This window comes from Bufo gargarizans, chromosome 3 (assembly GCF_014858855.1).
Source record: "Bufo gargarizans isolate SCDJY-AF-19 chromosome 3, ASM1485885v1, whole genome shotgun sequence".
Taxonomy (NCBI): domain Eukaryota; kingdom Metazoa; phylum Chordata; class Amphibia; order Anura; family Bufonidae; genus Bufo; species Bufo gargarizans.
This window is the reverse complement of record NC_058082.1, coordinates 280,074,027-280,189,966: the sequence shown is the minus strand read 5'-3', so window position 1 is coordinate 280,189,966 and position 115,940 is coordinate 280,074,027. Positions and strand designations below refer to the sequence as shown.

General features: G+C 44.2%; 1 protein-coding gene across 3 annotated transcripts; it reads right to left on the bottom strand.

Moving 5' to 3' along the window:
* Positions 1-11,223: 11,223 nt before the first annotated feature.
* On the bottom strand, positions 11,224-115,678 carry SCML2 (Scm polycomb group protein like 2). Of its 3 annotated transcripts, none has more exons than XM_044284846.1 (14): positions 115,517-115,678; positions 85,567-85,682; positions 76,384-76,454; positions 74,201-74,435; positions 70,206-70,294; positions 54,706-54,949; positions 31,740-31,987; positions 29,792-29,915; positions 27,659-27,862; positions 27,218-27,400; positions 18,890-19,000; positions 17,955-18,239; positions 16,495-16,658; positions 11,224-12,706 (listed from the first exon to the last, which is right to left on the bottom strand). In XM_044284846.1, exons 2-14 carry the CDS (start codon positions 85,592-85,594, stop codon positions 12,581-12,583), a joined length of 2,112 nt encoding a protein of 703 aa, XP_044140781.1. In that variant the 5' UTR covers positions 85,595-85,682; positions 115,517-115,678; the 3' UTR covers positions 11,224-12,580. The 3 variants fall into 3 exon arrangements, with proteins under 3 accessions (XP_044140781.1, XP_044140782.1, XP_044140784.1); XM_044284847.1 differs by having other exon boundaries at positions 16,495-16,655; XM_044284849.1 differs by lacking the exon at positions 115,517-115,678 and having other exon boundaries at positions 74,201-74,430; positions 85,567-85,632.
* Positions 115,679-115,940: the final 262 nt, after the last annotated feature.

Sequence of the window (115,940 nt, the reverse complement as noted above, 5' to 3'; positions counted from 1 at the left end):
AAGTATGTTTGAGAATATAGCTGAAAAATGGGATCACCTTAAAAAATACCTTTAATTCATAAAATATTAAAATAATAGGCCCAATAATTTATCAAACAAGACTACCCGTATAGATAGTCATCCGCCACCAACTGGTGTAATGTGAGTGAACGCAACCACGAGGTATGCTCGATTGCTTACTCAGAGGGTGAGTTTAAGAAACACAGGGATACAAATAAAGAGGGAGACAAATACTGGGTCTCTTCCCCTAAACCAGGGATGGGCAAACTGCGTCTCTCTCACTGTTGTAAAACTACAAATCCCATCATGCTCTGCTGTAGGCTGATAGCTGTGGGCAGACTGGGCAGACTGGAGACCCGCAGTTTGCCCATCCCTGCCCTAAACCATCCCTAGGTCTTAGCTCACAAATGAGGCCCTGTTTGATAAATTATTGGGCCTATTATTTTAATATTTGATGAATTAAAGGTATTTTTTAAGGTTATTTAACTCACGTATATAGCACTGACATATTCCGCAGCGCTTTGCAGACATTTTTATTGCTTGCTGTTCCCAATGGAGCTCACAACTTAAGTTTACTATCAATATGTCTTTAGAGTGTGGGAGGAAACCCACACAAACAGAGAGAAGATACAAACTCCATGCAGATGTTGTTCTTGGTCAGATTCAAACCTAGGACTCATGATTTTGCGGCAGGGGTGTTTATCAAAGGTCAAATTGAGCCCCTTTTAAAAGTGCGATCTGGGAGGGGTTAAAATGACTGGGATCCGAGTTCTCTCTGATTCTGGTCACTGCAGACAGGCATCAGCCGTACAAACTGCATTTTTGAAAGGAGAATTTGGTGCAGATTTCACAACAAAAAGCAGATGGGTGGGAGCGTGGAAACCACCTGTCATTGTTTTCAATGGGATGCTGGTTTACAGCTGCAACCATGTAAAAAAAAATATATATATAAAATGAGAGCGTGAACGGTAGTGTGGCCTCCATTAAAAACTATGGGAGGTGGTTTCTGCACTGCCTGACACAAACCCACTGTCAAAATACTCCTTGTGGATGAGGCCTTACACAGCTGGCACCAGCCTTAGGGTCCATTCACACGTCCGTAGAATGGGTCCGGATCCGTTCCTCAACATTGCGGAATGAATCTGCATCCGCATTTCCGGAGCGCAGCCCCTACCTTCTGGTCCACGGCTTCTGAAAAAAATAGAATATGTTCTATTCTTGTCCGCAATTGCAGACAAGAATAGGCAGTTCTATGGGGGTGCCGGTCGGGTGTATTGTGGATCCGCAATACACTACGGACGTGTGAATAGACCCTTATACAGAGTGGGCTCAGCTTGTGAGCCCGCTCTATACATCTTTTGGACAGTTTTGTCTGGATGCATGAAGGGGTTAAAAATGCCTCTTTCTGATGTTAGTGCCCTTTAAGTAAGCTACATAAGCAACATACATCTACACCTAGCGGTATAGATAGGGATAGGTAAAAAAAAATGGTGTCCACTTTTCAATAAACAGAACTCCACAATAAGCTCTCGTAAATAGGTTTGGTGTATGCAATGGATGAATTTGCTGATCACATAAAAATGTGATGTATGGGCTAAACATTTTAGTAGCGTCAGTTCCAGCTGACTCTTCAGTTATGACATATGAGAAAAGAGCCAGCAAAACATTGTTACCACATGGAAAATAATGGGTGCAAAATGACCATTAAAAACAAACTTTTTTTTTCTCTATCATGTGAATGTAGCCTTATACTACTTCCTCAGAATAGGTCATCAATATCTGATTGGCGGGTGTCCGGCGCCCAGCACCCCACCAATAGGGAGGCAGCGCTCCATGCGAGTACTGGTTCCTCTTCATTACACTGCCCGTTGTCTCCCTTGCAGTGGTGGCGTAGTGTAATTACAAGGTCTTGCTCATAAAAGTGAATGGAGCGAGTACTCACCATTACAATACACTTCCGAGACGACCATCCCGGGAGTTTGACCCCCCTCTGGTCGGATATTGAGGAGCTATCCTCAGGTGAGGTCGGCAATACAAACAGGCTGCACAACCCAATTAACTAATGGGTGAAAATGAAGGGGCTTCGGGTCTTGATTTAGCTCTGAACCCCCTTTTAATTTTCCCTTCAGAGAGGCACTTGAATTATAACCTGCATGGCAGCACCCCAGAAAAATAGTGAAGAATTTAGTTAGAATTATAAGGGAGGGGATGTAGCGTTCATTTGATCCAGAGAGTGCCTGATCTTAGTGCTTTTGTGGAAGGAATCGGCTCCCCATTCGTGAAGTAGAATTGTGTACAATTATCTAGGAGGATTGGTTTTGCCCTCTTATAAATGAAATAACGCATCTAAAAACTTATTTGCCTGTATGTGGCAGTCTGTATTTAGCAATGGGAAGATGCAACACACTGTTAAAAGGCATCTGTCAGCAGACTTGTACCTATGAAACTAGCTGACCTGTTGCATGTGCGCTTGGCAGCTGAAGGCATCTGTGTTGGTCCCATGTTCATATGTGCCCGCAGTGCTGAGAAAAATGAGTCTCCAGGAGCAACATAGGTGTTACCATTACTCCTGGAGGCTCTTCTCTCTCTGAACCTGTTGCACCCTCTCCACTTTGATTGACAGGACCAGACAGTGAAACTGTAATCACGCCTGGGCCTATCAAAGTGCAGAGGGCGATGCAGTTGGAGAGCTGAGCCTCTAGGTGTACCGGCAACTCCCCTGTTGCTCCTACAGGCTCATTTGCATATATTAAAATTTGATTTTTCTCAGCAATGCACATGGGACCAACACAGATGCCTTCCATTGCCAAGTGCACATGCAACAGGTCAGCCAATTTCATAGGTACAAAACTACTGACAGATGCCCTTTAAATACAGAAAACGTTCTTAGCGACTTATATTACCTATGCCATCTAAATATATGCAATAAAAATAAACTTTCCTTTCCTTGTCATTTTGTTTGTCTTCCTTCCTGAATCCTTGTGAAGAATAACACAGCTCTGACTGTTCAGTAATAAGCAGGGTGCAATGAGAACCTTTAATTCATTTCCATTAAGAGGAGAATGGTTGTCATCTTTAATAAAAATAAACCATATAACTGGTATTTGACAATGGATGTTTTGAATGCCTGTAAAATGGCTCTTGAGCAAAAGAATAATCGGGGTCCATTCACACGTCCATAGTGTATTGCGGATCCGCAATACACCCAGCCAGCCAGCCAGCACCCACATAGAACTGCCTATTCTTGTCCACAGGTGTGGACAAGAATAGGACAGGTTCTACTTTTTTTCCGGAGCCGCGGACCGGAAGTTCAGGGCTGCGTTCCGGAAATGCGGATGCGGACAGCACACTGTGTGCTGTCCGCATCCATTCCTGCCTTATAAAGGATGAATGGATCCGCACCCATTCCGGATAATTGCGGAACGGGTGCGGACACATTCTATGGACGTGTGAATGGACCCTTAAAATGATAGGAGATACTACTGGCTAATTGTCTTCTCCTTGCTTCCAAGGTACAGAATTCCTTTAAGGTCTAAAACCGGGATTTTTTTTTTGAAAAATCTAATTCTTTATTCTATGTTATTTTATTGGGTGATACCAGAATATTGCAATATGCTGAATTATAAAAATATGCACTTTACTTACATCTCTTTTTCTACAGAACTATACTCAAAAAGAGCCCCAGCTATACATCGTGACCAGTGCTGATGGCTCAGACCACTGTACGTATCAAAGGAACTAGTTCTGAACTGAAAGGGTAGAAACAACACGATTACTTATTAAAAAAAAGAAAATTGCCAAAACACACAATTGAAAAACTGCAATTTATCACAAGATTCTCAGAATAGACGCATTCAGCAGTTACACAATACACATCATCTCAAAAAAGTCATAAAATAGACAACCAATTTATTAAATTTAAGTACATCAAAATTGCATGAGGTTAAACGTAAGACAAGCACCACCTAAATGGCATGAGAGACTTGTGCGCGGACTCCTAATGATGATTCTAGGAGATATTTTACATGTACAAACACTGAGATGATGTATCTTAAATAAAAAAAATAATAATTACAATGCTTACATTATGGATTTGGCACTATGGGAAGGAAAACGGCTAAACATATGCTTATATTGACCTACTTCTCAAGCCAATGAAATTCTAGTGCAGGCATGGACAACCCGCGGCTCTCCAGCTGTTGTAAAACTACAGCTCCCACCATGCCCTGCCGTAGGCTGATAGCTGTAACCAGTCTGGGCATGCTGGGAATTGTAGTTTTGCAACAGCTGGAGAGCCTCAGGTTGTCCATCCCTGTTCTAGTGCATGCATTGCCACCCATGCTAGCTACCCTTAGAGTAGACAATCAAGTGATGCCTGGTAGCATAGGCATTGTGCATATTTATTGGGTTTTCAGCGTTTATTGATAAATTTCATTATCAACCAAAATACACTACCTGTCCCCAAAAAAAAGGCGCCACCTGGATTTAAAGAGGACCTTTCACTAGTTTAAAAACTAAAAACTAACTATATCAGTGGGCAGAGCGGCGCCCAGGGGTCCCCCTGCACTTACTAGTATGTCTGGGCGCCACTCCGTTCGCCCGGTATAGGCTCCGGTGTCTGCAGCTCCCTCTGTTGTACTGGATGGATTTTTTTTATTAGGCGTGTCCCTTGCTGCAGCGCTGGCCAATCGCAGCGCACAGCTCATAGCCTGGGAGTCCCAGTCTATGAGCTGTGCGCTGCGATTGGCCAGCGCTGCAGCAAGGGACACGCCTAATACAAAAAATCCGTCCAGTACAACAGAGGGAGCTGCAGACACCGGAGCCTATACCGGGCGAACGGAGTGGCGCCCAGACATACTAGTAAGTGCAGGGGGACCCCTGGGCGCCGCTCTGCCCACTGATATAGTTAGGTTTTTAAACTAGTGAAAGGTCCTCTTTAACTAAGCAAATAGTTAGGAGCCTCCTATTGGATAATTACTGCATGGACGTCTTTCAGCTGGCAACAAGTTATTTAACCCCAACTGGTGCAATGAGTTGCTTCTCAGTTCTTAAACAACCATGTCGAAAGACACATCTTGTGGTCGTGGAAAAGATGTTAGTCTGTTTGAGAAGGGTCAAACCATTGGCATGCATCAAGCAGAGAACACATCTAAGGAGATTGCAGAAACTACTAAAATTGGGTTAAGTGGATAGTTGGGACCCATCATATTCGAGGAAGAAATGTGGCGGGCAAAAAATCCTGAATGATCGTGATCGGCGATAACTTAAATGTTTGGTGAAATCAAATTGAAGAAAAACAACAGTAGAACTCAGGGCTATGTTTAATAGGGAAAGTAAGAGCATTTCCACACACACACAATGCGAAGGGATTGGGACTGAACAGCTGTGTAGCCATAAGAAAACCACTAATCAGTGAGGCAAACCAGAAAAAAAAGGCTTCAATTTGCTAGGGAGCATAAATATAGGACTCTGGAGCAATGGAAGAAGGTCATGTGATCTGATGACTCCAGATTTACCCTGTTCCAGAGTGATGGGCGCATCAGGATAAGAAGAGAGGCAGATGAAGTGATGCACCCATCATGCCTAGTGCCAACTGTACAAGCCTGTGGGGGCAGTGCTATGATCTGGGGTTGCTGGAGTTGGTGAGGTCTAGGTTCAGCAACAATATGTGCTCCAAGAATGAGGTCAGCTGACTACCTGAACATACTGAATGACCAGGTTATTCCATCAATGGGTTTTTTCTTCCCTGATGGCACGGGCATATTCCAAGATGACAATGCCAGGATTCATCGGGCTCAAATTGTGAAAGAGTGGTTTAGGGAGCATGAGTCCAGACCTCAACCCCATTGAGAATCTTTGGGATGTGCTGGAGAAGGCTTTGTGCAGCAGTCAGACTCTACCATCATCAATGCAAGATCTTGGTGAAAAATGTATGCAGCACTGGATGGAAATAAATCTTGTGACATTGCAGAAGCTTATCGAAACAATGCCACAGCGAATGTGTGCCGTAATCAAAGCTAAAGGCCGTCCAACTAAATATTAGAGTATGTGACATTTTTTTTTGGTGGCAAGTTTTTTTTTTTGGGGCAGGCAGTGTAATTGATACATTTTATACCTTTGGGTATATCATCATTTTCAGTATCCACTATGGAAAATGAGGTGGCATCGTCTTTAGATTAAGGCTGTGTGCACACCTGTATACACTCAGGATGGACAACTGCATCCACTAAATAGCTGAAATATACTCCCCTTATCAGCCATTTTGCATTGCTAAAAGATGTCATGTGACTCAATTTCCTGCAGCCATGTAAAACAACTTACCGGTAATAGGCATTTAACGAGCACAGTTACACCCACTAAGGCCGCTTTCACACGAGCGTGACGGATTGGCTCCAGATGCGTTCAGGGTACGTTCAGTGAAACTTGCACCATTTTGCAAGCAAGTTCAGTCGGTTTTATCTGCGATTGCGTTTAGTTTTTTCTGTGCAGGTGCAATGCGTTTTGATGCGTTTTTCACGAGTGTGATAAAAAACTGAAGGTTTACAAACATCTTCTAGCGACCATCAATGAAAAACATATCGCACCCACACTTGCTTGCGGATGCAATACGTTTTTCACTGAAGCCCCATTCACTTCTATGGGGCCAGGGCTGCGTGAAAAACGCAGAATATAGAACATGCTGCGATTTTCACGCAACGCAGAACTGATGTGTGAAAAAAAAACGCTCATGTACACAGACCCATTGAAATGAATGTGTCAGGATTCAGTGCGGGTGCTATGTGTTCACGTCACGCATTACACCCACGTGGAAAACTTGCTTGTGTGAAAGGGGCCTAAGGCTACGTTCACACTAGCGTTTAAGTTTTCTGGTATTGAGTTCCGTCATAGGAGCTCGATACCGGAAAAAACGCTTCAGTTTGGTACCCATTCATTGTCAATGGGGACAAAACAGAACAAAACGGAAGGCACCAAAATGCATTCCGTTCCGTTTAGTTGCGTTCCCATACCGGAGAGCAAACTGCAACATGTTGTATTTTGCTTTCCGTCCTGGGATGCGGAGCAAGACTGATCCGGCATTACCCAAGTACAAGTCGATGGGGATGGATCAGTTTTCTCTGCCACAATAGAAAACGGACCCGTCCCCCATTGACTTTTAATGGAGTTAATGACGGATCCGTCTTGGCAATGTTATAAATAATACAACTGGGTCCGTTCATAACAGATGCAGACGGTTGTATTATCAGTAACGGAACGCTAGTGTGAAAGTACCCTTATTCAGTGTTGATAGGGCAGTATTGAGTAACCTCAGCTCATATGACGGGGCCTTGGTCATAGGGGTTGTCTCACTTCAGCAAGTGGCAGAGAAAGTTAATACAAGGCACTTACTAAAGTATTGTGATTGTCCATATTGCTTCCTTTGCTGGCTGGATTCATTTTTCCATTCATTTAGCTGGGAGTGCACATAGTCCGGTATAGAGTGCAAGCACGGCCACTGTTGCTTGATTGCAGGGTGCACAAACCCATGGAAACAAGCAGTTTACAATGTGATGGAAACTGAATCCAGCCAGCAAAGGAGGTAATATGAACAATCACAATACATTAGTAAGTGGCTTGTATTAACTTTCTCTACATGATAAATGCCACTAACTGAAGTTCACAATTACCTGTTCAGTTAACTTAATAACAGAACAAATTAATAGGCAGATGGAGTTGTGGAGAGAATCATTGGTGAGATCCAATCCCTTTAAGCCAGCGGGCTATGAGGAAGAGAGATAAGCTGATACCAGAGATCTCTTGAAAGCTACCATGCCCCATCCTTGCTTCCCCCAAAGTCTATCAGGCTGTCTCTATACAATTTATATGTCCACCATATAAGCAAACATCCCTACTCTGATTGTTTGTAACGTGGTGGAAAAAATAACATCAGATAAGTGTGGACTAACAATTAGAAGTACGTGGATCTGTTCATGTAGCTTTATATTCTCCCAGATGGATCCACAAGAAATATGTGTAGCCATATGCCATCTGTTTGGATCTGTCTGCCCATTGACTTATTCAAATTGACTATATGGTGACATCACAGTACCTGTTAGGATATGTTTTCTCTATACATATTAGAGAACTTCTCTATTAATTGCTTGCCTATCTTTCTGTGGAACCCATCACTGGGGCACTGTATTACACTGATCGCTCCAAGAAGGATGTCATAGAAAGTCATTTGTTACAACAGCCCCATTGTACAAGAAGCTTCATATTAACTGTGAAAGAAAACAAAACAGGAATGCAACATCAGCAGTAAATTCTTATGCTTAACAAAAGATGAAATTAAATTAAAATGCTTGATAAAAAAAAAACCACACACATTTATCACATCTGCTAGAACCTGAGAAATAAGTGAAGAAACCCTTCCCTCGCAAGCCGCTGTAGAAAATACACCTTAGCTTCTTTTTACATATACATTATATGACTTGTATGTACATATACAAAAGGCAGTACGAAATAGAATAAAAATCCATGTTAACACGGCAGCTTCCTGTAGCTGCACTGTTACATACATTCATTGTTCTCTTGAAATGCAGTGCACATTCTTGTCCCTGATCTAGAGAACTGTTGGCAGCAACACAAAGAGAGAGATGGGGGAACTGCATGCTCCTTGACGAACAGAGATGAAAAACTGGGCACTCTGCATGTGAAGAGAAAGTACAATATATACAATATACATCTAGGTAGAGACACCTTAACGTATTGCATAGAACAGAGAATACTTTGCCAGGAACAGATCAATGCATCAACTGTTCAAAGTACAGAAATGCCTTGTAGGTCTGGGATACATGGACCGCACGGTTTATTGCTATGGTTTACCCCAAAATTATCCAGAAGGCAACTGGGCTTCATGATCTGATGAAAAATTATCTTCTCGGCAGCCCCATAAATACAAGGTACAGAAAAAGAAGACATTGTATATGGCAACAGCACAATTCCAGCACATTATGTGTTAATACAATCTAAAAAATAAAATGAATGATCTGCCTTCCAGTTATTAAGAGAGGATTGCATGTAAATCCTGTACATTAAATAGACTGTGTCATGGAAGAGGATACACTTCTTCTGTCATGTAACATTAAGTCAGAATTACTAATACTGTCTTAGGAGGTGTAAATTTAAGGCCCATTTACTTGGGCCTATACACAGTGCAATGACCAGGAGCAAACCATTCGTTCTCGATCACTACCCGTTTGTTAAGGCTACATGCACATGACCATAGTTTTGGTCGATCCGCATTTTTTTTGTGGATCATACGCAAACCCATTCATTTTTGTGGGTCTGCAAAAAAATGCGGACAGCACACAGATCCGCATAAAACATGTCCTATTCTTGTCCATTTGTGTCCTATTCTTGTCCATTTTGCAGACAAAAATAGCTAGTAGTAGTAAAAAAATATAAAAAATAAGTAGAAAGCATGCAACCAGTATCCGTACTATACGAGCGTGCAAGTCTAAAGCTGCACTCACATGCAGCAGTCATTCCCTCTATATAAGGGTGAATGACCAGGACTGTGATCATTCATCCCCTTAAAGATTCATTGTCTGTAGGCAGAACACCCTGTTTACACCGGAGTATGTACTGCCAACAAACAATGGGGGGAGATTTATCATAACTGGTGTAAAGGAAAACTGGTTTAGTTGCCCCTAGAAACTTTGATCCTTTCATTTTCCAAAAGAGATCTGAAAAATGAAAGGTGGAATCTGATTGGTTGCTATCGGCAACTAAGCCAGTTTTCCTTTACACTAGTTTTGATAAATCTCATCTCTTGCTTTTATGTGCCGCATAAACAACGGATCATCTGATAAACTAGTATTTTCCTCCTTTGTCAAGCGATTGGTGGCACATTTACTCATATGAACATTTGCTCCTGATAATTGTCCCGATAACCTGCAGGTGTAATTGGGCCCCTAGACTAGGCAGTGGCTACTGCTGGGTGAAAAAATTGGTGCAACTATCTAAGCAAATACCACTTTTCATTATAATTTTGCGCCAAAATTCTGGCACAATTTTGGCACACAATGTCGCAAATCAAGCTGTAAGCCTGTTCACTAAACCAATGCCCCTTTCACGCCAAGCAATGTCCATTAGCGGAGTGAGATGCAAAAATAAGTATCGCACAACATGCGTGGCAAAATTCTAGCTCAATTTTCATAGTAAATCTAAATCAATGTGCAGATCAAAGTCCACATACCAGTATGTGAATATAGATGGGCCTCCCTATGGCATAGAGGGCCATTTTTATATTGCCTCAGGACAGAACGAAAGACACTACCGGCTGCATTTTACAGCAGTTGATGATTACTGAATGAGCTGGGGATGTCACTGACAAGTTTGATGGGAGAAGCTTGTCCACCCTGGTCCAGGTGGTTCCATACACCTATATTATTAGGAAAGTACAGGAATTGCCTCGTGCGGAGATAATCGGAATTACTCCAAACAGCAGGGCTAGCTCAACTTCACAAATGCCCATCAAATTTCAGGTTGTTCTCTCTGTATTCTGCCCGTTGGATATGAAGCTGTAGAGAATCTGGAAAAGTCAATGCTGACCTAGTAATTCTCCCTGCAACTAAGGCTACTGTCACACTAGCGTTCTGCTGTCCGCTCGTGAGCTCCGTTTGAAGGAGCTCACGAGCGGACCCGAACGCCTCCGTCCAGCCCTGATGCAGTCTGAATGGAGCGGATCCGCTCAGACTGCATCAGTCTGGCGGCGTTCAGCCTCCGCTCCGCTCGCCTCCGCACGGACAATGTAAGTCAATGGGAACGGATCCGCTTGAAGATGTCACCATATGGCTCAATCTTCAAGCGGATCCGTCCCCCATTGTACTTTACATTGAAAGTCTGAACGGATCCGCTCAGGCTACTTTCACACTTAGAATTTTTTCTAAGTTATTAATGCAGATGGATCCGTACTGAACGGAGCCTCCGTCTGCATTAATATGATCGGATCCGTTCAGAACGGATCCGATCGAACGCTAGTGTGAAAGTAGCCTAAGGGTCTATTCACACGTCCGTTGTTTGTTTCCTGATCTGTTCCGTTTTTTGCTGAACAGATCTGGACCAGATCTGGACCCATTCATTTTCAATGGGTCCTGAAAAAAAACGGACAGCACAATGTCAGATTTTTTTTCAGGACCCATTGAAAATGAATGGGTCCAGATCTGGTCCAGATCTGTTCAGCAAAAAACGGAACAGATCAGGAAACAAACAACGGACGTGTGAATAGACCCTAACACAACGGTTCTGAGGTAATGGTAATCTAATACTGAAAGGTGTCCAATAAATACATCAGCTAGAGTCTAGACTGTAGCCCTCCTATGCTGTGACGCTCAGCTAGGGGATGACTTTCTGGAAGGAGGTTGCTATAAGACTTTTATAGACCATTTCTGCAGCACTGCTGCACCCAGCATGGAAGAGCCCAGATGACCACCGGCTAACCTTCTGTGCTAGAAGCTGCTGCCTCCAACCTGACTGTATTATACATGAAATCTATCTATATAATGCTATAGAAAAGAATTTGATAGGATTGTTTCCTACCTCTCTACCTTTACTTCCTTGATATACTGATTCATTATCTTTAGGCAATATGAAAGGGGAAATTTGTGGTAAAAAACTAGGATTTTGCTGTGGATTGACTGTTGATTTCACCTTTATATATGAAAATCCATGGCATCTCCATGACATAATGAGCATGCTGTGGATATGAAACTGTACAGCATTGTTCTGCTGTATGTGGAGCTTCAATACCTTATCCACATGTACTGCACACCTGTCACTTCTGATCTAAGCCTTAAAGCTCCCTCCAGTAGAACTTGGTGCTAAATGGACAGATTGGTACCTGACCTTTCCATGGGACCGCTCCAGATCTGCTGAATGTCCTTTTCTATGGCAATCTAGGAAGTCATCTGATCATTCTTCTTGGTCAGTACAGATTCAGTCATACAAAGCATTATGAATATGGGTTACATATTCCAAAATCTGCAGCTGTGGCTTCTTATACACCACAATGGAAAGGGACCTTGTATGGGCAGCTGACCGCACCACTTAAATGGAATAGTTACCAGCAATATGCACAAAAAGCCATCTACAAAAACAGAAAGGGAAATAATCCTGCCACAAAAATAGTGAGATGAAGTAGGATTACTCGCATTAACAGGTTGGTAATCCTGTGCCCATGCATTACTATGAGACCATTATAAAGCAATGAAAAAAGGATCAGTCATACTACTCTGTTATGGAGGGGCACTGTAAATGCTACTATAGATCTGTCACCAAGTCCACCCCCCCAAATAATGGAAACTGCTTTGGGCATCAGCCTTTTGGTTAAAATAAAAAGATGGGTAAGTAGTTGTGCATGGATTTGTACTTGGTAGTGATAAACAACAGAAGAATACTGAGGTTTACACAAAAATACTTTACATATTTAGTGTCTGCATTATTTTACAGAGGAGGTATATTGTAGCACTGCAAGCTCCTGCACAGAAGGTAAGAGTCAGCTCTTGAGGTAAATCCAATAATGTCACTTGTGCCCAAGCTCCTAATACTTCCCTTGTTTGAGTCTTTCAATATGATAGCATAGTTTCAAGGCTGGGCCAAGTTTCAGTCCCATATATTTCATTATCATATCACTCCGAAGTAACAAAAAAGCAGGTCCATCAATTTCCTGAGGAAAGAAGAAGAAAAAAAAATTGTACAGAATTAATGTACTCTCACACACGATGACTAGATCTTCAGTACAGCAACAAATGCCAAATGTTTTCACAGTCGAGGAAAATGTGATCAGACAGAAAAATGAGGTTTGTGCCATATGGTAACAACAAGCTGATCCGAGGAATTACTATCCCTTACAGAACACTTATCAGGGCTTGTGATGAGCCCAGAAGGCCTAAAGGGGTTTGTCCAGCTGTTTATACTGATGATCTATTGTCAGGATAGGTCATCAATCTCAGATCGGCGGGGGTCCAGTCAGCTGATTGACAAGGAGGTGGCGCTCCATGCAAGCGCTGCTTCCTGGTCTTTACACTACGCCTTGTCTCCTGTGGAGCGGGATAATAATGAATAATGAAGCGCTCACAACACATATGACAAGATGGCTAATCTGCCTCGTGGTTGATAGACAGGCTTAAAGGGTTGTCTCACTTCAGCAAGTGGTGTTTATCATGTAGAAAAAGTTAATATAAGCCACTTACTAATGTATTGTGATTGTCCATATTGCTTCCTTTGCTGGCTGGATTCATTTTTCCATCACATTTTACACTGCTTGTTTCCATGGTTATGACCACCTTGCAATCCAGCAATAGTGGTCGTGCTTGTACACTATAGGAAAAAGCACCAGCTTATGTGCGCTCCCACAGTCCCGGCCACCAGAAAGGCCAGTGCTTTTTTCTATAGTGTGCAAAGGTGACCACTGCTGCTGGATTGCAGGGTGGTCGTAACCATGAAAACAAGCAGTGCATAATGTGATGGAACAATTAATCCAGCCAGAAAAGGAAGCAATATGGGCACAAGGAATCACAATACATTAGTAAGGGCCTTATATTAACTTTCTCTACATGATAAATGCCACTTGCTGAAGTAAGACAACTCCTTTAAAAGGGATTGTCTCAGCAGGAAAACTTCAACTGACGCCCAGTGATCAGCTGATGTCTACAGGATGGATTTCTCCCTGGTTTTCCAGCAAAACTAAAGGCTGTTGCGTTGGAAATGTAGTTTTACATGGAGCATAGTATGCCACGGGGGTGGGGATAGGAGAACTGCAGACGTATCATGGTTTCTGTTGAGTGCACAGGACCTGAGACAACATAACAAAGCAGTGCACACTGGTGGATCAACTTCCTGTGATCATTTACATTGCACTATTAGGTTTTTTGGCTTCCAATTGAGCAAACTCAGTAACTAAAAGCAATCTGAAAATGTGGGCTTTTCCATTGCATATGGACAAACCCCTACAAATCAAGCCACATTCTCATATATCTAGATCCTACCTATTGCAGCAAAATATACTTTTTTTAAATTAACTGTTAATGCGGGTTTACACTTCCCATCTGTCGGGCAGATTATCGAGGATGAACGTTCCTACAAAAGCTCAATCTTGATAACCTGCCTGTCTAAAGGTGGTGCAGATCATCTGATGAATGAGGGAAACGCTCGTTCATCAGATGAAAGAATCATTCAGGCAAACAACTAAATTATCATTTGAGGGCAGCAGATCATGCCGTCTAAACAGCGATCTGCTGCCCAGAAACAATTCAGCTGTATGAAGATGCTATTGCTCATCCTCATACTGTGGAGGTGATCATTGCATGAAGGTGCTTCACCTCCACTCCATGTACATGCCTCACCACCACTAACAAGCAGGGAATTATCAAGTAGAAAGGATTTGATCATTGAATGTGAGTGCAGAATTACTCATTTTAAAGGAAAATCCACTTTATCTCAGTGCAAAACTGCTATACTTTTACTGTGTAATGCACTGCTCTCTGACTTTAGATTTCTTTCTTAAGGCTTTATTACACGGGCAGATTATTGTTAAGATGCTCGCTAAGGCTACTTTCACACTAGCGTTCGGGCCTCCGCTTGCGAGTTCCGTTTGAAGGCTCTCACAAGCGGCCCCGAACGGATCCGTCCAGCCCTAATGCATTCTGAGTGGATGCGGATCAGCTCAGAATGCCTCAGTCTGGCACCGTTTGGCCTCCACTCCGCTCAGCGTCAATGGGGACGGATCCATTTAAAGTTGACACAATATGGCTCAATTTCAAACTGATCCGTCCCCCATTGACTTTCAATGTAAAGTCTGGACGGATCAGTCTGAGTAACTTTCACACAAATATCATGCAGACGGATCCGTTCTGAACGCAAGTGTGAAAGTAGCCTAACAAGCGTTCATATGAAAGCTCGTTAGTGATGATCTGGCAGTGTGATACTGCCACCGAGCAAACTCGTTCATCGGGTAATCAGGATCTTTTAACATGTTAAAAAAAAGTCCTAGTTTGCGGGCGGCAGATCGCGTTGTGTAATAGGCACACTACTGCTAGCAAACAATGAGACAGTATAGGGACGAGTGATGCATTAGCGATCGCTTGTCCCTAAACTGAGGAGGAGACCGCTGCATGTAATGGCAGCGTCTCCTGCTCTAGCGAACAGGCGATTGACGGGAGGGAACGCTTCCCTCCCGACAATCGGCTTCTCTATCTGCCCGTGTAATAGGGCAGGGGATCTTAAAACCGGAGCAAAACACTTCAGTTCGATTTAATACACCCAGATGCATCCGTTCCGTTTGGATGCAGTTGTATTAGATAGAAACTGAACAAATTGGAAAAAAATGGATACGGCACCATTGACTTACATTGTTTTTAGTGACGGATCCGTTTTGCTGGTATGTGTCCATTCAAAAAACTGAACAAACCAGAACGGAAAGCATCCTCATCATTTGTTTTGTTGACAATTGACAATGAATGTCGGATCTCAAAATTGGAAAGCAAAACGCAGTTGTGAAAGAAGTCTTAAAGAGAACCTGTCATCAGTTTTATGGTGTCCTAACTAAGGGCAACATAAATAAGTGACTGATTCTCTTAGCAAAATGCTGGGTCACTTTCTTTAATTGACCCAGTCAATCTGCCAACATCTTATATTGAAAAGCTCTAGCTCATAATGATGAGTCATGAATATTCATGAGCCACTGACTTCCCCCTGCCTACCTGCTGCTGATTGACAGTTATTTTCCATATGAATCAGCAGCAGGTGGGCGAGGGAGTGGCTATAGCTGTTAATTAAATAAACGCTGGACTCAATGACATCACGCTGGACTCAAATCATTAGCATGCGGCATGTGGCATCTTTGTGTGTATATTATGAGGTATCTGTCACACCAGTAAGTGAATACATCTAAGGCACATTTTAGTAGTTAATGATTGTATATAATTAGTTATATTATAATCAAATATCCACATGACAGGTTCCCTTTAAATGCATTATATATGGACTGCACATTTATTCTCCAGAGAATGTGTACTAAACCTGTGATGTATGCAACATAAAGAGCTATTACACCCGAATATAAATTCACAGTGCACGCTCACCGTCGTAGTGAGCAAAATGTCAATCACAAGAGCTCATGGGGGTAAGTTTAACCCCTTTGTGGTTACAGGGGAAATAGCGGAGTAGAAACCTTGATAATGCCATACCCCTGCAACTTTTCTGTGTGAAGAAAACCTCATGGAATATCATAATGCTGCTAAAAACATCCATGTCTGCCCGCTTCACAAATCAGCAAGTAAATGATGTTTCTATAATTCATGCACTGACCTTCCGCAACAGACTCAATGCTAACTAAATGCTATTAACCCCTCAATGACTAGCTAATTTTTGGGTTTTTGCCTCTCAACATTTAAGAGGACTTTTGTTTTTTCATTGACGTGGCTGTATAAGTTTTATTATTAGTAGTTCTCTTACATGTTTCCGAAAAAGTTCAGCATGAGGTGCCAAAGTTTGGGGATCTGCTTTCTCTACAAAGCGTATCACATCCTCCACAGACCAGGAGGCTGGATCTTTACTTTGTGTTCTTGAGGATTCACGGTCAGAAGAGTTGAGGTCCAGCCCTATCGTGGAGCTCACTGCTAAAAAGGCAAAGATTTACATGTAAATACAAATTGCTCAAGGTAAAACAGAAATAGGGTGGAAATAGGTGCAGACTACAAGAATATTTAAGCTTAAAATGGACCTGTCACCATAAAATGCAGTGCAATCTGAACACCGTGTTATAGAGCAGATTGATATTTATTTTTGTGGGAAAAGATCCAGCAAAACTTGTAATTGATATCTTTTATATTATTTATAATCATTGCTTTTTTTGCAGCCCTGTGAATACCAATCAATACAGGGAGGAGGCGTTATCAGTGACTGACAGCTATGTCTGTATTCACACTTATACTCACTGATAACGCCTCCTCCCTGTACCGATTGGTATTCACAGTATAGATATAAATGTATAAATTACAGGTTTTACGCGGTCTTTTCCTGCTCTGTGGCATGGTGCTTTCAGATGGGATTCTATTTTGTGGTGACAGGTCCTCTTTAAGGGTACCTTTATTACCCCTCCCAGAACAACTTGCGTCTCTTCAGTTCCCGCTCACACAGCTACTGGTAATTACTAAAGCTTCATTGTGGACAGTGAGGGAACAATAAACCTGTGGTTTCACTCCATTAACACAATGGAGCTGTAATCTGTACTGCAGCTAAGCTTACAGCTAAACTGGAGCCACATAAGAAAACAACAGAAATCCCAAGGCACTTTTATTCCCTAGGAAAATAATCATTTAAGAAAAAGCTACTGGTATATCAACTCCAAATCCTTGTCTACGTCTAAAGATACATCTATAAATTATTTTAAAAAAAAGTAATAGAATACAAAATACTACACATGTAAACTAATAAAGGCTATTATGCCTAAAACCTGACATGCCATTAAAAGACACGTAACAAAATGAATATTTCTCTGTCACTACTAGAAGGCAATATCTTAAAGTTTGCTTAGGACCCTATGATTGGAAATTAAAAATGCTTGTTTCTGATCACTGCCATTAGTCAGCATGCTACCCATCACCTGAAAAACCATTGGTTGGGTGACTGCATCTTTCATGTGGCACCAAAAAGTGTTGGTTGTCAGCAGATCGTCACCTGTGTATACAGGGGGATGTGCTGGTGATAATGGGGGACAAACAATCGCCACTCATTCAGTCTGTATCAGGGTGTGTAAAAATTACTTGTATATGGTCGATCTGCACTGAAATTGCTCCATGTAAAAGGACACAGGTTTCTGTGAAACAACTATATTAACATGACATATTATCCCTCTGTTAATTGGCAAGATGACAGAAGACAGCAAAGCAGTGCATGCTTTCTGCTAGGTTTACCTTCGATCCTCCTGTGCATCCGGTTTCTGCCCTTTTCATAGTAGCAGCTGTTTCCTGCTGAGCTTGAAGATGATCTACGTACCAAAGGAGTGGTGTTTGAGGTAGGGGTCATAGGCTGGAGAGAGGTCCTGTAAAAAGCCGGCGTGTTGCCAGCTGTACGGTACTCAGCTGTGATACGGGGTGAAGAACTAGGTGGATTTACAGCATTGAGCGCTGAATCCATGGATTCCTCGGAATATCTGTGGTCTTTTGGATTACTATTCTCTTGCAGCGGCAGGGTTTCAGCTGTTGGAGAAAAGGCATGACTAGAACTGACTTACTGCATACAATATTAGACCGAAAACAGATCAACTTGTGCAAGAAACGCTGAGTACAAAGACTGGCTTTTACGAGGTGTCTGGCACTCCATTGTACAAGCACATTTAATTTGAATTTCACCAAGATTTATTTGACATGCATTATTACTATTTGTTTCATCGTGGATAACCTGCAGAGCCAGACAGTTCTTGACCAGTGTTACATTCATGGGTGATGTAAAAATGAGTAAAGGGCTTGTCTGGTTGGACACCTTCCTGTAGATAACCCTGTGCAATTAGATGATGCCAGCAAACTAGCCCTGTGTCAGTTTTGCAGGAAATAGAAAAATTGCAAGAAACGCTTTGAACTCAATGAGCATTCACTGTTTAGTGCTGTCTATCCCACAATCAAGGAGGAATGGGTTAAAAGACATCCAAAACTGTGGCTACGCAATTTCTCATGCTACAAATTGAGTAAACTCGATAGTCAGCGGGTGGCCATTAAATGAACCCTTTACCTTCATATAGATGAGTTTATACTGGGTCACTGAGTATCCATGTACTTGTACATGGAGTAAAAACAATCTATAGATTTTATTGTGGCTCAGTGGGATCACATTGACAGTCATGAGGTGCTACCTTCTGAAGGGTGAGCTTCCACTCTTGGTAACTTTGGAGAAAGAGGAGCTGTGTAAGGGGGAGACTCCTGGAGAATTCTCTTGTTGTTCCTGTCAGACATTTCTTCTTTTGCTTTAAAAAAATAAATAAAGTGAAGACAAATTTAAGTAATAAAATCTAAAAGCAAATAGTTATGCAATCTGCATTTATTTAGAAATGATACAGTACTATAAAAATCCATGGCCTTTAACTCTACGCACGTGTGAGACCTCCTTGCTACTAAGGGCTCTCTCTCATGCTGTATATAGCAGGGGATATGGCCTCGTCATGTTGTAAAGCTAGGAATACAAGTTTAAAACAAGACTGGGTTCACATTTCTAGCCACAATATTGCCCGAGATACAGCTAGGTGAAGTGAAAGATACATAGCGACTAGCACTGCAATCCTCGTCGGGTTTTGAAGCTAAAGTTCCTAGTATCGTGTATCGCTGGCTGCTATACAGTCTGATATAAACTAGGTTGAAGCAGTCCCCCTGCAGTCAGCTGTAATGTCAGTGTAAAGGGGGAGAGGGGGCCAGTGGGGGAATGTGCTGACAGGCTGCAAGGAGAGGTATGGAGACATAGATCCTACCCCTGTGTAAACTGTACATGACCCCATGGGCAGGTGTAACATGGACTTCTTTGTATGTTATCACCTTCCCCCCATATCAGAGAACATACTGGTGGCTTTTTTTCCAGAAAAAAAATGAGTAGACGAATGCTTGCTCATGTTATCAACCCTCGGCACCTAATTAGGCCATTCGTTATGCCATGATCTAGACATTTACCAACATCCGGATTATGGCGTTAAATACATTGCATCAAACCCTTGCACCACACACACAAACATGGACAAAGGTAGGGGTGAGAGAATCGACTTTGGATGAAACATCTGAAGTCTATTCACGTAAAACTTTGTTATAATACTGTACGGAGCGAGAGCTCCCTACAGTATTAGAATGTATTGGCTCCTATGAGCCAAAGTTATTACTTTGCAAAGTCTCGCGGGACTTCGGGTAAGGCCTCTTTCACACTTGCGTTGTCCGGATCCGGAATTACACGCCGGATCCGGAAAATTTAAGATTACACTTACCGGTAATCACTTTTCCATAAGCCCATGACAGCACCCTTGAGAGACCGCCTCCATCCAGGACAGGAAACAGGAACTTTCGTGGAGAGCTCATAAGGAGGAGCATGGCCCCGAGACCACCAGTTAATCGCAAGAACTTGTCCTAGACCACACTCTCTTTTTTTTTTTTTTTGTATATATGATTTTTATTTTATTTATTTTTTATATTTTCTCTATATCTATATATATATATATATATATATATATATATATATATATATTATTTTTTTTTTTTTTTTTTTTTATTAATTCTATACAGGGTGGGAATAAACCCGGGTGCTGTCATGGGCTTATAGAAAAGTGATTACCGGTAAGTGTAATCTTAAATTTCCCTTTCGCCCATGACAGCACCCTTGAGAGACGATTAGAATAGAAATCCCTTTATTTCTTAGGGTGGGACTACCGCCTGGAGGACTTTCCTACCGAAGGCTAGCTGTTCTCTATTGCCTAGGTCCAATCTGTAGTGACGAAAGAAGGTGCCAGGCGACTGCCATGTGGCTGCTCTACAAATCTGTTCTAAGGTAGCGTCAGCCCTTTCTGCCCAAGTGGTGGAGACTGATCTTGTTGAATGAGCACCAAAACCCCCCGGGGGAGCCTTTCCAGCTGAAGAATAGGCCAAATTAATGGCTCTCACGATCCATCTGGAAAGGGTTTTAGCAGAGGCTGGGAGACCCTTATTTTTCCCACTAAATTGAATGAAAAGTTTTGAGGTTTTCCTCCACTGACTAGTAACCTCTAGATAATGAGATAGGCATCTTTTTACATCTAAACAGTGCAGTTTTTCCTCTTTTTCATTTCTCGGATTTTGACACAGGGAAGGAAGGATAATGTCCTGTGTTCTATGAAACATAGAAACCACTTTCGGTAAGAAGGAAGGGTCTGGTTTAATGAGTACCCTATCATCTAGGATGTTAGTGTAAGGAGGCGAGGTAGAGAAGGCAGAAATCTCACCAACCCTCCTTGCTGAGGTAATTGCCACAAGAAACGCTGTTTTGAAGGACAAGATTTTTATGGGTAACTGTTTAAGTGGCTCAAAGGGAGGTTCTGTGAGGCTAGTGAGGACCAAGTTGAGGTCCCAGGGGGGAATTGAAGGTCCAGATATAGGCCTAAGCCTGCTGATGGCTTTAAAGAATCTTCGGACCCACGGGTGGCTAGCGATGGGAGAATCAAAGAATGCACTCAAAGCGGATACCTGTACTTTAAGAGTACTTGGCCTCAAATTTTTTTCATGTCCAGCTTGCAGAAAATCTAAAATCTTACACATAGGTGGGGGATTTAAAGGATTCACCGGATCTTTGGCAAACTTCTGGAAGGTGTTCCAAATTCTGAGATAAATAGAGGAGGTGACATCCTTTCTGCAGGATAGTAAAGTGGAAACTACATTCTTGGAGAGTCCTCTACTTTCTAGGATTTCCCCCTCAGGAGCCATGCTGTTAGGTGTAACTGCTTCACACTCGGATGATTGACTGGCCCTTGGGATAGAAGGTCTTGCCTCTCCGGGAGAATCCAAGGGTCCGTCAAGGATAGCTTCCTCAACCAGGTGAACCAGGTTCTTCTGGGCCAGAAAGGAGCAATTAAGATCACTGTTGTTCTTTCTTGTCTCAACTTCTGTAAGAATCTTGGAAGAAGTCTTAATTGAGGAAAGGCGTAGAGGAGCTGGTTCGGCCAGAGAAGGGAGAAGGCATCTATCCCTGTTGGTGAATCTCTCGCGCTGAGGGAAAAGAAAAGATGACACTTTCTGTTTTCTCTGGTGGCAAATAAGTCCAGATGAGGACGACCCCAAAGTTTGATCGAACACCATTTGGTTCAGACACCATTCCCCCTGGTCTAGTGTATTTCTGCTTAAGAAATCTGCCACCTTGTTTTCTGTACCCTTTAGATGTATTGCCATAAGGGACGGAACAGAAGGAATTATAAGGGAAAAGATATCCGTTGTTAACTGCATAAGATTTTCTGATCTGGTTCCTCCTTGTTTGTTCAGATAGGAGACAACTGTGGCGTTGTCCGAAAAAACCTTTATAGATTTTCCCTGCAGTAAAGGAAGAAACTCTTTTAAGGCGAAAAAGACCGCTCTCAGTTCCCTCATGTTTTGGGAGTCTAGACTCTGCTCTCTTTCCCAAACACCTTGTCTTAAGTACCCTTGGCAACAGGCCCCCCAACCGGAAGGACTTGCGTCGGTGGTAAAGGTAACAAAATTTTGTTGGATCCAAGGGAGCCCCTGGGACAGGTTTGCAGGATTCAGCCACCAGTGAAGGGACTGGATCACTTGGGGGGTGAGTGTAAGAGGTGTATCTAATGGGCGGAGGGAACCCTGCCACTCCTTCAGAATTTGCCACTGTAGGGGTCTGGAGTAAAGATGGCTCCAACTGACCGCTGGTATAGTGGAAGTCATTCTGCCCAAGACCGCCATCGCTTGTCTGATAGTAGGGTTCTTTGTCGATATCAGGGACTGAACCTGTTGTATTAATCTCTGAATCTTGTCCTGGGGTAGAATACAGAGTAGTTTCTTTGAGTCCAGCATCATTCCCAGAAAGACACAAACTTGGGAAGGTATTAGATGTGATTTTTCCCCGTTTATTTGCCAGCCGAGGTCTTCTAGGATCTGCACTACTTTTTTGAGGTGTACTTCTAGAAGGGATTCTGACTCTGCTACCACCAGGAGATCGTCTAGGTAAGGAATCACTAAAATGTCTCTTTCCCTTACATGAGCCATGACTTCTGCCATGACTTTCGTGAAAAGTCTGGGAGCTTGAGAAATCCCAAAGGGAAGGGCTGTATATTGTAGGTGCTGAATGTGACCTCCTATTGAAACAGCGACTCTGAGGAATTTTTGACAGTCTAGCCGAATAGGGATGTGGTAGTACGCATCTCTTACATCTATTGTAGCCATGAAGCAGCCCCTGAAAAGATGTCTTACAACTGATTGGATCGACTCCATTCTGAATTTTTTGTAAGAGAGGAATTGATTTAAATCCTTTAGATTTATAATAGTTCTGAATGTTCCATCCGGTTTGGGGACCAGAAAAAGGGAAGAGTAAAAACCCTCGCCCTTCTCCGCCTCCGGCACCGGAATTAGAACATTTTTTTCGAAGTAGGGATGCAATCTCCTGTTGTAAAGCTAGATTTTTTCCCGGGTTTCCTAGAAAATTCGTAATTTTGAATCTGTCCGGTGGGTGGGAGACAAACTCTAGACAAAACCCTTCCTTTATAACGCTTAAAATCCAGGGACTTGAGGAGATTTTTTCCCAGGCGTAAAGGAAGAGAGAAAGTCTGCCCCCCACGGGAGAGAAACCGTCATTGCTGTGAAGGGAATCCTTTTTTATTGTCCGAGGCTTTATCCAAAAGGTCGTCTAAGACGGACCCAAAAAGATAATCGCCCTGACAAGGAATTGCGCAAAGCTTATTTTTAGATCCAGTGTCTCCCGACCATCCTTTTAGCCAAATAGCTCGTCTGGCTGAATTTGAAAGAGCAGCTGACCTAGCATTTAATTTTAAAGCATCTGCCGATGCGTCAGAAATAAAGTCTACTGCTTTAAGTAGAGTGGGAAAAACGGCTAACAATTGATCTCTCGGGGTCTTATTCTGAATGTGAGATTCTAATTCTTCTAGCCATAATTTCAGAGACCTAGCAGTGGATGTGGCGGCAATATTTGGTTTGAACGCTTGAGCTGAGGTCTCCCAAACTTTTTTTAGGTAAACCTCTGCTCGCTTATCCATAGGGTCTTTAAGAGAACCCAAGTCCTCAAACGGTAGGGCCGATTTTTTTGAGATTTTTGCAACAGGTGCATCCAATTTAGGAGGTCTGTCCCAGTTTACTGAGTCTGCCTCGTCAAAGGGATATTTCCTTTTCACATTTTTTGGAACAAAATTTTTTTTATCGGGTCTTTTCCATTCCTTCTGTATTAAAAACTTTATATTCTCGTTTACGGGAAATACTCTAGATTTTCTCTGCCCGAGGTCACCAAACATGATATCCTGAACGGATCTTGGGTCTTTGGGTTCGTCTACTTTCATGGTCGCACGAACTGCTTTTAGTAAAGCTTCCGTATCATCCGGGGAAAAAAGTGGCCTGCCCGTGGATTCTTCATCCTGGGACGAGTCTGGGCTATCTAGGATTTCTCCTGTATCACTATCCTCTAAAGGATCCGAGTCAGATTTATTAGCCGTGCCTGATCTGGTTCCAAGGGAGGTAGAGGCTACAGAGGGAAAGCTCTTTTTGAAATCTTTCAGGGAATCCGAGACCTCCGTCTTCACCATCTCCCTAATACTCTGCAGAAGGGATGGGGACTCCTCCTCCACTAGTTTCTCAATGCAACATTGACATAGTTTTTTCAACCAAGAGGGGGCCAGTTTCTTTTTACAGACGGCACACTCCTTCCCTCTGGTCTTTGAAATTGCCTTTCTAGGGCCCTCTTTTATAGTCTAAAATGCAGGAAGAAAAAGAGGGAAAAGGAGATTTAGCCTAACTAAAAAGAAATAAGTGATGGGGAATGATCCCCCTTACCCCACCAGGAGTACCGGTCTGCTCTCATGACCCTCCTGTTGATCGGCGCGTTGGGCACTCTCCTCCTCCATGCTGCTGTGGGATAGAGTGACTCCCAGGATCCAAAAGTAATCTGGCTTCCTATAAGGCTGGCTGGGCTGCTGCTGACCGTGCGCCTGTGGGTCCAATCCCCTCGGTCGGGTCCTGCTGAAAACCCTCTGCGGCCTAAGTAGGAGAAGGCACTTCCTACTTCCGGAACGCACGCTACATGCGTTCCAAATACCGGAAGTCTCGACCGAGACCCGGATCTCGCTTGGATCGCGAGATTTTTGTTCCCCCCCCTCCCTCCCCCCCCCCCCGCGCGAGGTGAGGAGGAGGCCCCGGCCCGCCTGAACACTGTCAGGAAGGACCGGCGTGCCGAACGCACCTCTCGGTGAGCCCGGGACTGCAGAGTAGCGGCCAGCGCGGCGTAAGCCAGACCCCAGCAGCAGACACCAGACTCCGGCCGGCGGCTCCTAGAGGAGACTTATGCCGAAACAGGTAACCCCACTTAGATAAAATCCTCCGGGGCCCTGCAGCCTAGCTTTTCTCCTCTTCTCCACGAACCGTCTTCTGTCTAGGACAGGAAACAGGAACTGGTGGTCTCGGGGCCATGCTCCTCCTTATGAGCTCTCCACGAAAGTTCCTGTTTCCTGTCCTGGATGGAGGCGGTCTCTCAAGGGTGCTGTCATGGGCGAAAGGGAAAATGCAAGTGTACTGAAAGCATTTAAAGACGGATCCGTCTTCAAAATGCTTTCAGTGTTACTATGGCAGCCAGGACGCTATTAAAGTCCTGGTTGCCATAGTAGGAGCGGGGGAGCGGTATACTTACAGTCCCCGGGGAGGTCCCGGGGAGCTCCAGAATGACGTCAGAGCGCCCCATGCGCATGGATGACGTGCCATATGATCACGCGATCCATGCGCTTGGGTCGCCCTGACGTCACTCTGGAGCGCCCTGGGAGCCGCACGGACGGTAAGTATGCTGCTCCCCCGCTCATTACACTTTACCATGGCTGCCAGGACTTTAGCGTCCCGGCAGCCATGGTAACCATTGAGAAAAAGCTAAACGTCGCATCCGGCAATGCGCCGAAACGACGTTTAGCTTAAGGCCGGATCCGGATCAATGCCTTTCAATGGGCATTAATTCCGGATCCGGCCTTGCGGCAAGTCTTCAGGATTTTTGGCCGGAGCAAAAAGCGCAGCATGCTGCGGTATTTTCTCCGGCCAAAAAACGTTCCGTTCCGGAACTGAAGACATCCTGATGCATCCTGAACGGATTTCACTCCATTCAGAATGCATTAAGATAAAACTGATCAGGATTCTTCCGGCATAGAGCCCCGACGACGGAACTCTATGCCGGAAGACAAGAACGCAGGTGTGAAAGAGCCCTAATAACTTCAGAAATGTATTTCTATTGTAAAAAAAAAAAACGTTTACCAAGCACGGTAAAAGGTTTTTAACAGTAAAAATAAATTTCTGAAGTCATTACCCGAAGTCCCGCGAGACTTCGCAAAGTAATAACTTCGGCTCATCGGAGCCAATATATTCTAATACTGTAGGGAGCTCCTGCTCCGTATAGTATTCTAACGAAGTTTTATGCGAATCGACTTTGGATGTTTCATCCGAAGTTGATTCGTGCATCGTCCTTGCATGCCAAAGTTGGTTGGTGCATTCTATCAGTTTTTGCATTTCTTCGGACTATGCAGCAGTACATGTAGGCATGTCCAAACTTTTCACAATTTATAGATTTTTGCAGAGTATTTTCTGAGCTAGAATACATCTTTTAGGTGCAAATTTGAATTTTCATGCAATTTTTGCTTATAATTACTGTGTTTGTACAATGAGAGAGTTGCCGTTCCTCTCAAGCCTCCCGCTCCTCTCTCTTGCCAGCCCATCCTTCAGACCACTGATTGGCAGAGCCAAGGAGTAGGGGCATAATCTCGCCTGACTCTGCCAATCAGCAGTCTGAGGGAGCGGCAAATAGAAACACCCTAAACTGCACTAAACCCTCATTTGTATATTGCTAAAAAACATAATTTTTTTTGCAATGGAACCAAGGGCAGTGTTGTAATCAGATGAGAAAAACCAATGACACTGTTACATTGGGTCTGACTCCTTAACAGTGAGATAACAACAAAAAAAAAAAAGCATTTTTGAGGACAGGAGGGGCTGCAGACAGAGTTATCAGAGAGCTTGTTTGATGGATTCAGCACAGAATAGCATTCTGCAGCATGCTATGTACTGTGAAACCTAGAAGCTGCAAAAGCCAAATTGTTAACAATTTTTAATACAAGGCAATTCCAAAAATTCTTTTAGCACCGGTGTCAAAAGTCTTTAACAGGGTTTTCCAGGCTGCCAGAACTACCACTGAGAATGGAATTGGAAGCACAGCTCCATTAAATTGTAGGGGCTGTGCAGGTTACCATTCAATTAACTAGAAATTGTTGGGCCAGGAAACACCTTTAATAGAGTGGCACACTCTATGATGGTAATGTTTACTTGACTTTTGTCTTCCATGGGGAAACCTGTTAACCTAAGTGCCCCCTTCCTGATTACTTGCTAGTACACCTGGAATAGGCAGTGGATAAGAATACAGAACTAAATACAGTACTAATGTTATCACACCGTGACTGATAAAAATAGCAATACAGGATTCTTACAGGTTTTGCTTCTGTCATAGTCTGCCGGGCTCTGTGCTGCCCCCATGTATGGGCTGAACGGTTGGCTACTGAACAGATTATCACACTGCAGGCTGTGGCATAATTTTTCTAAGAAGCGCAAAACAAATGATGCACTGTTGACTGATGGCAGATGGACAGAATGCATCTCACCATCAAACGAAGCTGTAGAAATAAACAAAGTGATCAAAATCTGAAAAACCAACTTTGCAGAAGATTTGCAAAAAAAATAATTACTAACATCAGAAAAAGGGAATATGGTTCCGCTGTATACAGACTATTCAATTCAATAAATTGTCCATTTAAAGTCCCATGTTGGGAATGGTAAAATGATTGAACGCCAATTACTATAACAGCATAGTGTTATTACAAGTAAACCCAAAAGGATTGCTGTCCTATGATATACAGAATATATTGAAATACCTTTTATAACTTCTCCCCCATGATGTCCAGACTTCAGGAAGCTGAATACTACTTTAGAGAGGTGTGCGCAGTCCACACAGGCTTGCACTGCCAGCTGCAGCACTATGTTCACTGGACCCGGCCCAAAATGATCGGGAAGTTGCATGACTTTCTTCTTATCCAGATGGGGACCACAGTTGCCATGTTTGTTCACGTAAACACAAACTATAAGAAAATTTCACTGTAATAGGTGTGCAGTCACTTTAAACCAGCTGCTGTTCTCCACAGAGCAGAGGCAGGAGGATGTGGAAAACAAGGTCTTATATTCATACATACAGTGATGGCCAGTATATGGAGATGGTCAGTCTATTACACTCCTTAGGTATGATTTCAGCAGAGGTCGCACTACATTTTTTTGGGCACAGTAAAAATACTCCTCACAGCATCTTTGAGGAGTATTTTTAGCCAAGGAGGAGTACAAAATAAGATGCTTGTGGGCTGTTTTTGTTGGTTATTTTTCTGTTGATGTAGCCTATAAGAGCTTGTTTTTTGTGGGACAAATTGTATTTTTAGTGACACCATTTGTGGTACATATATATCTTATTAACTTTTTTTAATACAAAAAAAAAAAAAAAGCAGTTCTGCACTTTTACAATATTCACTGTGTAGCATAACTAGCATGTTACCTTTATTCTATGGGTCAGTTTGACTATTTTGATACCAAATATGTATAGTTTTGTGTGATTTTTACTACTTTAGCACAATAATAACACATCCCGGTCAAATAATGGTTTGTCGCCACATTCCATTTTCTTACTTTTTATTGGGGGTGGGGACTTTGGACATCCCCTATAAATTGTACCTAAATATTTCTACTTTTTTAAACTTTGTAGCAAAGCAGGCCCTTAAAGTTGGGGCCTTTCTGTAGCGCATTTCACTGCAGTGTATACAGAATTCATACACCGTAGCCATATACACTCACCTAAAGAATTATTAGGAACACCTGTTCTATTTCTCATTAATACGATTATCTAGTCAACCAAACACATGGCAGTTGCTTCAATGCATGTAGGGTTGTGGTCCTGGTCCAGACAATCTCCTGAACTCCAAACTGAATGTCAGAATGGGAAAGAAAGGTGATTTAAGCAATTTTGAGCGTGGCATGGTTGTTGGTGCCAGACGGGCCGGTCTGAGTATTTCACAATCTGCTCAGTTACTGGGATTTTCACGCACAACCATTTCTAGGGTTTACAAAGAATGGTGTGAAAAGGGAAAAACATCCTTTATGCGGCAGTCCGGTGGGCGAAAATGCCTTGTTGATGCTAGAGGTCAGAGGAGAATGGGCCGACTGGTTCAAGCTGATAGAAGAGCAACGTTGACTGAAATAACCACTCGTTACAACCGAGGTATGCAGCAAAGCATTTGTGAAGCCACAACACGCACAACCTTGAGGCGGATGGGCTACAACAGCAGAAGACCCCACCGGGTACCACTCATCTCCACTACAAATAGGAAAAAGAGGCTACAATTTGCACAAGCTCACCAAAATTGGACTGTTGAAGACTGGAAAAATGGTTTCTTGAACATGACAATGAGTTCACTGTAGTAAAATGGCCCCCACAGTCACCAGATCTCAACCCAATAGAGCATCTTTGGGATGTGGTGGAACGGGAGCTTCGTGCCCTGGATGTGCATCCCTCAAATCTCCATCAACTGCAGGATGCTATCCTATCAATATGGGCCAAAATTTCTAAAGAATGCTATCAGCACCTTGTTGAATCAATGCCACGTAGAATTAAGGCAGTTCTGAAGGCAAAAGGGGGTCCAACACCGTATTAGTATGGTGTTCCTAATAATTCTTTAGGTGAGTGTATATTGTGCACATATTCTGACTTCTGTAATTTGCACTGCAGTAATCTTAGTACTGGCAGGAGCACACATCACTGCTTCCGCCAGTGCCCACTCCACTGACAGGTCTGCATAGCACATCGGTGATATGCCAGGCGTTAGTGGAGAGCAGTGAGGACAAGCAGCAGAAGCAATGTGCTATGTAAAGCTCATGCCTGTCCCCATCCGCTAAGCCAGTTCTACACCAGTCTGATAAATCTCCCCCATAGTGTAGAAAGCATTTCTCATGCTGATTCTTGATGTTACCTGTAGAAATCACATTTATTGGAGAATTTGTGATACCAACACCATCTTTTATCATCTGAGGTTTACTGAGGTCTCCATCAGAGTTAGGAGGAGGGAGGGTTGAATGCAATGGCAGGATCTCTTTCTGAAAACACGAAGACAGAAAAGTTCACAGCATAAGCAGAACCACATGTTCATTTTTATCACTGGAAGATAAATTAAGGTGAAATCTGGATTGTCTGAAAAATGTGTTTTGTGTCACAGAAGCCATTATCCAGCCCTTGGCAAAGGAAGACTGGAGAGGATACTGCATAGAAAGTTTTGCTGCCTTTTGCCTGAGGCTAACAAGAACATACAAAACAATTACTGCTGCTTGGTTGGGGGGGGGGGAACGACATGCCCGCATAACAAAACATCCATTTTTAATGTTCAGTTTCTTCAAGCGTATGTTTGCCAACATCACCAACTGATGAACAGTAGCGTGCAATGAATGAGAAACAGCACTACACTATTCATATGGAGATATTGATATGATTGCCCTAAATTTCTGAATCATCTTTTAAACTTGAATGCTGGCACATGTAAACGTACATGCCACTATATAATTGAGATGAGGGGAAGCAAATAGGCTTCACCATTGCCTGCATGCAAATAACCAGACTGCTGTTTGCATTAAATTACAATCTGTCCATCATTTGCCTCTAGAACAGCAGATTGGGGATAAAAGCAGAACGAGGACGTTTCTCTCCAGCTGCTTCTACAAGATTAATGCTGTATTGACAGCTGCAAGCAATTCCTAGTCATCGATACACTGCAAAGTCAATCTCCTCTGCAGATGTCGGCAGGGCCACTGCGGTATAAGATACAGGCCATTGTCCTACAGAGCCACATGCTCTTGGAAGAAAGCACACTATTCTCCGACAGGCAAGAAGCAGCATCTGCTGCCCAGACTGACCAAAGGCCCCATGCACACAACCAGATTTTTGGTCTGCATCTGATCCGCTTTCTTCTTCTTTATTTTTGCAAATCAGAGTTCATTTCAACGGGGCCGCAAATGTGCAGCACACCGCATCAGTGTGTCTATGCAGTCGCCCTACAAAAAAAGATAGAACATGTCCTATTCTTGTCCGTTTTATACACCGCTGTATTAGGATATGGCAATATCACGATATCTTAATTACTACTGTATTTTAGTGATATCATAGAGGTGGTCGCATTTGACGGAGCTGACAGTTTCTAAAATGTGTTATAATGTGTTAGGTACAAATCAGTACCTGTCACAGCGCATGTTGCACAAGGAGACCACTGCTCCCAAGCCTGGGTCTCATTACATGGTGTGGGACAGTGGGCCACAGGGAGACATTACTATAATACATGGGGGTAACATAGACACTATACAGTACAGTGTCTACTTGTGGTCCCCATACAGTAGAACAATATAATAGACAAACAGCCACGGCAGGCTTGGGGTCTTTTGTAAGGATTCACGATCGCCGTGGCAATGCATTGGTCCCCCTGAGATTGCGTACTGTAGGGTGGGGCTAACATCAATGTCACGATTTTGATCAAATCAAAATCAATATCAACTAAAACAAAAAAAATCTAGTCAGTTTAATGAATTGTTTTACCCTAATTGGATATTACAGGTTATACATTTCTTGTTAACCCATAGATTGCACTAGAGAAATACACCAATTTGACACACTGCCAGTCCAGTCTATATGCAAATTTTATTAATGCATTCTGTTTTAGCCAAACTTTTAGTGAAAGTCACTGCTTTTGCTACATTCTCATTAGTCTGTGTTCAGTTATTATCCTGGAAGCACAAATGTAACGTTTTATGTACTGTACATATTGAATAATAAAAAGCTCTGAATAAATAAAGTTTTAAATATTAGAGCAAAATATATTTCACCATCTTTGGCAATGCATAAAAAAAATAAAAATAGAAAAAAATAGCGCTCCTCACCTTTCTTCCTGGTTTTAAACCTCGTTGTCTCATTTTTAAATTATCGGCATTTAGCACATTTCTTGCCAGTGTTGCGTTTTTGGGACGCTTGCCTTTCCTTGGAGGAGGAGAAGGAGCTTCTTCAAGGGGATTGTCTCGTATAGGTTTCCTCCCCTTCTGTGCCAACACAGGCTTCTGGGGGGACTGCATGGAGCGTCTGATGCCCTTTACAGGAGAGGTCGAGGCAGCAGGGCTCTTTGATAAAGAAACTGTATACAATTAAAAGAATAACATGGGTGTTAACATCTGTAATTATTTCACATTTATAATAAAAAGGGTTGTATTACATGCAGTTTTGCCACTGAAAAGCCTACGGACTTCAACCTCTGAGTCGCAAAGGGTGTTATCCGCTAGAGAGATCCACAGCATAAATTAACATGCTGCAGATTTCAAATCCGCACCACAGTCAGTTTACTGCATGCGGATGAGATTTCTTAAAATCTACAGACTTGCCACAGAAAAATCTGCAAAGGCAAATCCGCAGCTATTCAACCACGAGTAAATCCAGCCTAAAAAGAACTTGTCTTAAAGGGGTTTGTCCAGGTTCAGAGCTAAACCTGGACATTATTGATGCGGATCCGTCTGTGCCGATACAAGACGGATCCGCACCAAATGAGAGTGTGAAAGTAGCCTTATACTGGATCGCTTGCTTTCTGACTCTCTTCTGCCACTCTCTACCATGTGTTCCCTCCAAGACCCTGATGCTGCCACCACCCTATATAACACCATAATAAGTACAGCTTTGGACACTGTTGCCCCCCTCACACACAACAAAACCTGAAAAATCAACTGACAACCCTGGCACACCAACCTGACCAAAAAACTCAGACAAGCTTCCAGGGCTGCAGAACGGCGATGGAAGAAATCCCATTCTAAGGATCACTTCACCACATACAAGCAATCCCTCCTCATTTTCAAATCCTCACTCGCTGATGCAAAACAACTACTTCTCATCTCTCGTATCTTCCCTGTCCCACAGCCCTAAACAACTTTTTAGCACTTTTAACTCCTTTCTCCGTCCCCCAGCACCCCCACCGTCTCCTCTCTTCTCAGCTGAGGACTTTGCCATATACTTCAAACAAAAGATCGTCAACATCAGAGAAAGCTTCAGTACACAGTCCCCACAGACCCTCTACACAACTGCTCAGTCCTCTTCTCCACCATCACAGAAGAAAGACTCTCCACTCTACTCTCCAGATCACATCTCACCACCTGTGCACTTGACCCAATCACATACCATCTCATCCCTTACCTCACCACAGTGTTTATCACAGCCCTAACTCATCTCTTCAACCTATCACTAACCTCCGGTGTCTTCCCCTCTGCTTTTAAACATGCTACCATTACACCCATCCTCAAAAAGCCTTCACTTGACCCATCTTCTTTGTCTAGTTATCACCCCATATCACTTCTTCCATATACCTCAAAGCTACTTGAGCAACATGTCCATTCTGAACTGTCCTCTCACCTCTCCTCCTGCTCCCTCTTTGACCGCCTACAACCTGGCTTCCAACCCCACCACTTGACTGAAACTGTCCTTACCAAAGTCACCCATGAACTGCTAACAGCCAAAACCAAAATGCATTACTCTGTCCTCCTCCTCCTTGACCTGTCCTCTGCCTTTGACAATGTTGACCACTCCGGACATTTAGTGTCTCCCACTCTCACACCACCTCCTTGTCTCATTCCCTCTCTGTTGGTGTCCCACAAGGCTCTGTCCTAGGACCCCTGCTCTTCTCTATCTACACTTTCGGCCTGGACTACTCAGAGTCCCATGGCTTTCAGTATCACTTTTATGCTGACGACACACAAATCTACCTCTCTGGTCCAGACTAGAGTTGTTGCGATACCAATTTTTTGATTCGGTTTCGATACCATGAAAAAGTATTGCGATACTCGATACCATTCGATACCACGCGAAAAAAATAAACAAAAAAAGCCACGTGCATTCCTCATTTTTAAAAATGGCGAATCGCGCAGTTTTTATTTTATTTTTTCTGTTCCGGCATTCACCACCTAGATTTTTTTTTATATATTTTAATAGTTTGGACTTTTCTGACGTGGCGATGTAATATGTTTATTATTTAAATATTTTATATGTGAAATTGGGAAAAGGGGGTGATTTATACTTCATATTTTAGTGTTTTTTGTTTGTTTTTTTTACACTTTTTATTTAATGACTATTTTCCCCTTAGGGGCTAGAACCTGGGATCTTTCATCCCTTTTCCTATTCAGCCTGATAGATCTCTATTAGGGTGAATAGGACTCCACACTGTCCCTGCTGCTCTGTGCACACAGCATCAGGGATGTTACCATGGCAACCAGGGCTTCTGTAGCGTCCTGGCTGCCATGGTAACCGATCGGAGCCCCAGGCTTACACAGCTGGGGCTCCGATCAGAAGCTGCCACTGCACCACCAATGAGGGGGGGGGGGGGGAAGAGGTCCCTGTGGCCACTGCCACCAATGATTTTAATACTGGGGGGTTGAGAGGGGCCGGCACACTGTGCCACCAATGATTTTAATGGGATGGGTGGGTTGAGGGGGGGGGGGCAATGATAACTACCTCTTTATACAGGAGGCGGGTACTGGCAGATCAGCGGCAGTTAACTGCCGCTGATCGCAGCTCCCTGTCAGGGGCAGGGTGCCGGCAATGCGATTCTGCTGCCGGCACCCGCCTCCTGTATGTGTTAAAGACTGACTACTGTATATGAGTCCAGACTTTCACTATCAGGCCACACAGAGCTGCGCCCAGCGATGTCCCAGCACTCACCATTAGTCCTGGGCGCCGCTCCGTTCGCCCGCTGTGCTCCATTACTGTCTCCTCTCCTGCTCCACATGCTGCTGATTACTATCGGAGCGATGGGAGGAGACATCAGATTCACTAGTGGGCGTTCCTTCTCTCTGGCTGTAGCGCTGTCCAATCGCAGCGCAGGGAGAAGGAACGCCTACTAGTGAAGCTGATGTCTCCTCCCATCGCTCCGATAGTAATCAGCAGCATGTGGAGCAGGAGAGGAGACAGTAATGGGGCACTGCGGGCGAACGGAGCGGCGCCCAGGACTAATGGTGAGTGCTGGGGCATCGCTGGGCGCAGCTCTGTGTTGAAATAATCCTATCATTGGTGGCGCAGTGCGCCCGCCCCTCCTCCGCCCCTCTCTTCTCATTGCCGGCGCTGCCCCTCCTTCGCCCCTCGCTTCTCATTGCCGGCGCTGCCCCTCCTCCGCCCCTCGCTTCTCATTGCCGGCGCTGCCCCTCCTCCGCCCCTCGCTTCTCATTGCCGGCGCTGCCCCTCCTCCGCCCCTCTCTTCTCATTGCCGGCTCCGCCCCTCGCTTCTCATTGCCGGCGCTGCCCCTCCTCCGCCCCTCGCTTCTCATTGCCGGCGCTGCCCCTCCACCGCCCCTCGCTTCTCATTGCCGCCCCTCCTCCGCCCCTCGCTTCTCATTGGTGGCAGCGGCAGCAGCAGCACAGGGGGAGGGAGGACAGCTTCCTTCTCCCCGTGCTGCTGAGAGAGAACATGAGCGCGCCGATAGCAGCGCGCTCATGTTCAGAGATACTAGACTGCGCAGAAGCGCAGCCCAGTATCGAAAAAACGGAAATCCCGGTATCGTATCGATACCGGGACAAAAGTATCGATTGGGTATCGAAATTTCGATACCCGCAACAACCCTAGTCCAGACATCACCACCTTACTATCCAGAATCCCACAATGCCTATTTTTCATATCCTCCTTCTCTTCTCGCTTTCTAAAATCTAACATGGATAAAACAGAATTCATCATCTTTCCCCCCATCTTGCTCAACCCCCCCCTCCCCAACAGACCTATCCATCACGATTAATGGCTGCACACACTCCCCAGTCAACCAAGTCTGCTGCCTTGGAGTGACCTTGGATTCTGCCTTCTCCTTCCGTCCACACATCCATGCCCTTTCCACCGTCTCCAACTCAAAAACATCTCCCGCATCCACACTTTCCTCAACTTTGAGTCTGCGAAAATGCTTGTACATGCTCTCATCATCTCCCACCTAGACTACTGCAACATTCTCCTCTGTGGCCTTCCATCTAGCACTCTCGCACCCCTCCAATCTATCCTCAACTCTGCTGCCCGACTAATTCACCTCTCACCCTGTTACTCCTCTGCCTCTCCCCTCTGCCAATCTCTTCACTGGCTCCCCATTGCTCAGAGAATTCAGTTCAAAATACTAACAAATACATACAAGGCTGTCCACAACCTGTCCCCTCCCTACATCTTTGAGCTACTTTCCCGATACATCCCCACACGCAATCTCCGATCCTCACAAGACCTCCTTCTCTCCTCTCCTCTTATCACCTCTTCCCACAATCGGCTCCAAGATTTCTCCCGTGCATCCCCCATACTCTGGAACTCGCTAGCCCAACATATCAGACTCTCACGTACAGTGGAATCCTTCAAAAGAAACCTGAAAACCCACCTCTTCAGACAAGCCTACAACCAGTGACCCTGCTGCCTCTATACCGCCATGACTAGATTTGCCCTCTCCTACTGTGTCCTTTTCCTGTACCATATAGATTGTAAGCCCTTGCGGGCAGGGCCCTCTCTCCTTCTGTACCAGTTTGTAACTCGTCTTGTTCATGCTTAGGGTACTTTCACACTAGCGTTTTTCTTTTCCGGCATTGAGTTCCGCCACAGGGGCTCTATACTAGAAAAAAACTGATTGCTTTATCCAAATGCATTCTGAATGGAGAGCAATCTGTTCAGTATGCATCAGGATGCATCAGTTCAGTCCCTCTTACGTTTTTTGGCCGGAGAAAATACTGCAGCATGCTGCAGTTTTCTCTCCGGCCCAAAATCCTGAACACTTGTCGGGATTCCGGATCCGGCATTAATTTCCATTGAAATGCATTAATGCCGGCCCCAAGTGTTCCGGCCAAACGGATCCGGATTTCCGGTCTGTGCAGACCTTTAAAAATGCAAAGAAATTAAATAAATACCGGATCCGTTTTTCCGGATGACACCGAAGAGACAGATCCAGTATTTCAATGCATTTGTCAGACGGATTCGCATCCGGATCAGTCTGACAAATGCCATCGGTTTGTGTCCGGATTGCCGGAACTGCCTGCCCGAATCCTCTGTCGCAAGTGTAAAAGTACCCTTAGTGCAATTGTCTGCATTATGTATGCAATATGTATACCCCTTTTCATGTACAGCGCTATGGAATGAATGGCGCTTTAATAATAATAAATAATAATACTATATATCAGTCTGCTCAGCTCCTCCTGCTCTATAACATGCCGCCTGCAGACTGCACTGCAATTTCATGGTGATAGGCTCCCCTTAAACCGTCTAATCTACTCATGAACTCAATTTGGACATATAAAAAAAACGTGCAATAAATTTTCTAGTTTGTTGTTTTGCTTGTTGTTTTCCACACCACATCGGAGGAACACATGCTCATATTCCAGCTGAAGCATATGTCTACTAGGGACATGTCAGATACCACTTTCCTGCTAAATATTTAATTGGAAAGACCCTACTCAAATTACACAAAGTAAAGGTAAACGAGGCCTTTGGATGTCCTTACGTGTCCACCATCAGTCGCATTAAATAGTGACCTTGCTTCCACTGGAGAAAAAAAAAACAACTGTCCTGCAGGAATGTTAAGTAGAATATAATGAGGCATACATCTGTGCCATCTAAAGGTAGATTTACACGGGACAATTTTGCAGCCGATCGGGATAGTTGGCTGGTCTCTCAGTAAAGGAGACATTTACGTGCAGCGATCTTATATATTTTATATAATATAACATAATTAGCAGAGATGTAAAACCACAATAAAAGAAAGTGCAGTTTCCCCATGCAGGACTTTTGTCTCCGCTCAAAAATCATGTTCCGAGCGGACACCGAAAGGACCCCATTATAGTCTATGGGGTCTTTAGGCTCCGTTATGCTCAGTTAGGTCTCAGTTATCTGCAGAATCTGTCCTTTCCGTTCTCCTGCTCCTCAACGGAGCCGGAGAACGGAAAGGAGAAACTGTGATGTGAACGAGGCCATAACTGTATTGCCTATACTACTCCTATTGTTACTATTATATTATATACATCACTATCATATTGTCGTACTAACCCTCAGAGAAACTGCACTTTCTTTTATTGTGGTTTTACATCTCTGCTATTCATGTTATATCGTATAAAATCATTGAATAAATATTATTTTTATATTTGAGCCATAAAGACGCTGATGTCTTTTTGTAGCTATTTGTATTGGTATAGAGTTAGCTCTATTTGAGGGTTTTTTGTTGAGAGTTATTTTTTTTTATTTACAGTTTTATGTATAACCTTTTTGTAATAATTCACAGTGATAAAGTAAAACTAAAAAGAATTGAAATGTGCAAAATCCTCCTAATCCTATCAGAATTCACCCAAAATCCAAAGCAAGCCGCATTTTTGTTTAGTTGGCATTATAAATGAACCATGTCCCAAAATTGTACAGGATTGAAAGTCACTTCTAAATGCAGCTCTTAACTTCAAGCCAATATTTCACCATTCTATTATCTGATCTCATCAGGTCTTACGTTCATCATAAAAATATAAGCTTCCAAAATGGGCACATTGAAGGGGTGTCCAGAAAGACTGTTACAAAAATGCTCCAGTGAGAGATTCTAATTACTTCATTATAATGGCGCCCCTGGTGATTAAATCTGTATGGTAATATGTACATCCACCTGCTGAGGTGGTCGCACATGCTCCGTTCCATCCTGCATCTGCCATCAGCAATATCTACTATTAGAAGCTGTGACAATTACAGGGAGTGGGCTGCCACAGAAAGGAACCCCCTCCCCCCTGCCCCCCATCTCCCGAGAAAGGGCACAACCTTTGAACTGCCTGCTGAAGAGAAGCAATGACTGTGGAGATCTCTGGATCCATGTGAGGTACAGGGCTGGTTCTATCTTTGTTAGAAAGGTATTGCCATGTACTTTATGATGAGCGATTTTTATATTTTTCACATCAGGCATGGCATAACCCCCTTAACTACTTTTCTCACCAAAAAACAATTTTTTTTTTATACATATGAATGTAACATTTCTGATATTCTAGTACTTTTTCCCAAAATCACTAACCTGAGGGAATCAACTTCTGCAGAATTAACATTGCGGTCTGCAAGCCAGAACAGATTCCATCAGAGGAAAGCAGGGAAACTTTTCCTTGGTAGTAGCTTACCATGCAAGGATTACCCGTCCGCGTTGTTTTTTCTAGATCCTCACTTTCCTGTCTCTGGCCAGTCAGTATTCCCATCACCTCATATCTCCTCTCTATACACATCAGAGGTTAGTTTGTAAGCTCTTGAATGGAACTCCCTAAATTTATTGGAACTACTAGTGGATTGCCTACCTTCTTAAAGTGAACCTGTCAAATTGAACATGGTATCTAAACTGCTTACACCATGTTATAGAGCAGGAGGAGCTGAGCGGATTCATATATAGTTTTAACGGAAACTATTCAGTATAACTTGTATTTCATTCATTTAAATTCCTGCTTATTCTGGGCTTTAAATTCAAGGAGATGATCCTATCAGTGACTAACAGCCTCCCCTCTATGACTGTGTACACAGATAGCTGTCAGCCACAGACTGAAGACAAGGAGACGGTCCTATCAGTGACTGACAGCCTTCCCTCTATGACTGTATACAGATAGCGGTCAGTCACTGACTGAAGTCCAGGAGACAGTCCTATCAGTGACTGACAGCCTTCCCTCTATGACTGTATACAGATAGCGGTCAGTCACTGACTGAAGTCCAGGAGACGGTCCTATCAGTGACTGACAGCCTTCCCTCTATGACTGTGTACACAGATAGCTGTCAGTCACTGACTGAAGTCCAGGAGACGGTCCTATCAGTGACTGACAGCCTCCCCTCTATGACTGTGTACACAGATAGCTGTCAGTCACTGACTGAAGACAAGGAGACGGTCCTATCAGTGACTGACAGCCTTCCCTCTATGACTGTATACAGATAGCTGTCAGTCACTGACTGAAGTCCAGGAGACAGTCCTATCAGTGACTGACAGCCTTCCCTCTATGACTGTGTACACAGATAGCTGTCAGTCACTGACTGAAGTCCAGCAGACGGTCCTATTAGTGACTGACAGCCTTCAGTCTATGACTGTGTACACAGATAGCTGTCAGTCACTGACTGAAGTCCAGGAGACGGTCCTATTAGTGACTGACAGCATCCCCTCTATGACTGTGTACAGAGATAGCTGTCAATCACTGACTGAAGTCAAGCAGGCGGTCCTATCAGTGACTGACAGCCTTCCCTCTATGACTGTACAGAGATAGCTGTCAGTCACTGATAGGCCTGCTTGACTTCAAAGACCAGAATGAGGGGGAATTTAAATGTATAAATTAATTAACTTAATTTTTTTTCCACAAAACTATATATCAACCTGCTCAGCTCCTCCTGCTCTATATGCTGCTTGCAGACTGCACTGCATTTTCACGGTGACAGGTCCCCTTGAAGTCAGAGTGAGCTCTTTGAGAGGCTTGATATTATGCTGTATGCTGGTTGTCTCAGAACACATCGTAATGTTCTCACACTTGAACTATAGAACTTTCAGACAGGCTATACAGAAGCATTTTAAAAGGGGAAGGGGGGGGGGGGGGGTCTATAGACACATCCATGCTGGAACTTAATATTACAGCTGCTAGCCTGCCTCTTCCCTCCTCACATACAACACCATCAGAATACATTACAAAGCCTTACCACTATGTGTACTTATATCACGTACCGTAATCTTATTTTAGGCTAGTATGCTACAAGTGCTGCAACATTGGATTCTCACAATTATGTTTTAAAACTGCAAATCACAGTAGCTGGAAATGGCCATTTTGGAGTCAGTCTTCCCAAGTCATAGCCTGCTACTGATTCAGTGGCTAGAAGATAATAACTAATATTACATTTAATTTCTTCTTAGCACTGGAGGCCCATAATAAGGAAGAGGATGATGAGAGCGGCGATGCGCTCTATGGCAGGTCCTTGGGAATTAATGTCAGGAAGTATGCGCATCCACCTCCAGTTATTATAGATCTGTTGGCAGGATGTCATTAGATGGCACGCTCTGTACAGTGCCCTTTGTGTATCATCACTTTACCATCTTCAGGAAATCTACTTTTCTGCTGCCCGCACGTGACCGAGGCCTCTAAAGTTACCCAGCTCTATGAGGACAATAGCAAAGTTTCTGGGAACATGCTAAAGGAGTATGTGCCCAGCTTTGTGTGTCTGTAGAATGCTCCCCTAGAAACTAGCAGCTTCTTATAATGGAAATACATCGAAGTGGTATGGCAATAGTTTAGCCCTGGCTCCCTACAAGCATCACTCCATCACAGCAACAATACAGTAGCATGTGGGTAAATGTCCTACCTTCTAAATGTGTTGTAGCACTGCACATCAGATAGTCCACAACTGCTCACTTACACCAGGACCACAACAGACAAAGCCCCCTGCTGCCGGGAGCAGCCCTGAACCCTCCCAGCAAATCGCCACTCACAGATCTGCATGTGCTACATGATGGGAGGGGAAACAGCCGGCAGTGGGGGAGGGAGAGAAAAGAAAGAGAATGAAAGAAAGAGGAAGAGAAACTGCTCAAGTCCTGTCATATTGTGTGCCAGTCCTAGTGACAGTGATCATCAGTCACCTGCCCTGAAGCCTGCACCCAGGCCTGGGAGTCAGAGCAAAGGTTGTGTGGGGTCAGCGGAGCTGCAAAGGAGATCAACCCGGCAGGAGGGAGAAGAAAGGGGGGTATGCCAGCTGAAACTCATGGAGTCACTTTATGTCACAAAGGAGAAAGTATTACAGAAAGTATACCTGAAAAGGAATATAGAAAAGGAATGTAGACAATTACAAGGCTTCAGCTGAATCCTGGCCATGACTGTTAGGGGAGCTGCACACGCCACGGATTATGTGCTTTATTTCCATGTGGATTCTAATGCGGAAAAACCACAGTGTTATACAGCACCAGCAAAGTGTATGAGATTAGACAAATGGTTTTTCTGTGCGGAAATTTACCTGCTGTGTGGATGTGAAAATCTGCATCATGTCAAGTCCTTGTGCGGATTTCACCCTTTTCAATGCCAGGGTGAGATCTGTGAAAAATTTGAATCAAATCCGCACGTTTTTTTTTTTTTTTTTTAGGGTGGATTTGGTGCAGAAAACCACAGAAATCCGCACACAAAAAAAACGCAATAATTTTCTGTTTTGAAACCCTCAGCGGTGTATAGGTAGCCTTAGGCCCCATTCACGAGGCAGATCTTGCAAAGTCAAAATCTGCTGCATATTCCATTTTCTGCAGCGGTTTTTCAATTTAAATGCCCATCAAATGAAGCTAAACTATGAACAGTCATCCATAGCCGATTCCAGTGGCGTCTGCCTGGACACTGCACCAAGAAAGGACATGGCCTCCCTTTCCGCGGATGCAGCTTTAGATCACCAGCCGCACCAGCGTCAGCACAACCACCCATTGAAAACAATAGGAAACAGGCTCCGCCGGATTTTAGGGGCACAATCCGTGCCAACAGACACTATATGAAAAGGGCCTTAATGATCACTTTAGAGGGCGTGTCTCATCTTTCTCAGAAGTAACTCACTAATACACCCGCAGAAACCCACTGTATTCCATATGCATCTATACACGGCCTGTGATTCTTGAGAAAGAGGACTGAATCCAGACTACAAGTAAAATAACCAGCAAACCCGGGGGGGGTTACTGTAAATGGCATCCCGCTCATAAGCAATGCATGGAAGCAGAGCATTTGCATCGCCAGGAGGCAAAACAACGCTTACAGTATTTCTAATTAATTGTGCTCCGTTTTGACAAGTGAGGATATGATTTATGAAAAGGCTACACAAGCAATGGGATGTGGGAAAAAGACATTGTGTACGTAATGAACTTCATGTCAACCGTTATGAATTCAGAAATTGTTCCTTTTCTTCCTCTTTAGGCTACATGCACACGAACGTTGTTCGTTTCTGTGACCGTTCCGTTTTTCTTTTTTTGCATAGGATGCGGACCCATTTATTTCAATGGGTCCGCAAAAAATGCGGACAGCACACCGTGTGCTGTCCGCATCAGTATGTCTGTTCCGTAGCACGCAAAAAAAAAAAAAAAAGAAAGAAAAAGAAAAGAACATGTCCTATTCTTGTCCGTTTTAGGCATTGTAAGGGTCCATTCACACGTCCGTTTTTTCAGGAACAGATCAGGACCAGATCTGGACCCATTCATTTTCAATGGGTCCTGGAAAAAATCGGACAGCACAATGTGTGCTGTCCGTTTCCGTTGTTCCGTTCCGCATGTCCGTTTAAATATAAAACATGTCCTATTCTTGTCCTGAAAAATCGGATCCTGGTACAATACAAAGTCAATGGATCCGCAAAAAACGGATGACATTCGGATGTCATTCCGTATGTCATCCGTTTTTTGCGGATTCCGTTCCTGGAAACACATAACAAATTTTTTTTTTTTTTTTTTTTTTCAATTTTTTTTCAAAGAAATCCAAACAACTTTATTTGATTATTGAAATGTATACATGTTTCCGTTTTTTGCGGATCCGCAAAAAACGGATGACATACGGAAACATTTTCAGGAACAACGGATCCGCAAAAAACGGACCGTTTTTCAGGATGAAAAAAAACAGGACGTGTGAATGGACCCTTACAATGCATCCGCAAAAAAGAAAAAAAAAAAAGAAAAAGGATGGCATACTTTATTTTGTGGACCGTAAAACACATACGGTCGTGTGCATGTACCCTAAGGCCTCATGCACACGACAGTTTTTTTTCACGGCCCGCAAAAACGGGGTCCGTGGGTCCGTGATCCGTGACCGTTTTTTCGTCCGTGGGTCTTCCTTGATTTTTGGAGGATCCACGGACATGAAAAAAAAGTCATTTTGGTGTCCGCCTGGCCGTGCGGAGCCAAACGGATCCGTCCTGAATTACAATGCAAGTCAATGGGGACGGATCCGTTTGATGTTGACACAATATGGTGCCATTTCAAACGGATCCGTCCCCATTGACTTTCAATGTAAAGTCTGGAGTTCTGTTATACCATCGGATTGGAGTTTTCTCCAATCCGATGGTATATTTTAACTTGTAGCGTCCCCATCACCATGGGAACGCCTCTATGTTAGAATATACTGTCGGATATGAGCTACATCGTGAAACTCATTTCCGACAGTATATTCTAACACAGAGGCGTTCCCATGGTGATGGAGACGCTTCAGGTTAGAATATACAAAAAAACTGTGTACATGACTGCCCCCTGCTGCCTGGCAGGTGCTGCCAGGCAGCAGGGGGCAGACCCCCCCCTGTTTTTAACTCATTGGTGGCCAGTGGGCCCCCCCTCCCCTGTTGTTAACTCGTTGGTGGCCAGTGTGCGCACCCCCCTCCCTCCCTCCCTCCCTCTATTGTTTTAATACATTGGGGCCAGTGTGCGCGCGCCCCCCAACCCCCCCTCCCTCCCTCTCTTGTTTTAATACATTGGGGCCAGTGTGCGCGCGCCCCCCCAACCCCCCTCCCTCCCTCTATTGTTTTAATACATTGGGGCCAGTGTGCGCGCGCCCCCCCAACCCCCCCTCCCTCCCTCTATTGTTTTAATACATTGGGGCCAGTGTGCGCACCCCCCCACCCCCCTCCCTCCCCCCATTGTAATCATCATCGGTGGCAGCGGAGTAGAAGATTTTCATACTTACCTGGCTGCTGGCTGCTGCGATGTCTGCGTCCGGCCGGGAGCTCCTCCTACTGGTAAGTGACAGCAATGCGCCGCACAGACCTGTCACTTACCAGTAGGAGGAGCTCCCGGCCGGACGCAGACATCGCAGCAGCCAGCAGCCAGGTAAGTATGAAAATCTTCTACTCCGCTGCCACCGATGATGATTACAATAGAGGGAGGGAGGGGGGGGGGGGGGTTGGGGGGGGTGCGCACACTGGCCCCAATGTATTAAAACAATAGAGGGAGGGAGGGGGGGTTGGGGGGGCGCGCGCACACTGGCCCCAATGTATTAAAACAATAGAGGGAGGGAGGGGGGGTTGGGGGGCGCGCGCACACTGGCCCCAATGTATTAAAACAATAGAGGGAGGGAGGGAGGGGGGGGTGCGCGCACTGTGCCACCAACAGTTAACAACAGGGGAGGGGGGGGGCCGCACAATGATATTCAAACTGGGGAGGGGGGGGGTCTGCCCCCTGCTGCCTGGCAGCCCTGATCTCTTACAGGGGGATATGATGGGGTTAATTGTACTATCATATCCCCCTGTAAGAGATCGGGTGCTGCCAGGCAGCAGGGGGCAGTCTTGTACACAGTTTGTAGTGTATTCTAACTAGAAGCGTCCCATCACCATGGGAACGCCTCTGTGTTAGAATATACTGTCGGATCTGAGTTTTCACGAAGTGAAAACTCAGCTCTGAAAAAGCTTTTATGCAGACGGATCTTCGGATCCGTCTGTATGAAACTAACCTACGGCCACGGATCACGGACACGGATGCCAATCTTGTGTGCATCCGTGTTCTTTCACGGACCCATTGACTTGAATGGGTCCGTGAACCGTTGGCCGTGAAAAAAATAGGACAGGTCATATTTTTTTCACGGCCAGGAAACACGGCTCACGGATGCGGCTGCCAAACGGTGCATTTTCCGATTTTTCCACGGACCCATTGAAAGTCAATGGGTCCGTGAAAAAAAACGGAAAACGGCACAACGGCCACGGATGCACACAACGGTCGTGTGCATGAGGCCTAAGTCTAATGAATCTATATGTAGGTGCTAATGTAATGCACAGTAATTGCAGAAAATGAGAGCTGTTATATTTCACAGAACCAATTCACTAAAGAGGTCATGCAGAACTTTGGGGTTTTAAATTAGTGAAAATGCAGCTGACAATCACTTGGGAACGAGCCGTTCACTTTTCAGTCAACTTGCTTTCTGGAAGATTCATCTCCTAATGCAGAACCCAAACCACATCAATGGCAAATGCATCTTTCCACTGATACCTTAACTGGGGCTATTTTTACAATAGGCGTGTGAAAGATTTTTAAGTGCGTGTTCAGACGGTTTAAAATAAATGGCAGGAATTTTTTTTAAAAATCTGACACTGAATTAGCACGTTTTCTAAGACTTTTACTTTACACGCAGTTTTTTCTGCTTCCCTCTGATTGAACAGGATCATCAGCCAGAAGACAGGGCAGGATGCCTTATTTCAGCTTGCTGATAAAATCAGCGCTATTCAAAAAAACAACAAAAAAACACTGACTCCCACTGAGATCAGCACAATGAGATTTTGCTGTGGAAAAAATAGTCAAAATCACCTGCACAAAACTGTCAGGATGACCTGTATTTTTTTATGGCATCATTTTCGGCTACACACATTTTATACCCGTAATATTGGCAGGTTTAAGGCCGCCTAAGTGTTGGCTGTAAAAAGGCATGTCGGTGGTCACTATTTACATATTGATGGTTCCCGACTCCTGGCACCTCGCCGATAAGCTGTGTGAGAGCTTAGGCCTCTTCCTACATTCACTAGTCACGTGAATAGGGCTGATTTATTATACCAAGCACAGCCGCTATACAATGTACGGCACTGTGCTTAGCTGCAAGGAGGCTACAGCACTCACCCGAGCTTCCTGAAACGGCTGATCGGCAGGGGGGCCAGGAGTCAGACCCCCATTGATGTAATCAATATGAAAATCCTGGAAAACCCAGTTTAAAGGGAATCTGTCCCCACCAGGTTTGTGCTGCCTCATCTGAGCACAGGGGCGCTTACTTTTTCTTCATGCTCCATAAAATGACTGTTTAACAGCTGCAGCAGGAGGCGAACGCTGGCGTCTGCCCAATGGTAGCATGCACTCCAAAGCCCTGGACGTTCAGAGGTTCCCAGCTCCTTCAACATTCCCTCCATACGTACATAATTACATATGAAATTCTATTTTCTGTCCCACAGACACGGGGAGGAGGTTAGAGCAACGATTACTTCCTAAGGATAAATTTACTGTTTTGCTTCTTTTATGTAGTCATATACTGTATGTCAGGCATGTCCAAACTGCGGCCCTCCAGCTGTTGCAAAACGACAACTCCCAGCATGCTCTAATAGCTGTAAGCTATCCAGGCATGCTGGGAGTTGTAGTTTTGGAACAGCTGGAGGGCCGCAGTTTGGACATGCCTGCTGTATGTAGTTCTGCTGACAGTCTGCATAACACATATTGATGCAAATTATGGCGCCTGATGGAAAGAAAAAGGGTGTGGGTCTCACCTGCAGTGGTGCGAGTTCTGCAGTCCAATTGATTTACTATCATTTAGACCAGAAGATGGCATAAATTATAGTTCAAATCTATGCCGGCTCATATCTGTTTGCACTGATGCACTTTATACTAGGGATGGCGTATGTAATGACTGTATATCTTCTTTACACACACAGATGATGTTGGAGGGTAAGAAGGATCGGACCAACTGAAGTTTTCCACTCGATCCCTCAGATCTCCCAGGACATAAGCCTCCACCAGAAGAGTCTGGCAGCGGCTTTTTTCTGTGTCTTATACATGCTTGGCAGAACTGAAAATGTATGGGTGGTTGAAAGCGATAGCTGTGGATCAAACAATCAATTGTCCGACAGCTGCAAAATGTGTATAATAGCTTAGGCTACTTTTACACTCGCGTTTGGTGCGGATCCGTCATAGATCTGCACAGACGGATCCGCACTGATAATACAACCGCATGCATCCGTTCAGAACAGATCTGCTTGTAAAATTTTTAACATAGCCAAAACGGATCAGTCTTCAACACGGATCCGTTTTCTATTGTGCTAGATTGTGTCAGAGAAAACGGATCCGTCCCCATTGACTTACATTGTGTGTCAGGACGGATCCGTTTGGTTCAGTTTCATCAAGCGGACAACAAAATGGTGCAAGCAGAGTTTTGGTGTCCAGCTCCAGAGCGGAATGGAGACGGAACGCAGGCAAACTGATGCATTCTGAGCGGATCTTTATCCATTCAGAAAGCATTAGGACAAAACTGATCTGTTTTGGACTGATTGTGAGAGCCCTGAACGGATCTCACAAACTGAAACCAAAACGCCAGTGTGAAAGTAGCCTTAAAGAGGACCTGTCACCTCTACGGACATGTCTGTTTCAGTAACTACTTATGTTCCCCATGCAATAACAATTCTGGAGCATCTATTCTTATGACTCTACATCGTGCTATTCCCTTATTAGTCTTACTAGAAGTTATAAATGAACTGCTAAAAGTTTGCAAAGAAGGTCCAGCTGGGTGTTACCCTGCACAGTCTGCTACTGATTGGATAGTGTCGGACTGTTTAGGGACACATCCAAAACTGGAAACACCCAACACTGCTAGCAATTCATTTATTACTTCTAGAAGGAATAATAAAGCAACAGTAAAACAGAGTCAACAGATTAGATGCTCCAGAATTGTACAGGATGCAAGTGGCTACTAAAACAGCCATGTCAGGAGAGGTGGCAGGTCCTCTTTAAGTCCCAAGTCGTGTAATGTTAGCACTATGAGCCACAACCCCCCCCCCCCCCCCTCCTGTGTCACAGAGGAAGTTGTGGGTATGCTCTGATTACAATCAAGGTACAAACAAAACACTTGCCTTAAGTAACAAATCCCATCTCACACTGACAGGTTATCTCTAAACAGGAGGCCTAGAATAGTAGAGAAGTGATAAGAAGTCTTGTACATACAAGATTACTGTCAGCGTGAGAAATCACAGCCCATTAGTAATGCCAACTGAGGAGAGGACAACTTCATCGCAGTCATGAGACACTGCTAAAGGCCAACCAAGCTTATTTCAGAGCATCTGCCTCTTCTCAAGTGTTCAACAGAAACTCTGTCTGGAAAGTATTGGTGAAAACGTTCTCAAGGAGAAACAAACAGGAATATGTTTAAGGAGGTTAAAAGCACTTGTTTAGAAGCTGGCAGAAGTGTAAAGGGTGTATTACACAGCCCGATTCTGCAGAAGAAAGTCGGGAGGAAGTATTCCCTCCCAGCCATCGCCTGCTTGCTAGTGGAGGAGACCGCTGCTATTACATGCAGCGATCTCCTCCACAGTATGGGGAGGAGCGACCACTAATGCCATCGCTTGTCCCCATGCTGTCTAGTTCTTTGCTAGCAGCAGGTCGTGATTAGACAGCGTGACCTACTACCGGCAAACTATTTTTAAGTGTGCTTAAAAATAACAATTGCCTGATGAACAAGCAAAAGCTCGTTCATCAGGCAATCAGCGGCAGTATTAGACAGCCAGATCATCACTAATGAGCATATGAATGCTCATTAATGATGAACTGGCCAAAAGTCAACCAGTCTAATACACCCTTAACGACTGCCATACGGCTATATACATGCTAATTGCACATACCCCGTGCAGCTAGCACGTATATAAAAGGTTATGGTAGCTCTTTAACCCAAGCACTGCAAAAAGCTTGGATTAAAGCTTCTGCCCCTGCACTACTGCTGTCACATACAGTGCATAGCCCAGTGATGCCAGCAAGGGACCAATCAGAGTGGTCCCTTGCCGATGATCGCTCTGATTGGTTAGTCTGTGCAGACTAACCAATCGGAGCGCGTAAGTGTTAAAATGCTGGTTTCAGGCTCTGATCTGCACTCTGCAGATCAGAGCCTGAAATCAGGTACCATATGCTCCATGCCCCCAATCTGTGAGCCCCCTGCCCCGATCGGTGCCCCCTTATGTGCGCCCTGCCTCCAGTTTTGCCGGCCACGCACTGTTTATGTGCCAGCAACTGTGCCCGCCTTCCCTCATCCATGTACCCTACCCCCATCCAGAGCCCCTCCCCAGCTCTGTGCTCCCTTGTGTGATGCCCCTGCTGTATCTGACGGGGCGATTGTCTGCTGTATGCTGATACTCTGCTGTAACCACCTTAGATGCCACTCTCATGGCAAAAATGAGCCCCTACATAAAAAAATCTATAGCTCTCAGAACAGGCAGACACTAAAACATCATTTTTTTTTTGTTTCAAATATGCCAAAGCTTAAAGAAAAAGTATACATATTAGGTATTGCCATGTCAGTAACCATTTGCTCTATAAAAATGTCACATGACCTAACCCCTCAGGTGAACGCTGTAAAAATAAAAAATAAATGCTGTTCCATAAAGTGTAATAATGAATGATCAAAAAATCATATGTATTCCAAAATAGTACTAATAAAACTGGCACCTTATTCCTTAGTTTCCAAAATGGGGTCACTTTTGGGGAGTTTCTACTGTAAGGATGCATCAGGGGGGCTTCTAATGGGACATGGTGTCTAGAAACCAGTCCAGAAAAATCTGCCTTCCAAAAACCATATGGCGTTACTTTTCTTCTGTGCCCTGCCGTGTGCCCTTACATCAGTTTACAACCACATGTGGGGTGTTTCTGTAAACCACAGAATCCGGGTAATAAATATTAAGTTTTGTTTGACTGTTAACCCTCGATGTGTTAAAGAAAAAATGGATTATCTGCCAATAAAAGTGAAATTTAGAAATTTCTTCTCCATTTTCCTTTAATTCTCATGGAACACCTAAAGGGTTAACAAAGTTTGTAAAATCAGTTTTGAGTAACTTGAGGGGTGTCATTTCTGCAATGGGGTTATTTATGGGGGGTTTCCACTATGTAAACCCCACAAAGTGACTTCACACCTGAACTGGTCCTTAAAAAGTGGGTTTTGGAAATTTTCTTAATTGCTTCTAAAATTCTGAGCCTTCTAACGTCCTAAAAATGTAAATGACAGAATGGTTTGGATAAGTAAAAGTATTCCAAAGTTATTACCACATAAAGCGATTTGCAAAAATTTTAAGTGGTCAAGAAGGTGAAAAATAGCTTGGTCTTGAAAGGGTTAAAGGGGTTCTCTCACTTCAGTAAGTTGCATTTATAATGTAGAGAAAATTAATACAAGCCATTTACTAATATATTGTTATTTATCCATATTGCTTCCTTTGCTGGCTGGATTCGTTTTTCCATCACATTATATACTGCTCGTTACAGACCTTCCTGCAATCCATCAGTGGTGGTTGTGCTTGCACAATATAGGAAAAAGCATCAGCCTCTCTCGTGGCTGGGACCCCGGGATTGCACATAGGCTAGTGCTTTTTTTAATAGACTCCTGTCCGCAAGTTCTTGTCTACTCTCCACCACATTAAGGACTTCTTTACGGAGTTTAGAATGACAACGCGCTTTTCTAGGGCCAAATTTGTTCCGTCCCAAGAGGATAAGAGGAAGGCCTGAAGGATCCTTGTGCGACTCTGAGCCCATCTGACCGAGGGGATTGTAGCTGTCAGAAGGCCTAGGATGGTCATAATGTTTCTGATGGAGGAGGTCCTTTGGCTGCAGAACAGAGTTACTTCGTATCCAAGTTACTTCGTATCCAAGGCTTTTTCTAGGATATCATCTAACCCTGAGCCAAATAATCTCTTTCACAGGGGATTGAGCAAAGGAGGTTTTTCGATCCAGCATCACCTTACCATGTAGGCAGCCAGATTTGCTCTATGAGCCGCATTAGACAAAGCAGCTGACCTAGCGGAGAATTTAACTAAGTCCGCAGATGTGTCTGCCCAAAAATTTGACGCCTTTTTTAAAATAGGTAGGGAGGCAAGGATCTCCTCCCTTGGGGTACCAGCTACTAAGAGCTGTTCCAATTGATTTAACCAGAAAGACTGAGTTCTGGCTGTGCAGGTAGAAGCGATGCTGGGACGCAGCATAGCCGTATTTGTCTCCCAGGCTTTTTTAAATACATTTTCTGATTTCTTGTCCATGGGATCTCGTAAAAGACTCATGTCCTCGAACGGCAAAGAAGTCTTCTTTGAAATGCAGGCAACTGGGGCATCAATTTTTGGCATTTTGTCCCAGAGATCTAACTCAGTCTCAGCAAAAGGATATTTCCTTTTAAAGGAATTTGTCACAGCTGTCCTTTTTAGGATCCCTCCTGGAACATTTGATCTTGAACAAAGTGGATTTATTTTTCCTCCTCAATGTTTATAGTGGCCCTTATGGTCTTTAGAAGACCGTCAGTTTCCTCAGGGAGAAACAACGGTTTTCCTGAGCAGTCGTCTGAGGAGTCAGAGTCTGGATCAGATATTAGCTCCCCTTCATCTAGATCAAACGCCACATCAGAGGCTAAGGATCTGTGAGACGTGATGCAATTTTAGAGTCCACAGCCGTATTTGCTTCTTCCTTTTTTGTGTTGGAGGAAAAAGACTTCCTACAGATGGTGCACTTTTTGCGTCCCGTATCTACAGCAGCAGGCTTAGGTGTCATGGTCTCCGGGCCCAGGCTGATGGCAGATCTAGCGGGATCTCTAGGTTTTCTTGCGTCTGCGTTCAACGGGGCAAGCATGACTGCTGGCGGTGCAGTGTAGTCTCTGACTGGGGAACTCTTACCCCGTTTGAATCTCCCTATATGCCGCGCCACCAGAAGTGCATGAGTGTGAGATTCTCTTGCCCAAGGAGAATATTGCCTGGTGACGTCAGAACGCCAAGATCCCGCGCGATTTCCCGCCTACTTGGGAGTATCGCGAGCCCGGGACTGCCTGTACGCAGGGCTAATGCCTAGGAACAGGTAAGGGAGACAGCACGTCCCCGGGGTTCCCATTCCCTGCTCCAGCCCTCCCACAACGTGTGGGGAAAGGAAACAAGGCTGGGCAAGAATAAAACATTTCTGGCACTCCAGGAGAGCTTCCACGCATCCTGAGGACAGGAAACAACGACTGTATAGGTAAGGGGAGGAGGCCTTTTAAATCATGTGCTTCTGCGATGTAAGTGCCATTGTGGAGGCGCCGGGGGAAAAAATTAAAGGTGGAACCCGATTGGTTGTTATGGGCTACTAAACCAGTTTTCCTTTACACCAGTTTTAATAAATCTCCCCCATTCTCTGTTCTTATAGAGGAAGAGGAGAGCAAACTTTGGAAGTGCAATGCCTGAGGAAAGGAGGGGGGGTGGATTCATCCAAACCACTGCAACAGCAGCGCATCAGACCGCTCATTCCACTCAAGATGGTGGCTCCACATTGAACTTTCCTTCCATAGAAGTCTCATGACACTCCAGGTGACTATTCTAGTTGTTGAACTGCTAATGCCTATACTAATGAATTTTGGATAATAAATTCAGAAGGAAAAGGACTCTTTTGGTGAATGCATCTTTATTCAAAGGCTATGTGTATGGAGGGGAAAGAGGGAATCTCCGAGATTCACCTGAGCTGCTTAAAGGGCATCTATCAGCAGATTTGTACCTATGAAACAGGCTGACATGTTGCATGTGCACTTGGCAGCTGAAGGCATCTGTGTTGGTCCCATGTTCATATGTGCCCATATTGCTCAGAATTTTTTTTTAATACATGCTCATCCAAACTGAGTGTGTATGCGTATAGGAATCCGAAAGATAGCTGTCAGCTATTGAAGGTGTATGGCAATAAAGGCAAAAATTAAACTTTTTTCTACATCTTTAGCCCAGTTAGAAAACAACCTCAGGCTAAACACCTCTGAATGAGGCAGCAACAGAATAGCAACAAACTCAGGGGTGGACTGGTCATAGACCCTACAGGGAAATTTCCCGGTGGGCCGATGCCCAGGGGGCTGCCTAAGCCCTCCACTAGACCACCTATTGGATACATAATGATCTCAAGTCCTCAGTAGTTATTAATGCTAGGATCATCGGGTACTTATGCACTTCGCCGGCAGCAGCAGGTACTCTCCTGGATTCAGCTGTATCAGGACAGTGAAACAGTTGAATGCTGCAGCGGTGGTGGCAGTATGGTGTGCTGTCCTATGGTACTGCTGGTCCCATCTTCTTGTTGTCCCTGCCTACCTGTGTTGCCCTACCTTCTGACAATTTGGTCCTGCCTAAAGTATGGGGACTCTTTTAGGTTTTTTCACTTTCACTAAGTTCACAGTCTGCCACTGATCAAACTGCTGAACCATTAAAAAAATATTTTAAGGAGATACTTTGTAATTTCTCAATTACAAATGGAGACTTTTAGAATATTTAGCATACATGAATTATTTTACTGATTCTATATAAACTATTCTGCACATTTAGGTGACTACAATGCTAGTTGCACCTAATATAGATTTCAGCCCTTACAGATATTACATGAATATGACACTTTTCCTCATTCATTGTTTCCAGGCTCTATGACCCAAAAACCTGCTTTAAATATAAAATAAATAAATAAATCACAGTAAGCCTCCAAAACAGTTCAATTTCAGAAGTATAATATGGCATTAATGGATTGGCACACAAGAGCGGACCTTACTAGTCTAGCGAGAAGTTATAGTAATGCATCACTTTATCAGCATATTGTTCTTGTATCACCACAGTGACCTGGTTTGGTCTCTAAACTATCTATGAGTTACCTAATCTTACCAAGTCATGTCCAGAGCTTCACACATTACAGGTTTGTCACCAGGATGCCTTTTGGGAGGGGGAACGAGAAAGACCAGACCACTTGTTCTTTCATACTGCCACCTAGTGGTGTTTTTGTATAGCACATTTACTTTGTACAAGCACTGTACTTTCCTTTGAACCTTACCAATGAGGGTGCATACTGATACCAACACTGAAGGAACTGAGTCTATTATCTCTAAGTAAATGTACCAGTACTGTGTGTGCGGGGGCTGGCTGTCTAGATCTATAATACTCTATAATTTCTTTAATTGCAGATACATAGACAGAGAAGGAGACTGGTTTAGCTATTGAAATAAGCCAGCCAGCCAGCTCCTGCCAAGAACGGCATTGGCATGCCCCAACAATGGAAACGGTCCTACCAGGACCCACACTAATATCTGGTGATTAGAGCACCTTTGTTAATACCAGTATATTAGTAAGTGATATCATTTCTAAACCAAATTCTTTAAAGCTGGTCAACTTAACATGCACAATGTTTTAAATGTACAGTAAGTTTAGTTACCTACCATTGTTTCCAGGAGGCTGTAAGGAATCTCCAGTTATACTACACCACCCAACAGGAAAGATGTCACGAGAGTCGTATTTGCACCAGTAGTCAAACGCTCCCCTCCACCCATCAAACGTAATAAAGATTTCATCTCCTTTCACATCTCCCACTGTAGCTGGACAGATTAGGAATGGATTCTTTTTGTCCACCGCTTCCAGTTTCATTCCAGTTTTAAATAAGTTCTGAGGTGATTTCTGTGGTTCCTGTTGAAAATGATAAAAATTACATTTTTATTCACTTGAAAATGCTATCAATTAATTAGAATGAAGAGCAGCTCAAAAGAGCATCTGGACCCAGCTTCTCTGTACATTACACGGACAGCCCAGTGATATCAGGGGTAGGTACTATGTAATGCTATATAGAATATCTGGACCCAGCTTGTCTGTACATTATAAGGACAGCCCAATGATATCAGGGGTCAGTACTATGTAATGCTATATAGAACATCTGGACCCAGCTTCTCTGTACATTACACGGACAGCCCAGTGATATCAGGGGTCAGTACTATGTAATGCTATATAGAACATCTGGACCCAGCTTCTCTGTACATTACACGGACAGCCCAGTGATATCAGGGGTCAGTACTATGTAATGCTATATAGAACATCTGGACCCAGCTTCTCTGTACATTACACGGACAGCCCAGTGATATCAGGGGTCAGTACTATGTAATGCTATATAGAACATCTGGACCCAGCTTCTCTGTACATTACACGGACAGCCCAGTGATATCAGGGGTCAGTACTATGTAATGCTATATAGAACATCTGGACCCAGCTTCTCTGTACATTACACGGACAGCCCAGTGATATCAGGGGTCAGTACTATGTAATGCTATATAGTACTATGTAATGCTATATAGAACATCTGGACCCAGCTTCTCTGTACATTACACGGACAGCCCAGTGATATCAGGGGTCAGTACTATGTAATGCTATATAGAACATCTGGACCCAGCTTCTCTGTACATTACACGGACAGCCCAATGATATCAGGGGTCAGTACTATGTAATGCTATATAGAACATCTGGACCCAGCTTCTCTGTACATTACACGGACAGCCCAGTGATATCAGGGGTCAGTACTATGTAATGCTATATAGAACATCTGGACCCAGCTTCTCTGTACATTATACGGACAGCCCAATGATATCAGGGGTCAGTACTATGTAATGCTATATAGAATATCTGGACCCAGCTTCTCTGTACATTACACGGACAGCCCAGTGATATCAGGGGTAGGTACTATGTAATGCTATATAGTACTATGTAATGCTATATAGAACATCTGGACCCAGCTTCTCTGTACATTACACGGACAGCCCAGTGATATCAGGGGTCAGTACTATGTAATGCTATATAGAACATCTGGACCCAGCTTCTCTGTACATTATACGGACAGCCCAATGATATCAGGGGTCAGTACTATGTAATGCTATATAGAATATCTGGACCCAGCTTCTCTGTACATTACACGGACAGCCCAGTGATATCAGGGGTAGGTACTATGTAATGCTATATAGAACATCTGGACCCAGCTTGTCTGTACATTATAAGGACAGCCCAATGATATCAGGGGTCAGTACTATGTAATGCTATATAGAACATCTGGACCCAGCTTCTCTGTACATTACACGGACAGCCCAGTGATATCAGGGGTCAGTACTATGTAATGCTATATAGAACATCTGGACCCAGCTTCTCTGTACATTACACGGACAGCCCAATGATATCAGGGGTCAGTACTATGTAATGCTATATAGAACATCTGGACCCAGCTTCTCTGTACATTACACGGACAGCCCAGTGATATCAGGGGTAGGTACTATGTAATGCTATATAGAACATCTGGACCCAGCTTCTCTGTACATTACACGGACAGCCCAATGATATCAGGGGTCAGTACTATGTAATGCTATATAGAACGTCTGGACCCAGCTTGTCTGTACATTACACGGACAGCCCAGTGATATCAGGGGTAGGTACTATGTAATGCTATATAGTACATCTGGACCCAGCTTGTCTGTACATTATAAGGACAGCCCAATGATATCAGGGGTCAGTACTATGTAATGCTATATAGAACATCTGGACCCAGCTTCTCTGTACATTATAAGGACAGCCCAATGATATCAGGGGTCAGTACTATGTAATGCTATATAGAACATCTGGACCCAGCTTCTCTGTACATTACACGGACAGCCCAATGATATCAGGGGTCAGTACTATGTAATGCTATATAGAACATCTGGACCCAGCTTGTCTGTACATTACACGGACAGCCCAGTGATATCAGGGGTAGGTACTATGTAATGCTATATAGAACATCTGGACCCAGCTTCTCTGTACATTACACGGACAGCCCAGTGATATCAGGGGTAGGTACTATGTAATGCTATATAGAACATCTGGACCCAGCTTCTCTGTACATTATACGGACAGCCCAATGATATCAGGGGTCAGTACTATGTAATGCTATATAGAACGTCTGGACCCAGCTTGTCTGTACATTACACGGACAGCCCAGTGATATCAGGGGTAGGTACTATGTAATGCTATATAGAACATCTGGACCCAGCTTGTCTGTACATTACACGGACAGCCCAATGATATCAGGGGTCAGTACTATGTAATGCTATATAGAACGTCTGGACCCAGCTTGTCTGTACATTACACGGACAGCCCAGTGATATCAGGGGTAGGTACTATGTAATGCTATATAGAACATCTGGACCCAGCTTGTCTGTACATTATACAGACAGCCCAAAGATATCAGGGGTAGGTACTATGTAATGCTATATAGAACATCTGGACCCAGCTTGTCTGTACATTACACGGACAGCCCATTAAAGGGAGTCTGTCACCTCCATATGGCCATATACAGTGCTTACATGGCTCTGTAGCACACCTATACAGGACTGTAATGGTACCTTTGTCTTTAGACTTGCACCAGCAGGAAAAACGAAGTTTTTCCTAGGGGCGGTGTTCAGTGTGTAAGTGCCCAGGCTGCTCTGCCCTCTTTTCACTTTACTCCTCCCCAGCCTCTTCCATTGCCTGCCCTCCAAGTCTGGACCTATCGATAAGGCAAGAGACTTGGAGGGCGGGCAAAGGCAGAGACTGGGGAGGAGTAAAGTGAAAAGAAGGCAGAGCAGCCTGAGCACTTACACACTGAACTCCTCCCCTGGGCACCTACACACTGAACTCCTCCCCTGGGCACTTGTGAGTGCTCATTTGCATATGAATTAAACTTCGTTTTTCCTGCTGGTGCAAGTCTAAAGAAAAGAACAAAGGTACCGTTACAATCCTGTATAGGTGTGCTATAGAGCCATGTAAGCACTGTATATGGCCATATTGAGGTGACAGACTCCCTTTAATTATCAGCGGTAGGTTCTATGTAATGCTGTATTTCATATGCCAAAGAGGAACTGAACAATCCTGTGAAGTCCCACAAATTACAGCTATATGAAACACCTATAAAACAGCGGGACCTCTAACAATCCTCTAAGGAGGGAAATATGAGAACACCGAAACGGAAAGATGCGCTCTGCGAACACTATATGGTTAAAAAATATCAGCTTTATTGTACAACATAGGTAAAAATCACACATATTTGGTAAAGACAGATAACACCACATGACAGGACACCTACTAGGGTTAAAAATAACACAGGTGGACCAATACAGATACACCATAAAATGCAGGAAGTAACAAGGCCACAAAGGAGTAATACACCAGCCCCAAAACAGAGGCCGACATAAAAGATTACATGGGCACGTTACTTTATACTGTAGATGACTCCTGTGGTGCTACAATCAGTAGTATGGGCGATTTTAAATTGTTTCGTACCTCCTGAATTATCAAAGTGTGTTGCCCGGTCCACATTGGTGCAGGCTACACACTTGTTGCAAGGTTTGCAACTCCATGCACATTTACCTTATCCAAAGACGCGCCCTGGTCCAGGGTGATGGCTATGCACCAATCGGTCTTTTCAAATTTTGGATCTCCTGTACGTTTTGGACTGTTGATTTGGTAAGTGCTTCAAAAGAGTGGGATCCAGCCTCAAAATATCCCAATATTTAGATTATGCTTGCCATGACTGCCAAGTGTGAAAAGAAACTCACGCAACTGGTTTTCCAGGACATTAAAAGGAAGTATCGGGAGGCCTCAGACCATCCTTGTGCCTGATCAAAACTATAAAGCAATTCAGCACACAAATTTACCTGAACACAGGAAATATCCCACCTGGAACGCCAACCTATTTACAGACTGACTACCACCTGTGCCCATTATTGGAGACTCTTCCCTCATACGTTAAGGACACTAATGACATTCTTTGAAAGATGGATGGCATCCAACTGGAACCTGGCACATTTTTGGTCATGTGCAATGTTGAATCGCTTTATAGTTCGATCAGACACAAGAATGGTATGAAGGCCTCCTGATACTTCCTTTTACTGTCTGACCTGGAACACCAGTTCTGTGAGTTTCTTTTGACACTTTTAGAATTCACTTTGACTCACAACTTTTTCAATTTTGGGGACCGTTTCTTCCTGCAGCTCCAGGAGGTGGCCATGGTGGCAGCATGTGCACCCTTATACGCCAACCTGTTCCTGGGGCTGTGGGAGAGATGGATTTTCCTCACAGACTCGATACCCCTCATCAACAGGGTACAGTCTTGGTGTCTGTGAATGAATTACATCAGTTCATGGGGGGACCAAAATCGGAATGAATACAATATTAAACGTAAATATAAGGCAGGATTGAGGAATACAGAATTTTGGGACGTGGAGTTTTTGGTGGATGTTCATGGTCTTGTGTCCTGTAATTTATTTAGAAAATACACTTCTGTGAATGCATTGTTACAGGCCAACGCCGCACACCCGAAGTCCCTTATTTCAAGCATACCAGCTCCAATTCCTAAGAGCCCAGCGCATTTGTTCCACCGAAGTTTTCTTGACCAACAGGCACAGGATTTACAAGAGCCGTTCCAGGCAAGGGATGTATCTTGAGGGGTCTCTGACGGACGAAATAAGTCAAGAGAGAGACCTTACAAAATCCCCCTCTTTTTTTGCTTCAAATGTTTTATTCCAGGTTGACATAATATAGGAGTACATACAGTGTGTATGCTAGATAGTACTTTACAGCATTTCATTAAGTGACAGGTCATCAATAAAAGTCCCAAGACAGACAATCAGGATAAAATATTCATGCTGCTATGTTAACCTTCCGACAGTCAGTTTTTCCATAAGAAGAATCCTCCTCCTTTCAAACAGCTAAGACCTGGTAAGGAAGTAGTCAGTTTCATCTCAGCGTACAACTCTTGGTCCAAAGACATGATGGCAGCATTATGCAAATATTGGGACATTTTGAGGCTGGGTCCCACTCTTTCGAAGCACCTACCAAGTTAACTGTCCAAAACATACAGGAGATCCAAAAATTTATAAGACCAATTGGTGCATAGCCATCACCCTGGACCACAACCAGGACGCATCTTTGGATCAGGTAAAAGTGCGTGGAGTTGCAAACCTTGCAACAAGTGTGTAGCCTGCACCAATGTGGACCAGGCGACACACTTTGATAATTCAGAGGGTACAAAACAATTCAGACTCACCCATACTACTGATTGTAGCACCACAGGAGTCATCTATAAAGCAGCTTGCCCAGGTACTCTCTATTATGTAGGACGCACCTTAAGAGAATTTTTAAAACGCATCTGAGAACATACTCCTGGGATTGAGGCGGCCAAAGAGACTGAAAATGTGATGCTACTGAAGATTATCCCACGACACTTCCCGGAGCATCTGTGACAGCAGTTTGCTGAAGTTGGTGGGAATAGACCGGGTCTTTGCCTCAGGAGACATTCTGGGTTTACACCTCAAATACAGTTGCTTCTTTGGACTCAATGAGAATTAGAGTTACAGGCCGTTCCTATGACAACCCTGTTTGTTCTACCATGCCTCATTCGGCTGATCTGTCTTTATTTGATAACATCGTTATATTTTGTTTATGTGACCCGGGAAGGGGTGCAGCACAGCCTTCAGTTTTGGGGCTGGTCTTTGTGATGCCTACTGGGTCTGTATAGCTGTATTCCTCCATTGTTGTCTTGTTAGTTACGCTACCTGCATTTTATGGTGTATCTTTATTGGTCCAACAGTGTTAATTTTGACCCTAGTTGGTGTCCTGTCATGTGGTGTTATCTGGCTTTACGAAATATGTGTGATTCCTACTTATGATGTACAATAAAGCTGATATTTTTAACCATATAGTGTTTGCAGAATGCATCCTTCTGTTTCGGTCTTCTCTCTGGGGTTATGGGTAGCGAGATAACGTGCCATCTTACCATCAGGGGAACCTTATAACGAAAAAGAAATTGGCGAAGGTGGACAGTCATTTTAACCAGTTAAAGACCAGGGTAACTTCGGACTTCAGGACCAGACACAATTTAGCCGTTTTTCACACACACTATCACTTTTTTAGAAATAATTCAGGTTTCTTATTACATAATTGTTTACACATAATTTATGCTTTTTGTTAAAGAATTTTAAGGCTCCTAACTTCACTAAATAGTAACCAAATATGCTTCTTTTTACATTTTACTTAATTTTTTTGTCCGTTAAGAAAATATTACGAAAAAAAGACATATTAGGGAGATTTATGAAAAATGGTTTAAAGAAAAACTGGCGTGGTTGCCCAAAGCAACCAATCAGGTAGAGCCTTTCATTTTCGAAAGGAGCTCTGAAAAAAGTAGATTTTGATTACCTTCAGGTAATCAGGTCTTGTCTAGTAGCTCTCGTCACACTGGGAATAGGTTTACCTTTTAGGTCCTTTTTATGTTCTGTCCGTCACACTATACTTTTTCATTTCAACTGGGACTGCACAGTCCACAGAGGCAGTACCAATGCTGAATGGTAAAACATTTAAAGGAGTTGTCTCATAACATTTATCCCCTATGCACAGGATAGGGGGCAAGTGTGATTGGCAGGGGTCCAAATGCTGGTGCCCCCACGACCACTAGAATGGGGGTCTGTGTTCCTTTGTTTGTACGGAGCGGCGGATACACATGCACAGTGCTGCTCTATACAACTCTATGGGGCTGCTGGAGATAGTAGAGTGCTTGTATTCAGTTATCTCTGCAGCCTTATAAAGTTGAACGGAGCAGCAGTGTGCCCTCATGTCCGCCACTACATTCAAATGATGGAAGGTGGGCCCGAATTCACGTCGTCAGACGGGGCCCAGTAGTCACAGACTTATCCCCTGCTCTGTGGACAGGGCATAAGCTGTTGTCATGTCATGCCATTGATTGAGCAGAATACAGAGTCTGCGAAGAGGAGCACCATGATCCCCAAATCTTCGAAAATTAGCTCCCTCCACCAAACATCTATGGCATCTGGTATGAGTAAGTCTGCCCACCCGATATAACTGGTGATAGGTAGCTTTGATGGCTAATACATAATTGTATAAACTTCTTATTTATTAGAAGGGAGACATAGAGGTGGGACTCAAGAATATCTGAAAGATTATCCTCCTTGAGATCTGGGATCAAGGTTTTCCACTTATCAATAGCTGGAATCTGTGCAGACTGCAGTTTAGGGCCTAGTAGGCAAGTATATAGGGCAGATATAAATCCCACAGGGCCCTGTGAGCGAAAAACACCAATCAAAGGGTATTGTATTTTTAGCCCCATAAGACACCCCCCCCCCCTCCCCCCCAAAAAAGTGTGTGTGTGTGTGTGTGTGGGGGGGGGGGGAAATGCCCCTGTATCTTATGGGGCGAATACCAATGAGCGCTTCTATTATGGAAGCGCTCATTAGTACCGGAGGTCCTCTGCTGTCGGCTGTGCTGTGGCTGCGCAAAGCGTTAGGGCGCTCTGTTACCTCACGCTGTGCGTGTCAGGTTACATCACAGCCGACGACAGGAAGTAGAGGAGGAGCGCTGGAGGTGAGGAGCGGCGGCGTCCAGAGCAGGAGATGGAAGTGTTTTTTTTATTTGATAAAACATGAGGCAATATGGGGCTGCGGTGGGCTAATCTGGGGCAATATGGGTCTGCTGGCCGATGATTTGAGGCAATATGGGGCTGCTGGGACATGCAGTACTTTTAGTCGGACGGCCTTTCGTCGTGCACTGCTGTGCTGCGCCGGAGCTCCGCCCGCGTCCCCATTAACGTCAATAGGAATGGAGTGGCGGTGCGGCAGCACGGCAAAATAGCGGCAGGACGGATACAACAGGGTGAACAGCCTGTCGGATCCGTCCTGCCACAAGTGTGAAAATAGCCTACTCCAAAAAGGTACCAGTAAAAACTAAAGCTCACCCTGCAAAAACAAGCTCTCAAACAGCTCTGTAGACAGAGATAAAGTTAAAGAAAAGAAAAAAAAAAAGCTATGGGTGTCAGAAAAGTAGTAAAAACATAAAAATGACAAATTTGGTATTGATGTAATCACACTGACCTGCAGAACAAGGTTGTCATGAAATTTTTACAGCATAGTGAACATTGTAAAAGCAAAACCCAAAACACCCTGGTGGAATTGCAATTTTTTTCCAACTTTCCAATACAAGCTATGGGAAATAAATGGTACCATTAAAAAAAAACATGCCCTGCAAAAATAAAGTCCTCATATGGCTTGGAAGGCGAGGAAAAAAATTTAATAAAATAAAAACAGGTTGTGTCCTGAAAGGGAAAATGAATGTTGCTGAGGTGGATTTAAATGTATGCCATCAACTTCATAGAAAGCTTATGGGCTGTTTTTGCAGTCTGCAAATCGCAGGTCCGCAATACACGGATACCTGCTGTGTGAGTTCTGCATTTTGTGGAACGGAATGTCCTACCCTCCTGTCCTATCCTTGTCCGTACAACTATATAGCCCAACAATTTTTTTGCAGGGTCGCAGAACAGACATGCGTATGTGGATGGCACACAGTGTTCTGTACACTTCTTTTGCGGACCCATTGAAGTAAACTGGCCCACATCCAACCCATCCAACCGGACGCAGGCAAAAAAAAAACACGGTCGTGTGCATGAGCCCTCAGTCTATGAGACTCTGTTCAGATAATTATTTCATTTCAAATGTATTTTGATGCCTCTAAAAACAGCCAAAAGGAATTCATTCATTCATTTAGGAATTCCAGTTATCATGCTTGGCATTGGTAAGGTTATTTTCCATCTTACATACAGACAAATTATCATCTACTTCAAAAAGTAAAGAAGTAAGACTTGAGTTTTACCATGGAACTAGAATACTGAAAATAGTTACCGGCAGAGGCGTAACGATCGCTGTCGCAGAGGGTGCGACCGCGACCGGGCCTGGCAGGGGGCCCGCTGCACTCACATATAATGGGAGCACTCTGACGGGGCCCGGCATGAAGTCAGTGACAATGCCAGGCCCCGTCAGAGCACTTTTCAAACATGTATAATACGCGCCCCGGGCGCAGAGGCAAGGGTGGGTGTGCGTACTCACCCGGCAGTTCTTGTCAATGCCGGGCTGTTGTCTCCAAAGTGAAGCAGGGAGCCCTCTCCGCTCCCTGCTTCACTGTTCTTCTGAGCTCAGGCGCTCCCCCTGCTGGCCGCACATCACACTGCTGGCTGTGGGAGGAGCACTGAAAGCCCGGGAATCAGCCTCCAGCACAGCCAGCAGCACGATATGAGTGTGGGAGAGCACATCAGGGAAGAAGGTAAGTATGTGGTGTTGTTTTTTTGTTTTGTTTTTTTCATAAAGCTGCAGATTGGAGGCAAAAGGGAGGCAACCACTAGAGTGAGGGGGCACAAAAGTGGGCATCTTTACTGAGGGGGCACCTAATCTGTCCTAACTACTTTGAGGGGGCACCTAATCTGACATAACTACTGTGAGGGGGCACATATGTTGGCTTAACTACTGTGAGGGGGCACAAAATCTGGCATAACTACTGTGAGGGGGCACAAAATCTGAAATAACTACTGTGAGGGGACAGAACTGGGCATAACTACTGTGAGGGGACAGAACTGGGCATAATCTAGCATAACTAATGTGAGGGGGCACATATCTGGGCATTACTACTGTAAGGGTACACATACAGTGGATATAAAAAGTCTACACACCCCTGTTAAAATGTCAGGTTTCTGTGCTGTAAAATTTTTTGACAAAGATAAATCATTTCAGAACATTTTCCACCTTTAATGTGACCTATAAACTGTACAACTCAATTGAAAAACAAACTGAAATCTTTTCAGGTAGAGGGAAGAAAAAATATAAAAATAAAATAATATGGTTGCATAAGTGTGCACTCCCTTAAACGAATACTTTGTTGAAGAACCTTTTGATTTAATTACAGCACTCAGTCTTTTGGGGTATGAGTCTATCAGCATGGCACATTTTGACTTGGCAAGATTTGCCCACTCTTTTTTGCAAAAACACTTGTGAGGGCATCTCCTGTGCACAGCCCTCTTCAGATCACCCCACAGATTTTTCAATCGGATTCAGGTCTGGTCTCTGGCTGGGCCATTCCAAAACTTTACTCTTCTTCTGGTGAAGCCATTCCTTTGTTGATTTGGATGTATGCTTTGTGTCGTTGTCATGCTGAAAGTTGAAGTTCCTCTTCATGTTCAGCTTTCTAGCAGAAGACTGAAGGTTTTGTGCCAATATTGACTGGTATTTGGAACTGTTCATAATTCCCTCTAGCTTAACTAAGGCCCCAGTTCCAGCTGAAGAAAAACAGCCCCTTGGCATGATGCTGCCACCACCATGCTTCACTGTTAGTATGGTGTTCTTTTGGTAATGTGCAGTGTTGTTTTTGCGCCAAACATATCTTTTGGAATAATGGCCAAAAAGTTCAACCTTGGTTTCATCAGACCATAACACCATTTCCCACATGCTTTCGGGATACTTCAGATGTGTATTTGCAAAATGTAGCCTGGCTTGGATGTTTTTCTTTCGTCTTGGCACTCTACCCCATAGTCCAGATATATGAAGAATACGGGAGATTGTTGTCACATGTACCACACAGCCAGTACTTGCCAGATATTCCTGCAGCTCCTTTAATGTTGCTGTAGGCCTCTTGGTAGCCTCCCAGACCAGTTTTCTTCTCGTCTTTTCATCAATTTTGGAGGGATGTCCAGTTCTTGGTAATGTCACTGTTGTGCCATATTTTCTCCACTTGATGATGAATGTCTTCACGGTGTTCCATGGTATATCTAATGCCTTGGATTATTCTTTTTTTCTCTATCACCACAGGGACCTTGTTTTGAATCCAGTGGACATCATGCCAACGCCAGCGACACCCTGGATGAGGTGGGGGGGGGGGCGGCCAATCCAAAGTTTGCACTGGGGCCCATAACACTCTAGTTATGCCACTGGTTACCGGTAGACACGATGGATGGATTTAAAGAGAAGACATCCCACCAACTTTCTCTCCCACCTGTTTACTGACACAGCAACTATCACTTTCATAGTTTAGACTTTGCTCCACATATCTGACCTTTAATATTTGTTCTTTAAGAGTAACTAAAATTTTATAATCATTTTTAAAGGAAGTCTGTCATCAGCATTTCACTTTTTTAACCCTTCCCATAGCTCCCTAGCACTTGCGAGCCCTCATTTGCATATGTTATAAAGATTGTTTTTTATGGTTTTAAGTCCAGGATTGATGCCAGAGGTAATGTTTTTATTAACTGTAAGCATGCTAGGGAGCTATGGGAAGGGTTAAAAAAGTGAAATGCTGATGACAGACTCCCTTTAATATGATGTCCCTAATCCTCTAAAAAAAAAATATATATATATTAATTTTCTATTTTTACATCCCTAAAGCACACCATTCAGTGTGCACTTAAAACTCACATCTCCGTACACCGCTAAGCTAAGAGAGCTGTGTGGCGAAACCAACCTCGCCACGGTGTTTTGGAGGGGGGTGTTTACCAGCCTCCTGCCCCAGGATTACGGCCCTTTGAGATACTTTTGCTAACTTTTAAACCCCTGAACCTATTCAAGTGAATTTTGGATAGGTTTGTCCCCAAGTTATACTGTTTAAATTGATGTAAGTTATATGTATGGACAATGTAACCTCACAAAGTTGTAACAATTTATAATAAGTGTAACTTGCCAGCTTGGGAGGAATATGCTGGGTGTGTTTCTATTGTCCCATTGTGTGTTTAAATGGTGATGTCTGTCCTGTTGTCTCCACATGCGTATTGGCGATCTCCCCTTTGTCCTGAGAGATAATTGGATTGCCCTCGGTTGTCTCCGGGACAGAGAGGAGGAAACCATGATGCATTGTGGGGACGTGTTGTATCTGATCTGTGTCGCAGTCTCCCTTCTGGTCCTCTAGGGGGCGTGAACAATTGGTTGCTGTACTTGCATTGTGTGTGTTGTAAGATATTGATTGGTTGGATTTCAAGACCCTGTGGGCAGTACTATGTTTGTTTTTTATGAATAAAAGAGGCTGTACCTAAAGTACAGTCAGACCACTGCTTGACCCTGAACACGGAGCCTTGTCTCGTTATTGGGGGGGATTCCCTGTATGCTGTTGGAGACTGATTGCCAGGAGTGTAAGCTGATTGTATGCTTTTCCTGTTCGTCTCCTAGCAGCTATTCGCGAGGTTCCAGTTTGGAGTGCTATTTTGTATCCAGTTCGGGAGTTTGGTGTTCTGCAGTAGCTGTGTCTCTCTCTCAGAAAGGGGCATATCGCCTAAACTGATTTTAACCCCTTGTCTGCTGAAACGGTCCGTTACAATTGGTGGAAAGCAGCGGGATCGTTCCTACAGCCAGAAGGACAGCTACAGGAGACACCATTTCTGTGGATTCTACAATTTAAGTGCAACGCATGTCCCAGTACAGCGACCCTAAAAGCAAGAGGATGGAACCAGCAGTGTTATACGAGGAGGAGGACCTGGATGGCCGGGATGCATTAAGGAAAGGCATCTGGTACCAGGCCCTGGATAATGTACAATACCAGCGGGGTGAGAGTCTCCCCAGTGAAGAGCAGCGGTTGCAGAAGCAAGTGGCCCTGCGGATGCCCTTCCTGGGAGAGCAGCCCCTGGAGGAATGGGTGAAGGAACTAGAGCACCGGGTATGGCAGGAGCTATGGCTGGAGGATGCCTACCAGGCGCTCTGGTGGTATATGGCACAGTATATACCCTGGACAGCTGAGCATGACAAGCCAGAGGGAGAGGAGTTTGATGGTCCTGGCTTGTTATGGGAGTCCTTTGCAGAGCCTGACTTCGGGAGCCCTGCACAGTCCAGACTTCAGGACATTTTCTATGAGAGGGAGGCTAGGCATGAGTGGCATGACCCCCATGAGGTAGAGCAAGACCTGGCTCAACCAGCAACCCTGGAGTGGGAACTGGAGCAGGACTACCGAGATCTCTTCCACTCCATTGGGAAGGCTCAGCAGGACAGTAAGGTGACAGACCCAGATCCAGACCCATTCAGCTGGGCAGATATTGTAGAGCGTTACTGGGAAGGACCCCAGGTGGCCGGTAGAGATGGGACCGAGGTCTCTCCACCGGTCCTGCAGGGAATTGGAAGCCCAGTCTCCATTCCCCAGCGGCAGGCGGAGTTACAGGGGGCAGAGACAGTCGGTCCTGTCCCCCAGCAGCAGAGTGTCCTACAGGGAATAGAGAGCCCAGTCTCCTTTCCCCAGCAGCAGGACACTGTATTGGGAGCGGAGGCGGTCGGTCGCCCTCCCCAGCGGCTGGAAGTATGTATGGGAGAGGAGCTCGTTACCCCCTCTCCCCATCGGCAGCTTAACGCACCAGGGGGAGACAGTAAGCCCCACAACAGTGCAGATGGGACCGTGGTCTCTGCACTTACAGCACAGGGGGTAGGGACAGTCGGTCCTGCCCCCCAGCAACAGGGCTGTTTAGCCAAAGGGGAGACAGTCGGTTTCCCCCTCCAACAACCAGACTCCAACCAGGCTTCTTCCGTGGTAACGCTGGCACCAGGGCAGAGTACCGCTGATACCTGCCCACAAAGCAACCTCCACTCCAAGCCAGGGAGCAACTCAGAGACCAGGAGTACCAGCTACCAATATAACCTTGGTGGATTCACTGGACAGAGACAGGCTACTAAATTCAACAGGTCCAGTATTTGGTTGTGGGTGGCCTGCCAGACTAACTCAGGTACCGCGACCGGTGTGAGGTCAGGTATCTGGTTAGTCTTCCCTGGGGGAGGGGGGGAGATGTGTGGCGAAACCAACCTCGCCACAGTGTTTTGGAGGGGGCTGTTTGCCAGCCTCCTGCCCCAGGATTACGGCCCTTTGAGATACTTTTGCTAACTTTTAAACCCCTGAACCTATTCAAGTGAATTTTGGATAGGTTTGTCCCCAAGTTATACTGTTTAAATTGATGTAAGTTATATGTATGGACAATGTAACCTCACAAAGTTGTAACAATTTATAATAAGTGTAACTTGCCAGCTTGGGAGGAATATGCTGGGTGTGTTTCTATTGTCCCATTGTCCCATTGTGTGTTTAAATGGTGATGTCTGTCCTATTGTCTCCACATGTGTATTGGCGATCTCCCCTTTGTCTTGAGAGATAATTGGATTGCCCTTGGTTGTCTCCGGGACAGAGAGGAGGAAACCATGATGCATTGTGGGGATGTGCTGTATCTGTTCTGTGTCGCAGTCTCCCTTCTGGTCCTCTAGGGGGCGTGAACAATTGGTTGCTGTACTTGCATTGTGTGTGTTGTAAGATATTGATTGGTTGGTTTTCAAAACCCTGTGGGCAGTAATATGTTTGTTTTTTATGAATAAAAGAGGCTGTACCTGAAGTACAGTCAGACCACTGCTTGACCCTGAACACGGAGCCTTGTCTCGTTATTGGCGGGGATTCCCTGTATGCTGTTGGAGACTGATTGCGAGGAGTGTAAGCTGATTGTATGCTTTTCCTGTTCGTCTCCTAGCGGCTATTCGCGAGGTTCCAGTTTGGAGTGCTATTTTGTATCCAGTTCAGGAGTTTGGTGTTCTGCAGTAGCTGTGCCTGTCTCTCAGAAAGGGGCATATCGCCTAAAAAGATTTTAACCCCTTGTCTGCTGAAACGGTCCGTTACAAGCTGTCATGCAGTTCTCTTAGCTTAGCGGAGCAGGCAGAAGCAGGAGTCCACTCCGCTCAACTAATCCTGGCATAGTACATGGGTACAGGGTACCCATGTGCTACACCAGGAGTTAGTAATTATCCAGGGAACACGGGCAGGAGCATCAATGTCCACTCATGCCCATACTCCCTGCACTGCTGCTGCTGCCCATTCATAAAATATGTACTCTGTACATCACTGAGCTGTCAGCGGGGGGCTTTAGGGATGTAAAAGTATAGTAAAAATAGAAAATTAATAAAGTATATCAGATTTTTTTTTTAGGGGGATTAGGGACAACATATTAAAAATTATTATAAAAGTTTAGTTACTCTTTAATCTAGAACTTTGTATTGTATCTTCTGTTGCACGTGCACAATTGTTTCTGACAATATAATTCTCAAGAATGGAAAATTTCATTTCCTACCTTTTTAAAGTATGAGATTGGTGCCATTTCTGCCCCATTTAGTGTTCTCAATAAGAACATTGGCCAGGAAGAGGCATTCATCCGGAATCCTATCGATGATGAAATGAAAATATCACTCCAAGAATTTAGCTAAACAGGTATAGTAGATTTAAACATATTTTCATAAGGCGTATTTTTTTTCATTCAGATTTTCTTTAACATTACAATTTTAACATTTTATATATATAATAATTACCATAATTGAGCTGATTTCTAAAAAGTGTTGTCATGAATGAATGCTGCATGCATGTAATCGCTTCATATCTCTCTCCCATACCCTCTCTTTATATCTATAAATGGATGTCCACCATTGCTAAATGCTTCACCGTGGGTCTGCATTTCTCCTTTTCCATCAATGAAGCACAAACATATTTAAAAGGGGTTTTGCACTTTGTTTAAACTGATGATCTGTCCTCTGGATAGATCATCAGCTTCTGATCGGCGTGGGTCCGACACCCAGGACCCCCGCCGATCAGCTGTTTGAGAAGGCAGCGGCGCGGCAGCAGCGCTCTAGCAGCGCCGCGGCCTTCTCACCGTTTACTGCAGGCCCAATGACGTCACGACTAGTATCAACTGGCCTGGGTGGGGTCAAGTTCCATTCAAGTGAACAGAGCTTAGCCCCGCCCAGGTCAGTTGATACAAGTCGTGACGTCACTGGGCCTGCGGTAAACAGTGAGAAGGCCACAGCATTGCTGGAGCGCCGCTGCCTTCTCAAACAGCTGATCGGCGGGGGTCCAGGGTGTCAGACCCCCGCCAATCAGAAGCTGATGATCTATCCAGAGGATAGATCATCAGTTTAAACAAAGTGCAGAACCCCTTTAAGCTGGCCACGTGCATTAGGGCTATTTCACACGAGCGAGTCCATTGCGTGAATCACGCTCCGTGTGCGAGTGTGATCCTCCGCTCTCGACTTGCAGGAGCGCACAGCATTATCATGATTTATAATGCTATGTGCTTGGTGTTTTTTCCACAAAATCATAGCGTCATAAAGCTGTCACTATGATTCTTTAGAAATAAGGTCAAGCAGAGACACATAGCATTATAAATCATGATAATGCCGCGCGCTCCTGCAAGTCCAGAGCGGAGGATCACACTCACACACGGAGCGTGATTCCCACAAAGGACTCGCTCGTGTGAAACAGCCCTTAGGGTCCATTCACATGACTGTAAGGGGTCCATGCCCGTGCTGCGGACCACAAATAGCGTCCTACAATGCACTGGCACCGGCTTGTAAAGCCTGTATTGCTTCTGAGTACTTATACTTGTATGAATGGGCCCTTAGTCGGAAGAAACTGTTCATTCTGTTGTGAAGGATCAGGTATTGTGGATTTTAACCTCTTCCAGACAGAGCTAGTTCTCACATTCCTGACAGAGCCTAATTTTGCAATTCTGACATGTGTCAGGCAGCGTTTTGGTGTCCGCCTCCAGAGCAGAATGGAGACTGATCGGAGGCAAACTGATGCGTTCTCAGCGGATCCTTTTCCATTCAGAAAGCATTAGGGCAAAACTGATCCGTTTTAGACCGCTTGTGAGAGCCCATGACGAATCTCACAAACGGAAAGCCAAAACGCAAGTGTGAAAGTAGCCTTTAAGAGGATCTTTCATGGGTTTGTAGTAAGTGAAATAAATATCTGTACCTGCGGGGTACCCCCCCGCTGTGCTGCCACCCTGCCTGTTTTTTTTTAAATAGCGCTCCTACGCCCCGTTATGGCCCCCCGCAAATTTTGAGCTCAGTATGCTAATACTGAGCATCGGAGCAATGGGGAGGAGACACAGTCTTTCTCTGTGGGCGTCTCCTTCTCCCTGGCTGCAGCGCTGTCCAATCGCAGCACAGAGCGCCCTGGCCAGGGAGTTTTTTTTCTCCCTGTCTGTGACACCATGTTACAATGGTAAAAAAAAAAAAGTATACGTGATTTCTTTTTTTCACAATGGAACTCAATAGTGATTGGATGCCACTGTATGGCATCAGTCTGAGGCCTCCGTTTAACATATACGTTAAATGGATGGGAAAAACGCAATGTCTTATTATTATGCTGTGCTTCCTGATTTTAGAAAAACCGGCTCTAATCTTTTGCCTGGAGATACCACATGGCTCAGGGGGAAAAAAATTAAAAATCACCATGTGCATTTTGAGGCCCAATGTGGTGATTTACACATATTGTGCGGACAACTGTAGAGGCTCTGGGGTGAAATAATAAATGGAACCATCCAGAGAATAGGGCAACAGTAAAAAAATAACACTTGGAAAAAAAAAGTAGATTAAGGCACATTTGAAACACTAGTTTTGCTAAACTCCCATCATTCACTTTCTTTGACATCAATCAGCACCAACTTAAAGGGCTTATCCAAAACTTCAAAAGACCTCAGAGGGTTGCTGAACCACGGTGGGGTTTATACTTACCTGGTCCCCACCACTAGGTTCTGGCTCTGGTAGCCGGTGATTGGCTGAAGCAGTAATATGGATGCCGTCAACAGCATGTTGATGCCAGAGTATTGCAGAGCTGCAGAGACAGCCAAGGAGCAATTGGAACTGGAACCTAGCAGAGGGGACCTGGTAAGGCTACTGTCACACCAGGGTTTTTGCTAGATTCGTCATGGTAAAGGAAAAACGCTTTCGTCAATATAATACAACCGTCTGCATTCGTTATGAATGGATCCAGTTGTATTATCTTTAAAATAGCCATGATAGATCAGTCATCAACACCGTTGAAAGTCATTGGGGGAAAGATCAGTTTTCTATTGTGTCAGAGAAAACGGATCCGCCACCACTGACTTACATGGCGAGTCGTGACGGATCTGTCGTGCTATGCCCCACATCGCGGACAGAAAAAAGCTGCTTGCAGCATTATTCTGACCGCGATGGAGACACAACCAAACGTAACGGAAAGCATTCTGGAGCACTCCATTTCGTTCAGTTCAGTTTTGTCCCCATTGACAATGAATGGGGACAAAACAGAAGCGTTTTCCCCCGCTATTGAAATCCTATGACGGATCTCAATACCGGAAAGGGAAAGCGCAGATGTGAAAGTAGCCTTAGCATGAACCTCACTGCAGGTCAGCAACTGTCTGGGGTCTTTTTAAAGGGAGTCTTTCACCTAAAATGACCAATATAGAACACTAACACCATGATCAGCATTATAGTCCCCATATTGGAATGCTACTTACTGTATAGCTGTCAGTCGCTTATTTTCGCTAAAAAACACTTTTATTCAATATGTAAATTAGGTCCTGAAGGTACCCAGGGGCAGCATGCAAGCGGCCGGTGCCCAGGCCCCTCGTCGCTTTTCATATGAAACCCCTCCCCTTTCACCACTCTGGCCCGCCCTAGGTTCTTCAGAAATCCAGCGCCAGCGCCGTTCACAAGATTTGTCGTTCCTGCGCACTTCACTCGCCATTATGGGCAGAGGCACAAGAGCGTTTAATAAACATGTGCCGGCCCGCACATCTAGCCGTCCTTGTGCCTCTGCCCATAGGGGTTTCATATGAAAAGCAACGAGGGGCCTGGGCACCGGCCACTTGCACGCCACCCCTGGGCACCTTCAGGACCTAATTTACATATTGAATAAAAGTATATATATTTTTTTTAAATAAGTGACGGACAGCTATACGGTAAGTATCATTCAGATATGGGGACTATAATGCAGATAATGGGGTTAGTGTTCTATAATGGTCATTTTAGGTGAAAGACTCCCTTTAAGTCTAAAGGTATTAAAGGTAGCGTCAATTAGATACAGCTCTTCACAAACTAGCTATGAGTCACAATAAGTTGCTGTGTGATTGACAGCCTCGCTACCCTGCTTCTTTGCTACTATCCGTAGTACTATTCAGTGGCAAGGAAGTGCTACTTGAGGCCAGTGACTGTGAGAGGTCACCATTTGCACACCAGCCACTGTGAGGTTGTCACAATTTATAATACATCTAGAGTATACCGCACAGACCAAAACCTATTCTCTTACCCAAGGGTGGCTGCAGCATATCTCCCGTTTTCTCGCATGTACCGATTTGCTGGATGTCGGAGGAGTCCACCAGCCTCCAGAAGTCATTTTTATCATCACTGCCATCCAGCCGTAAGCGCAGGCGAGCTCCAGAGATTCCAACAACAGTGGCTATACAAACGGAGGTAACATTTCGAGGGTCATGAGCTTCCACTTTCATGCCAATTTTAAATTCATTACTGGGTGGGATCCTAGACTACAAAGAACATAATATAAAATCCTGGTTCAAACGGCAACAAAAGTGAACAGGTAAATTTAAAGCAGCATAAAACAAAACAATGGCATTCCACTGACTGTTCAAAGGGGCTCAAGTGAGGGCTAATCCGTTTTCAGGTACACCATCTCCACTTTAGTAGGGCATTCTATCTTGTGACAAATGCCTTTAATTAGATACACTGTACTTAAAATGTTGCATGCATTTTACTTATCAGTAATGAATCCATGAATGAGACTGAAATTTAGGGATATCAGATACACATAAGCTGCTGATGCGTCGCTTTTTTTTTTTTTTAGGAAACCTATAACAAATTATTAGGATATGTCAAAAGTGGTAGCCCTGCTAAAAATAAGGAGCAGAATCGTACTGCTGTACGTTGTGCCCACCCCTCACATTTAAAATTATTTTAGGCTCTCTTTGGAGAGCAGCATATAAATCACAGAAACAAAAATGCACCAAACGGATATGCCACTGACTATACTAGTTAGTCATACAAGCAGATATTAAAAGCTGAGACTTTTGCCAATATATACCTGTCAGGCACACATCGGAGCCCCTCATGCACCATGTCACGGTCTCTCAGCATGGCTAGGGGTCCTACCACTACGCTAACTATGGTGTGAACACAGTCTAAAGGTGATGAAATCCAGCTCACAGTCAAGGTTCCACACAACCGCATAGCAGGATTTTGTTCCATATGTATTGAATGTGCCTTTACCTGGCATTTAAACATTCTTTTGCCCCTGGTAGCCTCCATCACATGGTCTGATATGGGTGTGGCTTACAGTCTGGCTTTATTCAAATTGCATTAGTTGTCCTGCTATGCGGTTGTGTGGAACCTTGACTGTGAGCTGGATTTCATCACCTTCAGACCGTGTTCACACCATAGTTAGCGTAGTGGTAGGACCCTTTGCCATGCTGAGAGACCGTGACGTGGTGCATGAGGGGCTCCGATGTGTTCCTGACAGGAATATATTGGCAAAAGTCTCAGCTTTTAATATCTGCTTGTATGACTAGCTAGTATAGTCAGTGGCATATCAGTTTGGTGCATTTTTTTCTGTGATTTATATAATTATATTTTCATCCGCACAATGCTCCGTTTTGTGTTAGATGCCTTTGTGGTGCATGTGGACCGCGCCGGCATCCTCCATTGTACGCATTTTTTGCTGGGGATGGTCGTTTGCTGCGGGCCACATGCGGTGGGACTGCTTCCCCAATGAGAAACACGCTACAGTGTTTGGGGCCTGAGCAGTTCCCCCATATTGGCCACTATATTTCTGTGATTTTTTCTCTTTGGAGAGCAGCCAAATAAGCGGAGGGTCTAATAAAAAGTCTATAGCCCACACATTGCTAAACCCACCAAATTAGTAGATAATAAAAATACACTGTCAATAAGAAAAGGTATTTTCCTTAAATGGAATATGTCACCAGTTTTATGGTGTCTTGACTAAGGGCACCGCAAACTAGGAGGAAAACCGCTGGGTCACCTTTTTTAATTGACCCAGCCATTTATTAAAAGCAGGGGATTTGTAAAAATGGCTCCCACTTTCATACCAGGAGTGATTATGTTCTGCTCCCATTCATGCAACCAGTGGCCTAGGTGGTCATGTAAGTCCAGCGGTCACGTACCATTTTTGCAAAGTGACCAATGAGCTCAATTATTGGTTGCAGCCGTCACAAGAATGGGAAGCACACATCACTTCTAGTCCAGCATGCATTGTAAATGACATGCGGGTGCCACAGCAATGAAATAACAGAACTTTTAAAAGGTGATTGACATTTTCTACATATTTTTTCTTCATCTTGGTTGAACCTCTTTAACCTCATCATATAAAATAAGACAATACTACATTTTTATGTATTCATAGACCTATTAACAACACACGGTTAATCCAGGAGAATTTAAGTCACTGGGAGAACAGCGTACCTGTCTGAAGTAGTGAGAAGGTGCACCAGCCGAACCAGTTTCCTTTAAGTATTCATCCCAGTTAAACATTTCTGAAAATGAACACATGTTTAGCAGACATGATCATAAAACACCACCTTTAAGGGGTTTTCCCACCTCAGACAATGGGGGCATATCGCTAGGACATACCCCCATTGTCTGATTAGGTGTGGGTCCCAGCGGTGGGACGTGCACCTATATCGAGATCGAAGCGAGGAGCGCTGTGGCTGGAGGACCCCAGATTTCCCGGGGTCTGTCCACCACCAAGCTCTAATCCCCGCCTCTCCCATTGAAGTGAATGGGAGCGTGCCTCGCATGCGTGGCCCATGCTCCCATTCATTTCTATGGGGCAGATGGCAATAGCCGAGCCAGCGCTCGGCTATTTTCGGTGGCCCCATAGAAATGAATGGAGGGCGGCTGCGCATGCGCAGTGCCCTCTCCTTCACTTTTGGGGCTCCGTTCTCGATATAGGTGTGGGTCCCAGCGGTGGGACCCATACCTATAAGACAATGGGGGCATATCCTAGCGATATGCCCTTATTGTCTGAGATGAGAAAACCCCTTTAAAGAGGACCTTTCATTGGTCCAAACATTGTTAACTAAGTATCATGACGTATACAGCGGCGCCCGGGGATCTCACTGCACTTACTATTATCCCTGGGAAAAAACCTCCCAGGCTGTGATCTCTGCGCTGCGATTGGCCAGCGCTACAGCCTAGGAGAAGGAGACGCCCAGCAGAACAAGGGCAGTCTCCTCCTACTATAACCAAGTCCCCGAACATAGCGGAGGACATAACGGGAGAACGGAGCGGCGCCCAGGGATAATAGTAAGTGCAGTGAGATCCTCGGGCACCGCTGTATATGTCATGATACTTAGTTCACAATGTTTAGACCGATGAAAGGTCCTCTTTAAAGTCTAACACAATCAGTCCGAATAGGACCAGATTTAAATAGTTCTCGTTACCATGGATAACAGGCTATATATTCAGAATAAATACATGTACAGCAATTCACAGAAATTATATGTGCAACATTTCATTACATTAAAGGGGTTTTCTGAGATGTTTCTACTCTAGATAGGTCCTCAGTATCTGATACATGGGGTCCAACACCTGGGACCCCCGCTAATCAGCTGTTTGAGAAGGCACCGGCGCTCGCAGTAGCACCACTGCCTTCTTGCAGCTTACCCTAGGCCAGTGATGGCGAAGCCTTTTTAGACCGAGTGCCCAAACTGCAACCCAAAACCCACTTATTTATCGCAAAGTGCCAACATGACAATCTAACCTGAATACTACAGTCCAATATAGTATATCTTCCATTTACTTTATCATTTAGCTATAATAGCCTGCTTACATTCAATGGTCTGCCTGTGCTGTTCATAGTGCGCCCTGCACTGATGAATGGCAGGAGAAGTCTAAGGCATATTGGTACACCATAGACTTTTTCCAGGGTGCAGGTGCCCACACAGAGGGCTCTGAGTGCCACCTCTGGCACCCGTGAGATAGGTTCGCCACCACTGCCCTAGGCTGAGTGACATAACATTCATTGGTCACATGGGCAGCTCAGCCCCATTTAAGTTAATGGGGCTGAGCTGCCATACCAAGCACAGCTGCTATACAATGTATGGCACTGTGCTTGGTGAGCACGGAAAAGTCAGCAGCGCACACAGGAGCACTGCTGCCTTCTCAAGCAGCTGATCGTGGGGGGCCCGATTAATGGACCCCCACCGATCAGATAAAGATGACCGATACAGGTCATCAGTTGTAAAGTCTCAGAAAACCCTTTTAATGAAATACAACAGAAGAGGTAAATGATTTAAAGGGGTTGTCACCTGGAATACTAGCAGCATATCGGTAGGCTAGGCCACCAATGTCAGATAGGTAAGGGTCCCACCGATGAGACCCACACTTATCTCTAGAACGAAAAAAACAAGAGTGGCTGCCCTCTATTCATTTCAATTGGGCTTAAAAATAGCTGAGCGCGCTGCTTGGCTATTTTTGGTGTTCTTATAGAAATTAATAGAGGGCAACAACTCCACTGGCCACTGCCATTAGGAAATACCATTTCCATGAAGGGGTGTACTTGGTCTGAAACAACGTTTAGGCAAGTCGTGCGTATCAAAATAACATCGACACATAAATTTTACGACCCAAGATATTGTCGAGACTATCACACTGCCTCCGCCAGCCTGCCTTTATCTTATGGTACATATTGGCCGCATATCTTTCCCAGAGAAGCGACGCACATGCATTTCACTATCCAATAATGTAAAACAAAACGTGCCTCATCAGACCAGGACACCTTCTTCCATTGTCCTTATGTGCCCACTGCAAAATTGGTGCCTAGCTACCCTTTATACTACTGTACCTACTGGTTGTCCTACTTGGCAAAATAATTTTGGGTGAATTGTTGGCGCAAATGTCACATCTTAGCCCACACACCTTTTCCTGCTAAGCTATGCTCATTCCGCTAAACCACGCCCTTCCTCGAGCTATGTGCATTGGATTTTTCTAAAATTAGATGTGCCAAATTGCACCACATTTTTGTTCATTTTGTGACAAGGTCCAGGCACAATCACATTAGTAAATGTGGGCCTGTGTGTTCAGACAGTTTCCTATTATAACCAATGATACTTTATTCAGCAATTTGAGCTACAGTAGCAGGATCAGACTGTACAAGCTTACCTTTGCTTACCACAGACATCAATAAGGCATGCCTGCTCATGACCCTCATCAGTTCACCGGTTGTCCTTCCTTGAACCTCATTTGGTAGGTACTAACTAATGCATACCCCACCCCACAAAGCCATCATAATTTGGCCTTTGTCAAAGTCGCTCAGATCCTTACACTTTCCCAGTTTCCCGCTTTAAACAGATCAACTTCAAAAACCAACTAATCACGCGTGCCCAATGTCTCAGTCCTTACACACTCCACTGTCAATAGATAATAATCAATGATATTCACTTCACCTGTCAGTAGTTTTAGGCTGGGTTTCCAAGTTAAGGTTTTTTATACAATTTTTGAAGCCAAAACCAGGTGTGGATCATGAAGGAAGAGTAAGGCCCCTTTCACATGGGCGAGATTTCAGCACGAGCGCAATGCGCGAGGTGAACGCATTGCACCCGCACTGAATCCAGACCCATTCATTTCTATGGGGCTGTGCACATGAGTGTTGGTTTTCACGCATCACTTGTGCATTGCATGAAAATCGCAGCATGTTCTATATTCTGAGTTTTTCACGCAACTCAAGCCCCATAGAAGTGAATGGGGCTGCATAAAAATCGCAAGCATCCATAAGCAAATGCGGATGCGGTGCGATTTTCACACACGGTTGCTAGGAGACGATCGGGATAGAGACCCGATCATTATTATTCTCCCTTATAACACGGTTATAAGGGAAAATAATAGCATTCTGAATACAGAATGCATAGTTCAATAGGACTGGAAGGGTTAAAAAAAATATTATAAATATATATATATATATATATATATATATATATATATATATATATATTTATATATATTTAACTCACCTTAATCCCCTTGCTCGCGCAGCCCGGCTTCTCTTCTGTCTTCATCTTTGCTGTGCACAAGAAAAGGACCTTTAATGACGGATCATGTGATGAGCGCAGTGACGTCATCGAAGGTCCTATTCCTCAAAGAAGAAGAAGAAGGAAGAGAAGCCGGCCTGCGCGAACAAGTTGATTAAGGCGAGTTAAATTTATTTTTTATTTTTTTAACCCCTCCAGCACTATTGTACTATGCATTCTGTATTAAGAATGCTATTATTTTCCATTATAACCATGTTATAAGGGAAAATAATACAATCTACACAACAATCTTCTGTGAAGAAGTTTGGGTCTGGGTACCAAACATGCCGATATTTCTCACGCGCGAGCAAAACGCATTACAATGTTTTGCACTTGCGCGAAAAAATCGCGCATTTTCCCGCAACGCACCCGCATCTTATCCGGGCAAAAAACGACGCCCGTGTGAAAGGGCCTTCACACGAGCGGATCCCATGCATGTCATCCGCAGCGTGAATGAGATCCAAGACCCGCACTGGACAGCAGAAACTCGGAGCATTAAAGGGAACCTGTCAAAAAAACAAAACTATTTGATACATATGCAAATAAACCTGAGATGAGTCCTGTCCCTGAGATGATCTAGGGACAGGACTTATCTCAGGTTAATTTGCATACAGTGGGATGCGAAAGTTTGGGCAACCCTGTTAATCGTCATGATTTTCTTGTATAAATCGTTGGTTGTTGCGATAAAAAATGTCAGTTAAATATATCATATAGGAGACTCACACAGTTATAGCTAAGAAGTGAAATGAAGTTTATTGGATTTACAGAAAGTGTGCTATAATTGTTTAAACAAAATTAGGCAGGTGCATACATTTGGGCACTGTTGTCATTTTATTGATTCCAAAACAATTAGAACTAATTATTGGAACTCAAATTGACTTGGTAAGCTCAGTGATCCCTGACCTACATACACAGGTGAATCCAATTACGAGAAAGAGTATTTAAAGGGATCTGTCACCTCCCCTAACCCAAAAAACGATTTTAAAGCAGCCATGAAGCACAGCTTACCTTGATTAGGCTGTGCTCTTTTATCTTGTAATCCGTCCAGCAGTTACTGCAAAAAACGACTTTTATTGATATGCTAATGAGTCCTGAATGTGCCCAGAGGGGCGTTTTGTTCCTCTTAGAGAGCCCAGTACCGCCCCTCTTACAGTGCCCAGCCCGCCTTCCTTGCACTGTCTAACCGCCCCCAGCCTGCCACAGCCTCTCCTCCCTCTCCTCCCCCTCCCTCACGCCGAACGAACTCTCGCACAGGCGCAGTACCCACTGAGGGCTGCGCCTGTGCGATCAGCAGGAGACTGAGGGCAGGAGCTTCATCCTCGTCACTGGGCATGCGCCGAGCCCAGTGACGTCCGATGCTCGCTCTTCCCTCAGTCAGCAGGGAAGAGCGAGCATCGGACGTCACTGGGCTTGGAGCATGCCCAGTGACGAGGATGAAGCTCCTGCCCTCAGTCTCCTGCTGATCGCACAGCCGCAGCCCTCAGTGGGTACTGCGCCTGTGCGAGAGTTCGTTCGGCGTGAGGGAGGGGGAGGAGAGGCTGTGGCAGGCTGGGGGCGGTTAGACAGTGCAAGGAAGGCGGGCTGGGCACTGTAAGAGGGGCGGTACTGGGCTCTCTAAGAGGAACAAAACGCCCCTCTGGGCACATTCAGGACTCATTAGCATATCAATAAAAGTCGTTTTTTGCAGTAACTGCTGGACGGATTACAAGATAAAAGAGCACAGCCTAATCAAGGTAAGCTGTGCTTCATGGCTGCTTTAAAATCGTTTTTTGGGTTAGGGGAGGTGACAGAATCCCTTTAAGGGGGTCAATTGTAAGTTTCCCTCCTCTATTAATTTTCTCTTTAAGTCACACCACAGATTTTCAATTATATTCAGGTCTGGCGACTGAGATGGCCATTCCAGAACGTTGTACTTTTGACTTTGAGCAGTGTTTAGGGTCGTCGTCTTGTTGAAAGATCCAGCCCCGGCGCAGCTTCAGCTTTGTCACTGATTCCTGGACATTGGTCTCCAGAATCTCTGATACTGAGTGGAATCCATGCTTCCCTCAACTTTGACAAGATTCCCAGTCCCTGCAATGGCCACACAGCCCCACAGAATGATGGAACCACCACCATGTTTTACTGTAGGTAGCAGGTGTTTTTCTTGGAGTGCTGTGTTCTTTTTCCTCCATGCATAACGCCCCTTGTTATGGCCAAATAACTCAATTTTAGTTTAGTTTAGACCAGGTATCCTCAAACTGCGACCCTCCAACTGTTGTAAAACTACAACTCCCACAAGGCCCTGCTGTAGGCTGATACCTGTAGGATGTTCAGGCATGCTGGGAGTTGTAGTTTTGCAACAGCTAGAGGGCTGCAGTTTGAGGATGCCTGGTTTAGGGGAAGGATACAGAAGTTGTCTCAGAGATTTCAGCTGTCTGTTTCCACAGTTAGGAACATATTGAGGAAATGGAAGACCACAGGCTCAGTTCAAGTTAAGGCTCGAAGTGGCAGACCAAGAAAAATCTCGGATAGACAGAAGCAACGAATGGTGAGAACAGTCAGAGTCAACCCACAGACCAACACCAAAGACCTACAACATCATCTTGCTGCAGATGGAGTCACTGTGCATCGTTCAACCATTCGGCGCACTTTACACAAGGAGATGCTATATGCGAGAGTGATGCAGAGGAAGCCTTTTCTCCGCCCACAGCACAAAAAGTGCCGCTTGAGGTGGGCTAAAGCACATTTCGACAAGCCAGCTTCATTTTGGAATAAGGTGCTGTGGACTGATGAAACTAAAATGTAGTTATTTGGCCATAACAAGGGGCGTTATGCATGGAGGAAAAATAACATAGCATTCCAAGAAAAACACCTGCTACCTACAGTAAAATATGGTGGTGGTTCCATCATGCTGTGGGGCTGTGTGGCCAGTGCAGGGAATCTTGTCAAAGTTGAGGGAAGCATGGATTCCACTCAGTATCAGAGATTCTGGAGACCAATGTCCAGGAATCAGTGACAAAGCTGAAGCTGCGCCGGGGCTGGATCTTTCAACAAGACGACGACCCTAAACACTGCTCAAAGTCACAAGTACAACGTTCTGGAATGGCCATCTCAGTCGCCAGACCTGAATATAATTGAAAATCTGTGGTGTGACTTAAAGAGAGCTGTCCATGCTCGGAAGCCATCAAACCTGAATGAACTAAAGATGTTTTGTAAAGAGGAATGGTCCAAAATACCTTCAACCAGAATCCAGACTCTCATTGGAACCTACAGGAAGCGTTTAGAGGCTGTAATTTCTGCAAAAGAAGGATCTACTAAATATTGATTTCATTTCTTTTCTGCGGTGCCCAGATTTATGCACCTGCCTAATTTTGTTTAAACAATTATAGCACACTTTCTGTAAATCCAATAAACTTCATTTCACTTCTCAAATATCACTGTGTGCATCTCCTATATGATATGTTTAACTGACATTTTTTATCGTAACAACCAACAATTTATACAGGAAAATCCTGACGATTAACAAGGTTGCCCAAACTTTCGCATCCCACTGTATGTATCAAATAGTTTTTTTTTACACAATAAAAGCACACAGAGCTATGGGAACTGGGTATTGCGGATGTGCTAGCGGCCATCTAGCAACCCATGTCTTCAGCTCTATACACAAAATCCCGGTAACAGGTTCCCTTTAACATGATTGATAATGCCCCGTGCCTCTCTGTGATCTTTTTACTCCAAAATCCCAATGACAACTTTATCTCATTGTGAATTTGTAGTAAAAAGGTCACAGAGAGGCACAGAGCATTGATGATCATGTTAATGCTCCGTGTCTCTGCTGTCTAGTGCGGGCTTGGCTCTCATTCAAGCGGCGGATAACACGCACCGGATTCGCTCGTGTGAAACAGCCCCTAAAGGTCCTTTTACAAGAACAGATATATCAGACAATTATTGGGAACAAGCTAAATATTCTTGATAATTGCCTGATCGTCAGCAGAGATGAAACTGCATTTAGGGTACCTTCACATCTGCGGTAGCAGTGTTCCCTTAGCCTGTTCCAGCAGGCAAGTTGAGGAAAGTGGAGGATTGTCCATACACAAACCGCAGCATGCATCGGTTTGTGTCCGGTGGGTTCTCCGCTCGTCAGCCAGATGTGAATGGAATGTCTGCCAGACCCAATTAATATATAGTTAAAGAAATACGCAGATGTGAAGGTAGGCTTACAGGCAGCAACCACTTCCACTGTCCCCATAGAAAATTATTGTTCCTCGGCAGCAGACTGTTGCTTACAGAGCACGATCTGCTGCACAGAAACAATTATTTTTGGTGCAAGACGAAGGACAGGATCACTGGGTGAACGAACGGTACCTTTTACACAAAACATTTATCGGAAACGAGTATTTCCACAAAAGTTCATCCCCAATAAATTAGCCCGATTATCAGTCCATGTAAAAGCACCTTTAGTACAGGGTGGCCGATGAAAAAGTAGCCCACCTCCAGCGATAGTATGACAAGATTAACGATCAAGTGGATTATGTTTTTTGTTTTTTTTTATTACCCACAAGTTACAAAAGATGCTGAAAGCGGTCCCTGTTCACCTATATGCCTCTTTGGGCAGATCGGATTATGTTGTCTGATACTGTTTGTGATGCTTTCCTTGAGTTCATCCAGGGGATGTAGACTGTTAGCGGACACTTTCTGTTTCAAATTTACCCACAGATAAAAATCGCATGTGGACAAGTCTAGGGAACGCGGTGGCCATAACTCCTTGTGTTCACAGATCGCTCCTCTGTGAACAGTTTTTGAACCCATGCCAGTAAGTTCTGTGAGGGGTGGCATGTTGCCCCATCTTGTAGGAAAAAAACAGGACATTTTTTATTCTGCAGCATCACTGTTTAAGAGTTGCAAGAAGTATCAGCCAACATAATCTGACTTGTCCCAAGATGCATAGACATGAACGGGGACCACTCAGCATGTTTTGTGACTTAAAAAACAAAACAAAAAACACTTGCTTGTTCATCTAGTCATAGTATCGCTGGAGGTGGACTACTTTTTCGTGGGCGACCCTGCATAAAAGGACAGATACTACACTACCTTACCTCCTTTTTGAATCCACTCCTGGTTTTGGCTCCAAAAAAAAAAAAAATCAGAAAACCTGAATGTGGAAAATCAGCCTAAGGCCGAATGCACACGGCCGTGAGCGGTCCGTGGAGCCACGGGCTGAATTCTTGCTGAGAGCAGGAGCGCACGGCATGATCTATACCAGTGTATTACTGTACTGTGGCGTCAGCAGGGAGCGCACAGCGTCATAGCAACCAATGATGCCGTGCGCTCCTGCTCTCCGCAGGAATCCAGCGCGTGGTTCCACGGACCGCTCACGGTCGTGAAACACGACGGCCGTGTGCATTCGGCATAAATGTGTTGGCTGATTGGTAAATGGTTAGTACATCCTGAATTTTTGTAGTTTGCCACTCTATTCATTGAGTAAGATAGTGAACTGCTTTAGGTCCCTCTCTTTTTTTCCATAAACTACAGATAAAAAATCTCAAACTATAAAATAACAAGAAGACTAAAACCTAGGATGAGCAAGTAAAGAATCTACCTTTTGTTCTTTTTGTTGTGGTCTTCATAGTGAAAGACGTTCTTCAAACAAAGCTGTTCCGGGAAGAAGCTGTTTTATGTTTTAATGGCCCCCTCTTCTCTCACTGTTGTGGCTTCCTAGGGAAAAAAGGAATGTGTAATTAAACTGAACATAATCAAGTCATTACAGGAGAATCACTTTGCTTACTCCAGACATACTCATTTTAATGCACCCATCCTGGTCTCTGTCTGGTTTCTGGCTCATAAATAGTCTGTATGGCAGAACGGTTACTTTATTTGCTATAAGATAAGCCATGAGATACCAGCAACCACTTGTGTGTTGTGAACCAAAGACCACAGACTGCTGAAATGATTCAATGCCCTATCAGTCCTGACAATTCCTGTTAAAACCACCTTTTACAAATAGGTGATAGTTCCTTCCCAAACAACACATGGCTGTCGCTGCACTTGTGGGGGTTGGTTTTGCCTCAGTTATGGGAAATACTACACGTTCTGCTGCTTCATGGCACCAAGCTGCATGTACACAACAATGAGACAGTGTATGACACGCCAAGGTCACAAAGAATCATCAACTTTGCTGGATTACATTTTGCTTTCACTTCTTTACGGAAAAATGATCCCATTTATAATAGAACACAAAACCAAACATTTGCTCAAAAGGAGCAGGATCACGTTGATCATCTACCTCAGCCTCACTGGTGGAAAGGATCTCAAAGGCTTGCCAGCTCAATTCTCCCACCACAAGCTTGCATGAAAAAACTCCAGGCAATGCAGAGTCTCCTGTGGTTTACAGGAAATATATCACCGACATTTTTATCTGCCAGTTAAAACCACGTAGTAGTACACCAAAAATTCTTTCAAAAATGCAATTTAAACAATAGTTCATTTTCTGATGACACATTCCCATTAAATGTGAGGATTTGCCGGTTAAAGTATTGTGGAACAGCAGTATATCTATATACCTTATAAGTGTTCCACCAGGCCGATCTGACTCTGGGTGTGTAGAGAGACCAGCAGTACAGTTACATGCCCAAGTCCTATTCTAATGTGCACAACATTCGCTGGGAGTCGTACGGTTGCCTGCATCACCCAGCGCGCACTTGCATCTCTCAACATCCCGTGTCTAATTAATAGGGGGGAGTATGGTCGGTGGGACACTAAGCAACCATACAGATCATAGTACCCAGGGATTCAACTGCTAAAACACACTACCTGCAAGTGGCCTGATGGTTTTCTGTGTGCAAAGAAAAACCAAAAGATTCCTATACAGGGGTGCACCACTAAGGAGGCCAGGTTGAGGCAATCGCCTCAGGCACCACCAGGTAGGGGCAAGAGAGGGGCAGCTAAAGGGCCATAGGCTGAAGGGAAGGGGTTAGGTTAAGAAATTGGCATTGGGGAGGGAGGGGCACCATTTCAGTTTTCACGTCAGGAAGCAGAAAGGCTAGGTGCACCCCTCTTCCTATACACATTATTAGATGTTTTGCCTCGGAATCTCAGAAAACCCTTTTAAAGAGAACGTGTCACCACAAAGTGCACTCTACGGGTAGCATGTTTATAGGAGGAGCTGAACAGATTGATATATAGTTCCATGGCAAAGATTCAGTAAAACTTGTAATTTATATATTTAAATCTCTGCTCTTTCTGAGCCCAGTAGCCATTTGGGAGGTCTTATCAGTGATTGACAGCATTCCCTGTATAAGCGTGCATACACAGATGGCTGTCAGTCACTGATCAGACCGCCCACTGGACTCCTAAGCCAGAGATTTAAATGAATTACAACTTGTAGCAAATCTTTTCCCACAACACTTCATACCAATCTGCTCAGCTCCTCCTGCTCTACAGGTTCATTGTAACAGGTTCTCTTTGAGGTGGACAAGTAAGACTTTTTTTTTTGCATGACTATATCATTTAATACTAGTAAAGTCACTATCAAACGGCAGTCCTAGTGGTAACAGCAAGTCGGCACTGCTCCACAATAAACTGTAGTCTCACAATAGACGGGGCTCTCAGTCCCCAGGTGGTGATCAGCACTGGAAGTCAGTCCAAAGCACATCCACAAAAGCAATAAAAGTGCAGCACTCACACCAGGAGATCTTCTTTATCCATTTACAAAATATAAAGTCAGCATGTACAGAGAGATAAAAGACTACGGCCGGCCGTTTCACATTATTGCAACCTTCTCTGGCCTTCTTTAGTCATTATCATTTCCACACATAGGGTATGGCCACGTGGTCAGCTTTCCTGATGTAGTTTTGGAAGCCAAAACTAGGAGTAAATTCAAAAAAGAGAAGTGGAATATGTCCTTTATACTTTCTTTCCTTTTATAATTTACTCCTGATTTTGGCTTGCAAAACTGCATCAGGAAAGCTGACCGCGTGGCCATACCCTTACAACATTCAAATGATCTGCTGCAGTACACAGACTTTTGACCATTAAAGATGTTTGACTACCTATAATACAGTTGTCTGCCTATCTGGCCTCGGAACTGGCCAGCCCTGCTATAGTACAAAACCAGGATGGGTGCCAAATAGAGTTATCTTTTGTCACCATACATGTACATGGGAGCTTGCTCAAGCATTATGCCCTCCTGATAGCCCAGATGATGAGTCTACACAGGAAACACAACTTCATGTTTATGTCATGAACCATGCTGTACATACAGGTCCTTCTAAAAAAAATTAGCATATTGTGATAAAGTTCATTATTTTCTGTAATGTACTGATAAACATTAGACTTTCATATATTTTAGATTCATTACACACAACTGAAGTAGTTCAAGCCTTTTTTTGTTTTAATATTGATGATTTTGGCATACAGCTCATGAAAACCCAAAATTCCTATCTAAAAAAATTAGCATATCATGAAAAGGTTCTCTAAACGAGCTATTAACCTAATCATCTGACTCAACTAATTAACTCTAAACACCTGCAAAAGATTCCCGAGGCTTTTAAAAACTCCCAGCCTGGTTCATTACTCAAAACCGCAATCATGGGTAAGACTGCCGACCTGACTGCTGTCCAGAAGGCCATCATTGACACCCTCAAGCAAGAGGGTAAGACACAGAAAGAAATTTCTGAACGAATAGGCCGTTCCCAGAGTGCTGTATCAAGGCACCTCAGTGGGAAGGAAAAAGTGTGGCAGAAAACGCTGCACAACGAGAAGAGGTGACCGGACCCTGAGGAAGATTGTGGAGAAGGACCGATTCCAGACCTTGGACTGAGTCTGGAGTAGAAACATCCAGAGCCACCGTGTACAGGCGTGTGCAGGAAATGGGCTACAGGTGCCGCATTCCCCAGGTCAAGCCACTTTTGAACCAGAAACAGCGGCAGAAGCGCCTGACCTGGGCTACAGAGAAGCAGCACTGGACTATTGCTCAGTGGTCCAAAGTACTTTTTTCGGATGAAAGCAAATTTTGCATGTCATTCGGAAATCAAGGTGCCAGAGTCTGGAGGAAGACTGGGAAGAGGGAAATGCCAAAATGCCTGAAGTCCAGTGTCAAGTAACCACAGTCAGTGATGGTCTGGGGTGCCATGTCAGCTGCTGGTGTTGGTCCACTGTGTTTTATCAAGGGCAGGGTCAATGCAGCTAGCTATTAGGAGATTTTGGAGCACTTCATGCTTCCATCTGCTGAAAAGCTTTATGGAGATGAAGATTTCATTTTTCAGCACGACCTGGCACCTGCTCACAGTGCCAAAACCACTGGTAAATGGTTTACTGACCATGGTATTACTGTGCTCAATTGGCCTGCCAACTCTCCTGACCTGAACCCCATAGAGAATCTGTGGGATATTGGGAAGAGAAAGTTGAGAGACGCAAGACCCAACACTCTGGATGAGCTTAAGGCCGCTATCGAAGCATCCTGGGCCTCCATAACACCTCAGCAGTGCCACAGGCTGATTGCCTCCATGCCACGCCGCATTGAAGCATCCTGGGCCTCCATAACACCTCAGCAGTGCCACAGGCTGATTGCCTCCATGCCACGCCGCATTGAAGCAGTCATTTCTGCAAAAGGATTCCAAGTATTGAGTGCATAACTGAACATAATTATTTGAAGGTTGACTTTTTTTTGTATTAAAAACACTTTTCTTTTATTGGTCGGATGAAATATGCTAATTTTTTTAGATAGGAATTTTGGGTTTTCATGAGCTGTATGCCAAAATCATCAATATTAAAACAATAAAAGGTTTGAACTACTTCAGTTGTGTGTAATGAATCTAAAATATATGAAAGTCTAATGTTTATCAGTACATTACAGAAAATAATGAACTTTATCACAATATGCTAATTTTTTTAGAAGGACCTGTATAACTATATGGTTTATCCTTTGGAATAGTAGAAAATATGTATGGAGACCGACTATCAAGTCATTTTAATTCACACAAGGTTTTCCTGACAACACAGCACAAAATCAAAATGGCGTTGAAGAAGAAATAATAAAGATAACAGATGAGCACATCAGGGGAAAAAAGGAGAACCGTGGATAGCAACCAGTACTACTACACTCACTGACAAAAAATAAATAAAAAAATCACACACCCAGATAAAAATGTCAGATTGCTGAAAAACTCAACATTGTGAAAATTATTAAAAGTTTCGTCTGATTAGACAATAAGTCTATGGAGTAAAAGTGCTTACCCTGCTGAGCTCCACTCCAAAAAAGGCTCTCAGAGGCTACTTTTTGGTCGCATACATCTTTACATTGCTCAATTGAGCAGTTGAGTGTCAGGAAGGAAGCATTCCATCCCGACAATCGCCTGCTTGTCATTGAAGGAGATGGCCGTTTTTACATGCAGCGATCTCCTCCACAGTATGGGGAGGAGCAATCGCTAATGCAGCCACTCCTCCCCATACAGACTCGCTGTTTGCCGGCAGCAGAGGCTGTTCAGACGGCACAATCTGCTCCCGGCAAACTATGATTGAGGTGACCACACAAACAACATTATCAGCAGCAGCTTTACACCGGCAGATCATCACAAAAAAGGGCTCCTACGAACATTTGTTAGCAATTATCTGCCTGATGCTTGGGCAGTTTGAAGGAGATCATCGACTACTAGACATGCCTCTGTCACTAACTCAAAGATATTTTGTCCAGTTGACAGACTTTGAGAGGGGGCTTATCATTGGACTGAGAGAAGCAGGATGTCCGTTTTGACAAACCGCCTGCCATCTAGGCCATTCTGACCTAGCTGTTAGGAGAAGTTGGGAGCAGTTGTTATGTGAAAGCACACAAACATAGTGAACAGGCACTGGTCGGCCCAGACAGACCACCATTAGAGAGAACCATTTGATTCGCTGATGAGCATGAGCAGCTCCCACCGATTTGTTGTCCCATCCAGACACAGGTGGACCCTGTCTCTGCCTGGACCATTTCCAAGTGCTTACCAGAAGGAAATATGATGGCCATTATGTGTCTGCCATTGACAGCCGGCCACATTCACCTTTGATTGCTTTAGACCGGAACCAGATGCTCTTTAGCAACAACTCCAACTTTTGTTTGGGGTCCCACATTGGTCATGATTTAGTATGGAGGACTCGTGAAAAGCGCTTCAACCCTGCCTTTGCTGTGGAGCAACACCCTGCCAAAATACTAGTGTGAAGATCTGGGATCCATCGCATATGACAGTCGGTCACCCGAGAAGGGATACGAAGGGTACCAACAGCTCAACGATGTGTGCAGGACATCCTGCAGCCACATGTGCTACCTCCAACTAGCGTTTGTCAGCAGGATAATGCTTTTTCATACACAGCAAGGGTATTTCAGGAATTTCTCTGGCAGGCTGCAGATCCTTGACCTGTCAGTCACCAGATATATTGCCAATTATGAATTTATGGGACCAGCTGGGATGCCAGCTTTGGCAACCTACGAGGGTGCAGGATCTACATACCAAACTTTTCCTCTATACTCAACCGTATCCCATCCTGTATCCAGGTGGCCTCCTGTGAATTGTACAGTGTTTCCTAATAAACATATCCTTTTGCTCTAACGTTGTAATCATCATTCACATATAGCATCATTACATTTACACATTTAATTCCATTCCAACATCTTCTTGTGGATTTTTTTATTTTTTTTTCGTAAATGAGTGGAGGAGTGGAAGTAGCATCAAAGAAGTGCTCACAGCTAGAGCCTAAGAGAAACCAAATATTATACTACAGAGACACATGACAATATGTGAATACATTAGTGAAGCAAGAATCATCCTTTTTCCTGCACTGTATTTACATCTTACTTTTAAGTGTCAGTTGCTCGAGGATCAGGGGATTTCTGCTTGTGATCAGGATTCTTTTGTTTCACATCAAACCAAACACTCCTTTGAAGCCACTTCTGAGTTAGTTAGGTGTATTAACTTTCTCATATGTTTGTGATTCTTTAGGCCTTCTACCATACATCTTTAACAAATTCAATGCCTGGTCGACATGTCATGTGTGGATCTGAGCCAAGGCATAGAAACTGACTTTTTAAACCTATTGAAGTTGGACCCTTCGAGAATAAAAGTACTGAAGATGAAAACTAAAGCTTCAAGTGTGAGCCATAAGGAGTAGTCCCACTTGTAAAGCTACACAATGTGAAATAAAAATGACACTAGTAATTATAACTAGTAGTGATGGAAACATGTTATAATATACACCGCATGAAGCTGTGCAAGATAACAACTGCTAAGTTTAAAGGGAGTCTGTCACCACATTTTAGCATGTTAGACTAGGGTTATGTGATCCAGCCAGAACATAAAAACGGTACCTTTGTGGTAGAAAACGGACTTTTCTTTTTGCCGAAAATGAACTTATAAGATTATGTTCTGAGCCCTCTCAAGTGCCCAGGGCGGTCTCTCAATCCTCGGAGCCCCAGGCAGGCACCTCCTAAACGGCTCATAACCCAGCCCTCCGTGTGCCTCTGCCCGCCGGTTTACTCCCCTCCCCTGTCCTTTTCCACTGCCGCTGTGCGGTCCAAATCGTAGCGGGCGCATGCGCAGTAGGTATTGCGATGCCCTGGCAGGAGCGGGCATCGCATTGCGCATGCGCCCGCTACGATTTGGACCGCACAGCCGCAGTGGAAAAGGACAGGGGAGGGGAGTAAACGGGCGGGCAGAGGCGCACGGAGGGCGGGGTTATGAGCCGTTTAGGAGGTGCCTGCCTGGGGCTCCGAGGATTGAGAGACCGCCCTGGGCACTTGAGAGGGCTCAGAACATAATCTTATAAGTTCATTTTCGGCAAAAAGAAAAGTCCGTTTTCTACCACAAAGGTACCGTTTTTATGTTCTGGCTGGATCACATAACCCTATTTTAACGGTCTAACATGCTAAAATGTGGTGACAGACTCCCTTTAAATGGTCACTGTCTTTTCAACGTACTTTGCATAAATCAATAGAAAAGGCAAATATAAGAAATTTTTATATATCTGAGCAGAGAAAAATGATGTATCCCATAGGTAGGTCCTATGACTATCTCTCAAATACCTGTGCATCAGCATGGAGGACATTTTTCAGCAATACTAAGCAGTGTAGCTGTAAAGTCACTACTGAAGGGAGACAGTAAAATACTAAGGGCTTGTTCACATGACCATATGGCCACAGTGCCTGTGATGCAGACCACAAGCACGGCCACCACTGATAGACTGCAGGGTGGTCGCAACCATGGAAACAAGCAGTGTGTAATGTAATGGAAACATGAATCCAGCCAGCAAAGGAGGCAAAATGAATAATAACAATACATTAGTAAGTGTCTGGTATTAACTTTCTCTACATAATAAATGCTATTTACTGAAGTCAGAAAACCCCTTTAAGCATCGGCTCCACATGGTGCAAAAAGATCTACATATCCTCTTCATGAGCACCCGGCAACAAAACTGTGAACTGGTTACCAAGATAGGCCAAAAACAAGCAATTCATGATTATGTAAAGATGAAAATGATACATCATATAGTACAGTGGTGGCAAACCTATGGCACACGGGTGCCAGAGGCGGCACTCAGAGCCCTCTCTGTGGACACCTGCACCCTGGAAAAAGTCTATGGAGTGCCAATATGCCTTAAGACTTTTCCTGCTATTCATCAGCGCAGGGCGCACTATGAACAGCACAGGCAGCGCACTGAATGTAGGCAGGTTACTATAGCTAAATGATAAAGTACATGGGAGATACATTATATTAGTATTCAGGTTAAATTGTCGTGTTGGCACTTTGCAATAAATAACTGGGTTTTGGGTTGCAGTTTGGGCACTCTGTATGTAAAAGGTTTACCATCACTAATATAGTACATGCAAACATCTTTCTAACAAAGCTATCTCACATAGATCAAGAGCTCTGCCCATTCATTGCTCCTTATTTCAAGCTGGCAGCTCAGGAACGTGTTCTTTCTGATGCAGCTGAAGGATAGAACTTAGCATGTGCATCCACCTCAGTGGGGTGGACAGAGAAATTAGAAAAAGAGTAAACAGGAGGTGGCGCTATACAGACAGATTTCGCCGAATACTTCACCGGCTATACTACATTTTAAATTACAAAAGTATTCAGATCTAGGTCCTGGTTTGAAAATTGTAGAATATTTTTTTAACACCTTTAACTAAAATTAACAACATTTGCCAGAATTTTGGTGTACACCCCATGCGTCACACTTATTAATAATTTAAGACACTTTTTCCACCTGACTAGACAATTTATCAGGTCCATTTATGGCGTGCGCAAGTTTTTTGGAACAAAATAATGGTGTAAAGAAAGGTGCACCAAATCTACCACACTGCAAGCCAGTGAAAGTGATAAATGTGGTGTATCTTCCGAATGTCACTTGTAAGGGTGCCTACACACCTTCAATAGCTGTCAGACAAATGACTGTGCGCCGACATGCTCTCTGTCCTAACTCCTACACGCTCGGCTAGGCATGTATGTGTTTTCAATAGCAAGAGAGGAGAAAACTCTGCCAGACACCATAAGTGGAGAATAGGAAAGAAAAGAAGAAAAGCAGATAAGGAGGTGGAAGAAGCGGAGTAATACGCAATCTTTCCTCACTAATCTTAAGAGAGGAGAAGAAAAAAATATATATATATTATATAAACATATTATATACTATCCAGAAGCAGGTCACCATGCCAATTCAGCATTAAGGGCCATCCAGCAAAAAAAAAAAAATGTGTTAAGCCAGCTCACAATGGGGTAGAAAAGGAAAACAATAGCAGCATCCTCACGTCACCAATCTCCAGCCACTCCCATTCCAACACTGCTCTCTGGGGTCCCAAATGAATGTAGCGGCGGTCAAAAATGTGCTGTCTCTCCATCTATTCTCTATGAAGCTGTCCTACAGAAAATGAATGAAGCAATAGCGCACAAACTCTACTGCTTCTCCATTTATTCGAGGAACTTGAGGCTCCCTTATAGACTGGTGGTGGTTCCCCCAAAAATACAAGAAAAATACACTTTGTGAATGAGCCTAAAGGTTCTGTATATGGAAGGCCCTGAACATGGAGCTAAAGGATACTCTAAATCACTATTTCTTTGTGCAGTATGTTCCCAGGTAGGGTTACTATATCTCCTATGGAGAGCGCCTAATCAGAGTGAGGAGTCTAATAGGCCAGGTAATACTCCTCTGGAATTCTGGAAAGAGCTGGCTTAATTGTTATCCAAGTCATGTCTCAAAGCCTGGTTAAAGGGTCGAACATTGGGGGAGATTTATTAAAACTAGTGTAAAGGAAAACTGGCTTAGTTTCCCATAGCAACCAATCAGAGGTCACCTTTCATCTGAACAATGAATGGTGGAATCTGATTGGTTGCTAGGAGCGCCATTTTTGACTTATGGGATAGCTGCCTTAGGGCTAATGCACACGACCATATGGCGTTTTCAGTTTTTTGCAGGCCGTTTTTAACGGATCCGTTTTTCAGTGTTTGGTTTCAGTAGTGTTTACGGTTCAGTTCCGTTTTTCCGTATGGCATATACAGTATACAGTAATTACATAGGAACATAAAATTTTCAATAGATGGTTCCGCAAAAACGGAACGGATACAAAAGAAAATACGAAGTACATTCTGTATGTAATTAATTTTTTTACAGACCCATTGACTTGAATGGAGCCACGGAACGTGATTTGCGGGCAATAATAGGACATGTTCTATCTTTCAATGGAACGGAAAAACGGAAATGGAATGCATACGTTCAGTATAAGTAACGCATACTGAACGCAAAAAATGTTCGTGTGCATGAGCCCTTACATCCGGTGGCATCAGAGGCAGAGCTTATCTGCATACCCTCTTCTGTAGCGTCTTCTAGCCTTTAACACCCTGTTATGAGGACACATGTTTACATCCACAATTAGGTTCTATTCACAAGTCTGTATAATGGGTCCGCATCCATTCTGCAAATTGCGGAACGGGTGCGGACCCATTCATTCTCTCTGGGGATGGAATGGATGCGGAGAGCATAGCATTTCCAGAGCGCGCCCCTGATCTTCCGGTCCACGGCTCCAGAAAAAAAATACATGTCCTATAATAGGCAGTACTATGGGAGTGCCGGCCGGGTGTATTGCGGGTCCACAATTTTTTCGGATCTGCAATGCACTTCTTAATGGACCCTTGTACCATATTTATTAATGAGCGTTGAGAGAAATTGAAACCCCAAAAAATATAAGTGGCACATAGCTTATTACTCCATAGTGACATAATATGAATATACCGGTAATAATGAAAGCAAATATAGGGGGACAAAAACTATCCAAATTCTCGTCATATGTTTTGGTTAAGGGGGCATTTACATGAAATGTTTCTGACCGCACAGCAAAAACCGCATCAAAAACACTGTGAATTTCTGTGGTTTTGTGGTGCAGTTTTGGCCACACGGCCTGTACAGATAAAGCACATTCAAATCATGTGCTTCACTTGTTTGATGTGGCTTTGACCAAAAAATGCATCATCTAGTCTCATATAAATGAAGCATACTGCAGCAGATACCTTCTATGAATGATGGTATACAGTAAGGTAAGGAAAGTACTAGTACATACGGTGGGAGAGATGGAACAAAACTGGTGTAAACTAGAACTGGCTTAGTTGCCTGTAGAAACCAATCAGATTCCAACTTTCATTATTCACAGCTCCTTTGGAAAATGAAAGGCGGAATCTGATTAGTTGCTATGGGCAAGTAAGGCAGTTTTCCTTTACACCAGATTGATAATTCTCCTCCTGTAACTACATTACACCTTAAAATGACAATAAGCTATTAATCGGCAGAAGGATTCTTCACTTTATCTTATACGTTCTAAAAAAACAGGGCTGCAAACAACCAAGAAAAGAAGTAAAACAGGATAGCAGCTCACACTTACCTCACCGGTGCCATGCAGGCTGATAGAGTCCGTGACCATGGCAAAGACCAGCTGAGTCCTCCTAACTGCTAGCAGGAAGTAGTGTTTGATCTCAGGCAGGCACTGTGCAGCTGAAAGTGGCCGGCTCCTCCTCTTCATCCTAGTCTGGGATCCCAGAGGCGTGGATACTGACCAAACTGGCAGGACTAATGCTGATGGATGATAAACATGTCCGTCAGCCTATTAATGTGCCCTCACACGTGGAGGATTTTGTTGCAGGATTTTCTGCGACTGAAAATCAGTTCCATTCACCTGAATGAGCTTGCAGAAATCCATGTGTCTGCCGCCCCATTCAAATGAATAAAACTGATTTTTAGTCAACGCAGAGTGTGAAGGCGCCCTTCCGCAGGTCGCTGCAAAGTGAATGTGGGAGGAACAATTGTTGACATGCAACAATTTCGGTGGCCAATTTTTGGTGCAGATTTCACCCTTATCAATGGAAGGGCGAGATATGCGGCAAAATCGCATAAAATCCGCAACAAAATCCACAAGTAACAGATTCGGCTTACAATGCAGATTTGGTGCGGAAACACAGAAATCTGCACGGAAATTTGTGCGGAATTTCTGCAAGTCTTCCCTGCACGTGTATTAGGATGCTGCAACACTTTCAGGCTTTTTCCAGCTGACAATGTGGAGGATCGGCCGGACACAAACCGTTGCATGCTGCGGTTTGTGTCCAGACGATTCCCAGCATCGTATGCCGGAATTGACAACGGAGGCGTCAAACTTTCACACTAGCGTTTTCAATTTCGCTACGGAGATCCATCAAGGGATTTCAATAGTGGATGAAAACGCTTCCGTTTTGTCCCCATTCATTGTCAATGGGGACAAAACTGAACTGAACAAAACAGAATGCCCCAAAATGCATTCTGTGCCATTTGGTTGCGTCCCCATCGCAGACAGAATAACGCTGCTAGCAGCGTTTTTCTGTCCGCGATGTAGTGCGGAGCAAGACGGATCTGTCCTGACACACAATGTAAGTCAATGGGGAGGGATCCGTTTCCTCTGACACAATAGTGTTCATGACGGAAGCGTTTTTGCACATCCATGACGGATCCGCAAAAACCGCTAGTGTGACAGTAGCCTAAGCTGCATTTGTCAATACTTTTTCTCCTTTAACAAATAACCAATCATTTTGGCTTCGAAAACTCCATCAAAACTCCTTAATGTGTGTAAGCACTAGGGATCGACTGATTATCGGAAGTACCAATATTATCGGCCGCTATTCAGGATTCTGTACATTATCGGTATCGGCATCTAAACTTGCCGATATACCGATAATGCGTATAAAGCGAATACTAGTGAGCGCTTCCATTATGGAAGCGCGCACTAGTATGCATCGGGTGACAGGAGCGGGAAAGAAGCGCAGCAAGCGCTTCCAATACTCACCTACCCTGGTCTTCTTTGATGGGGCCCGCGCTGGACTCTCCTTACCCCGTACAGCGTCAGAGGTCTGATAGGGGTTAATAAAGTAAGTGAAGACAGGGGGGGGGGGGATTGGCATTTGGCACTAGTATATTATAAATGTCAATTATAAATGGACTACCAACTAAAGGCTTTATTAATTTATAAATGCAAATTTCCACCACCTCAGTGACTACCAACTAATATAATATATATTATGAGATATAAAATATCGGTATAAATTATCGTCTATCAGCCTGAAAGTTCACAGATTATCGGTATCGGCTCAAAAATAAAAAATCAATATCGGTCGATCTGTAGTAAGCACCCTCATACAGGCCGAATATCGGGAATGAGTGTTCCTATCAATGCTTTTCCATGGTAATTGGCTCAACTATCATTCAGCCTAAGGCCGAATGCACATGGCCGTGAGCAGTCCGTGGAACCACGGGCTGGATTCCTGCTGAGAGCAGGAGCGCACAGCGTCATTGCATTACTGTATTGCTGGGGCAGCAGGAAGCGCAAACCACATAGCAACCAATGACGCTGTGCGCTCCTGCTCTCAGCAGGAATCCAGCCCGTAGTTTCACGGACCGCTCAAGGCTGTGAAACACGGCCGTGTGCATTCGGCCTAAGGCCAAGTTCACACGAACATGTGTGACCTGTGCCCGTGCTGCGGCCCGCAATGCACGATTGCCAGCCGTGGGTCAGCCGCATCGGTTCGAGGACCCATTCTCTTTAATGGGTCCGCGATCCGCCCGTTCCGCTAAAAGATAGAACAGGTCCTATCTTTTTGCGGAACGGAAGTACGGGACGCAACCCCACGGAAGCACTCCACAGTGCTTCTGAGGGGTCCCGTTGCGTGCGGCCGTTCCGCAATTCTGGATTTGCGGACCAATTGAAGTGAATGGGTCCGCATCCGTGATGCGGAATGCACACGGAATTGTGGCCGTGTATTGCGGCCATGGATCACACACGTTCATGTAAACTAGGCCTAATAGGGCCTTCAGGTAGTCAAACCAGTTACATAGAAGTAGACTGATGATTGATTAAATGAATGGTCATCTGGTCATATGTTAAACAGACTAGACCCAAAAATAGGCCACACTTAGGCCTCTTTCACACAAGCGTGTCCGGATAAGGTCCGGATGCGTTGCGGCAAACCCGCGGGAGTAGGTACGCAATTGCAGTCAGTTTTGACTGCGATTGCGCTTCGTTGTTCAGTTTTTATCGCGCGAGTGCAATGCGTATTGCACGCGCGTGATAAAAAACTGAATGTGGTACCCAGAACCGAACTTCTTCACAGAAGTTTAGCTTTGGGTTCAAGGTTGTGTAGATTGTATTATTTCCCCTTATAACATAGTTATAAGGGAAAATAATAGCATTCTGAATACAGAATGCATAGTACAATAGGGCTGGAGGGGTTAAAAAAAATAAAAGTTTAACTCACCTTAATCCACTTGTTTGCGCAGTCAGCATCTCTTCTGTCTTGTTCTGTGAGGAATAAGACCTTTGATGACGTCAATACACTCATCACATGGTCCGTCACATGATCCATCACCATGGTGATGGATCATGTGACAGACCATGTGATGCGCGAATAAGTGGAATAAGGAGAGTTAAATTATTTTTAATTTTTTTTAACCCCTCCAGCCCTATTGTACTATGCATTCTGTATTCAGAATGCTATTATTTTCCCTTATAACTATGTTATAAGGGGAAATAATACAATTTTTTTTAACCCCCCTCCAGCCCTATTGTACTATGCATTCTGTATTCAGAATGCTATTATTTTCCCTTATAACCATGTTATAAGGCAAAATAATAATCATCGGGTCCCCATCCCGATTGTCTCCTAGCAACTATGTGTGAAAATCACACCGCATCCGCACTTGCTTGCGGATGCTTGGGATTTTCATGCAGCCCTATTCACTTCTATGGGGCCTGCGTTGCGTGGAAAACGCACAAAGGGGAGCATGCTGCGATTTTCACGCAACGCACAAGTGATGCGTGAAAATCACCCCTCATGTGCACAGCCCCATAGAAATGAATGGGTCCGTTCAACTCACGCATTGCACCCGCGCGGAAAACTCGCCCGTGTGAAAGGGGCCTTAGGGTACTTTCACACTAGCGTTATTCTTTTCCGGCATAGAGTTTTATCCTAGGAGCTCAATGCCGGAAAAGAACTGATCAGTTTTACCCTAATGCATTCTGAATGGAGAGCATTCCGTTCAGGATGTCTTCAGTTCAGTCTTTTTGATTTTTCAGGACGGAGATGATACCGCAGCATGCTGCGGTTTTATCTCCGTCCAAAATTCCGGAACACTTGCCGGAATGCCGGATCCGGCATAACGGATCAGTTTTTTTTAGTCTGCACATGCTCAGACAGCAACAAATTTGAAAAAAAATAAATGCCGGATGCTTTTTTCCAGATGACACCGGAGAGACGGATCCGGCATTTCAATGCATTTGTCAGACGGAACAGAATCCTGATCCGTCTGACAAATGCCATCAGTTTGCATACATTTTGACGGATCCGGCAGGCAGTTCCATCACCGGAACTGCCTGCCGGATCCATCAAAATGTATGCAAACTGATGGCATTTGTCAGACGGATCAGGATCCTGTTCCGCAAGTGTGAAAGTACCCTTAAGGTCCCTTTCACACGAGCATGATTTCCGCGCGGGTGCCATGCGTGACGTGAACGCATAGCACCAACACTGAATCCTGACCCATTCATTTCAATCGGTCTGTGTACATGAGCGTTGTTTTTCACGCATCATTTCTGCATTGCGTGAAAATCGCAGCATGTCCTATATTCTGTGTTTTTCCCGCAGCCCTGGCCCCATAGAAGTGAATGGGGCTGCGTGAAAAACGCATTGCATCCGCAAGCAAGTGCGGGTACGATGCGTTTTTCACTGATGGTTGCTAAGAGATGTTGTTTGTAAACATTCCGTTTTTTATCACGCCGGTGAAAAACGCATCAAAACGCATTGCACCCGCGCGGAAAAAACTGAACAACTAAACGCAATCGCAGACAAAACTGACTGAACTTGCTTGCAAAATAGTGCTAGTTTCACTGAACGCATCCGGCCCCAATCTGCAACGCCCGTGTGAAACCAGCCTAAAGGTGTTATCCAGGAATTTTATTTTATTTATTTTAGCCCTACATCCTGAAATAACATACTTTCAAGTACCTTTCCGTATTAAATTTTCTACCCTTTACATGCTTTGGAACATATCTTCAACATACGTTGCTCACGTGATCTGCCCCTGCTGCACGCCTCACCTCCTACGTACGTGCTGTCATCAATGACGAAATGTACATGGGCCACAGTCCCGCTATGCTTATACTGCGCATGCCTGGAAGATTATTGCCAGATAGGCGCAGACTGAATCCTCTGCTGTTCAAGGATCTTCCGTGTCATCACCCCGATCCTTCTGGAGAGGTGCAGACTGTATGCTCCTGGGTGTAGTGGGCGAGTTTCCATTACACATGTGGGTGTAGTGGGTGCTGGAAGGCAGAGCAGTCTAAGGCTTCATTCACAAGTCCGTAGCTGGTTTTGCGGATCCACGAATCCACAAAACACGGACGCGGCAATGTGCGTTCCGCATTTTGCGGACCGCACATCGCCGGTACTAATAGAATATGCCTATTCTTGTCCGCAATTGCGGACAAGAATAGGACATGTTCTTTTTTTTCGGGAACAGAAATGCGGACCCGGAAGTGCAGGTCCGCATTTCCGGAACCGTGACGCACATCGTCGTGCGGCCCCATAGAAATGAATGGGTCCGCAATTCCGGAACTAAATTGCGGACGCGTGAATGGGGCCTGAGTGGACTGTGGGCACTGCTTTGTAGCTGATACATGCCCATAAACTGGAAGTGACAGGAGCAAAGGATTGGTGTGGCAGGAGACCCGAGGAACCTAAGACCAGGACAGATCAGCGAGGTACATCACTTTACTGCATCAATACTAGTTAAAATAGAGCAGTTATTTATATTTGGGAATCCTGGAGAACCTCTATAATAATGCACCGTCAAATTGTGCCATACCAAACAATATCACCAAAAAGAACAAGGTACTAGACCCAAAATACCACATTTAAAACCATCCTTGTTGAAATTTCATGTTAAATGGTAACAAAGGCACAATAAATAAAGATAAAAAACAAGGAGGGTGAGCTTGCATGTGGGATGCAAAACATCCAGCGAAAAATAGCACAAACAGTACAAAAGTTAGAAGCCCCTAAATCACAGTACTACAACAAGGCTCGCTCACCCACCACAATCGACATACTTTTTGCCAACGCCTTTGTCTGGGGGTCAGACAAAGCGATGAACCAAAAGCTGGCAGCGAGACAGCAGTCCACAAGATCACAGCAACCATAGATCAATAGTTAAGAGCCTTTTGTGTTACTTTTTAAAAATGCATTAAAAAAGCAACCAAAAAAGCTTTAAAAAAAAATGCTTTCCTGCATAACGGAAACGGGACGGATCGGTTATGCAGGCCCAAGACTTCTATTATGATGGAATGAATAACGGAATGCCGCTAAAGGCATTCCGTCATAGAATTGCGTTATGGTGCGTGGTAACGGAATCCATAACGCAATTCACCTTTTACCACCAAACGAAGCATGAACGAATTTCATAACATGAAATTCGCTCATCTCTAAAAGTAACGTATCACTTTTCAAATCAGCTACAGACAAAACTTTTGTGTTTTTTTTAAATGGAAGTCAATGGGAAGCTGTTGATGGCATTTACATGCAGAAACAGCAGCTAATTCTTCCCATGTCAGCATAGCCAGTTTCATGAAAACCAAAAAAAGATGATGGGTCACTCAAAGTACAAAAGCAAATGTAAAGCCAAAGTAATCACAAAATGAAAATTTTTATTTTAAAAAAATCACATAAAGACATAATTGACAACAAGCCACAACACATTTAAAAAGTTAAAAACCAAGAGGACCGATGAGGTACCCCCCTGAAAAAGCTAACGCGAAATGTGCGTTGGGGAGTGGACTGGTGGTGGTCGTGTGCAGTGTACAAACTTGGTTGGTCAGTACTTGCTATGTGCTTATGATATCTGCTCTAGTCACTTTTTGTGGCGTGTATCATCACCCACATGGTTAAGTGTTTGTTTCATATATCTGCAGATTAATTTTGTTATTGTCTACTATTGAGCCATAGTAGTTTGGTTTAACCAGCTTTTCTACTAGTGGCCAACCACGAATATTGCACTTGCACTTTTTCAATATACACCGACAGCCCACCACCTCTTGGTTTTTAAATGTGTTGTGGCTTGTGTCAATTATGTCTTTATGTGATTTTCAATAAAAATGATGTTATTTTGTGATTAATTTGGCTTTTACATGTGCTTTTGTGCTTTAAGTGACCCATCATCTTTTTTTGGTTTTCATGATATGGTCAGGTCTGGGTCCTGGACTTTGATTTTGGCCTATATATAGGTCTCCTAAGGCCAGTTTCAGACAAGCAAGTTCGCTGCGTGAAAGTCTCTCCATCTGGGAGCGTGAATTGCTGTAGTGCACTCTGCTCCTTTGAACAAACCGCATGGTATTTTAATGATTTATAATGCTGTGTGTCTCTGCTGGACCTGTACAGTAATGATTGGCACTTGTGGCATTATGTCAGTACAATTTATTACTGCTGAGGTCGGCCAGAGACACACAGCATTATAAATCATTATGCCGTGAGTGAGGACCGGTCACAGGAGTAGAGTGCACTACAGGAATTCAAGGTCCCACATGGAGAGTGTTTCATGCAGTGAACACACTCGCCTGAAACTGGTCTTAGGGCTCTTTCACACCTGCGTTCTTTTCTTCCGGCATAGAGTTCCGTCGTCGGGGCTCTATGCCGGAAGAATCCTGATCAGGATTATCCTAATGCATTCTGAATGGAGTGAAATCCGTTCAGGATGCATCAGGATGTCTTCAGTTCCGGAACGGAACGTTTTTTGGCCGGAGAAAATACAGCAGCATGCTGCGCTTTTTGCTCCGGCCAAAAATCCTGAAGACTTGCCGCAAAGCCGGATCCGGAATTAATGCCCATTGAAAGGCATTGATCCGGATCCGGCCTTAAGCTAAACGTCGATTCGGCGCATTGCCGGATACGACGTTTAGCTTTTTCTGAATGGTTACCATGGCTGCCGGGACGCTAAAGTCCTGGCAGCTATGGTAAAGTGTAGTGGGGAGCGGGGGAGCAGTATACTTACCGTCCGTGCGGATCCCGGGGCGCTCCACAGTGACGTCAGAGTGCCCAGGGGCAAGGATGACGTGATCGCATGGGGCGCTCTGATGTCATTCTGGAGCGCCCCGGGAGCCGCGCGGACTGCAAGTATACTGCTCCCCCGCTCCCCCCGCTCCTACTATGGCAACCAGGACTTTAATAGCGTCCTGGCTGCCATAGTAACACTGAACGCATTTTGAAGACGGATCCGTCTTCAAATGCTTTCAGTACACTTGCGTTTTTCCGGATCCGGCGTGTAATTCCGGCAAGTGGAGTACACGCCGGATCCGGACAACGCAAGTGTGAAAGAGGCCTTAGGGTGGTTTACCACAGCATTATATATATTTTTTTTTTATTTTTTTTAAACACCACTGCAGTTTTTTGAGTTAAAGACAAAAGTGGATCTATGTGTCTATGCAGACAGCTGGATAGGGAGGTCACTGGTGACAGATTACCTTCAAAACATGTTCACAGTTTTTTACATGTATATATATATATATAGTTTTCTTTTTTTTTTAACTGTGACATTTTGTACGGGTGTTCCCAAGCATTTTCAAAATTATAAGACCTATGTAGAATACCACCTGAAATAATATACCTACATTTGATACATTTTGATAAAAAATAAAAATAAATACCATCGACACCAAAAATAGTTTTTTTACGACAGGGGATCACTGTTTATTTATTTGAGGGGATGGTTGTAAAATTACATTACCGCACAGGGAGCCACATAAGATAAGTCGGGCCCTGGGTGGTATTCCCTTTAAGCCACATTTTTCTGCACATTTTAATAAAATGCCCTCATGTATGATATGGGGTGGCATTCTTTCTTTCAGAAGAACCATGTCAAATCTCACTACACATATACCAACTATCCAACACAGAGAATATCAAGGACACTGAAATAACCCAGATGTGAGCTGTGCTACAACATATTCCTGTCACTGAAACTATCATTCAAAAATTAGGGTTTGGCTACACGGCGATATTTGTCGCGGAATACCTGTCGCACCTAAGACTTGCAGTGTAGCAATGCTAGCATAGAAATGAATGGGGTTGCAAGAACGTCATTAGGGATGCGCAAACTTGTGTTTCAAGATCGGCGTACAAGGTTCGGGTTATCTAAGAATTCCGTTGTTTTCCACTACCACAAACCATAACTTCTGGTCCGTGGTAGCGGAACCCATAATGGAATTCTTAGATAACCCGAACCTTGTATGCCAAACTTGAAAACAGAAGTCGCTATCATTTATGCGAGTCAGCAATCATGACCACCAGCAGGGAAAACATCTCATACCACACATGAACACATCAAATGGCTGTTATATCAGACAAATTATCCCAACCCCTTTTAGGTTAAGCAGTCCTGTGTCATACGATTAATGTGGTTTTCCAACTCCATGCTGCCTTTTTATTTTTAAATAGATATTTTAGAACACAGCAATCATAGACAAAATACACTTTACAGTGCCTTGAAAAAGTATCCCCACCCCCACCCTTTTCCACATTTTATGTGATAGACCCACAAAGCAGCAAGTAAATTGAAAAGAAAATGTTACACTGTTTTCAAAATCTGTAATAAATAAAAGTCTGAAAAGTGAGATGTGCATCAGTATTCACCCCCTGTAGTCCGATACCCCTAAATAAAATCCAGTGTGATCAATTGCCTTCAGAAGTGACCTCATTAGTAAATAGAGTCCACCTGTGTGTAATGAATGTATCCTCAGTATGACTACAGTTGTTCTGTGAAGGTCTCAGAGGTATGTTAGAGAACATTAGTAATCAAACAGCATCATGAAAACCAAGGAACACACCAGACAGGTCAAGGATAAAGTTATTATATTCAGTTTTATAAAGCTGATATATTCTGCTGCGCTCTACAGACATTAGCATCATGCTGTTCTCAATGGGGCTCACAATCTAAGGTCCCTATTAGTATGTCTTTGAAGTGTGGGAGGAAATCCACGCAAAAATCCCAAGCTGTGAACATCCCACAGAGGACTGTTCAATCCATCATCTGAAAATGGGAGTATGACACAACTGCAAACCTACCAAGACATGGCCGTCTACCTAAACTGAAAGCCCTTGCCAGGAGAGCACTAATTACAGAAGCAGCCAAGAGGCCCATGGTAACGCTGGAGGAGCTGCAGAGATCCACAGCTCAGGTGGGGAAATCTGTCCACAGGACAACTATGCTAGGGCTACACAGTGACGTGTGTTGTGTGACAAAAGTGGTGCAACTACATTGCAACATGTATTGAGCACCAGTGTCGCGCAACATTTATTGTAATGATAGTCTATAATGCCGCCCTTCGATGTGACAGTCTCACGAAAATTCAACTTATGGATTTTTTGTGACTGTTGTGTCGCAGTATGACACAATAGACTATCATTTCAATAATCGCTGTGTACTCCCCAAATCTGGCCTTTATGGAGAGTGGCAAGAAAGCCATTTTTGAAAGCAAGCCAAAATTAATCACATTTGCAGTTTGCCACAAGCCATGTAGGGCAGTGTTCCTCAACTCCAGTCCTCAGGGCCCACCTATCGGTCATGATTTGAGAATATCCCACAGAATGCTGGTGCATGGATACTAATTATATCACATGCTCAATGCTAAGGAAATCCTAAAAACATTACTGGCAGGTGGGCCCCGAGGACTGGAGGAACTCTGATGTTAGGGACACAGCAAACATGTGGAAGAAGGTGCTCTGATTACATGAGACTACAGTTGAACTTTTTGGCATCTATGTTCTGTCAATGGTTTTTCATGGACCATTGGTACGAGATGCTCTAGAAAGCAGTGTCTGTGGAATACGGATGACACATGAAGGGGGGAAAAATGGACACACAGACTAAACACAGATTCTTCACGGACATCTTCACCGATGGATTTTGTCAAATGCAATTTTCGATTTTCACAGCCAAATTCTTTAAAATGCTTGCAGTGTCATATCGCTCACTTCATCCTAAATAAATTCCTTGAGGGGTGTAGTTTCCAAAATGGGATCACTTTTTGGAAGCTTCCACTGTTGTGGTATCGCAAAGTCTCTTCAAATGCAATATGATGCCCGACAACCATTCCTTCTCTTCTGCGCCCTGCTATGTGTCCATACAGCAGTTTACGGCCACATATGGGGTGTTTTTGTAAACTGCGGAATCAGGGTAATCAATATTGAGGCTTGTTTTGCTGTTAACCCTTGCTGCGCTACAGGAAAAATTGATTATAATGGAAAATCTGCACGATAAAATGACATTTTTAAATTTCACCTCCATTTTCCTTTAATAAACCTTTGTTAACCTAAAGGGTTGACAAAGTTTCAAAATCAGCTTTGAATCATTTGAGGGATGTAGTTTCTAAAATGGGGTCATTTATGGGTGGTTTCTATTATTTAAGCCCCACAAAGTGACTTCAGAACCGAATTGGTCCTTCAAAAAGTAGTTTTTGCAAATTTTCTTCAAAATTTAAAGGGTTTCTGTCACTAGAATTAATCCTATTAAGCTAGCTGACATCAGCGATGTGCTAATGTCAGCTGAACCTAACTAACCTATTACTAGTTTTATCCAGAAATCTAACTTTTATAATATGCAAATGAGCCTCTAGGGGCGGGGGGGGGGGGGGGGCGCGTTAGTTAGGTTCTGCTGACATTAGCACATCGTTAATGTCAGCTAGTTTAATAGGGTTAATTCTGGTGACAGAAACCCTTGAAGAAACTGCTTCTAAAATTCCAAGCTTTCTAACGTCCTAAAAAAATAAAATTACATTTACAAAACGATACCAACATAAAGTAGACATATGGGGAATGTTAAGTAATAACTATTTTATGAGGCATCACTCTCGTCTTGAAAGCAGAGAAATTGGATTTGTTTTATAAATAAAGGTAAAACATATCAACTCAAATTTACCACTAACATGAAGTACAACGTGTCACGAGAAACAGTTTCAGAATGGCTTAGATAAGTAAAAGCGTTCCAAAGTTATTACCACATAAAGTGACATGTGACACGTCAGATTTGAAAAATAGGGCTTGTCACTGAGGCCAAAACGGTCTGCAGAGACAAAGGGTTAATTAAAAATATATGTCTAATAGGATGCTCATTCGAGCAGGAAACATGTTGCACAATTAATTTTCTCTTTTAAATAGATGGAGATGAGCCCGCACTATCAGCAGTGGGTGGCAGCTATGGCATACCTCCTGCTGCAACGGCCAGGATCGCTGCAGGCAAAGATTAGACCTCATGTAGGGCGTTTTAAAACCAGGAAACACCAAGTAATTATCAGAGCTGTCTTTGTGCCACTGTTATACAAGGCACTGAAATGGCGTTATCAGTGGTAATTTACTCTAAACAACATCCATTGCATACTAATTTCTAGCAAACACCTGTGGAGTCCAAATGCTCACTGTACCCCTAGATTAATGCACTAGGGCTCCCAGCTGTTGTGAAACTACAACTCCCAGTATGCATACTTGCTCTGCTCTTCTAAGAACTCTCATAGAAATGAATAGAGCATGCTGGGAATTGTAGTTTCACAACAGCTGGGAGCCGGAGGTTGCCTTCCCCTGCACTAGGGGGTGTAGTTTCCGAAATAGCTTCACTTATCTAGGGTTTCCACTGTACTGGTACCACGATGTCCAAAAACCATTCCTGCAAAATCTGTGCTCCAAAAGCCAAATGGTGCTCCTTCCCTTCTGAATTCTGCCTGATGCCCGTATAGCAGTTTATAACCACATATTATGGGGTATTTCTGTACTTATCAGAAACTGTAACTGTGGGGTGCATTTTATCCTTTACTCTTCAAGAAAAAATAAATACAAAAATAACTAAAACTACAGATTATTGTAAAGAATAAATATCTTTCATGGCCTAACACTAAAAACATTCTATGAAACATCTGTCCCCTAAGGCAACTTTCAGACGAGTGAGTGTCTCGCTGCGGACTTGCACTCCCGGGGTCACATAGCATTATATTGATTTATGACGCTATGTTACCCTTACAGTTCTGGAATGTATTGGATAACAGTGAAATAATGCTGCCAGTGTTTTCTAATACATTACAGAACTGGAAAACACGGGCGAGAATTCAGCGTGGGTGCAATGCGCGAGATGAACGCATTGCACCCGCACTGAATCCGGACCCATTCACTTTAAAGAGAACCTGTCACCAGTTTTATGGTGTCCTAACTAAGGGCAACTTAAATAAGTGACTGCTTCTCTTAGCAAAATGCTGGGTCACTTTCTTTAATTGACCCAGTCAATCTGCCAACATCTTGTATTGAAAAGCTCCAGCTGATAACGATGAGTCATGAATATTCATGAGCTCCTGACTCTCCCCGCCCACCTGCTGCTGAATGGCAGTTTGTTTCCATATGAATCAGCAGCAGGTGGGCAGGGGAGTGGCTGTAGCTCTGAATTAAATATACGCTGGACTCGATGACATCACACTGGACTCGAATCAGCTCATTAACATGCGGCATCTTTGTGTGTATATTATGAGGTAACCATCTGTCACACCAATAAGTGAATACATCTAAGGTACTTTTTAGTAGTTAATGATTGTATATAATTAGTTAGATTATAATCAAATATCCACATGACAGGTTCCCTTTAATGGGGCTTTGTACAACAGTAGTGATTTATCACTTGTGCGTTGCATGAAAATCTCAGCAAGCTCTATATTGTGCATTTTGCATGCAACGCAGGCCCCATAGAAGTGAATGGGGCTGCGTGAAAATCGTAAGCATCCGCAAGCAAGTGCGATTTTCACGAATGGTTGCTAGGAGATGATCGGGATGGGGACCTGATGTTTAATATTTTCCCTTATAACATGGTTATAAAGGGAAAATAATAGCTTTCTTACTACAGAATGCTAAGTAAATTAGGGATGTTGGGGTAAAAAAAAATAATAATAATTAAACTCCTCTCATCCACTTGTTGGCACAGCCTGGCTTGGCTTCTTTCTTCTTCTTTGAGGACCTGGGAAGAAAAGGACCTTTGGTGACGTCAATGCGCTCATCACATGGTCTATCACCATGGTGCTGGACCATGTGATGAGCGCAGTGATGTCACCAAAGGTCCTTTTCCTTCCAGGTCCTCAAAGAAGAAGAAAGAAGACAAGCCGGGCTGCGCAAACAAGCGGATGAGGCGAGTTTAATTATTTTAACCCCTCCATCCCTAATTTACTTAGCATTCGGTATTAAGAATGCTATTATTTTCCCTTATAACCAATCTACACAACACCGATCCCAAACCTGAACTTCTGTGAAGAAGTCCGGGTTCGGGTCTGGGTACCAAACATGCTGTTTTTGCTCACGAGCGTACAAAACGCACCGCTAGTGTGAAAGAGGCCTAAGAGTTACATAGCATCATAAATCAATATAATGCTATGTGACCCCAGCAGTGCTGGAAATTAAGGCCGGGTGCCTCGCTGCGGACACTCACTCATCTGAAAGGGGCCTAAGGGTGCTGGCACACAGTGCAGTTCTCACATGCATTCAGGATGCAGTCAATGTAGCCAGTTTAGCAGTCTCATTAACCCCTGGCATTCTGCGTAGTCAGAATGATTTAATTTATTTCAGCTAGCTACAATAAAAAACTGCATCCTGAATGCATGTCAGAACTGCACTGTGTGCCAGCACCCTTAGGGTTCCATAGAAACTGTAGCTGTGATAGCCTCGAATCCTTCAGAAGGACTGTGGCTACCACAGGGCACAAACGGCATCCCTGATCGCCGCGCGGGGGAGCCATTTGGGCCCCGGGAGATCAGAACTCCTGGGGAAAGCCCCTTCAGATGCTGTGTATGGCTGAAACGATTCATCGATTTAATCAATGTAATCGAGGCAAAAAATTCCATGATGCAATTTTTCTGCATCGAGGATTCGTTTAAATCACATGGCCACGGAGCGTGAGTTAAATGAAGCTTTTCACTCACCACTCCGTGGCCTCCTGTCGGCATCGCACTGCAGGACCTTGCGTTCACAACACGCTGTGTGTGACATCAGGTCCCCAGTGCATGCTGGCATGCGTATCCTGCGGACATTAGGCATGTATAAAGTTATTGGCGGGGGGGCACCTGTGATTTGGAATGTATAACGTTATTGGTGGGGGAGAGGGGTTAATGGGGGCACCTGTGATTTGGCACATGGGGGAGTGGGGGACATGGTGAATGGCATGGAGGAACTGAGAAAGGGGGACATCATGGCAATGCCATCATGGGGGCACTGGGGGACATGGCATGGAGGGTCTGTTGCTGTTATGATGGCATAGGAGGCACTGGTAAAGGGGGACATCATGGCAATCAGGATGGAGGGGTTGATTGCAGTGCCATCATGGGGGCACTAGGGGACATGGCATGGAGGGGCTACTGACCTGATGGCACTGGGGGAGTGGGAGACATGGTGGATGGCATAGGAAGCACTGGAAAAGGGGGACATTTTTATAAAGCAATACATTATTTTAAGAAGGTTTTTCTTATTAGATTACTCAATTAATTGTAAAAAATAATCAATAGAATATTCGATTACTTAAATAATTGTTTACTGCAGCCCTGATGCTGTGGTCACAATTAACCATGGCATCTAAGGTGTTAAATTTCTACTATTGACATTATCGCCATTCCCAGATATTAGCCCCATGAGTCTGCCGTGTGATATCTTTAAAGTGCGGTCATCCGTCATACATGTACGGCGGATGTCCTTAAGGGGTTAAACTCCACAGCATGTCAATTTATGCTGTGGACTTCCACCATGGATTTCATCTAGTGCCAATCTTTCCATTATCACTCATCTCTGTGTAGGCTCCATTACTGATGTATGAAGGCGGCCTTAGGCTTAGCAGGTCTGTGCGCGTATTGCAACCCGCAAACAGCGGGTCTGCAATATACAGTATGGGCACGGCTGTGTGCACAATGCATCACCGTATGGGTCTGCAATCCGGAAGATATGGTGGGGTGCAGAACTGAGGCACGGATCAGAAGCCCACTAGTGCTCCTGCATGCAGTACTTTTTGGCGGTGTGGACCACCGGATGCGGATCAAAGACCTCTTTCAAGTGAATGGGTCCTCAGCATGGGCACAACTGGCACACAGTCATGTGCATGGGGCCTTAGATGGTGAACTCAACCAGGCCACACCAAAGAAGTCAATGAAAACGTGCGTCTGGTAATTTTCGCACAGGGATTTTTACAATGTAATCTGCCTTAATTACCAATCTGAGCCCACAGGAAAAACCTGAAATACAACTTAAGGAACTATGACTTGTGTGAGTGAAGATGCTTCATACTGTATGTCACATCATAGCACGTCAGCTAGGGGAGGGAAAAAGGAACTGTCTTGCCAAGCCCTTCCATATGCCCTGTAATAGCAGACAGGCATCATAGAAGGGGTGCTCTGCTCTGGGCTAAGGGTACTTTCACACTTGCGTTTTTCTTTTCCGGCATAGAGTTCCATCCTAGGGGCTCTATACCGGAAAAGAACTGATCAGTTTTATCCCCATGCATTCTGAATGGAGAGTAATCCGTTTAGGATGCATCAGGATGTCTTCAGTTCAGTCATTTTGACTGTTCAGGATGGAGATGATACCGCACCATGCTACGGTTTTATCTCTGACCAAAAAAAACTGAACACTTGCCTGAATGACAGATCCGGCATTTTTTTCCATAGGAATGCATTAGTGCCGGATCTGGCATTCAAAATACCGGTAAAAATATGAAAAAAAAATGAAACGGATCAATTTGTCCGTATGACAAACGGACAGATGGATCAGTTTCTCCACATGACAAACGGACAGACGGATCCGTTTCTGCAATGCATTTTTACGGCGGATAAAATGCAATCAGTTGGCATACGTTTTGCCGGATCCGGCAGGCACTTCTGGCGACGGAACTGTCTGCCGGATTCCTCTGCCACAAGTGTGAAAGTAGCCTAACCCTGGGTTCACACCTGAGCGTTGCGCAAACGCGCGTTTTACGCGCGTTTTTGTCGCGCGTTTTTATGCGCGTTTTTTGTAATAGTAAACGCGCGTTTGACGCGCGTTTGTGTCATTGACTGCAGTGTCCTATGGCCACAAACGCGCGTCAAAACGCCCCAAAGAAGCTCAAGTACTTGTTTGAGCGTCGGGCGTTTTACAGCGCGTTCGTACGCGCTGTAAAACGCCCAGGTGTGAACCATTCCCATAGGGAAGCATTGGATTTCATGTCTTGAGCGTTTTACAAGCGCGTTTGAACGCGCTGTAAAACGCTCAGGTGTGAACCCAGGGTAAGAGAAAGGGCTGCTCTGCTGGATTCGTTCTGCTCCCATCTTCATCTGATGCGGGGTGTCCTATAATAGAAGTATACTTCCTCTGCAGAAGCCAATGTGTGGCTGTCGCCCCAGCAAAAGACTGGCTGCGGAAGTTCAGACAATGGCTCACATTTCCCAATGAACACCTCGATCTAGTGTAACAGATAGTGGGGGGGGGGGGGGGGGGTTATTTACTAAGACCCTGCCAGAGAAAGATTCTACTAATTAAACCCCTCTAGGACCTTGTGGGAAGTGGGAAGCTGGAAAAAAGTCTCAAATGGGATGAAATTGGAAAAAAAATGCTGGTTTGCCATAGTTTTATGGGTTTCGTTTTATTGGTGTTCCCTCTGCGGTAAAACCAACCGGGTACCTTCATTCTTTGGGTCGGACTGCAAAACAGACATCTACTGAGTTGTGTGAGGGCTGATTTTTTGTGGGGTGATCTGTACTCACTATACTCTCATACAACTATACTTTGCAGTGCCTATGACTTTTTCATCACTTTTTATTTAAAAAAATTGGGAAGGTGAAGCCTTATGACGTTCACTGTACAGGATAAGTACATTTATATTTTATTAGAACCGCCATTTTGAGACAAGGCAGTAAAAATGATCTTTTTTTATTGTAATTTATACATTTATATCTCTGCTCTTTCTGACTTCGGTAGTACACAGGGGAAGTGATATCAGTGATAGCATTCTCTATACAGTGTGTATACATAGATAGCTGACAGTCATTGAGCTACTGAGCTCAGAAAGAGCCGAGATTTTAATTAATAGATTACAAGTTATACTGAATCTTTCCATCAATCTGCTCACCTCCTCCTGCTCTATAGCACACTGAGCTAAAGAGCTGCCTCATCCTCCTCTCCTACTTGTCATGGATTATCAATTGGCTAAAAAAAAAAAAAGTTCCTCTTTCTCCAGCGCTGTTCTCTGTGTCACCGGTCCGGCCCTCCCGCCACTGCTTGTTTACAAACTGTAGTGGTAATGTGACAGCTGCAGCCAATCACTGTGGTGTGCTGTCGAGGTCAGCGATTGGCTGCAGCGGCCACGTCAGTGGCTTCATGACGAAGAGCATTGTGGTCTCCATGTAGCACATCCCGTGACTGACTCTTCCTAACAACTACATCTTGAGAAAGTTTGTGGTGACCAGCGCCGGCTACGACTACATTCATGTGCCATGTTAGGGAGTACGGCGCACACGGAACATGCCCCATTCCGGTTTAGTCTCAGAAGAAGATGTAAGAGACGCCCAAGCGGAACTTTACCAAGTAGAAATGTCATTAGCTTTTCAGTGACTTACAGCACATAGTAAAAACTGTCATATTCCTACGGGGCAACCATCTCATGAGGTGTCCTCCATGACAAAAACCCCAAGTGACAGTCATAGGTCACACATCCTTTCATACATGTCCCTGGGAAAGTCAACACAATGAAAGGGTCAGCAGACAGACATAAAGCTGCTACTACGACTCCCATTGTCTGACGCCGGCTTCCAGGGTCCCCTCCTGTGTGTGCAGGACGCTCAGTCACGTGGCTCCACTAGACACATCGGCGTATACCCCACCTGTCACTTCGTACTCAGGACAATACTACAGCGGCTCTCGTCCCGCCCTCCCCGGTAACGCACCGTGTGGCCGGCCGTGTACTGGAGGCCGCTGTGGGATAGAGAAGTGAGCGCTCACCTCAGCAGACACCACGCTGCCGCCATTGAATACCCTCTCAGCTGCCGCCTTCTCTCACGGTCACGGTGCCTGTCTCCATCCACACGTCCATTCGTATAATGCTGTGCAACTCCCCGCGTCTCTCCACAGTGAGGAGCTCACGGCGCCGCCATGTTGTCACTAAGCGCGCCCCCGCTAGTGTTCATGAGAGGAGGAGGGGGGGCTCAGGGGTCTCGGGCTTCATACACTGGCATCAATGGGGCTATTCTTCCTGCCATACACCTCAGCCAGTGGAAACCACCTAGCTGTGTAAACAGACAGATTTACAGAGAGTTATACATAGAGAGGTGCAGGTCTTTGTCAGTGCTCCCATAACAATGCCAATTCCCAAGAGACCACATACAGCCACTTTCTGGAGTAGTTTTTAGTGAGTCCTGTAAAATGC

Excerpts from the sequence above, each read along its gene's own strand:
- SCML2 (XM_044284846.1), bottom strand. The coding sequence starts at position 85,594 with ATGAAGACCACAACAAAAAGAACAAAAG. Across the intron at positions 54,950-70,205 it reads CAATCTCATACTTTAAAAAG|GAACCACAGAAATCACCTCA; the intron begins GTAGGAAATGAA and ends CATTTTCAACAG. Across the intron at positions 18,240-18,889 it reads GGAAGCTCACCCTTCAGAAG|CTGAAACCCTGCCGCTGCAA; the intron begins GTAGCACCTCAT and ends TTTCTCCAACAG.